Raw genomic sequence first — 144,179 nt, 5'->3', positions numbered from 1 at the left:
ATATAGTTAGTTGCTACAAATAATCGGGGGTGATTATAGGAAAACTGTCAGTGTCTGCTCAAGGTCTGAAAAGGCTGCAGCAAATAGCTTTTCTCTTTGCCATGGAGACTGGGGTCTGTTTTTACGGTTACTCTGGAAACCGGAGCCTTGCTGGTGTTAGTCCTTTTCAGTTACTTTAGCTATTAAACCCTCTGGTTGAGACAAAAGGCAGGAGGGTTGCAGACACTTCCTTAGAGGAGCAGGGCTCAGGCTGGGGAACGGGGCCCTGTCTATTCAGCTGGGAACGTTCTCCTCAAGGAGGCGGCGTGCTGCACTCCCGTGGTCCGGGGTCTACCTTTGCATGTTAGAATTTGGAAGCACATCGCCGAAACGTGCCTCCTCCCTCCTCTGTTCCCCCAGACATGAAGCCAGTGCCTGGAGTTAGGTGGGGAAGACCTCTCCTCTAGCTGCCCAGGCCCCAGGGGGGTGGGGCGCAGGGACAGCACGAGCACTTTGAATGTGAGCACAGGGTGGTGGACGCGAGGGGCGGTAGCAAGGGTCCCCGAGCCTGGGATTGTTTTATGATGCAAATTCACACGTAGAGGCGACTGTGCATTTTGTTTTGTTTTAAGAAATCAGAGCAGAAATCACTGGTATTCTCTCCATCCTGTTACTGGATCCAGTAATCGCCTAGCGAGGAGAGCCCTGTGTTGGCAGATAGTTTACAGAGCAGGGAGGCCATCCGGAACGTGGAATTACAACAGGAATCCTGGATTCCTTGCAAGCTAGATGGGACTCTTCCTTTTTTTTTTTTTTTTTTTCCTTCTCTTCTCTCTTCCTCCAAACAGCAGTGTGCTTTCACCTGGGCGATAGTTTATCATTGCCTGTGTTTACCTTCATCTCACTTTCTGGTGAGAGTGTCCTCCTCTCAAGGAAAAGGGGTCCCCCCAGAAGGAGTGGCAGCCTGAACGGGCCACAAAGAGCATGCTTGTCGATGGAGCAGCCCTCCCTGGCAGGAACGTGGTCACACCGTGGAGGGAAGGCCACCGCAGGCGGGCGCAGGGGGCGTAAACCCCCTTCCCTGGGCTCGCTTACTTTTCATTTGAACTATTAAATGTGTCGCCCCAAACCCCATTACCATTCTCCCTCCGTCCTGTCCATTACGAAGGATGAGATCCTGGCGGCAGAGTTAACACTGAAACACTCACTTGAAAAAGAAGCAACCAAATTAATAACAAGGAGTATTTGTTAACAAGAAGCAGCATGAAGGAGGGGAAAAAAACCTGCTTTCTTTGTCAATGCACTTACCGCACGCAGTTCAGTGTTCTTAGTTATTTTAAATCAAAATGTGGAGTTACTTTAAATCGAGAGGCAAGTGGAATTTCCCCTCTCCCTGCCCGCCATCAGCACAGTGGAGAGTTCATAGTGACGTCCTCCGTCCTCCGGGCGGACCAAGGGAGGCGTCTGATTTGAATGAGCAGGGGCCCGAGTGCAGGAGGAGTCTTTCCGCCTTCTCAGTTCCAGCAAAGCAGAAACAGCAGTAACAGAAGGAACGTTCAGAGCCATGTAAAAGTTGCAAAGCCCACCATCGCCCCAGGCCAGGAGTTCTCATGGCGGGTATGGCTTCTGAATGACTCTTCCTGGATGTGACCGGGACTTGCAGCGTGGTCTAAAACAGTATTCAAGATGGCACCAGCCCTCCACAGAAGCCATTACCGTTTTTAATGGTCCTGTCATACTTTCAATCTAAATCACACTGATTTCTCTCTGAATGAAAATTACCTGGCAAACAGATCAAAGCTTAGTTATCAAAATTAGGCTTATATTTAAAGAGAATTCAGAACCCAAGGATACACCATTAATAATTTACTAACAATCACGAATTCAGCTTTGGTTTGGGAAAAACATAAGTATAAGGAGATTCGTAAAGCCCCACCCCCACCAATTTACATGTGTCTTCTGGATAACGTCATTCATTCATTCATTCATTCATATCTTACAAAGATTTGTTTGGTTGGTGCTGGCTATGTGCTGGGTCCTATTTCTGGTGCTGAGAAGAATTTCATGAGCAAATGCATGAATATGTTTTGGGATAGCCCTTTTCAGATGCTGTCTGGTAACTGAACTGCCTTCTCAATGCATCTTGAAGGGAGAGGCAGGGAGAAGGAAGGGAGTTTCCTCCTTGATTAACACACCACTCATAATAATGTGGTGGAAATTGTTTTGACCCAGGAAACTTAAGCTTATTATATATTCCTTTTTTCTTCCGGTTTGCTCTGACCAATCAAAATAGGAAAATCCCATAAGCTGCAGGGCTGCTTTTTTTTTAGCTATTCATTAAGTTGTGATATGTAAGCAGTGCTGTCTCTGCTGTATTTCGTACAGACCAGTGGGTGAGGGTACCTTCGGGCTTATGGATGATTCCGCACATTCTACCTGGATGTTTTACCAGACACCAGCCTTCTGGATATCCTCTTTGTTTTGGACTTGTGACTAAAATTGTAATTGAATTTTTGGTTGGCTATTAGTAAATTGGTATTTTCTGTAACTTTGTCCAAGTGCATTGTTTCCCTGAGCGAATTTGGTAGCGGCTTCAGAGATGCATATGAATTCTCAATTTGAATTTTTTATTATTGTTTGAAAGTGATTCTGCAATATGTGTGCCCTTTGTGTAACGTCAGACATAACTCTAGGGGTTTATATAGTAAAGCCTGCCATCTTTTATAAATGGCTATTTATGAGTGAGTTATTAGTCCTTTGAAATTGGAGTTTTCCAAACAGTGGGCCTTGTCCTATATCCACCCGAATGCCAGATGCGTGCTACAATTTTCCGTCAAATTCAACTTTTCCTTTACGAGTGATTTCATGGATTTGTGTACAGGGATTCCTGGGACTGTCGTGCTTGTCCTTGTGTGCCAAGTTCTGGTAAGATCTCACTTCCTCACTCTGTAATTCTTTTCTCGGGTAAGCTGGCCACAGTGAGCTTTTTATACCCGGGTCATGGTAGTTAACTGTCGTAAAGCTGATGTGACGGTTAAGATTATTGAGTCCTGCAGTATTTTGACTCTGGTAGTGCTATGATACTCTTCAGATTCACTGTAATTTCATTTTCATGCATACATTTATATCTCATCTTTCTGAGTAGACCGTTAACTCCTTGAGGGCAAGGACCATATTTTAAACGCCTACGAGTTCACTGTTCTCCACTCCCCGTGTGTGGTATACTGCCCTGCTCAACGTGTCCTTTTGCTAAAGCTGATTATCAGTACCAGCAGACATGGTTGCCTAAATTGAGACCATCTCTGATTTTAGAGGACAGGGGGTGGGGATTGTAGCCCAGCCTTTTCCCACAGACGCACCGATGCCCGCCACATGGACTTGTGTTTTGTTACCCAATGGAGTGGAGACAGTGCTTGTGTGCAGAGCGGTCCCTGCTGGGTGACCAGCGAAGGGATCGTGGGTGGACGGGCTTGTTGGTACCGCGTACTGAAGGTGAGAGCCAGACACTCAGCCACGCGCAAGAGCTGATCATGCGGGGAACGAGGAAGGCCGGGTGGGCGGACCCGCGGTGTGCGGGCCAGTGCTCTGGCGGTAGTTTCCGGCCGCCCTTCCCTGCCCTCACTGTCATCTCCCTTCCGTACTAGCTCAGCCGTTGGGTGGAACATTCTACTGCATCTGTCCCCCTGCCCTCACATCGCGGATGTGTGTGTAACATCAGAAACCTGACGCCTTGCAGGAAGGCGCTGATTTGTGACGGGCAGAGTTTTGTGAAGATACTTGATTTCAGTTCCATCTTAAATAATATAATGCTCTCTGGGACAATAGGGCTTTTTAGAAAATACAGACACAGTTTATGGAGTGTTTTTTTTTTTTTTTTTTACTCATTACATTTTAAATAGAATCCTGTATTTTCCCCTGGCTTTATAACTTGTGCAAAATATATCAAAAATATACAGAAGTGAATGAACAAATGTGAAAGCCGCAGATGTGCAGGATTAATCTGTATATTTTTATGCAAAGGACATTTTATGCCAGGACAGACAATAAACACATCCTTTTCCTCCTCTCCGGTCTATTATTTGAATCGCTTCAGTACCAGAAATTGTGCACATTAATAGGTTGGTGAATCTAGTGGTTTATTCATTTGTCTGTTTGAGCCATAGACAATTGCTGGGGGAGGCTTTCTGAGGGGATTGCTTTTGACGATTTTGTAAATACTTTGTGTATGTAAGTTTTATTTATCTGTGGAAAAGTACACAGTTTTCCAAGAGCCACTTTTAGGGCAGAAATACTAGAAAACATTGATGAGAGTGTCAAGTTGAGGTTCAAAAGACAGTTCCCAAAGGGAACGTTAGCCCAGATGTGCTGAGACGTGGGGAAGGGTAAGAAGGGAATCTTCCCCAGGATCTCACCTGATCTGATACTTCTGGAAAATCGCTATTGATACAGAGAATCGGGACGTTGGTCCTAAGGTATTCCTAGTGTCTCCTCGACCGTTCCCTTTACCAAGTGCTTCTGGACGTCTTCCTCCCCAGTTCTGACAGCATGCTTCATCAGGCACCACGCGTGAACACGTGCATGCACACGGGAACCAAAAAGAAGGGACGTTGGGGTCACGTGTGCTGAGCGCAAGCCTGTGGTCAAGTTGAGGCGAGGGCCCCCCCGGCTGCGGCAGTGACCCCGTGGCTCTGGGGGCAGGGGCTGTACCTGCACGGCAGCGCGAGCCCACCCACTACGGTGAGAACGGATGGAGGTGGGGGGCAGGCAGGTGCACCTGCTCTCCGAGTCTGTCCGCCCACACTTGAAGAGGCCGTGCAGGCCTCCCCACGACTGAGGAGTAAAGACAGGCCAGGAGGCTAGGTGTGGTCCGAACAAAGCCTGGGTAGTCGAGATATCCCAATTATAGCTATTTTGTGTTGTGGGCAGCCGCGGCACCCCACGCGATGCCTTGCCAAGGACAAAGCATTTCCTTGTGTTTACACTTTTTATTACTATGTAGGATTAGGTCTGTTGCACACACAGAAGAGGAAGTCATTTTATTTTACACAAATCAGCTACTTAAAGTAAATTGAGATATATAGAATTTACCAATGAAATGAGTGATTTGATGTGAATAAAAGAGGTGGTGTGGTGTAAATCAACACTGACAGCCAAATGGGGGAAATTGACAGAGCACTGTAATCACTCCCAACATCCACTGAAGTTATTGATCCAGAACCTCTATAATCCCCCTTCACATAACACAAGCAATTTCATATAATACCTGTAATAACGGTGCATTCAAACTCAAGTAGCCATCTGAAGCATTGTATCTAATGGCGGAGCAGGCCTTGCTGAGTAAGTGCCACAACTAGACACAAAAAGCGCCAATGACTCTTGCCTTTCACACGTAACAGCCTCTGATAAGAGCTAGTTCCGAAGATAAACAGTTCCTAATGCCAAAGAAAATGAGCTATTAATTGCTGGCTCGCTAAATATGTTGTAAAAGACGGAGCGGTGGGCGCAGCGTGGAGAGAACGTAACTGGATTTGGGGGTTGATAAACTTCTTAGGTTATCCACACGCCCGGTATCTGATGTTAATTACAACAGAGGGAAGGCAGCTGACAGGCATTTAGCTGCCGGGTCATTACATCCTTCCCAGGTGCTTTTCCCGTGAAATGTTCCTCCAGTTTTACAAGCTCCTTCTTGCACTGATGGATTATTCCGCAGCCTTATCAAAGCTTTGCCAGCTCCTCATTAATATATAGAGCGAGCCGCACTGTTCTATATATCATTGTCTTCCTCTTGGGGAGGGCTAATCTGTCAGCCATTATCAGCCAGTCAGCAGAAGGTAGGCAATCAGAGCTGACAGCAAAGAATCACGGGAGATCAGGCGAGGTTAAATGAGGCTGACAGTTGTGATAATGATGATTATACTATAAATTAAGATATGATGATAAAGGAGAATAAAAGACACAATCTGAAGCAATATTTGGTTTAACATGTCTCTCTTTTTCGTTACTGTTAAATGGCCATAACATTTATCACACCGAACAAGAATGGACGTTTAACTACCATGATAAAATGGGACAGCATCAGATTGAAACCCAACAAGTTGTGATTACAGTGTCAGGCACTTTTCCACGGGCTGAGAAAAAAAAAATGGGAGAGAGAGCATATGTTATAATCATTCATGCATTATTCTGTCGAAAGAAAAGAAAATAGATCTATTTTAGAAATGTCTTCAGCCTTCTCGATGGAAAACCAAAGGAAACAGTTAATATATTCTTCTGCTTCCCAGATCATTTTTATCAATGAAACAATGGGGAGGGAAGTGATAGGGCTCCCGCCACACCTTTTCCCCCAGACGCATGTTTGTTAGAAGCTGGTTCAGAGACGGCACCGGGGTTCTGGGGATGCCTGCTCCCTGTTGCGTTCTGAAATAAAGGCAGCTAAAAATCAGCCCAAGCCTTCCCGCCCACGACTTTTCATAGGAGGCATTTACAGGCTGCAGTAAAACAAAAGTGAGGCACGATTGATTTGCTTTCAAAAATTAAGAAATGGAACAGCTGACGTAGCCGCACGAGTCATTAAACTGCCATTTCTCTGGGTAGAGAGGCTGCGATGTTTGGAGCCTGCACGAAATCTCGGCGGCTCGAAGGGAAGGAAAATGAAAACCCGAGGTCCTTTCCCTCCACCTGCGTAAGTGTCGAATCGCATGGCTTCCAGGCTTTACTTCTCCTCTGCACATGAGCACCGGCCACTGTCCCCCGGGTACCTGCGTGTCACAACGCCTAACACGGCGCAGGTGCGCTACCTCTGTCTGCCTATGGCGGGCTGACAGATCACGTAAGTCCCACGGTGAAATATGCATCCACTTCGTTTCGGATCTGTTTTCACTTTTCTAGTAAAATCAGGGACGGAGGAAAAAGAAGCCTTTTAATTCTCTTTCGCCTCCCTTGACAGTTTACTTTTCAGCTGGGAAAGAAAATTAGTTCTAGCTGAAAATATCCCACTCTGCCGTTCTGTGTTTACACTTCAGATGCTGAGAAATTGGGAGAATAAAAAGTTTAATGCTTTGGCTGTACCTGGTATTGACGGGTGCACACGGCTGTTGGGCTGATTGGTTTTGTTCGATGAGTATTTGTCCATTCAAACCAGGGTTTACTATCGGCATTTGCAACAAAGCCTTCTTAGTTGGGGCGGGGGCATCCTGTGAGCCCTGGGATGTCGGCCTCACTAGCTGCCTGTAGCACCCCATTGCCAGAGTGACACCCCAGGTCGTCCCCAGATGCTGCCAAATGTCCCCTTGGGAGAACTATTGCTTTCAACCAATACTGTTAGCATATAGATAAACCAGCATGACTGTCTACTGCCCTGTGAAGGCTTCCCAGTGATTTCTGGGGTTTCTCATCCAGAGCAGGCAATTCGGCGGAAGTGAGTCAGGGGTGTTTTTTAACATATAAACAACACGTTGGGGTGAGTGTTTCCATTGTAAACCATTTCAGATTGCAGACTGAAGTTTGGCCAGTGAACCTCACAACAGCGTTTAAAAACAGGTTTAGAAACCTGTGGGTCCGTTCCGAAAATACTTAGCTGAGTACCCGGCTCTGGCCTTGAAGTTTACCCTCAGGAGCGACCAAGGAAGCAATGCCGGAGACGCCAGGAGGGCCCAAGGACATGTTAAGGCGTTTGAGACAAAGCGCACTTGTAGTAGATACACAGACTGTAACACGTGAGCCGTGTCTTCACAGCGCGTGGATGTTACATTCTCTTCACGTACTTACACATCTTGCACATAAATAAACAGGTGTGAAAGATCGTTGCGCTGTTTTGCGTGGAAACCCGTGACTGCTTTGGAATAGAAGCCGCAGCGTCTCCGCGAAGGTGGGGGTTGTGCATGGCCATGTGTCGTCCCTGCAGTAGGGCCAGCGCGAGGCTTTCATGGAACACGGGGAGCAGCCTCACCACCTGCCCCCCTGGCTTCCGTGAGTTCACCTCAGAAGGTTGAGGCTCAGTCCAGTGGCCCTCCAGAATTACACTCTGTTCTTTTCTTCTTCTTTCTCTCTCTCCTTTTCTTTGTTTAGTGCATCTTGCACTTTATTTATTTTTTAACTCCAGTTAGCTAACATACAGTCTTATGTGAGTTTCAGGGCTACAATGTCGTGATTCAGCACTTCCATACATCACCCTGTGCTCATCACAAGTGTCCTCCTTACTCCCCATCATCTATTTCACCCACCCCATCTCCCAGCTGCCCTCTGGTAACCATCAGTGTGTCCTCTATAGTTAAGAGTCTCTCTCTCTCTCTCTTTATTTCCCCTTTGTTCATTTGTTTTGTTTCTTTTAAAAAAAAAAGTTTATGTATTTGAGAAAAAGAGAGAGAGAATTCCAAGCAGGCTCCATGCTGTCAGCACAGAACCTGACACAGGGCTCGATCTCACAGACCGTGAGATCATGACCTGAGCCAAGGTCAAGAGTCAGACACTTAACTGACTGAGCCCCCCAGGCGCCCCCATTTGTTTTGTGTCTTAAATTCCACATATGAGTGAGATCATACAGTATTTGTATTTCTCTGATTGACTTATTTCACTTAGCATAATACTCTCTAAGTCCATTCACACCATTGTAAATGGCAAGGTTTCTTTCTTTCTTATGGGTAATATTCCATTGTGTGTGTATGTATGTGTGTGTGTGCATACTCACACCACCTCTTCTGTATGCTCCATCCATGGATGGACCCTTGGGTTATTTCCATAATTTGGCTATTGTAGATAATGCTGCAATAAACATACGGGGACATGTATCCCTTTGAGCTAGTATTTTTGTATTCTCTGGGTAAATACCCAGTACTGTGACTACTGGATCATATAGTAGTTCTATTTTTAATTTTTTGAGGAACCTCCATACTATTTTCCAGAGTGGCTGTACCGGTTTGCATTCCCACCAACAGTGCACGGGGGTTCCCCTTTGTCCACATCCTCGCCAACACTTGTTTCTTGTGTTGTTGATTTTAGCCATCTGACAGGAGTGAGGGGGTGTCTCATTGCGGTTTTGATTTGTGTTTCCCTGATGATGAGTGATGTGGAGCATCTTTTCATGTGTCTGCTGGTCATCTGGATGTCTTCTTTGGAGAAATGTCTGTTCATGTCTTCTGCCCATTTTTAAACTGGATTGTGTTTTCGGTGTTGAGTTGTATCAGTTCTTTATATATTTTGGATACTAACCCTTTATCTGATGGGTCATGTGCAAATATCTTCTTCCATTCCACAGGTTGCCTCTTAGTTTTGTTGATTGTTTCCTTTGCTTTGCAGAAGCTCTTTATTTTGATGAAGTTCCAATAGTTTATTTTTGTTTTTGTTTCCCTTGCCTCAGGAGACATCTAGAGAGATGTTGCCATGACCACTGTTGGAGAAATTACTGCCTGTGCTCTATTCTTGAATTTTTATCGTTTCAGGTCTCACATTTAGGTCTTTAATCCATTTTGAGTTTATTTTTGTGTAAGGTGCAAGAAAGTGGTCCAGTATCATTCTTTTGCATGTTGCTGTCCAGCTTTCCCAACACCATTTGTTGAAGAGACTTTTTCCATTGGATATTCTTTCCTGTTTTGTCAAAGATTAATTGACCATATAATCGTGGGTTCATTTCCACGTTTTCTATACTGTTCCATTGATGTATGTGTCTATTTTTCTGCTAGTACCATACTGTTTTGTTAGTACCACACACTTTGTAGTGTAACTTGAGGCCTGGAATTGCGATGCCTCCAGCTTTGCTTTTCTTTTTCAAGGTTTCTTTGGCTATTCAGGGCCTTTTGTGGTTCCACACAAATTTTAGGATTGCCTTAGTTCTGTGAAAAACTGGTGGTATTTTGACAGGAATTGTATTGAACTGTGGTATTTTGATAGGAATTGCATCGAATGTGTAGATTGCTTTGGGTAGTGTAGGCATTTTAACAATGGTTGTTCTTCCAATGCATGAGCATGGAATGTCTTTCCATTTCTTTGTGTCGTCCTCAGTTTCGTTCATCAGTGTTTATGGTTTTCAGAGTACGGGTCTTTCACCTCTTCGGTTAGGTCTGTTCCTAAGTATCTGATTATTTTGGGCACAGTTATGAATGAGGTTGTTTTCCCCTTCCTGCTGTTTCATTATTACTTTAAAGGAACGCAATAGATCTCTGTACATTGATTTCATATCCTGTGACCTTACTGAGTTCATTTATCAGTTCTAAGAGTTTTTTGGCGGAGTCTTTTGTGTTTTCTCTATAGAGTATCATGTCATCTGCAAATAGAGTTTTACTTCTTCCTTACCAATCTGGATGCCTTTTATTTCTTTTTCTTGTCTGATTGCTGAGGCTGGGACTTCCCATATTATGTTGAATAAAAGTGATGAGAGTGGACATCCTTGTCTTATTCCTGACCTTAGGGAAAAGCTCTCAATTTTTCCCCATTGAGTGTGATGTTTGCTGTGCATTTTCCATATAAGGTCTTTACTATGCTGAGGGATGTTCCCTCCAGACCTACTTTGTTGAAGATATTTACACTCTGTTTTGATGGCATCTTTCTTCCCAGATGCAGAACGCATCTAGTGAGTGTGGGGAGAGACTCTGGCATATGGGCTCTGCTCTGTCGTGCGGCGCTTTCAGTGGGTGTTGAGCACAGCCCAGCCGTCAGTCTGGGCGCGGCCCTCCCGGCCGGTCCTGCACGATGGAGTCCAGAACAGCCGCCTTACTTCTGACGAATGGAGTTGCAGACAGACCTCCCAGTGCCTTCTTACTGCCCAGAGGCAAGTGGCGCACCGTCTGGCCTGCGATACTCCAGACTCAGTGAGCCCTCTAAAGACACTCAGAGCTCTGCCCTGGGGGTGCAGCTTGCCGTCCGGAGAGTGGTTCTAATTTTGGCACAGGAGCCGCAGGCAAGAAAATATCTTGTTCCTTAGTCCATTTTATTAACTTTGTTTTGTTGGCTTGAGCCTAGCGCTGTATTACCCCTGAATAATCACAGCTGCGCAGGTAGTTCCAGGAGCGCGAATGAGAGGCTTTCTTCAAGGGCCGTGCTCCTGCAGAAATGATTTGTACCCTCAGGCTGATTGTCACCGACAGAAAATGAGAACCAGGAACATTCAATGCAAAGTAATGTGTTCTGTACAATTACTGGATTAATAATTTTATTCCATTACTGTGTGGGGAGAGAGGACATCAGCCTGAAGATCTTCAGCTCTAGTATATTTCTAAGCGTCCTGTTAAGAGAGTGAGCAGGGGTCAGGAAACTTAATTATGCTATAACTAGATAGAAATTGCCAAGTGATAAAAAGAAACATCCAGACAGATTCAGCAGGAAATTACAGCTTTAATAATATAGCATAATGCCTACTTCTATACAATTATTGGAGAGACCCTGAATGGTTCAGAATAACAGGCTTGAGTTTCCAGTAAGGACAAAAAAAATCCCACTGAAAATGACATTTTGCATCTTGCTGTAAATATTTTTTTTTCAAAAAAGAAATAAATAGATAGTATTATTATTCAGTGATCAAAAATCTTATGCTCATTCCATCCCGGATGCTGTGACCACACTGACATTTTGAAATGATGAGAGGGTTGGATTATGAGGGGAGAAATTTACATTTGCAAATTAAGTTTCTGGTATTATACTTGGAATTAACAACTCTGTCTACTGCAGTCAGCCTTTGAGAAAGAAGACCCCCGCGTGTGGAGGCGGGGGGCACGGGTGCGGTCACTGTTCCCTCGAGTTCCAGCCGAGACCGTGCGGAGGAGAGGCCCCGTGAGCCGTGCTCTGGAGGAGGGTGGCGGCGAGCTGGGGTGGGAGCGGCGGGGACCCTGGGCCGGGTGTCCTCCACGTGTTCGGAAACGGGGGCGGGAGAACTTTCCGAGCGGGGGGCCGAGCGGGCCTGACAGGAAGCAGTGAGCTGTTGCGAACGTGACCTGGAGTTTTAACTCAGGGCTGCGCCCGGCGTGTGGCACAGGACCCTCCTCTGATGTTTGTGTCGGGCCCTTTTTTCTCCCTCGTGCGGGAGGGAAAAGTCATTTCTCGTGCTCGCCCAAGAGAGCTCAGTGTTTCATTTTGTATTCTGAGGACGCAGATTAATCAGCCAGCTCCCTACCCAGAGATGGCCATTCTGCCCAGAAATCTGCATATCTGCATATTACGGTTCTTCCCCGAATTTAATTTCCTACAGGAGCTGATATTAATCACCCTGTTTAAACAGAGGGGATTTGGGGTCTATACAAATATGACATTTTTTTCCTGTAGAACTAGTAGAATATTTTTCCTCCTTTCTTTCTTTCTTTTTTCAATTTAAAGGGACAATAGCCTTACTGGCTTGGTCCTAAATAGCTTCTGTTGTTGCATTTTATTTTGACTTGACTGTTGACAACTGGGTTGGTAACAGTGAACCCAGATTCTACTTCTTAGACTTGAGAAATGCATTCAGTAGATTTGGAAATAGCATGGCCCCCACGTTTTGACAACGGTGACAGGGATTGTCTGTTCTGACGTCCCTCTACGTCGCACGCAAAAGCTAGGAAGCATTCACAGGATGGAACCGCGGAATCTTCTAAGCAGCCCTCACTGCTTTACTCCAGCTTATTCTGTGCGGAGAAGTTAAATTCATCAGCTGTCGGTAACTCTGCCAGGATTATTTGGCGTATTTTGTTCTGGCTGCCGCCGCACAATGGTGTCCCAGGCAGAAACAGGAGGCCGACGAACGGTGAGCTCAGGGCAATGTGCCGGTGTGCCTGGCACGCCCGTGCCAGCTGGAAGAAGGCAGCAAGCATCAGTTACTGACGAGATACACCACTGTTATTAAAACAGAAGCTGCCATCCAGGTTTTTGTTTAGACTCATACCCCAGCCTCTCTCGGCCACAAAGGCTAATTTGGATTGGCGCTTTTTCCGGGGGGTCTTGTGCAATGGCCTCAGGGAAGGTATGAGCCAGGAGGAGTAGGGAAATGTTTAGAAGGCCGAGTTCCCAGGCTCTGGAGATCCTGGCTGCCACCCCTGTCCTGAACACTGGGATTTCCTGGAGCAGAAATCCTTGGGAGAGAAATAGAGGCAGTGGGCTCTGTGGATTGGCCCCACCGACATCGGACCGCTCCCGCTTTCTCGACTCTGAGCATTTTTGTTTCTGCGATTAGCAATGTGCGGTGGGGCACCTCTTGAGTTGAGAGGAAATTCCCGGGGAGCCGGCATCCTCCCTTCTGTCCAGCAAGGTCACACAGTGCGCTCAAAAAGAGAGCAGGATTTTATGGCCCTAAGCTAAAACCACCGTTGGTGATATCACTCGATAACTAAAGCCCAAACAAAGACAAATGCTACTTTTTCTTGCTCACTCAAAAAGATTAATGACTTTCTCACACTCGGTGTTTTCTCTTTTTTAAAAAAAATTTTTTTTAATGTTTGTTTATTTCTGAGACAGAGAGAGACAGAGCGCAAGCCGGGGAGGGGTAGAGAGAGAGGGAGACCTCGAATCCACAGCAGGCTCCAGACTCTGAGCTGTCGGCACAGAGCCCAACGCGGGGCTCGAACTCACAAACTGTGAGATCATGACCTGAGCCGAAGTCGGATGCTCCACCGACTGAGCCCCCCAGGCGCCCCCAGTGTTTTCTCTTTTAATTTATTTACGCCGTTCAGTTGAGAACAGGAGCTAGTTCTGGAGTAGCCGCCATCCATGAAATGGTTGATGTAGGAGTGAGCTGTGAGCGGGTATGAAATCCAAAGGCCTGTCATCGTTGAGAAGAGATTACCAGTGTCTGTGTCACTCCTGCCGAACTCCTAGGCTGTTCTATTTTCTTTGCCCATTGTAAATCACGAGGGTATCACCCCAGGCAAATAGTGGCTTAGATTGTTTATCTGTCTGTGCTAATAGCATTTTATTTGAAGTCTTAAAAGTCCCAAGTGGCTTAAAAGGGCACTATTACTCGACTTCGCATTTTATTGCAAAATGACTAGGTCCAGCCTCGTTTGCTTGGCTTTGAAGTCTTAATGCTACTTGGCTGTCAGATCCACGCATGTCCTTTCCAATTTAAACTTTGCAGGATTCCCTTGAAACAAGCCCCTTTCCTCTGCAGGGAATGAGGGACATTTAATAACTTGTAAAAATATTGTTTCTGAGATAGTAATATGTTGTCACTGATGTGATACATTTCACTAGTGGGTTTATCGCCAGCGTGTCTGAGAAAGAGGCTAACAATTTAAATGACGCTTTTCTAAGTAAGGGAGGGTACGTGACTGAATAGTGATGGATATTTATATTCTGTTAAATTATTTTTAAGAAGGTAATCTGCATTGCCCACTGCACCCCCATTCTGGCAAAAAAACCACATAGGGTGAAAATGTTGGAAAGTTACACAATCCTTGGAGTAATCAATAAATACATCCTGAGAAAAAAATGCATTCAAATGTTGGCTTATCTCCAAGCAGTGTTTCAACCTGTAGAGATGTGCAGTCCCTCAGGGCAACAAACAATTAAGAGAAGTTGGTGGGGTGACAAGAAGGACTGTGGGTGTTGCTAACCCCAAGACTGAACCATCATCTGATACAAAGGGGTTGCATCGCCCAGAGTGAGGGAGTCCCCCTCCCCACCGACTTCCATAGAGTTGCTGAACTCTCCCTTGAGGTGACAGATGGGAAATATGGTGACAGTGAGCAGAACTGGTATGGAATTTTGGTCTGTAACATGTGTATGGTGGCCCACGCAACCCACGGGTTACAGACCAAATATTTAACTGGCTAGATGTTATTGTGTGTGTGTGTTGTGCGTGTGTGGTGTGTGTGTGCACATATGTATGTGCATGTGTGTGTGTGTGTGTCTCTGTGTGTTTAGGAAAACATAATGTGCACAATCTACTGGGTGACGACATGTTTTAGAGAAACTCCCTGGGATCTCCATCCAGGTTGTAGATAAGAACACCTACCAAAGAAACTTCTCTATTTCTCTATATATTTCCTGGAAGTGGGACTTTCTGGGTGCCTCCCACTGGCCCCCATGTGGCTGGCACTCCCTGGAGCTGTGAGATGCGCTGTTATAGCCATAAAACCAAGGGAGATAGACTGCCAGCCTCATTCCCGAGGACTCTTTCTTGGTATTCTCAGTGGTACTGATCAGAGGATTGAGAGTCTAAATGCGGTTGAAATTCAGAACCGTCTCACATGACGGGGCTCTCCCATAGCCTCCATACTTTGGTGACAGAACCCATGTGGGTGACGCCCACACGCCGGGGTCTGCCCCACTCACCCAACACTTCTGTAGGGTCCTCACTTGCCTGGCTTGGTGGGATCCATACTTGAGGGCGATGACCCACCCTGGAACTGCCCCAGCTGTTGGGAGAGCCCGATCCCCCAGGATCTTTTGTCATCAAGCTCTTGAGGGTGCCAAGTTCAGAGGTGGCTTCCAGCCCAGGCAGCAACCACCGTAAGTCCACACCGCTGGCCACCACCACTAACAATAGTGCCCTCCTCTCTGCTGGCCACGGTGCTCATGTTTGGCGAGAGTCACCTCACTTAATCCCACAGTAACCCTATTTCACTGAGAAAGAAGCCAGAGCTCAAGCAGGGTAGGAAAGTTCCTGAGTTTGCCAGAAAGCGGCTGGGTGTGCATTCAGACCCAAGCCAGTGACATCAGGGCCCCGCGTCTTTCCCTCCACCATTTCTCCTCTGTTTTATTTTGTTATTGCAGATGCAGAAAAGTGAGATCCTGGGAGGGATCCTTGGTTGGGGCTCTTTGTGAATTTCCACTTAACTGGCCCTGTTGCTTGGGGAGGCCATTTCAAACCTTCTGCACCCTGGCCTCTCCATTTGTGGGCGAAAGCAGAGGTTAACCCTCCCGTACAGTGAGGGGGAGGAAGAGCAAAATCTTGGAAAATAATTCCTCTAGCACGTGCAAAATCAGCATCCAGATAATGCCTCCAGGGAGATGAGGACTGTTCCTTGTCAGGGGACCGGATGTGGTACAATCAAGAGACACGCAGAGACGTTGGTTCACTTTTATTTCCTTTTTTTTTTTTAAACCCTGCAATTCTATTTATTTTATCCAGAAGTGACGAGAAAGCCCAATCTACAGATACTGGTGTAGAGGAGATGCATGTCAGAAGAAGGTAATTGACGGTAAATGTCAAATATTAAATCCTATCTGGTTATTACCCAGCATATTAGCGATGTAAGTAGCTTAACAATTACAGCTGTGATTGACTAGGTGGGAACCAAAATCCTAAACACCCAGCGCCAGAAGGGATAATTATAACACATTAGCACCTGCTCAGACAAGATTGACAATTCCAGCCTAACATCTGCTTAATATCACTTTCATACTTTCACGTATTTTTTTCCCTTTTGAATGGGGTAGCGTAAGATTTCCTCAAGGATAACAATAACCCAACATCTATGTTATTCATTCACATTATCACGGCTGCTTGTTGTCTGTGGTCAGGTTTCCTGCTGACACGTTTACAGTTGAATAAAGAGCAGAGAAATGAGGTACTGGGGACCAGGCAGGCACAGTTGTGGTGTGTTTCTTGAAAACGTTCCTGTCAGCCCGACGCATTTGAAAGAAATCCCAAAACATAGTGCTCAATCGGTTGGTAGTGTCTGCGAGAATAGGTACACGTGCATTAAACTGGATTGGGCTCAGAGAGCGTGATCGGTTGGCCTCTCCATGAAAGCCACAGCAGTACTGGTCCCCCACAAAGGCGTGTGCCCCTGGACCTCTCAGGGTGACCAGGGCGACACCGAGACAAAGGCACGCTGCATATTCCCCACGTCGCTTTTTCTGGAAATATTTGAGAAGCACATTGGAAAGACCCTGTGTCCCTTTCGGATTTGCTTTGCCCGCATCTCTACGAAACTAAAGGTACAGAGTTCTTGCCTGTGTATTAGGACGGAAGTGGAAGTTCATTTTAGTGACTTACTGTTGAATGAAAACTATTGTTTAATACTCTCCCGTTTTGCTCAGGGTGCCTGACTGTCCCACAGTCAGGTGGCGAACTGGGCTCATCCATAGGGAACTGCAAGTCAGGCATCTGGGCAGGGAGTCGGCTGCGGAAAGCTGCAGAGCTGAGCACACGGGAGGTGGAGTTTTCTCAAAGGGGCTTGTGTTCACTGATGAATGCTTACATCTCACAGCCGTCAGTCTCTTGTCCTCTTACCCCTCATAGGTTCTTGCATTTTACAAGCATTTGTCGAGCATCTATCATACACCAGCCTCGGTACGAAGTCTTTCAGGTGGAACCTGCAGCATTATGAAAAGCACAGAGCCTTCTGGTCATGCTTAAGGCAGGGGCCCCAGTGCAGGCTGAACAGACTGGAGGCAGGGGGCTGACCATGTAAGGGAAGGGGGAGGAGCACGGCCCCAGTGGAGGCCTCGGGCCCTCTGTGGCTCATTCCTGTTTCGGGGCTGCAGGGGGGCCTCTCTTGGTGGCCCTGGCCACACCCTGTCTCCTACCCAGCTGCCATGCAAACCAGCGAATCGGAAGTCCACTGGCTGGGAGGCGTCAGACTGGTGGGTGCTAGCACTTTCTATCCCTCCACCAACTCATGCACGCGCCTCTGTGCCGGTGGGACCCCGGCCTCCCTTCCTCGGCACGTCCAACCCCCTCTGTTCCCAAGGCTGCCTTGTGCAGAACCACATGGCAAACGGAGTGTGGACCCTCTTGACCTAAATCTGCTCTGATGGGCTCACTGTGGTCCAGGCCCTGAGTGGTCCTTGGGATCTGCTCTGATACAGACAGATATGCTGTTGCCCCGTGGAGGTTACCACATGAGAGGGAAAGCCATCACTGTACGGCCCATGTTTCACGGGGCAAGGAGAGGACTGGGGTGCCAGCAGCTAAGCTCCACCTGGGGGGGAGGTGGAACCTCCACCTCGAAGTGCTAGTTGAGTCCTGGACGAGAAGTAAGAACTGGTTCGGAGGAACAGTCATTTCCTTCACTAATGCAGCTTACCAAACCCCGGTGGTTAAAAATTACCATTAATCCAATAAACAGTCTTTGTAGTAGTGGATAAGCTTGTATCATAATACCCGGACCGTTGCAATAATCAGTAAGAAAATGGGCTGTATTTATAAGCATAAAATCGAGGCCATGCAAAAATGAAACCTTGTACCGTGTTCAATCTCTTGAAATGGTGCCATCTTGCTAAAGAACAAGGTTCGTGAACTACAGGGAAAGCTTAGGTGCACAGATGCTGACAGTGATCTTGGTGTCAGGAGGACACTGGTCACAGGAGCCTGACATTCTGAGGGTGCAGTTTGGCTGGCATAAGGGTTACCTAAGAGTGTGTATGGACTCCCGGCGTGGTCCTGATAAACAGTTAAAGAGCGACCTTTTCACCAGCAGATCCCCCAGGAATTGTGCTGGACGCCACTGCCCACATGCATGGGGCTGCTGGGACTGAGTTGGGGTGGAGGTCTCCCCTCGATGGTGTGCCTTCTCCCCGGGCAGACTCTGAATGGGAAGCGTCCTTGGAGGCTGAATCGCGAGGACCGGGACTGCAGACCTGCTTCTTCCTCCCCCACAGGGGGCCTTCCCATGGCGGTGGATTTGGGAGGGAAAAAGGAGAAAATTGCACCTGGTGCAGCCCGGTCGATGGCAGTGCGAGAGGGAACGGCAACTCTGATGCACCCTTACTCCGTCCCGATGCACCACATCCCGCAGGACGCCGAGCATGTTGTCTAGGTTTGCAAGAGCTTGTTATCTCTGCTCCCTGGCTGTGCTCTCAATGAGCAGCCCGTCTGAAGTGTGTCTTAACGGCTGGCTTTATGCACCAGGCACAAGATCCAAGAAGCTGATACAAGTACAAGAACACGTGGCTTGTGACAGCAAACCGGAACCTTCTCCTAAGTAGGAGAGGGTCATTAGACGTCCCAGTGAGGAGTTAGGTTCAGGCCATGGGAATCGTCCTGCCTCCAGGCCACGCTGGAGGGACAGCAGGGCCGCCGTGGGGCTCACGCTTTTCTGCGTCGTGCACATCCACGCGGCGGCTTGGATGTCATGGGCTTTGTCCCTGTTCGTATCCAGATACTATTTGCTGCTACCGCTTTACCGTCCGGGCTGTAACGTGCAGCTGCGTGGCAAGTTGAGGGCCGGATATCGGGAAATGGTAGCAGTGATAATAGGTAGGAAGGTAGGGATCCATGTTACCAGAAGCATTTGTGGTGAGCTGAGAATCTGGCCAAGGCACGTGTGGTCACGAGAGTGGACACTACTCTCTTCCACTTGCCTATTTCTGTCCCCATCCAAGCACTGTTATTTCAGCAGCAAGGGTTCTCACACGGGGAGGGAAGAACGCGGGGCCGTCCCGTCTGTGCTGCATGAACTTGTCTGCTGTGCTGTCACCGTGCCAGCAGCTTCCCGAGATGAGACCCCCACCTCGTGATCCTTCCTCTGGGACAGAAGGTATAAATCCCCCAGGCACGGTGGGGCTGTGCATTTCAGAAGTGGACATCCTGCTGAAACCAGCGTGGCTTAGCGCCCACAGGGTCGCCCATCGGGGCCGGCTGCACACGCGGACTCCCGCCAGCAAGGTGTTGGCTACTGAGGACCTGCCACGAGTGATCTCCCCGCAGTGGCCTCATCGCCTCTGTCCCAAGTGGCACTCTGACCCCCCACCTTCTAGTTATGGAAACTTCACAGATGGGGGTGAAGGAAAAGGAACTCACACAAGAAGCATTTTCCCTCGTGTGTAAGATTGTGCTTATTTTCTGCCTGGTTCTGAGCTTAGAGGGAAGTTCCTCAGCCCCCTTGTTCAGGGAGCCGTTCGCCAGTGTCCTGGGCGCCCTGACAGTGAGATGCTCACGCTATATCACATCTTATACCTAACATTTATACACAGCATTTAATAGTAGCATGATATAAAATAGTATATAATTCATATAGTATACTTATTATATATAATTCATATGCATAGTAGAGAATTATAATTTTAGGCGGTATTTGTCCTCAAGTCTTAAAATGGCAGATAACGGCTACAAATTAAGTGGCACATATCCTGGAGGAGCGCTAGTTCCCCCCTGGACGGGGCCAGGGTGGTGCACAGCTAATGACTTGGGAAGGTAATAGAGCAGACCAGCACCCCGCTCCAGCACAGCACCAGCTGTGTCCAGCACCCAGAGCAGAGGGGCTGCCTCTAGGACCTGTTTTACCCTGACAGAGACTGAAATATTCACAAACATCTGAACAGTGGTGCTGGGGACAGTGGAGCCGGATGACCTCGGTCCAGGCAGTGGGGAGGAGCAGTGCGGGAGTGGTGGGGGGACCCCTCCCCCCGCCTGCCCCCACTCCGCAGCCTCTGGCAGTCACTGCTCCACGTGGCTTCCTGCTGTTTGCCTCTTCCAGAACGTCCGATGAGAGAATGTACAGCGCTGTAGCCTTTCGAGACTGGCTTCTTCAACTTAGCAAATGAATTAAAGATTTATCCATTGGCAGCATGAATCAATACGTTTGTTCCTTTCTGTGGCTACTGTGAACATTCATATACTATGTGTGTGTGTGTGTGCTTAGGTGCGTGTGTGCATGCGTGTGCGCGCATGTTTGCATGTGTATGTACATGTGTGCATGTGTGCGCACAGGTGCGTGTGCATATGTGTGCATGCATGTACATGCGTATGTACATGTGTGAGCATGCATATGTACATGTGTGCATGTGTTTGTGTGTTCGTGCACATACATGTGCATGCACGCATATGTACACATGTGCATGCATGCGTGTGCACATGTGTGCACACGCATGCATGTGTGTGCACACATGTGTGTATATGTGTGCGTGTGCATGCATGTGTGTGTGACCGAGTCCGAGCTCCTTCCACCCTCCCCACGACAGGCCAGGACATGGCGAGGCAGGATGTTGAGGTAAGGAAAACGACTGGATTCGGAAAGCCAGCAAACCGAGGAGATGGCGGATGGTTGTCCTAAAGAACCATCTCTCCTGGGCAAGAAATTCTAGCCTCTTTTATGTTGCCAAAAGGGGGAAGCAGGAGAAGGTTGGAGTCAAAAGTACTGATGTCTGTAGACATCTGAGGAAGGTCCAGTAACTTCTTGTCCCCAGTCGGTTGATCTTTAGGTATGGAATCTGGTCATGTTATTCCTCTAAATCTTAAACATAGCATGGTCCTTTCGGTACGTACTTCCGTATCTCCTCCGGTGAGGCACGTTTTGGGCAAAAAGCAGTTTTTGCAAATCTTAGCAATAAGCCAACCCCCCTGGATGTTGACATGCCTACGTGCAGGGCAAGGCAGAAGTTTCTAAGCTACAGGTCACAGCAGCAAGGGAAATAGAACCAGCGTGGAGACAGACATGCTAAGTGTTTTTCCCGTTATGTGTGTGAGTGAACATAAAAGTTTTAAATTCAGTGGGGCAAATCCCCAGGAGTAGGACTTCTGGGTCACGTGGTACATATATGTTTAACTCCCCAGGAAATCACCAAACTGTCTCGGAAAGTGACTGGACACGTTCCTATCAGCCATGAATGAGAATTTGTTTCTCTGCACCCTTGCCAGCATTCGGTATTGTGAGTTTTAACACTTTTATTCATTTGTTTTTATTTTAATCATTCTAATTGGTGAATAGTGATTGGTATCTCATTGAGTTTGAATTTTCATTTCCTTAGTGACTAATGCTGTTGAGTATCTTTTCATAAGCTTATCTGCCATTGATACATCTTCTTCGGTGAAGTAGCTGATCAGATCTTTTGTCTGGTTTTTATTGGGGTATTTGTTTTTTTATCGTTGACTTTTAAATATTCTTTATATATTTTGGGTAGAAGACCTTTATCAGATACGGATTTATGAACATTTCTATCCGGCCCGTAGCTTGTATTTTCACTGTCTTGACAGTGTTTTTCACAAAAGATAAGTGTTTGCTTTGATAAAGTACAACTTACCAACTTTATATTTTTTAATGGATCGTGCTTTTGGTGTCATATCTAAAAACACATCACCAAACCTGAGGTCAAGTAGGCTTTCTTCAAGAAGTATGATCGAGTTAACATTTTACATTTAGGCATATGATCTGCTTTGAGGTAGTTTTGGATAAGGTGTGAAGTGTGGGTCAAGGTTGATTTACTCACTTACATAGGGTTGTCCTGTATTTCCAGCAACATTTTTTACTCTATCTTTTCCTCCATCAAGTCAGTGTTGTCACCTTGCCCCAAATCAGTTGGCTATGTTTTTGTGGATCTGTTGTGAACTCCATCCTGGTCTGCTGGTTTATGCCCATACATTAGATGCTATCACGTTTGCCATACCATGAATTTGGGCAATTTCTCGTCGGAATTCTCTTGGCTATTCTAGTTCCTTTGTCTTTGAACATACATTTTGGAATCAACTGGTTAATACCTATAGAAAACCTCGTTGAGATTTCGATGTAGATTATAGATCCAGTTGGAGAGAGCTGACATCCTAGCAACAATGGGCCGTGTTCCATGAACAGTCCATCTTTCCATTTATACATCCCTCCCTTGGTTTCTTTCATTGGCATGTTCATAGTAGAGACACCTGCACATAGTCTGTTACATTTACACCTAGGTACTTCGGTTTGGTGTTAAGGAGTATTGGTTTTTTAAAAGTTCAAATTCTAATGATTTGTGGCTCAAGAGCTCAGCTGAGCTGAGAGAGCTGAGCTGCCAGATGTCAGAGCAGCTGATTAAGAAAACAAGCCACGTGGTAAGGACAGTGTTAAGCCTTCCACCCTCTGGTTCAGTAGTGTGAGCAGGAGACCAAACCGGAGAGCACGGTGGCTCTCTCAGTCTGTTGGCACCCATGGAATGGCGCCGGCTGGGGTCAGATGGACTCGGGCAGACGTGGGGTGATCTCACTGCTGAAGGGGCCCCGAAGAGAGGGGTCCGTGGTTTTATGGACCTGGGGGCTTGGTGGGGAGCAGGGGAGGGCTGGGAGAGGAAAGCAGTGACCACTGAGTCAGAACAGTGTCTTCAAGATTCCTCCTGACCCCTCAGTAAGGAGGGGCACCTGAGGAAGAGACCCCCAAATTGGGGCGCCTGGTTGGAAGGTAGATACACATAGGAGCACAGCTGGCCAGGGGGCCTGAGTCCTTGAAGCAACTCCCCTTAGAGCCCATGATGCGTGGACTGCACCTCAAGTCGGGTGCAGGGAGACCACCTCCCCTGTGCGGTGTGCTGGATGGAGCCTTTGCAACTGCCTGTGGCTTCCTGAGAGATTATACACAGGGGTTCGGCCAGGCACCGGACTCTTCCACTGGCACATAGGAGTACAGGTTGGCTTTTGTGCTTTGTATGGTATCTCGTGAAATTCTTTAACTCGTGTATTAGTTCTGGGAGCCTTTTTGAAGATTTGGGGTCTTTTTCCTGCATAGATAATTGTGTCGTCCGCAATTAAGAACAATTTTATCTCATCCTTTCCAGTCTGTAGGTCCTTTCTTTCTTTCTCTTGTCCTGTTGTGCAGAACTTCCAGTGTGATGTTAAGTAGGAGAGGTAATCATGGACATACTCCCCGTGTTCCCAAACTCAGGGGAAGAATTCACGGCCTCATCGTCAGCGTGGCGTTAGCTGTGGGGTCATCGAAGACTCATGCCCTTTATCAGATTAAGGGGCTCACTTCTGTTGCTTCTTTGCTGAGGATTTAGATCACGAATGGATGCTGAGTTTTGTTAAAAGCTTTTTCTGCACCTGTTGAGATAATCACACGGTTTTTATTTTTTTGTTCTATTTATACGGGGAATTACGTAGATGAGTTGTCAGATGTTGAACTGGCCTTGTGTTTCTGGAATGAACCCGAGCTAGTTGCGTTGTGTTGGCCTCATTACATGTCACTGGGTTCTATTTACTAACTTTTCTACTTTTTTCCATCTGTGTTTCTGTTTTCCTCTTTTTCTGTATCCTCTTACGTTAAGTGAGCATTTTTTATGAGTCTGTTGAGTAATTTCCCTGGAGCTTAAAATATGCATTTCAGGGTTCGTCCCACTCTTGAGGACATTTGTGCCCATTTCAGTGGCGTATAAGACCCTTACAACAGTGGATTGCCAGCCCCCCGCCTATTCCTGTGCGACGTTTGGCACATCCTCTTTCTTTACGTATCCTATAAACATCCGAGGCATTGCCACTGTTTTTTTTTTCTTTAAACCGGGGATTAACTAAATTTTTCGTTAGACCAGGTAATAACTATGGTGGGTGTTACAGGCTCTGTGTTGTCTGTGCAGCTAGTCAGCTGAAATCGGGCGTAGCTGATGTGGGAATGCACACGTTTCACTGTTTTCTGGTGAAACTTCACTCACACAAGCAGGTGGTGGGTAAGGTTTGACCAACAGGGTGTCATTCTCCAGCCCTGCTTTAGACGGCTACCTTTCTGAGAAAGTGAAAAATGAATTGAAACGCACCATTGTTTCCAGTGTCTTTTCACTCCCTTGTGCAGATTCAAGTGTTAGGGTCATCCAATCCTTCTAACCAGAGAATGTCCCTTAGCATTTTTTTCCCTGTCGAATACGTCTACTGACGAATCAAATTCCCAGCTTCTGTTTTTTCCTAAGAAAGTCTTTATTTCTCCTTCATTTTTGAATTCTATTTTCTCTGGAATTCAGAGTCCACAGTTTTTCTTCTTTCAGCAGTTTAGAGGTGTGACTTCATTGTCTCCTGGTTCCCTTGGCTTCTGGGTCCTTGTCTTTGTGACGGGCCCCTGTCCTCTGCCTCCCACCTTTGCCATTCTTTGTTGTTGTTTTCAACAGTTTCACACGACACCCTAGGTGGATTGTTTGTTCTGATCCTACTCGGTATTCTTGGAGCTGACTGGATCTGTGGTTTGGTGCCTGCCATTAATTTTGGAGCATTCGTGAGCAATCTTCCTTCAAACATTTCTTCTGCTTGTTCTCTCTTCTTCTCCTTTGCTGTTGCAATTGTGCGTGTTCTGAACATTTGCCACGGACCCGCAGTGCTTGGATATGCTGCTCTGGGTTTTTCTTCCTTCTCTACACTTGTTCTCTTTGCATTTCAACTTTGGTAATTTCTGTTGACCTGCCTTCCAGTTCACTGACTCTTTTACACCTGCATCAAATCTGCTGATGAGGCTTCAAGACACTTCTTCATCCCATTACAGTGGGGTTTTAAAATTTCTAGCATTTCCGTGTGGTTTTTTCCTTAAACTTCCATCTCTCTGCTGGAATTCCCATCTGATCTTTTATGTGACCCACTTTTTCTGTTAAAGTCTTTAACATACTAATTATAGTTATTTTAAATCCCCTGGCAGATAGTTCAACAACTGTCTCGTAGCTCAGTCTGGTTCCAAGGATTGTCCTCCATTGGGAATGTGTTGGTGTTCCTGGCTTTTTTGTTTGTTTGTTTTTAATGCCTTGTCATGTTTTCTTGGGAGCTGTGCATGTTGTGTAGATGAGCAGAGTGAGAGAAATAGTATCCATGCCTGGGGGTGGGTGTGTCCGTCTTCTTCCTGAATCTGCAGCGTGAGGTTTGCAGCCCCTGGGTGGGAGTTGGGGGTGTGTGGGGTTTATCACTGCAGTAGCTCGCTCCATGGGAGCAGGCTTTAACACCTGCAGAGATCCCTTGGGGGGAGGTGGGGCGTGGGGGGAGCAGGGTGAGTCTGTGTTTTCAGTCTTCCCTCAACACGGTACCCCCCGCCCCGGGAGGGTGTCTTTCAGGCGCCTTCCCCTCCCCGTCCCTCTCCCAGCAGGACTCTCTTGGGATTTTTCTGCCTTTTGTTAGCCGAGCTCCTTAGCCCCTTAGCCTGCCGCTGGTGGTGGGTGGGGGGTGTGGTTTCTGTCCTTCTGATGGAGGCTCATTCCTAGGCTTGCACCCTTCCCCTGGGTCTTGGGGGTGTGGCTCTCTCAGTTCCCTGCCTCCCTTCTATAACAGTTGTGGACTCAGAGCTTAAATTTAAAACCCAGGAGTAGGCCGGGGTTTTGTTTTGTTCTGTTCTGTTTTCCCGCCTCTCCCCCCTCAGTCCCCTGCTCCGTGGTCACCAGTGCCCCCACCAGTGGACCACAGTTTGTCCTCCGGTGGAGATGGGGGGGCCACGGTTTGTCCTATGGCGGAGATGGGGGGCCACGGTTTGTCCTACGGCGGAGATGAGGGGGGGTCTGGGGGGTCTCATGACCTTGCTCCGCACTGGTTGCTGTTTCTCCCCCCAGGTCTTCACCACAAGGCCCGGGTCTTGGGCTCTTTCTGCTCTTTTCCACGAGCATTTGGTAGGTTGGTAGAGAGGGGACCTGCAAGGTCATGCAGGCTCCCCGAATTTCTGCAGCCCCAGGGGCTCACGCTGGGCCTCCGCCAGCCCTCAGCCATTACCAGTTGTGTCGTCTTGTCTCTATTTTAGGTGACCCGCGTCTGCGTCTCCCTGCAGCACTGTGTTGCAGAGGCTGAGCCCGCTGTTGGCTCTGCGACCTCAGCTCTCTGACAGGTCCGGGCCAAGTCGTGGATTTGGAGTCAGGCTGCTTCTTTCTCCCTGTAAGGATGGGAGCAACATTCCTTCCAAGGCAGCCCGTGCTGGGGTGGAAGCGGGAAGCCTGCAGGACCCAAGGGGGCCCAGCGCACACAGGAGCGGGGATGTCTGTATCCCAGGGCTGTCGGCCTTGGCTGCGTGCTGGTCTCACCCAGGACACGAGGCTCAGCCTCGGGTTGCACAGAGCTTTCCCCGCGGCTCCAAGCACAGCCAAGGCGGCAACCAGCTGTCTGGTCCTTTGGGAACCTGTTGCTTGTGGTCAGCCCGCTGTCTCCACGCTGGTGAGTGTGTCTTCCTCCGTAAGAGCCTGTTCTGAACTGATGACGGTAGCTGTTCCTTTCATCTATCCAGTAAAGTAGAAACACCAACGGCCTCTTTATTCCTTTTCCTAACAATGTGTGCCAAAAATGACTCCAACAAGGGGCACCTGGGGTCTTAGGTGGTTAAGCATCTGACTCTCGGTTTCGGCTCAGGTCATGATGTCACGGTTTCATGAGTTTCAAGCCCCACATCGGGCTCTGTGCTGATGGTGCAGAGCCTGCTTGGGATTCCCTCTCTCTCCCTGTCTCTCTGAACCTTCCCTGCTCACGCTGTCTCTGTCTCTCTCTAAATAAATAAATAAAATTTTAAAAAATGAAATAAAATGGCTCCAACAAGACAAAAAAACCAGTTTTGAGTTCTCTCTTTGGCTGATGATGCTTTTTGAAGCTTGCCAGAGGGATTGCTAATTGGTATCTGGTGTTACTGTTTTCTGGAGACAGAAGTAAAAGTCAATCTCATATAGTCTAATCAATTTGGTGAAAAAACCCCAGATATATATGGTTTTTTTTTTTTCTGATTTCCCAATCCAATTACCCATGACAATTATTTTTCTTTCCATGAAGTTGCTATTTGGCATTGAACTCTGTCACTATCAAAAAAGCATTGTGTTTGGCATTTGGTTTCCTTATGCCCATCTTAAGAGCCAGCTGCTTTAATTTCATCATTGCTCCCTAGACATAGGTTCCTTGAAACAGCTTCAACGAGCTCTCGTGTCTGAAGGAAATGGATGGATTCCATGAAACATAGTCACGTTTCAGGCAATACTGTCCTAACATCTACTGTCTCCTTCTGCTCCAGCTGGCACTCTGTTTGAGGTGTTTGGACATTCCAAAGGCGGATTAGCCGTTGTTCCTGGGCTTCCCTGGTTTTGCTCCTCTGTGCACATCTGACCAGGAACAAGGCCATCTTGCCTGACCCCGGACTGTCTTCGTGGTCTTGCACATTCTGATGGCGTATGTGACACCTCACGTATGAGCTTCTGAAACTTGTGCGTGCATCCGATTCCCCGGGGGTCTCTTAGATTGCAGAAGGAACAGGGGGCTGGGGGTGGCCGGGGTCACGCATCGTTTACTAGCTCCCAGGTGGCACCCAGGCTGCCGGTCCCTGGACCACACTTCGAATGTCCATGTGCTAAAGGAGCGAAGTAAAAGGTGCAAAACCCCATTTTACCAATTTCTGGAACTTCTTATCCTCCTAATTTTCCAAAAGTCCCGGCCCAGGTTTTAAAGGTTCAAATTACTAGAATATTCTTCCTGACCTTATCTTAGAGATCTCTCTGCACAGCATGAGGGCAGGAGCCCAGCCTCCGGGCCCAGAGCTGAGTGGGCATGGCCGGCGAGGCCCTGTGTTACGTGGAGGGCAAGGAGGCAGCTGGCACTCACCCCTTCTTTCTCCTTCCTTCCGCTTTTCTCCCGGCCAAGCCCCTACTGCACCCCCCTCCCTCAAGCTGCAAAGCCCAGGCTCACTCACAGGAGCCAGGACGATACCTGAGACCTTGCTGGAATGGCCTGACATTGGTGCGAGGTCATGCAGTACTGTCTGCAGATCCCTGACGGGGGGCGTCCCCAGTGCCACCTTGTGTGTTCTCAGCTGACTCCTCTTTCTGGGCCCCGTGTGGGGCTCTCTGGGTGCATCTTTTGGGAGGACCGGGCAGTGCTCCTGGATGCATCTGGATCTCACACAGAATTTAATGACCATTCACACACTAACAGTGATGCCCAGCGGGACCCTACCTCTCCGTCTCCCCGTGGCTGTCATGACGATCCCTCACATCCGAGAAAACCGTATCGTGTGCTTCATTAACTCTCTTCACCCTCCACGTACAGAGGCTCTGGATATTCACTGAAATGAGAAATCAGATCATATTATTCTTATCTCCTGTTTGATAGAACAGTCCAGAGAAAACTGATGTACACCTACTGACCTGGAGAGTTTTCTTCAATTTTTTTTCCAAAGCGATTTGTCATTTACTCGGTTTTGACAACTATGAGCATGAAGTCATCATCTGAAAACATTGTGACCCCCTAAGACAGTACTGTGGAAGGAACACCATGTGTACATCCAGGCCAACTACCCTCTTCTTCATTCAGCTGCACCCCCTGACTGTAGGAGAGTGGACGCACAATGCCGGGAGGATGGTGTTCATGGGCGACTCCAACGTGACCCTTTCTACTGGGAATTAGGATCACACGGGCCCCACAGATGCTAGTCACATGTGCCCGAAGAGCTATGACAAGTGTCTAAGTGAGGTGGCTCAGGACTTACTGGAGGGAGGGAATGAGCAAATGGGCTGGGGAAAGTTTGGAAGTTTTGTACAAGGCCAAGGCAGCTCAAGAATTCCATCCCTTTCAGGAGAGAAGTCTGTTTATTAGGACTGGGCATTACATTCTAATCAGTGAGATTAATTTGAGAGAGACAGAGACAGCACGAGTGGAGGGGGGCAGAGAGAGAGAGGGAGAGAGAGAATACCAAGCAGGTTCCACGGTGTCAGCACAGAGCCTGACATGGGGCTCAAACCCACCAAGCCATGAGATCGTGACCTGACCAAAAATCAAGAGTCAGAAGCTTAGCTGACTGAGCCACCCAGGCGCCCTGGCAAAGGATGTCTTGAGATGATTATGGTTCTCTGTGCTGTGTGCTACCAGCAGGCGTCTGTGCACGGACCCGTCTGTGCACAGGACTAACCCTCTGTGGCCATGGTGTCTCATGCCCCCCGCCCCATGCTGTAATTCCAGCCAGTGATATTTCATTTATGGCTGTCCTGTCTATGTCCACAGTGTGGTTGGCCCACGGTTCTCTTTTGTTGTTATATTTTTATGAGACTTCGCTGCAGGATAATGATTGACTAATGGTGTAGCCAGGCAGCTTTCCATCCACATATGCAGGATCTAAAAATCTCCTTTTTCTCATTCTCGCAGAACACACAGGCCCTTTTGCCTTTGTGAGCAGCAGGGCCAATTTGCTATTTCTTTCTTGGCATTTATACATTTCTTCCGGCTACTTCCTCCATGCGCCTGTGTGGTGGGCTTATTTGGCTTTGATAGGGTGGCCCCAGTGGATAGGAACTCCGCTACGTTTTTCGTTACAGCCTTGTTATTATCATTATTAGACTTAGCTATTGTAGCACATGGGTCATGTACTGAGTATGCATGGCTTTAAATAATGTGACATTTTCCTGGGGCTAGTTTACATTAAATGCTAAGGAAGAATCTGATAATGACAAAGCAGACAGATGGGCTTTCTGAAATCAATCCCACAAGAACTCAGTTCAGAGGCCCTCGCTCTTGGAGATACGGTGTGAGGACGTGATCCCTGGAGCTGTAGGGTTTGGGAAGAACTCACCTGTTAGCAGCTGCCCTGGCTTTTCCTCCCACTGACCTTACATAAAGATGGTGCCTTCCAGTTGAGGTTGCCAGAAATCATCTCTCTGGGCTGCCCACCTGAGAGTGAGGCAGTCCATGGCTGCAACCCCCCCAGTCACACAGGGTGGCGCTCATTAGGAGAGGGGGGTGGCTCAGCAAGACCGCGTTTATGGAGCACCTGGTGTTGGAGAGGCGAGCAGATGCTGGGGAACAGCCAGCAAAGGACACAGTGTGCCCAGACACTGCCGCGGCTCTGCCTGTGCCTGACCCACCTCTCTGCCACCCACTTCTATGCGTGGACTACTTGGGGCTCTGCTGGGTCCAGGACGAAGTGGGGTCTGGCTTCCAGTTCACACATCCTATGGTGTGTGCATACTCAGTGAAAGCTTCATAACTCCCAGGTAGCTCACAATCCTTAACTGTCTGCTCCTTGAAGGCCTACCCAGGACCCTGTAGGAGACACCCAACCACATCCTGCTCTCACAATATCATTATTCACAGATGATGAAAGAAAAAAACAGATACATTGGCCTTTGTCAAAATTAAAAATTTTGTGCATCAAAGGACTCACTTTCACAGAGTGAAAAGGCAACCCACAGAATGGGAGAAAAGATCTGCAAATCATATATCTGATGAGGGGTTGATATTCAGCGTATGTGAAGAATTCCTATAATGCAGTAACAAAGAAAACCAACTCGGTTAAAAAATGGGCTAAGGACTTGCCTAGACATTTCTCTAGAGGAGACATGCACGTGGCCAGTAAGCACGCAAAAAACATGCTCGGTATCACTTGTTATTAGGGAAATGCGAATTGAAATCACATGGGTACTGTGTCCCACCCGTGAAGGTGGCCGCTCTCAAAAACCCGAAAACAAGTGTTAGTGAGGGTTGTGTGCTGCTGTGAGAATCCAAAAAGGTACCGTCGCTGTGGAAAACAGTAGGACAGCTCCTCAGGAAAGTTAGCACAGACTTACCGTATGGTCCTGCAGTTTCACCACCGGCTGTTTACTGAAAATAGTGTAGTAGCAATCCCAGGTATTGAAACGCCCATGATCTCAGCAGCCAGAAGGTAGAAACAACCCAGACATCCATCAGCAGACGAATGAACCAGCAGGAGTGGGATGTTGTGTGTGCAGAGGGACGTTGTTCAGCCTTAAAAGGCAGGAGATCCTGACACCTGCTATAAGATGGATGAAACTTGAAGACGTAGGTGTGCTGAGCAAAATGAGCCAGACACAAAAGGCCAAAGACTGAGTCTGTGTATGTGAAGTAGTTAGAAATTCCCAGAGACAGAAAGCAGAACAGAGGTCACTGGGTTGGGGGAGGGGAGAGAGGCGTTACTGTTTTATGGGGATAGAGCTTCGGTTTGGGGAGATGAGAAAGTTCTGGACACAGACGGTGGGGGTGGCCACACAGCTCTGGGAATGTGCGGAATGCCGCCGAGTTGTGCATTTGGGGTGACGGCACGCCTCGGGTTAGGTGTATTTTACTACAATAGAGAGTATCACGTCTGGGAACTGGTGCTGATGTTGGGAGCACTGGCTCAAGATGTGACATCTGTATCTTTTTTTTTTAATTATTTTAAATGTTTATTTTTGAGAGAGATGGAGTGTGAGCAGGGGAGGGGAAGAGAGAGAAGGAGACACAGAATCCGAAGCAGGCTCCAGGCTCTGAGCTGTCAGCACAGAGCCCGATGCAGGGCTCGAAGTCATGGACCGTGAGATCATGACCTGAGCCGAAGTCGGACGCTCAACCGACTGAGCCACCCAGGCGCCCCTGTGACATCTGTATCTTGCCAACACAGGGCTCTCTGTTGGGAGAGTGTGATTCATCTTGTTAGAAAAAAAAAAAAAAGGAAAACACAGGGTAAAGAAGATTCTCATGTTATTTTGCTCAGATTTTGTTCTAAGATATTCTAAGGGTTGTCTCAGACCTAGGTTATTGCTTCGGGCATGGGAAATCCGGAACGCCGTGATAGGATCTCAGGTTGGGAGGACTCTTACGAGGTCACCATCTTGCCCCCGTCTGCAGCTGTCGTATCATTTAAATTATCCCGGGTGGGCAGTGGCCTGTTCTTCTTATGAAAAAGATCTCTCCATGTTCCATTTCAATTTCAAGCATTTCACTGGCACGAGAATGTTCTCTGTGGATACCCTCAGGCACTCTGTTCAGGAGAGCATCTGTGGAGTGCACACCGTGACAGTGCCTGGTCTCAGCATGACGGGGCCACCCGGATTTCCTGACGAGATCGCAGGGGAGTCCCCCAAACCAGCTTCCAGTCAGGGGTGTGGACAGAAGGTGAAGGCCACAGACTGCCTCTCTGCTGCCTCCTTCCCCACATGTGGCCCCGTGTCCTCCCTCACCTCACCCAGGCTCCAGGCACCGTTGCCGTTCTGTGTTCTTTCGAGCCCTCCTGAGTCCTGGACATTTTCCCCCTGCCCCTTGTGCTGGCTACCTTGTCGGTGAACCTGTGTTCTACAAAGGCTTTGTGGAACGCACAAAGGGAATAAACGCCCATGGTACACAGCTATTAAAATGGAATTATGTACTGTTTTCTTCCACTGCCCCAAACCCCTTCCAGAATTTGCCAAATCGTTCGATTTCATCTTCTATTCTGGAAGTCCCTAATCGCAGATGTTGATACTATGGCACGGTCACTTTTTGGTTAGGATGTACAGTGAACACAAGTCTAGACCTTAGGGAAGTCAAGTTGCTGGCGACTTGTCATCTGTCACTTGTAGGGTCACATTATTCTGTTATCTAGTCACTGGTGAGATAGAGAGGAGAATGGGTTGTTTGGGGAACACAGCAGTTTATCATCTTGGTTTGTGGTTGCTCCGTGCAGAGCTATTCCCTCTGACCCGTCGATCAGCTGGTTTAGAGGGTCCCACATGCACACCTTTGAGGCAGAGAGCGGAGGCGCTGTCCTATACATGAGGAACCTCGGGCTTATGAGACCATCCCCCAGATAAGCAGCCTCAAACCCGCGTCTTTAACATCCCATTATTATAGAGACAAGATGAGCAAAATCTCCTGTCTAAAATATGGTCAAGGGTACAGTATGGCATTCTATGGCATGAGGCCCGGCCACCTGGGGAGGCCAGTGCTGCCTCCCCAGGCTTCTGAGCATGGCGTGCTTCTGGTTCTCCATTCCTCGTCCTGGCTGATCTGCCGGCTCTGGTGCCTGCCTGGAAGGAAACCCGGAGGGGTGGGTATTGATGTACAGATGAAGTCAAATGCCATTATAATATGCAGCCTATAGTCGAACTGTTTAATCTGCCTTTGTTATCTGTCACATTGCTCGATGACAGAAAGCAATTGCATTACCGATCTATAAAGCTGGAGTTACTCCCTGGGTGATAATTGACCAGATTGGTATTTCTATTCATGGGTTTTTAAAAAGAAGGTAAAAGTGGGTTGTGTCCAAGTACAGCATTTGATTGTGTTAATAAATGTGATAATCAGGTTTGGATGTACAACCAAATGCCTCCCACGAGCAGTGCGGTCGCCCAGCCTGCTGGGTCCCTATAACCATATAGAACCAGAGGCCATTGTCCCAAAATTGCTACATTTGTGGTACAGGATTGCTTCAACTGTGCCCACTGGAGTTATTTGTTCTAAAAACAAAGTTTTAAACGAAGAGTCCTATAAGAAAACAACATTCTGCTTCTTTTACCCCTTCCTTCCCTTCTTAAGAGAGTGTTCAGAATTTGGATGCCACGAGGCAGGAATCCCTCAAACCACAAAGAAGAGGCTCTCCAGTCTGGACTCCCGTGGTCCACCAGTCCAGGGCCAGCCTGCCCAGTTCTCAGCGGGGCAGCCGTGGAGGCCCGGCCCCCGGGAGGGTGAGCCCTGCTATCGAGCTCCGACCGGCTCCAGGGATGTTTGCTTGGCTCGTGGTACCCCTACCTTCTTCTCCGGGGCTCAGACGCACTGAAGGGCTGGGGACCGGCCTCGGGTGGAAGGACACCAGGCTCAGAGACAGGTGGGCCCAGCGTTAGATCCACCTCTGCCCCTCCTGAAGGCTCGCTCTCAGCCAAGCCCCCCATTCTGTCTTGGTCACGTCTCCTGATGTCTCCATCTGTGGAAAGCAGCTAGCGTTTCCTGCCGTGGGGGTTTGCTGTGAGGCCACAGGGCAGCCCCGCAGAGCAGCCCCCCTCCAAATAGCCATAACGAGACCAAGACCGGTTATTCATATTTACAGTGTTGATTGCAACTGTCTTCCTTGGGTTTTGAATCTTGGAAGTCCAATGATCAAAGCAGAATACAACAACAACAACAAAAAGAGGTGTATTATGTGGAAAGAGCAGGGCCAGGTCTTTGCCATTGACCTGGTGGGGTGGGCAAGTGACCCTGCGTGTGTGTGCCAAAGACCGGTCTTGAGTGTCGGGGAGCAGCTCCACACAGGGGCTGGTTTGCTCATTGGTGGGTGTCGTACCCCCGTCCTGGGGTGATGGTTGCTCGAGGACTTTGTCATGAAATGCAAGCATATGTGGAGATGCCCCTACAGCCCCATAACACCTTCAGTGTAACCGGTGGGATAAGAGTCCTCCTTTTAACGAAACACTCACCTTCTGGGAGCCTGTTGGCCACACCGCTCAGGGGCTCCTGGCCGCCCTGCACCTGACGCTGGCTCCCGAGGGAGGAGGCTGCACGGCTTCGCAGGAGGTTCAGGGAATGGAGGGATCAGCGGCAGTAATGACCACCCTGGCTGTTCACTCTGCCCTCTTGGGTGGCCTCAGAGCTGCAGCAACACCCATGTGACCTCTGGGTTGGCTAGAAACGCTGTGGTCACAGCTTGTTCCGATCTGTTTTCAGGATCGTCTGGGAGAGCCAATGGTAAATGGGTGGTACAAGACCTTGAAGCCTCCAGCTTAACGCTTTCCCATTAGGCAGGGAGTGCAGAACGCTGGCCTTTGTGGCAATCTATCTTCCATCTCTGTTTCTGTGACTCCCATCACCATGGTATCTCAGATCCTGGCAGGCACGCAGCTAAAAACAGAACCCGGGGGTGGGGGGAGTGTGCCCTTCCTGACTTCGGATCGTGTGGAGTTCTGTTCTTCAGGGAACAAACTGAGAGCACAGAGCTGGCTCCCTCCTCCCCCCAGGTGCCCCGACAAGGCACCGACCTTCAGGCCTTGGGGCGTAGGCTGGCGTCTGTAGTCTGTGTCTCAGCCTCCAAAGTGGGGGTGCAAGCCCATGTCACTCAGGGCCTGCTGGGATTTCGGTTGCTGGGATTCTCACTCATCCACATGTATCTGGAGGCCTGTGCTGGGCCAGGGGCATGCCCCGTCCTCCAGCTGAGTGCGGGGTCACGGGAAAGTGCTCTGGTAACAGGTGCAGTGGCGGAACCTCCGCAGAAATGCTCCGGGGTCTCCAGGGGGCTCCCGTGGGCTGTATGGAGAGCTCGGCACAGGCCAGGCTGGGACTTGGACCAGTTGGAGTGGCCTGGACCTACATGGGAGCGTCAACCCAGGGGGGGGCAGTAGAAGGTGACGTGGCAGGTACACTGAGTCAGGACGCTTCCACTCAGCCAGTGCTTCGTGAGCTAAGGCCCCACACGACACCTGAGGGGTGAGAGGCGGTGGGGTGGACCCCGGAGGTGCCCACCGATGCCCACAAGGGGGTGTGGACACGAGGCAAGGCAGTTTGCAGCCAGGAAGGTTTTACTGAGAAGTCATTGACCAAATGTTACCTAATGTTTCACGGTGGGAATTTTCTGTTGCGTGAGGGTGTTTTCAGCAAGAGGTCAGCACATAACATCGCAAGCAGAATGCCTCTTCCCGTGACGTGGGCATGCATTTAAATTCGTGGCGTGTTCCTCTTGCGTGAGAAGGCCGCTCTCCAGGCACAGCGGCATTTCCGAGCTGTTTCTCACCGGCACACGGGTTTGGCGGATCCTGCCGTGTGTGGCTGGTGGGTGGTAATTCTAGCTGCCCCCTGATGGTGCAGACCTAGTGTCCGTGTGTCCTCCTCCTTGAGCTGTGTGACTGGGGAGGACGGGAGTCAGAGATGAGGCATCTCTGGGGTGAACCGGCTGCTGGTGGAGGAACAGAATGTCCTTTCCGAGAGGAGAAAGGGCAGAAGGGGTCAAGGCCTCCCTGGGGCTGCGGCTGATCTGGCCTCTGCTCTCCAAGGCTCCGCTCTGAAGGCGGACTTCGAAATTATCCCCGCCTCTCCATCTGGCCCGTGAACATGGCTCGCCTGGAAATAGGGTCTATGAGCGTGATCGCAGTGAGGTGAGGACACGGGACGGCCCTAACCCAACATGACTGGTGTCCTTCTGGAGGGAAACTGACACAGAGATGGACACACTCGGAAGGGAGGCCATGTGGCGGCCCAGGTGGGTCATCTGCCACAAGCTGCGGACCGCCAAGGCCAGCAGAAGCTGTTGTCCAGTGGCCTCGGAAGGAACCCGCCTCCCGACGCCTCCATCTGGAGCTTCTTGACTTGAGAAGGGAAGTTGCAGTTGTTAAAGCCAGGCTCACATGTGGGACACTGTTAGGGCAGGAAACTAACAGGCCGACCTTTCGATTCAGTGGCACAGACCAGACTGGCTCCTGGGCCACTTAGAAGAACGTCTCATGGATCCTTCACAAAGACGCCTGGGGAAGGTTTACTTTGAGGAGATTGCATGTTTAACGAGGCGCGCCCTGTGTTTGAACCTGCCGTCCAGGCTCTGGGAGGAGAGGCCGTCCGTAAGGATGACACCTTCATGGCCTGACCAGAGTGAAGCTCATGGCCAGGGCATCTGGGCCCGTTTGTAGAGATTGGGGTGCTGTCCTCTGAGGGAGCACGGGGCGGGTCCAAGGAGCCTCCGTCAGTGATAGTGCAGCTGTCTGCCTTTATTTCTTCTTTAAATTTCTGATCGTTCATCAGTTTAGATACATCCTGTGTGATAGCTTTTCATCAGATTTGGCTGTTTTTCTGCCTTTTATTCTGGCTGTGTTCAAGTGCTCGGCTATGATCACTTTCAGCGACATCGCTTGGAAAACGCTGATAATTAGATTTAAATCATAAAGTATGCTAATGCATGCAGATAGTAGCAGGATAAAGATTTCAAAGGCAACTTAATGTATTCTTCTCCTTGGCAGAAGCCAAGCAGAGCTGTTTGGATAGTAGGTTATCTGCTGCTGTAAGACCAGGTTACACGAGAGGAGCCCGAGAACCCTCGGGGACTGTGCTCAGGGTCCTTCGGGCTGGACCGCTGTCACAGTTAACAACAATTATGTTTCGGTTCTTGAAAGCACTTTCCGAACGTGTTCCATGCAGAGTGCACGTGCCCTCCTGTACGGCTCAATCTTTCCTTGCTGCGCATTTGTGGGGTGTCTGGTCTCTGGAAAACACCCATCAGGTGTCTGTGGGTGTCTTAGGGTCTCCAGCGTGGCCCTGCTCTTGGGGACATCAGACAATGGACGTATAAATGCAGCTGTCAGGTTACACGGATCCCCTGCCCACCACGAGCTAGTAGGGAAGGGGAGGACATGTGACTCACAGAGCAGACAGTCTCCACACGGGAGGTGGGGGGTGGACATCAGCCCTGCAGGGCAACCAAATGGGGGCAAAACATGGTCTCAGCGGCTGCACTTGGGCTGAGATGACCCCGGAGATGTTCTGGCCTCAGCAATTGGGAAGAGGTGTGCGTCTGGAGACGGTTTCTGGATGGTGGGATTAGGAAGGAGGTGGGTGTGCTGTCCGCTGTGTGTGCAGCACTGAGAAGGGCCTAGAACCTTTGTGAGGAGGCAGGTGGATGGGCACCACTGGTGGAAGCCGGGGTTGCACATGCTCTGGGACGTCTCAGCATGACGTGCCATTGCACGAGAACGAGCCCGTAGGGTGGAGGTGAGGACTCGGCCGGCATCAGGAGCTAGGAACAGACACCCCAACCCCCGTGACCTGGCACTAGCTTGGGCAGAAAGACACCCGGCGGCTTGTGCAGGACTCTGCCGGGAGCTGGCCCCTCCGTCTTCCAGTGTGCTGTCCCCAGGGGGCGACACACGTGGGACCGCTCGGCTCCAAGGGAAGAGGGGAGGCGGGTCAGCTCTGCAGCCTGCAGCCGGCCGGGCCCTTCACAGAGGTGAACGTAAATGTCAACAGGGCCAGTCTAACACCGAAACGGAGAAGGATATTTGTGCAGTTTAAGCCTTGAGCCAGAGATTCAAATAGCTTACACACGCACAAGGCCTGCCCTGGCCACTCTGTCAAATCTCCTCGCCCGGCACCCCAGCCCCCTGCAGCAATCCCGCCCCCCCTACCCCGCCCCGTGCCTGGGCCACATTCTACAGCTGTGGGTTCTGTACCCAACAGGGAACACACTTTTATTACTGCTTGTTCTCCAGCCCCACCCATTAAAGCACGGGGCCCATGAAGGACGCATGCTTTGCTTGGCGCTGACCAAGTCCAAGGGCTCAGAGGGGGCCTGCAGTACAGGCCCAACACATGTTGCTGAGTGCATGGATGGGCACAGAGGTTAGGTTCTCTTGTAGACGGACAGTGGGGCCGCCGGACAAACAGAGATGCCGAGGCCCATGGGATGCTCACAGAGGCGGGCTCCAATGCCGTGAAATGGTGTTTCAAAATCAAAGGAACAGATACTTCTTGTCTTGTTTCCTATTGATGCGGTAAACGTTTCCCAGTGCCGAGCTCTGTTTTTGGAGGGCTGAGCACATTCGTGAGGGCCATGAGCAGGCTAGTAGGATCATTTGATGCCTGGACATCTAAATCAGCAAACAGGGCCTCAGAGCGTAGGACCAGCCCTGAGGCTTTCCCGTCCAGGGCCCTCTTGTTGGCTTATGTTCACATCGTCCGATTTCCTGTCGAACCGAAGGAAGAAGTTCAGAAAGTCTCTTGCACTCATACACGGGCAGGGACATCAGTCATTATTTTCTTGCCTTAGGTAAAAAACCGGTAATACTGTTTTGATGTGCTCGTGTCATTTCTTCTTCACACAACTTCTTTTCTTCCTTTAATGAAAATGGTCTGATTTCACCGTGCCATGCAGCTAACAGACATGAGGTAGCCATCCCAGGGCGAGCGTCACGGCCCAACCACTCCTCGGATGCCTGACGTTCCTGAGACGCCAGGTCGAGCAAGCGAGCCAGTGACAGGGCGTCAGACGTGTTCTGGAGTCCATACTGACGGCCTTGTGATCTGTTCAGCTCGTTCTTCCCTTCAGTTTGTCATATGTCTTCCCGTTCCGCCTCCCGATCAACCCGTAGTGCACAAAACCACGTTTTATCATGCTGTAAAATGGAAAAAGATTTCTTTTCAAGCGTCACTGCGATTGTTTTGAAATGCCATTCTGTCTCTCTGTTAAGATTTAATTATCTGTTGCAAATAGCATCTGTGAATCAATGTTGCCCAACTCATTTTGGAATAGAAATGATCAAATATTTGGTAGCCAGAAAGCCAAGTGGGGAGAGCTACACCAAACACACAGCTTTCTGCTATGGCTCATGTTAAACACAACAACATACAGAAATCAGAGAGGAAGAAAGGAGACAGACCAGCTGAGCCACACGGCGATCGTCGCTCTGGGTGGCCTCACGAACAATACCGCCTTGTGGGAGAGGCACACGCATGCACACGCACGCACACGGGCACACGCACGCACACACACATGCAGTCTGGCCCAGGGAACTTCGGCAGGTGCCTGGAAACCACCTTCTGTGTCACCTCCCACTGCAGAGATGGTGTCTCTCAAGATTTGCTCCCACACAGTCAGCTTCTCCCCCCTTAGAGGAGATACTTGAATCCTCCCCAGGCCATTGGGCACATCTCCTCTGAAACGATATGGATGAGTGCCGGGCTATGCTGCCTGGCCTAGAAGTTTCTCTGCTCGAAGTCTGAGCATCTCCAGCGGTGTGGTGGGTGGAGTGCACGTACTGCTTCCTGCTTCCTGCGTCTCCGCTGCCTCCTGTGAGCGAGCGCTGCCTCATTAGGGGTAATGCCTCTTCTGTCGTGGGTATTCTCCTGGAGTGGTTCCATCTCCAAATATGTTTTTTTCCCATATCCACATGTCAATCAGCCCCTTGTCTAACACCAGAAAATGATAGTCGGGAGAATTGAAATTGCTAACAGTTTTAACACCAAAATTTAACTATTCAAGGTTCAGAATGACGGCAGAATAAATAGTGGCTTTCAGAATTGGGCCCCGTTACAGAGGCAAGTTTCCAAATTATTCTAATTTAATCTCCAAAGTTGCAGAAAACATTCAGACAAAGTCTGTTTATCTTGAGTGAGTCGAATCCCCAGGTTTCAGCCACAGGCCACGCTGGCCTAGCAAACTAAATACTCGGCTTTAATTTTTCCAAGCTCATGTTAGCTATGACATTGAACACTTCAGTTTTCCCTGGCCTTGTGCCCCTGGAGCGGGCCACCGGGTGGTCGGCATGCGTGGGGGCAAGATGGTCCGTGGAGGGCAGGCAGGGCCCTGGGCAGGGGGGGGGGGGTGTCTGGGTTGTGGCATTTGGCAGATGCTGCCATTCCCTCTTGATGTCTCCCAGCTCCAGACATTCACCTTCACTGGGTCCATAGGTGGTTCTGAGAAGGCAGGGTTCAGACGCTTGGCTCGGCGTCTTGGAACACACCAGGGTCATTGTAGTCGCACAAACGGTTGAATTGGGATCCCTGTTGCCCACAGCCATTTACTCACAGCTGGTGTGTGGGGGCCCATTGGGGGTGACTGAACTTCACCCCAGCCCAAGGGGCTCTCCCAGGGGCTAACACAGACCTTAAGTCCCAGCCCTCCCCTGAGGGCTCCTAACAACCTTCCTGGTCCCTGACAGCCCCCTCTGAGGTTCACCACCATTGCCTGTGACTAAGGACCCAGCCCCACCTGACCGTGGGTCTCCCCCGCAGGTCACCTGACCATGGGCTGGCCCTGGGACACACACCAGCTGAGGCTGAGCCTGGGGGCTCGGTCTGCTACGCTTCAGTGCGTTAGACTGGAGATAGCCTGAAGCCTCCAGCACCCCTACGTCCACCCATGCTCGTTTCACACCCTCTCCCAGGTCGGTCAAGGTGGAGGAGGCTGTGAGGAAGGTGCTGTCAGCCTCACCCCCTGAATGTGACCAGGAGCTCAGGACTGGATCTTTGGGTGAACTGCTATTTTGTAAGCTTCTTTCCGGAAAGCTGCCAGCCTCCCTTCTTGGATCGGTTGCACTGGACATGCGTGTGCGGTGGAGTTTCACTCTGCCATATGTAAGCCTTAAAAGGAGAAAGTAGAATGAATAAGTAGGGAGGGAGGAAAGGGAGAGCCACAGAGGGTGAGAGCTTGAAGATGATGGGACTGACAAGTACCATGTGAGCTGAGGCAAAAACGCGGAATTTCACCGCTATTATTCGGCAGAGCGGCCTCCCAGACTTGGGGGTAAACACACATCGGGTCCTGCCTTTGAGAAGGAGACAGGTTCCCCAAAGCCGTGTTGTTGGGGGACAGTGCTTCGTGGATTGTATGTTCCTTTGCTGGATGGTAAACACGGAGAGATGTCCTTTTACGCGTTTTCTGTGTCAGAAAGCGTCAGGGAATCCAGGAGGCCGGCCAGGCCCTGCTCCTTTCTGTAAGAGCCCTCCCGAGACCCAGGAGCAGGGTAGTGGTGTGGGGGTGACCCACACGCAGGGAACTGTCCCCTGCCTGCCCTTCAAGGACTCACTTCCTGTCCCCGAGTGCCTCCTTCAGTGTGCGCTCACGTTCACGTGGCCTGCTCACCTCCTGTGAGAGTGCTCCTCTCGAGGGCCCTCCCCCAGTGGGAGAAGGGCTTGGACACACAGGCCACCTCACCAAAGACAAATCGGACAAAAATGGTGGCCACGTCTCTCTGACACCCACAGCTGATAAGTATCAACATCTGGAAAAGGGCACGATTTGTGTACAAATGAAACACAAATCACAGATTCATCACTTCCCTAATGAGGTTCTCTCTCAATCTTCTCTTTTCCTCAGAACACAGGCTGGCCCGCCTGACCCTGACCTTCTGTGATAATTAAGCTCTTTGTGATGGTCTGTCGCCCAGACACCCTCTGATTTTCCTTCCTTCGTTTCCAGGACCTGCCTCATTAGAACAGTGTGACTCGAGCCAAGCACAGGGTCTCCAGTGCGGTCCCACCCACCGCGCACATCAACATGCCACCATAATCTCGAGTGTTTCTCTGTTACCGACCCCCAGGCCACTGGCTTCCGTCTCTGGACCACTGATAATGGCTCCAGCGCCAGGTTGTGACCGCTGCCTCCCACCCTGATCCTCGCTCATGGCTGCCAGGGTCCCCGTCATTATTTTGGCCACACACCCTTTCATGGTTTTTACCTTTAATCTCATTATCTGTCATTTTTCTGTCCCTAATGAATTCAGCATTTACCTTCGGGGACCATGCCCTGCGGGTGACACTGCCTTCCCACCCCCATGTTGGGGCCTGTCTAGTGAATCCCATTAGCAGACGTCCTCACTGTGTGTCTTCCTCTCAGGACTGAACCGGCCCCGTCCATTCTGTCACCTCCCACAGCAGTGACGCGTTTCCAGAGTCCGCTTTCCTTTCCAGCTGGACATTGTGAGTTCTCGGCATCCTGTGCGTCTGGTGCCCAGCGAATCACTCCTCGTGACGTTTTATGATGCTATGGTGGGCCTCCTCCGTGTAGCCTCTTTTACGTTCTTTCACTTCTTCCAACAAGCCAACAACAGCAGCAACAAAATGTATCAGCAAGATTGTGCATAATAAAGCACTAAAAGAGGCATTTTTGAGCTTTTTCTCCACTGCCCGCCATTTCTTATTAGTGTGTAAAGAAGGTCTGTTTCCTTAAGATGACTATTCAGCTACAGCTAGAAATTTTAATGAGGAGATGCTGCAGAATTTGGCCCCAGTATGTTGTGTGTGTGTGTGTGTGTGTGTGTTTTCAGAGGACACAATCTTAAGGTGGTAAAATACCAAAAATCACTTCTATGTGCCAGGAAGCAAATGGACCCCTGATCTTCATTTTTTTTATGAAGCCCTAAATGTAAAATATATTCCATAATTACTTCTGAAAGCGACGCATTTCCATTTCCCTGGTCTTTCCCTGCAGGATCTGGAAATGGATGTTACCTTAGCCCCACGTAAGCATCGGACGTCGAACACACTCATTTCCCAATCACCCATGTTGACATGATTCTGATTTCTCGCCGCTGCTGCTCCTTTGGGAAACGTGTCCGTTACCGTCTGCTCCAGTCCCTTTTGTGAATGATGGGAGAAAATATTAATTGATTTTTTTAGGAATTAACTATCATTGCCAGGTTTCAGAGTCCCTATTGTCTCCCGGCGACCTCTGGCTCTATAAAGTCACACTGAATCTCATGATCTGTCGTGATACTTCATGGAGCCTTCCTTTCATCTCTGAGCACGGCTTTCTCACCTATTTTTTCTTGTAACTTTTAAACTTCATTATGAGATAAGATTTGCATTCTGCCGGGCCCTGGTACTTTGTATCTTACAGGAATTTCCCCTTCGGCATCCATCATTTTTGCCCTGCCTTCTCTGTAATAACAGCGCTTAGCATTTATATCATACACATCTTCGAAGCGCCCCACAAACTTATGGAGGTTTAATTGTCTTGCCCTCATGGGCCCTGCTGGAGCGGCTACCAGAGGCCCAGACGCTGCCTCAGACGTCCGGGTAGGGTCCCCATGGGCCCCTCCGCCTTCTCTCTGACCTTCCAGTTAATTCCACATTCAGGGGCCTCCCCATCAGGGGCTGAGGAGAGCCAAATCCTTCAGAGCAAGCCGCAGAACCTACTTACACATCTCACCCCATTAAAACTGTAATCGATTTCTAAAACCTACAGCGTAGCACTGTTAACGGGAAACATGCCACATTTAACATAGAAGGAGATAGAAAATGGGGGCCATCCACTTAAATATGTAGCTTGGTTACTGTCAGCAGTCAGGTCAGCGGGGAACGAGCTTCCTAGAAATGCCCAGCACCAGGGATCAGTGGGCAGATGTTGTCTGCACGGCATCCAACTGACGTGCAACTAACACCACTCTTCCCTGGAGCAGGGCTGTGGCCGGGCGCCTGTGATCGTCTTGGGATCGTGCCTGGAGATGTGCTGAGACTCACTCGGTAGCTTTTCCCATAAAAACAGCAAGGCACCATCTTGTCCGAAGCAGGGAATTAAGAACGGATTGTTCTTTGAGGTTCTTTCAGTTTATGCTTTCTCTAGAGAAGGCTCATTTCAAACAAACACCGCGTCTTCTCAGTGCGATCTTCTAGACGTTTCCCACCAGAAGACCATCTCACTGGCCCCAGGATCATTTCCCTTCATGTCTTTGTCCTCACCTCTGTTTCCAACTTTCATTTTTTAAGCCTTGAAAATAAGTATAAATGTATAACCAAACTGCAGAGAAAACAATTTCTAGTGGGTACTCGTACTAACACCTCTTGAGCTACATTAAAAAAAAAAAAAACAAACAGTGTATTTAGTAATCCATTAACTGAAAGTTGAAACCATTTGGGAGCATTTACTCATATGCAGAGTACGACAGTGTTGATAAACATATTGATAATTCTGAGGCATGGCGAGTTTTGAAGAGCCTTCTAGATTATTCAATAAATATTAAATTATGTTTAGATTAATTTTTTAGAAATAGTATCTTTAACAACTGGGAAATTAACAGTTCAGTTACAGTGCATGTGTAACAAGTTTATTAACGAAATTTCTAGGATGCCTGGCATACCACATATGTTCATGGCATATATTAGGACAGGTACATAATAGGGTGATGCTTTTCTAACTTGAATATCTATTATACAAGGCTTTTGACTATTGCAGGGAAACTGATAAAATGGTAATATATAGGGTTCAGGAGTTACTCCTTATCAAGATAATCACATCTGGGTATCATAATGATTTTGCTGCCCTGGAAAGTCATATACTTTGTAGAATCCACAACCAGATGAATCATTACATGGGACCTATAATTAAATCACTTATAAAGGCTGTAAGTGCATGGCAAAGTTTATTGATTTCCTTGAGAATAATAACATCTTGACCTTGCCACTGTTCAAATGGGATTAAATAAATCTTCCCAGTGGGGCCGTGATGAAAGCAAGCAGGCTTCCTTCTCTTCTGTGAGTCTGCCGAGACTTTCCTCCAAGATACTAACTGACCCTATTACTTGTTGGACACACAGGAATGAGGTTGAGACATTCTTTTCCAGTTAATCCTGATTGAAATATGATTATCTTTTCCTATGGATTTATCTCTAGAACTGTGAGCTCTTGTCACAAAATGTCCTCAAAGCGTAGCCTCAGTCAAACTTCCACTGACTGGCACAGGCACTGAGGTCGTAAATGACGAGGAAAGCCAGACACGAGGCTTCCGTTCTGTTGGACGGTGCTGTTCTCAGTGTGCATGTGTGTGCACGTGTGTGCACGCACACGTGTGTGTCTGCTGGTGCGTGTGTTAGCACGTGTGCGTGCTAGAATATGCATGTGTGTTTGTGTGTGTGTGGAAAACTGGAAAGGCAGTTAACAAGCTTGCTTGTGATCTGGGACGACAGAGGGGAGGAGGAAAAGTATGCCCTCTTTGAGGGAGAGGGAGGCATTGAAGTGTCCTGCTAATGAACGTGCAATGACCCGCAGAGATGAGTCCCCTTCTAGAAAGGAGTGGAGTGCTGTGAAACTACATAACCAAAGGAGTAAGGGGTCAGGGAAGGCTTTTCAGAAGACACAGAACTTTGTCTGAAATGTGTGTTTCCGTGCGTGCACTTATTCGTGCGTGTGTGTGCAAGGTGCACAGGTGTGTCTGTCTGTGTGTGCATATTTGTGCACACGTGTGCAAGGTACACGAGCAGGTCTCTGTGTGCGTGTGTATTTGTGCGCATGTGTGCAAGGTGCATGGGTGTGTCTCTGCGTGAGCACGTATTTGTGTGAGCATGTGCAAGGTGCGTGGGTATGTCTGTGTACACATGTATGTGTGCACGTGTGTGCAAGGTGCATGGGTGTGTCTCTGTGTGTGCACGTGCAGCAGCGCCTGGGCAGGTGGGCTGTGGTCTGGACCCGAGGCCGAGCGGGCACAAAGGCTTCAGTGGGAGGTGGCACCTTGCTGTCCAGGCCCCGAGGGAGGCCAGCGTAGCAGGGCTCGGGAGGGCTGGCTGGCGGCAGAGGCCAGGCCAGAGAGGGCGCCGGCCTCAGGCCCCGTGACGCTGCGACTCAGCATTGTAGGCCGATGCGCGGGTGTCAGACTCACGTTTGTCAGGCTCACTGTGGGGTCAGTGAGGAGAGCCCCTAGGGAGGGCTCTGAGAGAGAACACACGTGGGCATCTCTGAGCCTCAGAGTATCTGGAGTTGGACACACAGACGAGTGAGCGCGGCCGGTGCCGGGTCGGGCGTCAGGGACAGAGGGGCCCTGGCAGCCATGCCTTTCTGCCCAGCCTCCAAAGCGCTGCCCCTTCTGTTTGTTGCACACAGGTCCATGGTCCTGGTAGCCTCCTCCCGCCCCCACTGCCCTCTCTCAAAGCACCACTCGCAAAAGCGGCCATGACCTCAGATGTCAGGTGAGCGTGGCCAGACCGAGGTGAGGACATTCCTGAGACCACGCTCCCATCTGTTTCCGACTGCATGGAGGCCTTTCTCGCTGGGATTTTCTGGCTGTGGTAGCAAACTATCACAGGTGGGGTGGCATAAAACAACAGAAGCGTGTTCCCTCCCAGTCTGGAGACCAGCAGTCAGAAAGGAGGATGTCGGCAGGCCTGCCTGCTCCCTGGGGGCTCGGAGGGGCCCCCACTCTCTGTTCCCGGCGGCCAAGGCGGTGTGTGGCGTCCCTTGGCCCCCAGAGGCATCCTTCCGATCCCCATCTCTGTCGTGCCATGGCCACCTTCTCCTGTGTGGGCCTCTGTGTGTCTCCCTATGAGGACACCAGTCATATTGGATTAGGGACCCATCTACTCCAGCATGACCTCATCTGAACATCTGCAAAGGCCCTCTTTCCAAATAAGGCCACATTCTCAGGTATGGAGGGCTAGCGCTTCTGTGTCTCTTGGGGAGAACGATCCAGCCCACAACAGCTGGCTTTTGGGTTTTCAGCTGCTAGAATTTGGGCAACCAGATCTCAGAGCTAGGACACTTTACTGAGGCACCCTGGGAAAACATGAAAGAAAGCGAAGCTAGCACTTGTCCCTGAAGAGCTTCAAATTAAAGTCCAGACTTGATTTCCTTCCTTCATAAACACTGTGGGACCATGATCCGTGATAAGTAGATACCTGCATCCAAATACAGCTTTATTGCTGCTGCCTTGAGATGACTTATTACAATATTTCAGCCACAGGAACTGTTACGTGGGACCTAACAAATGTGCAGAGGTCCTCCCCTGCAGAGCTGGCTTCTGTTATGTGAGACTTCCGGACACCCAGAGGTCTGTGGTAATTGAGCCGTGGCCACTTACTGCTGTGTGCCTGTTGCTGTCAGATTCTAAATACAGGCGTGCAACACTCCTCACTGAGCCTGCTGTGGGCCTGGCCACACTGCTCATGGTGACAGTCCCAGGTGGATTGAGATCGGGACGTGCCCCGGGATCCATCTGCACCACACGGTCTGCAGGGAGCTCTGGTGAATGTGAAGACTTCCGTGGCTTGACTTCCTGTGTTCCTTCTTCCATGAAGCTTGCGGGGGCTTCTGACGCACCGTCCCGTTCTATGCTGGCATTTCCATGTCGCATGCGTCACCAGCACAGTGGCCGAGAGAGGTCACTATGAGGATCATTAAACAAACAAAGTTCATCAGAATAGGGTCCACATCCCCATCGAGGCCTTGAGCCCAGAACCTTTCCAGTCAGAGTGCCTCAACTATTTCTTGCCACTCCAGAATCATCAGTCAACACATACAGCAGTTAGTACGAGCTCTGTCACCATCTGCTGGGAAAGCGACCCCGCCCCCCACCCTCAGTGTCACAATCCATGAAGGCACCAGGCTTTCCACTCAGGGTAGCAAGGGGCTGCATGTAGTTGTGTCTCCCCCACCCCCAGCCCCGGCGATGGCCAGACATGGCCTCAAGCGGCCGTGTACCCCAGCATGCCACACAAACATTGTCATCTTTACGTGGGAGGGTCTGCAAAGAGAAGTCCTAGAAGAGAGGGTATCGGGATCCTTTGAGAGGAGTGCTTTTTATTTAATTGCCACTTTGGTTCTTTGAGGCCTCATCTAAGTCCTACACAGGACTATGCTGCCTTCCCATTTGACCCCAGGCCATTCAGGAAACATCCATCTCAGATCTAGCACTGGCCCTGCTCTAGATGCAGATGAGACAGGGTTGTCCAAGACCCTGAACGGCCATGCCCCTGGGGACGGACATGGAAATATACACAGGCAATTAGCAACAGAGACAGCGTGGTGGCTCAGAAGGAGGGCAAGGCAGCTGAGAGCAGCCTGAGGGGTAAGACCACTTCCGTCAGTGGGACGGACGGCGGGATGGACAGTGAAGTAAATTCTTCCTGAGGAACTGACCTTTGAGCTGGGGCATGAGTGACAGAAGACACCAGCATGGTGAGCACTGAAGCAAGAGTGCTGGTGAGGCACAGGGTGAGTCCAATGTCCTGAGGCAGCAGAAGGCTCTCAAGGACTGGAGACGAGGCCGCCAGCTTCCACTTTGTTTCAAACACCTCTTGACACTGTCCTGGTTGAAGACAGACTTGGAGAGTCAGTTAAGCGTGTTTTCCTCTGTGTTGGAGCAAGAACAGTGGCAATCCACGTCTGACACCCACTAAATATGCGCCTAGCACACTGTGGGGAACCAAGGAGCCGCCACGATGCACCACGTGTGCATAACCTGCTCATTTATTCAGGTCAGGTACTCATTTGCAGCGTTCTGTCCAAAAGGAAAGCACTGTTACATTACGGAGTAAATAATGTGCTCAGAAATAGGATTTTGAAACACAGAATTGAGATTGACAGTAATAATTTGTATTTGTGGACTACTTTTCCGCCTTTGACCTCAGAATTTTTCTCAACATAGTATGAAAGCATGCACGTGTTTTACACACTCTCATGGCAACCCTGTGAGGCAAAGTGGCTAATAATAGTAATAGTAAAAATAATAGGAGTTAATATTTACTGAATTCTGACTGCAGCCGGGTCATGCACATGCCTAAGGCAACAAATACCCATATATTTATTAATATAGTTTAGGGAAAATAGCTATAACTTACATGTGTATTGTGCTACGTAATGTGCTTACATTCAACAGATATTTAATGAGTCCCTACTATGTGCCAGGCACTGCTTTAGGGCCAGAGGATGGAGTAGTGAACAAAACAGACAAAATCTCTGCTCTACAGAGTTTACTTCATTTCTTTAATCCTTACAATACGTTAGCAAATACTTCCTATTATTGTTTCCATTTTAAGGATGAAAAAATGGAAATACAGAGACGTTAAATAACATTTCAGGTCACACAACTAACAAATGGTAAAGCCAATACTTCTGAAAGAGCTCTGCAGCAGGAAGTGAGTCCCTCCAAATAAGGAGATGACTTGCTGGTTATAATTTCTTCTCATGGCTTGAGTGCTTGTGTGCTGCCAACACGTGAGGAGCACGGCTCCCGACCACACTGCAGCCAGCCTTATTGCCTGGAGCAGATCAAGATACTTCCCAGGGACTCAGGAAGTGGAGGGAAAGTACTCACAGGAGTTGTGGCACAAGGAAATGAAGGTGCAGCCTTCAGGAGTCCTACAGCACAGGAAGTACAAGTGCACCGTCCAGAAGTCCTGTTGTAGGGACGCAGGGAGTACAAGGGCACCGTCCAGAAGTCCTATTATAGGGACACAGGAAGTACAAGTGCACTGTCCAGAAGTCCTGTTGTAGGGACACAGGGAGTACAAGTGCTCCCTCCAGGAGTCCTATTGTAGGGACATAGGAAGTACAAGTAATCCCTCCAGGAGTCCTATTGTAGGGACATAGGAAGTATAAAGTGCTCCCTCCAGGAGTCCTATTGTAGGGACACAGGAAGTATAAGTAAACCATCCAGAAGTCCTATTGTAGGGACACAGGAAGTACAAGTGAACTATCCAGGCCTTATCGTAGGGACACAGAAAATGGAAGTGACCTTCCCTGCAGCCTCTTTCCAGGGCCTTCATCTCAGAAGTAGAATTACGTGACCCAGGAGTCCAGAATAAGCACTTCAAGGCACACAGCCTTGTTCAACTTAATTCACTGTGTTTGGTATAAAAGCCACACACCAGCTTCGAATGCAATCGGAAAATGTTTCCAGGGTGCAGCCATTTCAGACGGCCACAGATGAGATTCAGAATGGAAACAAAGCAGTGTGTGTCTCTTCCAAGGGAAAGATTATCTTTCCCTGGGACAGGTGGCCTCATGGCCTGGGAATGTCTTCTTGTGAGACAATTTACAACCATTCAGATTTCCTTTCCTGATTAAACCTGGTAACCAGATACACAGAGAAAACCCTAGCCTCTTGTCTCTCAGGAACCTCGAGGAATCCTCCTTCTGTAATGGACCACAGAGCAGAATAGCAGGGAAGTGATGGTGTTGTGACAACAAATGGCTCTGTCTGTGCGTGCAGAAGGGTGCTGGGTAAGTCCAGTACTGATTATTTATTCAGTAATCATTTATTCGGCTCACAATTCTGTGGTTTGATAAGTTTAGATAGGCATCAGCTGGAAACCTTTTGGCCTTTCTTGGCTAAAGTAACTCCATAGTCATCAGTCGGTTACTGCCGTGCTTGCTCTGGACTTTTTTATTCCATGTCAATTGTCCAAAACAAGTTTTGATTGGCCACTGGGGGATACACACTGCCCTTGGCTCAGGGTTACCTGGTTCAAGGGGGTAGATACATGTAAACTGATACGGTGTGCGTGTGGTCTGTGGTATAAAAGTACCTTGAAGAAAGACTATGGGGACATTCTAGAAGATGCCATCCCTTTTGCATGAGGTCATCAGAGATCATTTCAGCAAGGAAGGTGCTTCAGAACTGAGTTTTAAGGCTTACATAGGAGTTCATAAGGGAGGTAAAGGTTGGCCAGTATTCCCCATTAGAGAGAAAAGCAAGTGTGTTTGAAACTCCAGTTTGGTGTGTTGAAAACATGGACGAACATGGACACAGGAGCCAGGGAGCAATTCAATATTCAGGCCGTATACAAAATTAGATAAAAATAGCAGACCCATCCAAAACTAAATAAAAATTAGTTTTAATGCAATCTGAATATCAGGTCAGTATGACCGCAACATTAATGGTGTAAAACATGGAAGATCAAGTTTCTGTCCTAAACAAAAGTCAGAAGCACAGTTTACTGAATGATTATTTTATGCCGAGAGCTCATCTACTTGCTTTGCAAGTGTTAGGTCGTTCCTTCCTCGTTCCGACTCTAGAGGTGTGCATCATCATCCCTGTCAGCACATGAGGAAGCTGAGGTTCTCAGAGGCCAGGTAATTTTCCCAAGTCACACAGAGGAAATGACAACAGCAGGATTTGAACCCAAGTCCTCCAGCCCCGAACCCACACAGTTCCCACCGGGATACAGAAGTTTTACACCGTGTGCCGTCCCCGCAGGAAGATAAGACCAATGCGTGCCTCAGATGCGATCGTAGAAGAACGAACGCTATTTCACATCGTGGCAGGAGGGACCACCCACATATGCTGAGGGCAAGGAGGGACATGAGGTCCACAGTGAAGCGCTCAGAGCGCGCGTGCGGCTCTTCCCAGGGTGGTTATTTTAGACTCATAATCTGTTCTGTTCGTACGGATAAGTTTTCCCAGAGCCACATCTGAGGCATCAAAGCAATGAATAGATGCCTCTTTATAAATTGCGCCATACTTCTTCCAGAAGCAGTGTGTGCGCGCGCCTGCGTATGGTTTTTGGGGGGCGCTTGTATGGGTGTGTTTGCTTGGGGCTTTAATAAAGAGTGATCCCAGATGTCAGCTCGCCTGGGGACTGGGGATGAACAACATTTGCAGACTTCCCTGATTGTTTTCCTTGTTGCCGAAACGTTTAGTTTGGTAAACTGCCAGCTGGCAGATAGAAAGACGCCTCTCTGTCCCTACCTCCCGGTTCAGCAACTTGTGCAGCTCCGTAGCTGGATTAATTAGTGAATATCTGATAAAACGAGAGGAGACATACTTCTTGTTTCGAGGGGTCACGGTTCTGTTAAGTTGTTACTTTGTCTCCTGGAACAATCAGTACGTCGCAGAGCTACCTCACTATTGTGTCACTGCAAGACAGGGGAAGGGGCCTGTGAACCCAGAGAGCCTGGCCCAGCCCCCTCCCATAGGCCTGGTTGGAGTTGTTCAGGAGTGTTGATGACGAGTGGTGTTGGAGAGCCTTGGGCGTGAGAAGCGTCCTTACCCCAGCACGCACTGGCAAGGCGGGCTGTGCACGGGAGGATGAACCCAGACATCAGAATGACGCTGACTCCTGTGGGTCCTGTGGACAGGATATGAGTGTCTAGACAGTGCTTGGCTAGGCTGCACCTTCTAACTCAAGTTCTGGTGCTCACACGATGAGGGGAATGAGGCGGGGGTGGGGGCAAGGGGCACTGTGCATTTGTAGCTGAACTATTTCTGTGTCCCTTCCCACAAAGAAGAGTGTGTCATCTGCCCTTCTCTCTGCCCTGCCCACATCACAGATACACTTACTATTCTGCTTCTCCTTGAACGCACGCGTGAACATACACACACACACACCAGCACACACATGCGCACACCAGCACGCACATGCCAGCATGCACACCGGCACACATGTGCACACATACCAACACACGAACACACACCAACACATACACACACCAACACACATGTCCGTACACCAGCACACGTGCATGCACACACGCAGCAGCACACACGCCAGCATGCACACCACCGCATACATGCACCAGCATGCATACACACACACCAGCACACACAGAACATGTGCATGTACACCAGCACACACACACACACACACATACACACACACACACACACACACACACACACACACACACACACTCCTAGAACATCCCTGTCCAAAAGGACTTCTTACAATTATGGACATGTGCTCTACGTTGTCCTGTGTGTCCACCCCTGGCAGTTGAGGGCTCACAGTGAGCCAGGGAGTCTGAGGGACGGATTCAGATTTAAACTCTCGGCTGCCAAACCGGCCGGCCCGGCCCTGGAGCAGAAGCTCTGCGAGGGTGGGACGTTTTTTGCTCACTTCTGTGTGCCCAGCACAGGGGGCTTCGGGTCGTGTCTGTCAGCTCACTGACAGAAGCGGTCAGAGGACACCGGCCGGGCAGCTTGGTGAGGCCCTGAACCAGCAGCCCACAGGCATTCGTCCCCGCCCCCATGCTCGCTCCAACACCGCACGTCCGTCGTCCAGAGAAGGAGACGGCCTGGACGGTGAGGCCTGTCGTGGTTCCTGCTGCTGTTGTCTTGGTGCCAGATTACGTCCCTCTCGCTGTGAGTCTCCCAGAGCTGATCAGAAGCCATACGCGTGTCCTATCCGATAACCTCCTTGGGCCGGTGAACTCCTCCAAACGTTTGCCCAGGGGAGACGCCGCACTGGCCGGTGTTTCCTGTTATTGGCCGTGGATCCGCTCTCCCCACTGTCAGTGTCCTGGTGTCCCCAAGCAGGGCGGGCCCTGTGACCCATCCCCGCGTCCCCATCTCCTCACACGTCAGCTTCTGAGGCGACCTCGCCGTAGCTCGGAGCAGGGCCACAGGCCCTCCGTCCAGACCACCCACCTCCTTCAGCCTCCCCAGACCCTCTCTTTCCACTCCGCAGGCTCTGTAGTTTGAAGGCATCTACTTAGGAGGTGGCAGCCAGGTGACATCTGTCATTTAGGGTAAAAATTTACACAGTCATTGTCAGTGTTGTCACAGGGAAAGGATAAATTGTGATTATCCTTTGTGATGAGATGTCGCGCTTACTTGGGGGTGATTCTGGCCACGCCGCCCAAGCGTCCCGGAGGGGATATGCGGGGGAAGGTGGTGCCCGCATCGGCAGCACAGCGGGACAGGCCGTGAGGCGGTTACAGATTTGTGTGAAATGCTCGCCACGGAGGAGGGCCACTGCCGAGGGGCCGGCTGCCGCCTCAGTCCCGCCAGTTCCTTTGTGAGCAAAGTCGGGCAACCGTGAGACCCGAATGAAAATTGCCAGGAGGGGCGGACAAGTAGGGCGTCTGAGATGCAGCGGTGAATAAACAGACGCGAATGAGTGCGGTGAGCGGCTGGCCTTGGCCCGCGGGACGGCTGGCTGCTCTGACAGCGACAGGAACCACGAGGCCCCCAGATAAATAGGTCTGTCCGCGTGCTGCTTCTCCAGGCCACACCTGCCTGTCACGGGCCACCCGGTCTGCGGCCCGGGAAGCTGAGTGTCCCCAGCGGCCCCGGAGGATAACAAAGGAGTAGCACCTGCCTCAGAGGCCCACGCGCTTCTCCCGGACGCCTCCTGCCGGCCTCCTGGCCTTCCTCCCTCCTGCTGGCCGCGGCCCAGGGCTTCTGGTCCCACCTTCCTGGCTCCGGGTCTGGGGCCCGCCTGCCCCCCCCTCTCCCCACGCTTGCTCCAAGGCGGCAGCAAGGCGAGTGATGAGGACTCCGTCAGGGTGTTGTTAGGGCTGTCTGGGCTCACAATGGCCCATTTCTGGTGATTGGCAGCTACTTACACTCAGCCTCCCACTGAGCTATTGGTGAGTGTTCTTGTTCTCTGCAATTTTAAACTGTTCCTGGCCTGAATATTAATATGTAAGGTCCAGTACATGGGGGAAAAATAATGGCATTTAAACCCTTTAACATCGAATCTGGGTATAGCGAAATAATTCCAAAGTCTCCCCAGAAAGCTCTTAATTTAAGGCTGGCTGAGGCATGCAGGGCGGGGGCCGCATTGCTAATAAGTTGTTCAGTGCATATTCATATCTGGCTTGTATTAGGGCCACTTTTGAATGAAGAGGCTGGAAGAGACCCCACTCACATTCAAATAACACGTGATTACTGTTTAGTCTCTTTATACTCTATCTGGGTGCGTTCAGGCTATTACGTGAGACATTTTTAAAAACTTGTCACGAGAGGGACAATTTGGAACCAATTATACATAACGGATCATTTCGCACATCTTTATCTGGAATGTGAAACAACTCCTGCTTTTAATATCGTCTCTGTGTGTAATTTTTCGAAGGTAAATTATCCAGAACATAAGAAAACATGTTTTTTTTTTTTTCTCATTTAAATAAATTAGGTATTATTTTTCTGTATGATCAATGGGTTTAAACTTCCAAATGGCAGGCCTCGGTGGTCAGGGTTAGAATACTGAGCAAGATTGTTCCAAAGGCCAACCCCGAGTCCCCAAAGTTGGGCTGGGGGCCTGGAGGCAGGGTCTTTTCTCCTGTCCAAATTCTCCCCAGATTCTGTCTTTATTTTATCCTAAAAAAAAGCGAATTCTCAAATCCTGTTTACTATACACCTCTCATCCTTACTATATATACTATATATATATATATAATATACACACACTATATATATATAAACTATATACAGACATATACTATATACCTCTCACCCTTACTATATATACTATATAAATACTATACACACGCTATATATATATGCTATATCTCTCATCCTTACTATATATACTATATACGCACACACACACACTCACACACTATATATATATATATATATACACACATATATATGTATATATATGTACACACATATATATATACTATATACATACATTTACTATATACCTATTCTTACTATATATACTACACACTCCATACACACACACACACACACACACACACACACACAAGTTTACTTTATGCCTCTCATTCTCACTACATCATGGTAGGGTAGAGACTGTCCACCTGAATTGTGTCTGCTACCAATGGTCTGGGTCACCTGGCTGAGGTGCACTTGTTAGTGTCCCACTGTTCGTTCATACTTTTCCCTCTTCCTGTGGAAGGGAGCCACTGTGCACAGCCCCACGCTGGGGGAGGGGGTTACGCTGTACCTCCTGAGGGTGAAATAGCTTCATAAATTATTTGGAATCTTTCTTCGTGGGAAATCCATCTCTTCTGCCCAATTTATTTATTTATTCAATTATTTATATACATCATTGTGGACTCATGGATACAGGAATCATTTGCTTGTGATTCCATCCTTCTAAAGAACCAGCATGTAGCTGTGGGTCCCTTTCTGGGTTTTCTGTTCTGCACCGTCGATCTACCTGCCTGTTTCTGTGCTGTTACCATACTGTATCGATGACTACAGCTTTGTAGTGTAGCTTGAAGTCAGGAATTGTGATGCCTCCAGCTTTGTGTTTCTTTTTCAACATTGCTTTGGCTATTCAGGGTCTTTTGTGGTTCCATACAACTTTTGTGGTTGTTTGTTCTAGCTCTGTGAAAAATGCTGGTGGTCTTTTGATGGGGATTACATTGAATGTATAGACTACTTTGGGTAGTGTGGACACTGTAACAGTGTTTGGTCTTCCAGTCCATGAACATAGAATGTTTTTCCATTTCTTTCTGTCATCTTCAATTTCTTTCATAAATGGTCTATGGTTTTCAGAATACAGATATTTTACCTCTTTGGTTGGGATTATTCATAGGTATATAATTGTTTTTGGTGCGATTGTAAATGGGATTGATTCCTTGATTTCTCTTTCTGCTGCTTCATTATTGGCGTATACAAATGCAACAGAGGGACGCCTGGATGGCTCAGTTGGTTGAGTGTCCAACTGATTTCGGCTCAGATTGTGATCTCATGGTTCATGGGATTGAGCCTCAAGTCAGACTCTGTGCTGACAGTGCAGAGCCTGCTTGGGATTCTCTCTCTTTCTCTCCGTCTCTGCCCCTGCCCCACTCATGCACTCTCTCTCTCTCTCAAAAAAAAATAATAATAAATAAATAAACTTTTAAAAAGTGTTGATTTTGTATCCTGTGACTTTACTAAATTTGTGCCCCAGTTCTAGCAATTTTTTTGGTTTTGGGGATTTCAACAAAGCAGGAAAGAATATCCAGTGGAAAAAATACAATCTCTTCAACAAGTGATTTTGGGAAAAATGGACAGCTATATGCAAAAGAATGAAACTGGGCCACTTTCTTACACTATACACAAAAAGAAATCCAAAATAGATGAAAGATCTAAATGTGAGACAGGAAACCATCAAAATCCTAGAGCAGAACACAGGAAGCAATCTTTTGACCTCAGCCATAACAAGTTATTTCCAGACATGTCTCCAGAGGCAAAGGAAACAAAAGCAAACATGAAATATTGGGACTTCATCAAGATAAAAAGCTTTTGCACCGCAAAAGAAACAACAAAACTAAAAGCCAGCTTATAGAATGGGAGAAGATATTTGCAAATGACATGTCTGATACAGTGTTAGTATCCAAAATCCATAAAGAACTTCTAAAACTCAGCACCCAAAAGGCAAATAATCCATTGAAGAAATGGGCAGAAGACATGAATAGACATTTTTCCAAGGAAGACATCCTGATGGCCAACAGACACATGAAAAGATGCTCAACATCACTCATCATCAGGGGAATACAAATCAAAACCACGACGAGATACCAACTCACACCTGTCACAATGGCTAACTCGCAATTTGTGGGTTCAAGCCCCACGTTGGGCTCTGTGCTGATAGCACAGAGTCTGCTTGGGATTCTCTCTCTCTCCCTCTCTCTCTGCCTCTCCCCTGCTCTCTCTCTTTCTCTCTCAAAATAAATAAATAAACTTAAAGAAAAAAGAAACATGAAAAAAAAGTAGAACCAGCACCCATGAATAGTATTTATGAGGGAAATAACACACACTCTGAAATTATTCATTTGCTAAAACATGGCAGGAGGCTAGGAGATATTTCTTAAATATAAGTGTTCATTGATTTTATAAAGTACCTTCTAGAATGAAATGATACGTAGTTAATGATACATAGTTAATATGTAGTAAAGCTACATGCCCCCTTTCTGTAATCTCATATTACTATGCCCACTCATTCACTCACACCATTAAAACTAATCCTAGGGATAGTGTCTTGATATTTACCTTTTTTCCTGATACATAGTTCAATCACTTATGTTGGGTCTTCACAATCTTGTAAATTAAAGATAAATCTGTAAACCTTATACTAGTCTACATAGCAATCCATCTACCCTGCCTGTCTTAATGAGCTGTCCACATGGGAACCAAGGATTGAACAAAATAGGCAATCTGTGTCCCTGGGAGGCCCACGTTACAGTCAGGTGGACCTTCGGTGCAGACACACATGAGTAAGAGAGCAAGAGCATTTTCAGCAGGGATGAGTGTCGTAAAGAAAGCAGAACAGAGCAAGGAGAGGGCAGGACATTCGCATAAGGGAGGGTGGGTCTGAGATGTTTGTGCCATCGTATTAGTTTCAAAGTCATTTCACTCCTGAGTCACAGTAGCAGGTATCCGTATATAATTTCTTCATGACGGCAATTGCATAAATGCACATAATTTGTGGGTAGAAATGCTATAGATCTTTTCTGCTTATGTAACAACTAACATCTTTTTACACTTGATCTTAGCCAGAAGGCCAAGAAGTAATAGAGCTTTTTAGAGCTCGCAGAACCATCCACAGACCTTACAGCATTTTATCACATCTCAACAATCCCACGGAGGAGGGATAGCTAAAGAGCACAGGGGTTTATCATCCGCTTCACTTCACAGCTGTGATGTTTTAGGAGGAGAGACCTTCAGTAGCCTGTCCAATTCTCTGAGCTAGTAAGTGGTACAAACGGGACCCACATTTAGATTTTAGGACCCCAACTTCACTGCTGCAAGCTTCTTGGCATTTACAAAGCTTGGGTTATTGAAAATCCATCTGATTTCATTCAGGCCGTCTGTGAAAATGCTATGAGTCTCAGATGTAAGGTGTATTGTCATCAGGGGCTACGGGGGGAACCTTGGCCAGTCCTCCATCGGGTTAAAAACAAAGCCAGTGTTATTGTCAACTGGAGAGGTGGAAATCGGGCCCTTGCCTGACAGCTGCCCCTTCTCAGTCCCTAATAGGGAAGCAAGTTTAAAATCCAAAATCATCCAACTCTTATGCCATCCAGGTGACGAGCACTCTACTTAAGACTCTTCATTTGTTGAATCTCACCATCAACCAACATGAGTTGATCAATCAACACATATTAGCACCACCTAATTTCCAACTTCTGAATGCCAAGTTCCAGAGATACACGCAGACAGCCCTTCCCCTCATAGAGCTTAGAGTCTAGCCAAGGAGATAAATACTAAACAAATTATCCCATCCATCCCATTCATCCATCATCCATCCATTCATCCACTATCCATCTATTCGTTATCTATCCATCATCTGTCCATCCATCCATCATCCATCATCCTTCCATCCATCATCCATCCATCCATCCATCCATCCACTCAGCAAGTGTAAATGGACAAAGAGCTGGGAAGGAAGAGTCCTAGGGACTGTGGCAGTGCAGGGCAGAGGCCCAATGTAAGTTGGGGTGAGCATAAAAAAGATTCTCAAAGAAGTGATACTGAGTGTGAGCCAGACTAGAGGGCAAGAAAGTTCCAAAAAGGGCATCATTTGTGAGAAGACTTTTCACTTCTGGGAAACTGGAAGACCAGAATGGTGAAGCATGGAAAGGAGGAGGAAATGACGAGAGCTAACTTCGAGACCAGTCCCCTTTACCTCAAGCATAAAGCCCTAAGTGCAGGGCTTCTTGTGGCCCCTTGACCTCTTCTCCTCTCACTTTGCCATGCTCATGTGCCCCAACACATCCCTGTAAGACCCCAGGTGCTCACCTTTGCACCTGCCATCACAGCGCCCAGAGCATCTCTGCAGACAAGTGTGGGGCTCATTCCCTCACCTCTTTTGTCCTTGTCCATATGCCTCCTCACAGTGAGGCCCTGGCCACCCTGTTTGTACAGCAAACTCTGAGTCCCTGGGACTCCTCATGCCTGTATCTTGATCCACTTTTCCCAGGATTTTTATCTTCTAGCGTGCTGTTGATTTCCTTGTTTTGTTTGGTGTCTAACTTCCCTCGAATGTGGTCTCTGTAATGCATGGGTTTTTCTCTGTTGTGTTCACAGATGTGGCCCTAGTAGTTAGGACATTGCATGGTTCTCTCAATAAACATTGGTGGAAACAATGCAGTGGAGGACCATTGAGGGATTTTAGGCAGGAAAGTGATGTGGTAACATTTGCATTATTAAAAGATTATTGTCTGCAATGAGGTGAATGGTTTGGAGGGGAGCCAGGGTTCTAGGGAGTGACCAGGTAGGATTTGATCAAAATTCGTTTGGCCGCTATTCCTGGAGGTTGCAGAAATAGATGTGGCCATAGAGGGAATATTGTCTGTAAAATGGTTTTAGGCTTCCAGACAAAAATAAACCTTGCCTAAAAATTAGGTGACCTCTGAGGAAGAGGGCCCAGAACGACACTTGGGGGTTTGACCCCCATTACCTACGTGGGTACATAAACCATGGCCATGTAGGTAGAAGCAGGCAGCTCCCAGGGCCAGCTGTGCCTCCTGCCAGCTTCAAGCAAATGAGAGAAAGCTCTAAAATTCAGAAAACGGAGTCCATGCTGGGTAGCCAAATGCAGCACTAGAACAAACAGGAGTCATCAAAGGGATCCAAGTTTCATTACGGAAGACAGGCTCTTGGGGTTGGGAGTCTGGGACTCCAGACATGGGACCCTCCGTGGGTAGATAAGATGTCCCCGTGGGTATCCTACTTGCTCTCAGCATACAGGGGCAAGGTCTCTGGCCACCAGGAGGGGACAGAGGCCCGGAGGTCTAAGGGTTCCCCGGGAAAAGGGACTGCTATTTCCAGAAGACAGGACCACTTCTTTCCCTCAGAACCACCTCTCCCAGGGGCCGCGAGACTTCCTAGACCGACACCACGTTGAATCCCCGTCAGCACAGCCTGTGTTTGGGTCACAGGGAGCAGCAGGCCCACACTGCAAGGTGTCCTAGACATGGCGATGCTAGAACAGAAGCAGGGTTTTAGAATCTATCAGAGAGAGAGATGATAGACCTCGACTCCCTTTGTCATTGAACCACTGGGACATATGTGGCCCCGGGGAAACTTTCTCTGAGCTGCAGAGAAAAATGAGAAGGGATTCTGGGAAGGGTAGAAACCAGAGGTGTCCCACTCCTGCTGGAAGCTTCTTAGACTCCTGGCAAGACTCGGGTCCTACAGATTTCCCCATAAACACTAGTTGAGATGCTCATACTCAGCAGTTCTCAAAGTAACTCTGTAGGCCCCTGGAGGTCTTCGAGACCTCACAAGGCCCCACAGGGTCAGAACCATTTGTGCAAGAGCTGGGGCTAAGCTTCACGGGCCTGCGTCTAAGAGGGTCCCATGCAGGGTCCATTGAGCTGCTGTTAGACTCTCCAAATTCATAACAATTTCTAAACAAGGGGCCCCATTTTCATTTTGCATGGGGCCCTATGACCTTTGTGCTTGGTCCTGAAGACAGTTCTTAGACAAGTGTGGTAGTTAGAGTTCTAGGACATGCCCGCACTGTGCACCCCTCGGAAGCATCCCTCTCTGAGTGGGGGGTGGGCCCAGTGTCGCCCCTGTGACTGTACTCCGTTACAAGGCCAAAGGGCTGTCGCAGATATCATCAAGGTCTCAAATGGGTGGACTCTGAGTTAATCGAAGAGATTATCTTGCATGGGTCTGTCCTAATCAGGTGAGCCCTTGGAAAACAGAGATTTTCTCCAGAGGGAGAAAGCCAACAGCCCTGCTGGGAATGGTCTGCAGGGGGGCCGCTGCCAGGAGCTGGGAGTGGCCCCTGGCGGGAGCTAGCAAGCAGGCAAGGACCTTAGCCATGTGGCCACAAGGAACTGAATTCTGCCTGAACGGGTTCGGAAGAGGAGCCCAAGTGCTGACAAGAACCACATGTGGACTGCAGCTATGGGAGACCTGAGCCCAGGACGTGGCTAAGCTCTGCCCAGACTCCTCGTCCACGGAAGTCGTGGGAAAACAAACGTGTCTTATTTGTGGCTGCTCAGTTTGTGGTAATTTGCTTTGCGGCCCCAGAAAAGGAGCGGGATGTTGTGTGCATCTGTCACCATGTTGGCATCTGCATGGGCAGCAAGGTGCCTGGAGCCTTAGCATGGACCCGCGCGCCCCAGGAGCCACCACCCTCTTCACTGCCATGCACTTGCAGCGGGGAAAGCCGGCTGCACCTACGAATGTCCTGGAGGGAGCAGCAGAGAGTTTCACTGTATTAGATCTTTATTTTTTTAATGTTTATTTTTTATTTGTAAGAGAGGGGGAGGGGACAGGCAGCGAGAGAGAGAGGGAGACACAGAATCCGAAGCAAGCTCCAGGCTCTGAGCTGTTGGCACAGAGCCCGATGCAGGGCTCGAACTCACGAGCTGCGAGATCATCACTTTATTAGCTCTTGGACCTTGAGCACGTGTCTTTTTAGTCCCTGTTTCTGCTGCCAACTGGAGCTTGCTGGCTGTCTCAGGAAGAGTACTGTGTTGGTGGCTCAATTTGCAGCTGAACTAACCACTCCTCCCACCGAGCACCAATGTGCTTGGAGAGATTTCTTTTTTTTTTTTTTTTGATATTAAATACAATTTATTGTCAAACTGGTTTGCATACAACACCCAGTGCTCATCCCAACAGGTGCCCTCCTCAATGCCCGTCACCCTCTCTCCCCTCTCCCCCACCTCCATCCACCCTCAGTTTGTTCTCAGTATTTAAGAGTCTCTTATGGTTTGCCTCCCTCCCTCTCTGTAACTTTTTCCCCCTCCCCCTCCCCCCTGGTCTTCTGTTAAGTTTCTCAAGATCCACATATGAGTGAAAACATGTGCTATCTGTCCTTCTCTGACTTATTTCACTCAGCATAATACCCTCCAGTTCCATCCACGTTGCTGCAAATGGCCAGATTTCATTCTTTCTCATTGCCAAGTAGTATTCCCTTGTGTGTGTAAACCGCATTTTCTTTATCCGTCCGTCAGTCAGTGGACGTTTAGGCTCTTTGCATAGTTTGGAGAGATTTCTAAGAGACGGCCAGTACTTGTTCAGACGTGGGTGCTCAGCGGACGTTCCGCAAATCCATCCCTTCAGCGACAGTAAGTGGCAGTATTTGTTGTCAGCACTGAAAATCTGAATGTTCAGGTGAAAGTTAGAATTCAGGACAACTTACCATGCTCCCATGAGCTTGAGGTGCCCCGTGCTTCAAGACGCTGCTCCTGAGATGTGGTGATCTTAACACGTGTGATCTTAACAAGGGTGATTTAAAAAAACATTGATAAAATTTATGATGGCTTGGAAGATTTGCATAACCCTGGCGAACCAGTAATTTCCAGGTGACAGTGCATGGCAGCACAAAACCATCCTTCAAAGGGCAAAGCCGACCAACGCGCTTCAATGTGGTCATGAACAAGTTTATTTCTGGGGCCCCGGATTCCACAGTTACCCCGTGAGACACCGCCGCTGTCTGTGTTTCGGTGGAGAAGCAAAGGAAAAAACCCACGACCTCCTGAAAAGGCCCTTATAACACCGCTCCCTCCTGCAACTGCACATCTGTATGAGGCTGGTGAGGCTGGACTTTCTTCTTGCATTCCAACCAGAACAACACGCAGCAACAGACTCAATCCAGAAGGAGGATGAGAATCCGGCTGCCTTCATTGACCAAGGCATCAAAGACATTTGCAAAAATGTAAAAAATAATGCCATTCTTCTCACTGATTTTTTTTAAGAAAATACACTTATTTCCATACAGATATGTTACTTGAATTAATGGATAACGGATTTATTATAGTTATTTTTTAAATTAAATATGTAAACATTTTCATACCTTTAACTTCTAAAACAATAGTAAATATGACCCTTAGAAACAAAATCTTTTTGTTTTCCCATGTTTTTTTAAAAAAAATTTTAATATTTATTCACTTCTAAGAGAGAGAGAGACAGAGTATGAACGGGGGAGGAGCAGAAAAGAGAGGGAGACACAGAATCCAAACAGGCTCCAGGCTCCGAGCTGTCAGCACAGAGCCCGACGCGAGGCTCAAACTCATGAACCACGAGATCATGACCTGAGCTGAAGTTGGACGCTTAACCGACTGAGCCACCCAGGCGCCCCTCCATGATTTTTTTTTTTAAATGCTTATTTATTTATTTTTGAGAGTAGGGGAGAGGCAGAGAAGGGGAGACAAAGAATCCCAAGCAGGCTCTGTACTGACAATGTAGAGCCTGATGCAGGGCTCAAACTCGTGAACCGTGAGATCATGACCTGAGCTGACACTAAGAATCGGACACTCAACCCACTGAGCCACCCAGGCGCCCCATGTTTTCACATGATTTTTGATAGTATAAAGGGATCTTGAGGCCAAGAAGTTTGAGAATTGCTGATCTCACCTGAGGCCACAGTAAGGGACCAGGTCTGGAGAGGGAGAACACCTCAGTGTCAGTCACAGGCTGAACTGAGTCTCCCAGAAGATCAAGTCCTGAGTCCCAGTACCTGTGACTGGGACCTCATTTGGAAATAGGGTCATTACAGAAGTAATGAGGTGGTGATGAAGCCATCAGTATGACAAGTGTGACCAGTGTCTCTATAAAAGGCGACATGTGGAGGCAGAGACAGATGTGCATAGGCGATGGTGTGAAGATGGCCACGTGGAGGGAGAGCTGTGTGCGCCAGCCGAGGGCACCGGGACTGCCGGCCCTGGCCAGGAGCTGGAAGAGGTGAAGAAGAGCTGTCCTTGGAGCCTCAGAGGGAGCACCTCCCTGCTGATGCCCTGACAGTGCATGTCAGGTCTTGGAGGCTGTGAGACAGTCTGTTGGTGTTGTGCAGTCAGCAGCCCGCGGCGCTGTGATTTGTCAGCCTTGGGACACAGACGCCCATGTGGATGCCCCTGTGCCGCCCCACATGGGTCCCCGGGTGATTTCACTCATACCCCCCGGCCCTGCACCAGGGGGACGGGTGACATTCTGTCCATTGTACACGTCAGGGAACCAGAGGTGCACAGGACCCCAGACATCCGGTCGTGCTCTTGCCCAGACCTGCTCCCTCAAGGGCTCGGTGGCCAGACTCAGGATTGTCTGTCTTTGGCCTACAGCACTCCATTTGCCGAGGCAGAATTTATCCTTTAGTTGTGTTATTCATACCAGTGAGATAATTATTATTTAATTGCATTGGCCGAGTTCCTAACTGTAAAGTTAATTAATAATTATTATTTTTTGCCAGGAACATTCGTTCAGTCAGCGTTAGGAGCCGTCAGTTTTCTCAGTGAATGTGGGAGCGCAGCCCAGCAAACACCGGCGGTTGGGGCTTCAGTTGGCAGGCAATGGAGGGGCCGGAGGGCCGGGGACCTGACCCGCCCAGGGTGACCCACGCGGAGAAGGGCGGCCGGGGTGGGGGGGGGGGGGTTGGGCGCACATGGGACCTGACCAGAGAGGGCAGAAAAGAGGGAATGGAGGAGATGAGCCAACCTGTGCTCAGAGGAGTGTGTGGAGGCTGCCCAGGAACTGGCAGGGCCTGGAGGCTGGCTCATCCCACACTTTCCGCGCTGCCACATCCCACAGGCCCGGCTCGCTCGGCGGCAGGAAGCGTGCCCTGCTGCTGTTTCTGGAGGTACTTGTGGAATCTGTGACTTGCCCGGGATACCTGCTCTTCAGGAACAGGGCAGATCCCACTGGGGCGGCCCACACTCTCTTCCTCAGGCTTACTTCCTGTTTACCCTGTGGGGGCGCTGGTGTCTCCTCCTCGCCTCCCCCTCCTCTTCCTCACCTCTACTCCCTACTCTTACAGACCTAGACTTTTTGCTTTTTCTCTCTTTTCCGCTATGAAAGTCTACCTTTCAGGAAGATTCTGAGGATCTTTCAGATTAATGTGTTAATGATTCTCCTCAGGGGAAGGGAAGCTTGAGGTTTTAACAGGGACAAAATTGCATTAACTTAAGAGGAAGCTGTGGCTCGCTGGTGACAGAATGTCAGTGATCTGGCAGATTTATGAAAAAGGGCCTTATGGCCCCGCCCATGAAACCACACGGTCTACCCGCCACGAACACTGGCTGGTGAGGCATGTCCTCCCTATGCCTCAGTCTCCCCCACACACTTCCTAGGAAGTTCTTCCTGTTCAACTCGTATTCTCCGTAGCCGAGCCTGACATAGCTGGGGCCCCAGACTCGGGTGTTTGGCACGGAATGATGGGCAGCTGGCCTGGGAAGCAGCACTCCTGGGCACCCTGGCCCTGCCCGGCATGAGTCCCGGCTCTCTGGAGAGTGACCTGACCGTGCACTTCCATGAGGCTGGGAAGGGGGGTGCAGGGCCTGGCGAGGGAGCACGCCCGCTTTCCGTCCTTGACGGTTTGTCATGCTCGTTTCTATTTCACAGCACACGAATTCATTAAGAAGCCGGAGGTTGCACTTCCTTCCCCCTGGCGAATAACTTCCATGTAATTTGGTGGAGAGGCTACTCTTAACTGAGGTCACCCAGGTCACCCACACCTCCTGCCACTTGGTGGGCATGGGCCCAGGGCCCGGACAGCAAGTCCTCCAGGGTCCCCCACCAGCCTGTCTGCACAGGGTCAATGTGAGGCCTTCTTCTCCTGCCAGGCCGCACTCACTGGGGTATTTCATGATTCTTTCACGTGGCAGAAATCACGGAAGTGCGTCGGTGTGGAGGGAAATCATAAGCAATTGATTCAAATTGGAGAAGCCAGTTGATGAGACACGTTTTCCCTGGTGATTTGTGTTAAGTGCACAAAATCAGGCCAGCCTTTGTGTTGTAACCGAGCCGCTCTCACAGCGGACAAATATTTCCTACCTAACAATTAACTTGCAGATGAGTCCATCTGAGCTATCCAGAGGGCAGATTACCCAGTTGTTGGATTATCCCGGACCCTCTTCTGCCCTCATTACATCCCTGCAGATAATGAGAAGACTCCCTCATGGCGGGATTGAGAAGGTGCCTTTATAATGCGTCGTCTGACTCTGTGTCCGATCATTCCTTCCCCGGCTTCCCCCCAGGGTGCTTGGTCATGTCGGTATCCGGGGGGAGAGAAGGTAGCTCGGGTTGTCAAGGGCACACAGTGAGTAAGCTGTGCCCTGGCAGCTGACCGCACTCCTGTTGTCTTTGAGGCCAACTCTGTGCTTTTTCTCTTGGACGCTGTCTTTGTGCTCTACACTGGAAAATGAAGTGCAGACTCCATCTGGAATCTCATGGTGTTCTCTTTGGAACACACTGACCATCGCTATTCAAAGAGTTTGCATTCTTAGATGCCCTGTCACTTTCTGTCATCTATTCCAGTTTTGCTGGAGACATCCTCGGGAATTGGCTCCACGATTAGCTATTATGTGCTCGTGTTTGATTGTGAACATGTTTCTGGCAGGCGTGCCAAGGAAACTTGGTGCCGTGTCTATGGAAGACCCTTAGTTGACCAGCTTGGGGATGAGCCGGAATGTCGGTCATCTGAACGGACCATTTCTTCACAGATGGGCAGGTCACCATAATGGAGTCAACTTGGTAACCTGATGGCTGAAAGGCCAGCCCTTAAGCTGCCTTTCACCAGCCAGTAGATGGGAGGGGTCAGGGTGTGGCCCGCCTCGCCTGCCAGCCGCCCCTTCTTATTGAGGGCGGTGTTCACACCGCAAAAGTCAGACGAGACACTGAAGACTTGTCACAAGGCTTTATATTCTCCGTAACCTGTATGGAGAGCAATGATGGCCTTACTACTTGGAATTTGTTAAAATCTAAATTCAGTAGTTACCACCAGCTGGGGTGTGTGACTGCCTTCTTCCGCCTGTGGGTCTGAGTTTGAATTCTTACACTGTCCGGGGTTGCCTTACCAGTGAGCACTTGGCATTTGGCATATTTGCCATAAGTTGAGAAGTTTGTATTCCTCGGTATTGGGTCCAGACATAGGGAGACTGGTTAGAAGGCCATTGTGTTGGTTGTCGCCCGTCACATAAATTAAGACAGATATTTCCTGTGCACTTTCAAATACAATCCAATAACCTGGTAAGTTCTCCCTCCAATGAGAAATCTGACGTTAGTTAGTATAAGAGGGAGGAGGTGCCCAAAGGGTGTGTTTGCAGGGCATGGTGGGAAAGAGAGTATCGTCTCTCCGATGGAGACAGGTTCCGCCTACGTGGTGTTTCATGAGCCGTGGGCATCGTCCCAGACTTCAGTCCTGCCTTTCTAGTGACTCCAAACAAACAAAGTTCATCTGATCCTAACACAGGCTTTATTTCATGAAAGCAGGTCACATCCAAAAAGAATCGGAAGGCTATTTCTTGGACTTTCCAGACGAGCGAGGACGTTGCGTTGGTGTTGATTACACCGAGGGCACTGTCCGAGGCCTTCAGGTAGAATGTCATTTGAAGTAGACGTTGAATTAGAGCAGAGGATTCCACTCTCTGCGAAATTGGAGGCTTTTCAGACCGCTGTGAGCAGCATGAGAAAATGCTGGAATGTGGCAAAAGGCCGTGGCCAGGAATGGGAGCAGGAGAAGTTTAGTCCAAGGAGGATCCTGGGCCTCTCACATCAGAGGAGTCTCGGACGAGCGGGCAACCAGGGGGAGGAAAGACGTAATTACAGGGAGAGCAGGCGCGTGGCTGGTGCGTAGGACTGTCATGTGCTGTGTAGATAAACCTTGTAGGACGGACGTGCACAGTCGGAGAGCAGAGCTGCGAGTCCGGGACGAGAGACAAGACTCTGGCAGGTACGGTGGCCCCCATACGTGTGGCCAGCACCGTTGCGAACAGGGAGATGGATCTTGATGCAAGAGACAGGATCAGTGGGAAACCAAGGAACATAGTGGGAAAACCCTAAGGATGTGGGGAGAAATGACAACCAACGGGGGCCTCAAGCTTAGAAGGTAGCACAAAACTATGAAAGGCATGAAGAGATCTGAGTCTACAGTGGAATGTGAGGGTGCAGGAAGGTGAGCAGAGGCCAACACACGGCCATGGAAGGATAAGAAGACGCCCCTGTTGCTTCTCTAACCAGTGAGCAAATGACAGATTCACTGCAGATTCTGGGACACCTGTGGGGAACAGCCAGACAGTGTGTCCAGAGGCCTGGGTGTGTACGTTTATTCTGAATGGGACTCCGCCCACCGATTCCCAGTAAGATTCAGCCCAGCCTCCTCTCTGGTCTCCGCTTCAGGGCCAGGGACGTTGTCTTTGCCTCTGGCTGCGGGGCTGTGAGGAGGACAAGTAGGGGGCTATGTACAGCACCCTGCACGCCCCCCACCGATAATCACTGCCTGGATGAGTCCACACACGACTGAAGAGATGTGCGTATGCACACAAATCACACTCCCAACCGCACATGGGACCTCCCACGCCATGCACTCAGGAAGTATTCCGTTCAGATACAGCGTCCATGTTAGTGCTGCTCACTCACTCCTGGACACGCAGGAGAACTGCATTTTCCCGCGAGGCGAGGCCTGGCATGGTGATGAGGACCGTGGACACGTGTCACTCCTGAGTGGACACACTGCAGGGTGGGGTCTCCACGCTCCCTTTCCCCCGTGATTGTGGAAGCACTGGCTGATATGGAGAGGGCATAAGATAGAAGATTCCAGAAGGCTGAGCCAGCACATGATGGGCGGCCCTGCAGAGCATCCTTGACCCACAGCTTGAGCTGCAAAGTGCTGAGAACCAGCTTAATTATGTCAAACCATGGAGGCTTTGGTGCCGGCTGTCACAGCGACATGACTGGACCTACCCTGATTAGAAGTGGCCTCTGCAGTTCATCTTCCTTGGGTCCAGGCATGCTTGAACTGGGACAGGCCTGGGACTGGAGTCAGAGTGGACACAAAACCTCCTGGAAAGAAGGCTGCCTGGCATTGCTTACCGTCTCCGAAGAATGGCGCTCGGCCCCCGGGAGAAGTGCCTTCCTGAGCTGGTGCGGGAAGGGAGCCTGAGACTCCCCCACCCTGCTGCCCGTCGGTGGCAGACCTGCCTGTCGGGCACAGATGCCGCGGTGCTCACCACACATGCAGCCCTGCTCCCTGAGGCCACCCCGCGCATGGGAGCCGGTGCGCCCTCCAACGGGGGAAGCCCAACAGACAGGCACACACCTACCACTGGCTGCCTCCCCTCAGCGGCCAGTCACCTAATGATGCCCGCGTCAGGGTGGGGGCTTGGACAGACAAACACTGGAAGGGGAATGGGCCCCACTCTGGGGAGGGAACCCCAGGACAGCAGCTGCCTGTCGGTCTCCCCAAAGCGGGCACGTGAGCAGCCTGGCTCACGGCCACCTGCCTCCCAAGACAAGGGCACTTACTGGTGCCTCTACTCAGAGAGACGCCGGATAAGGGGGAAGGGGGTGGGAGGGTCCGGGAGGTCTGCGTGCCCTGCGCTCGGGCACGAGACCTGCACGTCTGGCCATAAACATCAGCCTGGCTCAGTTCGGCTCCCGTGTGCTGTGTGGACCAGGGCTGAGGTGCTGGGAGCACGTACTGCCAGGCGGATGCGGGCTTGGCCCCACCTTCCGGCCATTTCCTCGGCCGTGAAACAGAGAAGGACAAGCCTGCAGCCGCGTGGACCGCGGGATGATGCACGTCCAAGTTCTCAGTAAGCTGCAAAGAGCGAGTCTGTGCTCTTACAACGCTGACAACTCTGAGCGGCGTCGACTGCAGGCAGGGAGGGCATCCAGCCTCCTTGACCCGGCACAGGCCCCCAGCGGCCGTCAGCCGACCTCGTGGGGCTGGTTGAGGGTCATCCTGTCCCCGTCTGCCACTGCCTGTGTGGCCTGCACGGCCGCGTGTCTAGACTCAGGCCCCACCGCCCGGCACACGGCCTTCTCGCCCCGTGGCCTTGTGGGTGACCGCCCTGCCAGGCCCTGTGTCTTCAAGAGCAGCCTCTACGTGACTGGAGACAATGGTGGCACCATAACCAGAGCCAGGAAATGGTTGTGAGCTGGTAGTTTCTTCCAGAACAGGCGTGTGCCCAAGAGCGCAGTTACCCCAGGAAAATGTTTGGCCAACCTACCCCCTGTTCCGTACTCTCTCCCTTCGCCTCCTGACGTGGGCCAGGGTTGGGGGGGCTGCAAGTTCAGGGGCTGGTGGGAGACAGCGACCGTGAGGCCAGCAGCCTGTGTGCCTGAGTGCCCCCCGGACTCTGGGTCCACGTCCCGCAGACATTTGCCGTGAAGTCAGTGCCGAGTCCTGACAGGGTTTTTTATTTTTTACTTTTTTGTATTCCTCTCATTTCTGTTGAAATGTGACACTCAAATTTGAGACGGGAGCAGAGATCAACAAACCCTGTCAGCCCTTGTCAGCCCAGGTGTGACAGTACCAGCTTCCTAAATTACCGCTAATCCGCCGGGGTCTCTGGATCCGCAGCCTTCATCGAGCTGTTTGCTCACATTCAGTTAACACTTCACATCTCCCCTTCCGAGGTGTCACTGTTTGCCATTTAGTGAGTAGGCAGAACCGTGAGAGCGCCGTGAAGCACACAGATTTGGGACGCCGAGAAAGCTGATTAGCTATTCAGGGGGAATAATCTTATTGAGAGCAGTGAGTGCCGCGTAGAGAATGCTTCTCCCTTCCCGGTAACAATCTTCTAATTATGTTGTCAGGCTTGCTGTTGGGTTCTCCCCCTGTGCCATTAAGAAACCGTTTTCTGTGTTAAGAAAGAGATTTCCAGATTGTGATGCTGTTTGCTGATTTTTTTTTTATTGTTTAAAGAATCTGTATGTATTAAACCAAACATTAAAAAATGACTCATGTGCAGCATAATTACTTGGGACGCGGCCCGGCGACACGGGTGGGGGTGCGGGCGGAAGGGGTGCACGGGGTGCTCGCGCGGGGTGGGGGGCGGGCGAGAGCTGGAACCGCACGTCAGTATGCCTCCGACCCACGCAGCCAGGGGGTCGGCAGGGGCCGGTAGTGCAGTGCGGCTGGAGGATCCCAGTCCCTGCCTGAAAGGGATGAATCACGGAGCCAGAAGACAGTGCCCACCCTGGAGCTGCGCCCTCTGATCTCAGACCCGAGTCGAGTGGGAGAGAGTCAGGGGCCAGGCGGAGTGCGTGCCAAACTCTGGGGGACACTTCTCTTTGTGGGCAGGCAGTGTCTTCCTTCACACTACCTACTACCTGCTAACTTAAATAATGACTGGCAAGGAGCTTTTTCTTAATCTCTGCATGAGCCAGGGCACAAAGAGTGGGTATCAACAGGTTGCGTTATAACAAATCTCAAAAAATAAACCTTGAAACCAAAGCTCCACGTGCCGTGCAGCAAATACAGTGTTTCTGGGGGTCTCCTCACTGGGACTCTGTACGTACTCATCACGAGGACTCGGGCTCCCTTTCTCTTGCTATGGGAGGAGTGTAGGCGGTTCCATTTGGAATTAATGTGCTTGGGAGCTTGATGACAACACCAGCTGGTGTGTTTATGGGGGGGGGGGCAGAGAGTGGTACCAAAAAGACCCATCTCGTAGTTCTGACCTACATGTCAGGAGGACTCTGTTATTCGTCAATCACTGAGCAAGCAAGCAAGTGAAACAAGCAAGTGAGGCTGGCTCCGTGCCTCCTCGACGCTGGGCGCGGCTTCCTGGGAGGGTGTCAGCGTGGGCAGAACTGAGCCTGGGCCATCTTGGACGAATGCGTCACCTCTCTGAACCTTACAAGTAAGAATGAATATTCACTTCAGCATTGTTGTGAGGCTCAAAAGAAATTGCCCGACACCAGTAGGTGCTCATTAAATCGTACATTTTCTGACGTGGTCGGTCAGGCCACCAGATGCCGATTTCCAGTCGGGCTGTCTCTCCTTCTGTGTTTTGTTGCGTGTTCTCGGTGAGCGAGACGCACACACAATTTGAAAGATGCGGAAGAGTCAAGTTCTGGGGTTCATCACTTTGAGGCCCAGCTACTCCCTCTTTTACATCTCGGGGTTGGACCCCGGGACTGGAGCTCACTCAACACCAAGCCATAAACCCAGGGAAGATGAGGACCCCCCAGCGGCATTCCACTGTTGCGGGGGTTACCGTGAGTCCCCTGACCAGGCTGCTGCTAACTGGTTATTTTCAACACCTTACATTGCATCCAAGGCTACTGTGCGTATGTTTGAACACACGTGGTTTGCACCTGAGTCGGCGTATATGATAGATAAATTTCCTCAAGTGCAATTTCTGGGTCAAAACGTATATGTATTTTTTATAGGAAATGGCCGAATAGCTCTGGGTAGATTCTGTACCGACTTGCCTCCCCTCAGACCCCGTCAGAGAGCATATCTCCCCACGTCTGACGTCCACACCAGTTCAAGATTCTCTCTGACTTTTTGATCTTTGCCGACCCAAGACAGAAATGATGGTGTCTCACTGTGGTTATAATTTGTATTTCTCTTTTTATGAGTAAAGTTGGTAGTTTTATGTGTAAGAGGCATTTGTGTCTCATTTTCTGTGAACTGTCTGCTTATATCCTGTGACCATTTGCTCTAATAGATTGCTGGTCTTTCGCTCATTGATTTGTGGAAGTTCTTTATCTACTAGACAAATTAGCACTTTATAATATGAGTTTGAATATTTTGATCTGGTTAGTCATTTGTCTTTTCTCTTTGTTCCCGTTCCTTTTGTAACTCAACATTTTTTTTTTCAAATTTTTTGTGTAAGGTGAGTCAAAGACTTCTTAGGTGTGACACCAAAAGCACGATCTGTAAGAGAAAAAAAATGATAAATTGAACATAATCAAAATTAAGGACTTCAGCTCTTCAAAGGGCACTGTCAAGACAATGGAAAGACAAGTCACACACTGGGAGAAAATATTTGCAAATCATATATCTGATAAAAAAAAAAGACTTGCATCCAGAATACATAAGGAACTCTTAGAACTCAATAATAAAAAGACAAATAACCCAATTTAAAAAGTGGGCGTAAATATCTGAACAGACATTTCACCAAAGAAGAGACATAAATGGCCAGTGAGCACATTAAGGGACGCGCAGCATCATTAGTCATAGGAAGACGCAGACTGAAGCCGTAAGGGGACAGCGCTTCACACCCACTAAGCAGGGCATCAGTGGCTAGACTGACAGCAAAGCGCTGGGGAGGATGTGGGGCAACTGGTCTCCACAGGTTGCCGGTGGGGACATCGGATGGAGCGGCTGCTTTGGAATCCGTGTCGGCAGCTCCTTTAAAAGGTGACACGGTTTACCATATGGCACGGCCGTCGCGCTCCCCGGTGTCTACCAGGAGACCCAAGCGCAAACGCACGTCCACACGATGACCCGCACACGGTGTTCATAGCAGCCTGCACCATAGCCCAAATGCACAAGTACCCAGTGTCTGCGGGAGGCTGCAGGGACACACACACACCCCAGGACATTATTCAGGAGGACAAAGGAGCACGCTGATGACGCACACAACGGCGCGCACGGCAGAATAACTCTCCTGAGTGAAGGAAACCTCACAAACGGCGTGCACACGTGTGCCTCTGTTTACACAACCTTCCAGAAAATGCACTCATCTTCAGAGGTGACTGGAGAGCGTGCTGTGGCAGAAGTCAGGATTGTGACCGCATGTGGTGTCTAGGTTGTGGGGGTGGCTTCATGGCAGTCCACTCATCAAAACAATCAGATGGTTCGCTTCCCGAATGTGGGTTTACCGTACAACAGATAACCCCCAACAAGCTGCTCAGGAAAGGGGGAGGTTGTGTGAGGAGCAGTCTTATGGGTTCTGGGTCTTGGGGTCATGAAAACAATTCTGTGTTTCTTCTAGTATTTTCTGTAAAGCCACACAGAGACTTCACAGCTTCATCTGTCGCTTGTATGTGGTCCTACCTGCGGTGCATACAGTAGAAATCCAGCTTTTTTTCCCAACCAGGCAACGTCGTTTACTGTAAAAATCGATCTTTCTACACACCCCCAAAGTGCCATCTGTCATGAAGTTTAAGCCCTGATTGTATTCGGCTCTGTTTCTGGACTTTCCTTTTTGATCTTTCTGTCCATCTACTTTTGTACCAGCATCACCCTGTTGTGATTTCTGTAGCTTTCAAAATATATTTTAATATTTAATGTGGAAAATCGAGTGATTTCTTTATTACTTCTAATTTTTAAAACATCTGACTATTCTCGCTGTTTTGCTTTTCCAAATTCAGAGCCCGTGTATCCTCCTGCCTGTGCTCTGTGAAAGGTGGTATTGATCAGGTGTGCCGAACGGTGTAGACCGCCTCAGGGAGGGGGCAGCTTGACGCTCTTGACTTTTCCTGTCACAGCCCTACTTATCCTAGAACTTTTCCATTGACTTGTCTCTCCAGTAGTGTTTTATTTCATATAACAGGTCTCCTTTTCAATGAAGTATTTTAAGACCCTGTGGAAATTTAAAGATGAGATGGTCATATGTGGCCCTGTTGCTTGCTGAGCAGGTTACCAAGCCTGTTAACCTGTTTGCATCCCGGCCATCCTGTCACCCCAGACGTCATGCCACCTTCGCCGAGACAAGCCTGGCAGGAGAGGCAGGTGCACACAGACCGTGCAGTGTCCAGGCAGGCCTGGCCACGACCCTGCGACTCTGCCTGGGCGCCGGGACACCGAGGAGCTCCGGGAAGCAGGCTGGCCTCTTCCACGACCAGGCTGGCACCTGCCGCGTTCCCTCCCCAGACTTGAGCTATTTTCCGATTCTTGACTCCCTGGGCCACCGTCGAATCCACCAACGCTGCTCGATACCTTCCAGTAAGGGCTGTGAGGGCCGATCAAACTCACATTAGGCCCAAAGGACAGACCTCAGCGCCTTCTGCTGGGCCCCTAATGCTCTGCTTAGTTGTAAGAGTAGTAACGGCCATCGAGGCCTGGGTCAGACATCCTGACAGCACATTCTGCCCCAGCACCTCAGTGGGTCAGGTGTGGCGCTGTCCCGTGTGCAGACAAGCAACCTGATGGGACGGGAAGTTCCACAGCTGGGAGGGGTCGGGTCAGGTTCGAGCCCATGCATTTTTGCTGCAGGGCCTAAACCCCAAAGCTGTTCATCCATCATCACACATTTATTTTTTACTCATTTCTTTATTTGATTATTTACTTACTTATTTATTTTATTTAAATCCAAGTTAGTTAACATACCATGTAGTATTGGCTTCCGGAGGAGAACCCAGTGATCATGTCATACATATGACACCCAGTGCGCATGCCAGCAGGTGCCCTCCTCAGTGCCCATCACCCTTCTAGCCCATCCCCCACCCAGCTCCCTCCAGCAACCCTCAGTCTGTTCTCTGTGTTTAAGAGTCTCTTCTGGTTTGCCTCCCTGTCTGTTTTTAATCTTCTTTTCCTTCCCTCCTATGCTCATCTGTTTTGTTTCTTAAATTCTACATATGAGTAAATCATATGATATTTGTCTTTCTCTGACTGAGTTATTTCACTTAGCATAACGCCCTCTAGTTCCATCCACGTTGCTGCGAATGGCAAGATTTCATTCGATTTCATACTTTTTGATTGCCGAGTAATACTCCATTGTGTATTTACACCACATCTTCTTTATCCATTTGTCGTTTAATGGACATCTGGGCTCTTTCCGTACTTTGGCTATTGCTGATAGCGCTGTCGTAAACATTGGGGTGCAGGTGCCCCTTTGAATCAGCATTTCCATATCCTTTGGGTAAATACCTAGTAGTGCACTTGCTGGGTGATAGGGCAGTTCTGTTTCTAACTTTCTGAGGACCCTCCACGCTGTTCTCCAGAGTGGCTGCACCGGTTTGCACTCCCACCAACAGGGCACCAGGTTCCCCTTTCTCCACATCTCACCAACACCGGCTGTATCCTGAGTTGTTAAGGCATCCGACTTCTGCTCGGGTCGTGGTCTCGTGGCCCGTGAGTTGGAGCCCCATGTCATCACACATTTAAAGCAGGGACAAGGAAGGCTCGCCACCTGAAGGAGCAGGGGAGCTGGAGTGCTCTTGACCTCGAGGCGGGATTTCTAGGGAACGCTTGCAGAGGGGCAGGCCGGCCCTGACCCCAGGTGCTCCTGGACGAGGCTCTGCTGAGGCTGGCTGGCAACGCGACGCAGGGAAGTGAGTCAGCCTTTGCCCCAAAGCGGGGGTTTGAGGGAGGAGACAGGAGCGGGGTGAAGCCAGGTCCTGGAGGTGGAGGGAAGCGTGGGAGGAGCACAAGGAGGGGTGGGGGCCTGCGGGGGCAGCAGCCTGAGGGCACACTCAGTTTGGTCCTCTCTGTACTTCCCAGAAGGGTCCCCCTCCCCACCTGGGAGAGCTACAGAGAAGGAAAGGCAGAGAGAAAGGCCTGAACGGGAACAGAACCAGATATTTCTAATTCTTTTTTTTTTTTTATTTATTTTTGGGACAGAGAGAGACAGAGCATGAACGGGGGAGGGGCAGAGAGAGAGGGAGACACAGAATCGGAAACAGGCTCCAGGCTCCGAGCCATCAGCCCAGAGCCTGACGCGGGGCTCGAACTCACGGACCGCGAGATCGTGACCTGGCTGAAGTCGGACGCTTAACCGACTGCGCCACCCAGGCGCCCCCAGATATTTCTAATTCTTGGAATTGCCCACACCTCGCGGTGGGCAATTCACTGTGGCTCTGCTCTAATTAATAAGGCATTACACGTCATTTCTATTTAGCGGCCACTGTGCTAACATCGCCCCCACATGCTCCGCTCACCCCAGTTACAGAACGCCCCGTGGAGAGGGGAGGAGGCGGGAAGGAAAAGGTCAGGGTGTGCGTGCCCTGGCAGTCACCACTTGGCATGTGGATCGTCCTCCCCGGCTCCACAAACTTAGCAGCATGGCCTTAACCTGTGCTTATTTCTGTGGCTGGCGGGATTTCTGTTGGGCTTTGATCACGTTTGCTCTTAAAGCTACAGACGGCCTGGTGACATGGGGCTTGATAGATGGCTGGGCATCTCTCCTCCTGCTCCTGCCTTCAGCTCCCAGCCCAGAAGCACTGGGATCCCATGTCCCTTTTCTGCAGGAATAAAGTGCACGGAGGTATTAGTCTCTCTGAGCTGCTTGATCATGGTCCTGGGTTCTCTCTCATGCATCGGAAGCACAGAAGACAGAATTTTAAGACAGAAAGACCCAGAGAAATCATTAGGCCTGGCTTCTATCTCCTGAATGAGGGGTTCAGCAGAGCCCGAGCTCCGTGGCAGTGCTGTTGCCCTGTCTCCCTCACGGGGTTCATGAACCGTGCGCGCTAGCCCAAGGAGCCGTCACGGCCACCGTGACTACAGGCAGGGCGCTCCACTTGTATGAGCAGCTCTTTTGTGGAAAAGCTGGATCCTGCCTGCCCTGTGTCCCAAGTGTTAGGAACGGTTCCCGGCAGCTGGCATAGGAGGGCATACTTCATAAACCAGAACGTTCCACGCAAGGCTGACACAGGTCCACTGTTTTCTGTCTGAGGACCTGGCAGAAGAAAATGCCTGAGTCTTGGGGGAGATTGGGTTCCCGCTGCCCGGCGTGTGGTGGGGGCTTTGCTGAAGACACAACTGTGCACGGACGGACACCTGATCCACAGACAGACATCCAGAGAGTGGGATGGTCTGTGGACTCCTCCTGACAACTTGCTAATGGGCCATGTGGGCGAACGAGTGTGTGCATGTCGAGAGGCGGGTGCGGAGCTGGGGCCCTGGGTGCAAGTGTGGGCTTTGGAGAGAGGGGGCTGTGTCCGTGTCTGGGAGAACATGCCTGAATGTGGAAGAGAGAAGCAGGGGGGACCCCTGGCACAGACCAGCGAGGTGAAGGCATTCGCCCTCCTGACCCCTTGTTTTTGGAAGTGGTCGGTGAGGCCACTGGGCTTTGGGGTGCGCGTCCCGGTGGGGGAGGAAGGAGGTTGTCAGGAGCAGCGGGGCGGCAGACAGAGGATACCTAGTCTCTGTGTCCACAACCCCAGAGAGGAACCGGGAAGATGCATGTCCCCTGCAGTGACGCGGGGTTGCAGGGTGGCTGTGGGAAGGAAGGATGGGAGGGCAGGGTCCCTGCCGGGACAGGGGAGCTGCAGACCCCCATGTGCCTGCAAGACAGTGTGTGAGGGGCACGGCCCCAGACACAGGGTGGGCCGAGGCAGGGAGCTGAGTCACCTGGACTCGAAGCTTCCCCAAATCACGGGTGAGGCCCCAGAGGCCATTGCCAGGGCCGTGGGCCACACACAGGAGAGGCCAGTGACAGAGAGAGAGACAGGGAGATGGAGAGAAACATAGACCTTAGCAAGAAAGAGATCTCATCGGTGTCCAAGCACTTGGTGTGACTTCAGCAAGTCACCTGGGACCCAGAGAGCTTGGGGTGCATCTCTGATCTGACCGTTGCCACAAGCTGTGGCTCTCGGCCAGACCCCACAGGTCACCGGGACTCAGGGCCCACCTGCCTGGCACTTCAGGATGATGCCAGAACTCGAGGAGACCCGTGCCTTCCTGTGGGAGGTCCTGCACAGCCCTACTGTCTTCCTCTCGAGTCACATCATCCCCAAAAGCTCTTATCTACACCCCATTTCGGTGTGAAACCACAGAGCCCTGGAGGAACGTGGGTGCATTTGCCCTGGAGCAGTAGGCAAGACCACGATGCAGTCAGCCACACGTGGGCCATCGTCCATCCCAACTGGCTATGACATCAGAGGTGGAGGGAACCCTGCATGCTGGTAACAAGCCCACCCCCAGAGAGAAGCCTGAAGACTGATGCGCAAAGATACTTGCCGCTGGGCTCGGTGTTGGGGCCGCAGCCACAGGAGGGCAGCCGGGGGCACAGGCCGCCCGCGCGCGTCACACTCACTTGGGAGCCGGCAGACACCGGCGTGGGCTCTGCCCCACCGTCTGGAATCAGACCTTCCGGGAAGCTGCTAGATGGTGTGTCCCCCACCAGCCTGGGGTCCCATGGCACCCCGTGACCTCTCATGCCCCCGGAGGACCTTCTTCATGTTCAGGTGTGAGGCTCCAACAGTTTGACCCTGGTTTCTGCCTGGGGTGCAAGTTCCCGACTTGGAGGGTCACCATGAGTGGTCAGGAACACACCCCGTGGAGTCAGGACACAGGGCAAACCCAGGTCCCTAGCTCACAGTACTGGGCAGGAGGCGAGGTGACCGGACTGGCCTCTAGTTATCACCACTCTGGCCTGTGGGGAGAGATAAGGTGACAGTAATCAGAGTAACACCCTTCACAGGGGCGGGTGAGGAGTAAGCGGGCCAGGAACAGCGTGCACTCAGCACAGGTCCTGACCCATCAGGGGCACCCAGCAACTATCCCGGGGCATTCCCAGGGGAATGGGTGAAGGGCTAACGGCAACGATGTCACTGCAGGAGACCCTGGCCTGGGCCACCCGTTTGCTCCCACAACAGCTCTGGACATTGCACAGCAAGGAAGAGCATGCGGACAGCCCCGGCTTCTACCGAGCCCCAGACCTCAGTGTGTCACCAGCCGGGCAGGACAGGCCGGTGTCCCACCCCCAGCCAGACGGCATCTGTCCCCATGACTCCCCTTAACCCGGGCCTGGACGGTCCAGGTGGGGTCCAGGCGCTGATGAGGCTTTGCTGAGACGGAAGTGTCGCTCCATCCGTGGTCCTCCAGACGGGACTCCGGCTTCTTGACACTGAGACGCCATGAGAGAGAGAAGCGGAAGCCAGCTGGCCCCTAGGTAGCCTGAGTGTCTGTGACTCTTGTGTTCCTACGTGTGTAGGTGGACAGCTGTTCAGTGTCCCTGAGCCGCGCTCTGTTTCTTGTCACCGCTCAGACACTGCCTTTGGTGTTTCACTCGGTGCGATCCCAGCTGGGCCCCCTTGTGCAGGAGGCCGGGAGGGTCTCCTCTCCCGCAGCCCGGCCCTCAGTCCTCAGTGACTGTGACCCGGTCACCTGTGGCCCTTCTCTGACAAGCGTGCACACACATGCACACACGGAAATGCAAAAGAAAAGCTAAATGGACGGCCGTACTGTCGGGCAGGGTCTGCAGGAGGCCATGTGGAGTGTTAGTATTTGCACGATATTCGCCGGGCCACTAGCGGAGGCGGGTTTCCCAGGGCGCCGCTGGCTTGTGTGGCTCTTTGGGGCAGGACGCAGAATCGCTGAGACACCAGGAGCATAAGGGCAGGTCTGTCTAGGATGGAGACCCGCCAGGAGGAGGTAAACCCGGTGCAGTGGCCGGGCCGGGGCTCACTGACAGGGGCCTCCGCTTCCTCGGACCACACCTCCTCTCAGCCCCTGGATGGGGGTGGACAGAGACCCTGCATGGCTGCACGCGTGAGAGTGCGGAGTCCGCCGCAGGACGTGGCAGGCAGCTTGTCTGGAAGGACGGTGCCGGCCTCTGGCTGCTCCGAGGTTGGACCCGCAGACTCTGGCCTCTGGCACCCCCTCCTTAAGTGCCTTAGTGTTCACCCGCCAACGGAGGGGAGGACGGGGAGCCATGCAGGAGGGAGTCTCCTGCTCTGTCCCCTGAGTGTCAGGACACACAGTGCTTTTGAGGAGCTGTCGGGAGCTGGTGGTGTGCGTGGGGGGATCTCGGCGGAGGCAGCCCCTTCCTGAGGCTCTCTCCAGACCTCCCTGTACCTGCTACTGTGCAGGGTCCTCCCTCCCGGGTGAGGATGCGTTTTCAGTGCTGGGACCTCGTGGCCTCACATGTCCGCACACCCCATGTGGGCAGGGAGCTCTGTGGGTGTCCCTGGAGTTGAGGAGAATCCCTGGTAGGCGCTGGGAGCTTGGGGTGCAAATGAGGGAGGGAAGGGGAGGGGGAGGAGAGGGCAAGGGAAGGGGAGGAGGAAGGGGAGACAGAGGGGAGGGGAGGGGGAAGAGAGGGAAAGGGAAGGGGAGGAGGAAGGGGAGAGGGAGGGGAGGGGAGGAGGAGAGGGAAAGAGAAGGGGAGGAGGAAGGGGAGAGGGAGGGGAGAGGAAGAAGAGGGGAGGGGAGAAGGTTACATTTGGGGGCAGAAAACACAAGGAGGAAGTGCAGGCCACACCCCGCAAAGGTAGCCAGTGGAGAGTGGCATTGACCCCATCTGTCCGTCATCCCGCGTCAGGACTTGTGTTCGTTGACAACGTCACGGGCCTCCAGTGTGCAATTATAGTCAGAAGTGCCTTCTCACTAAGGTACATAATGATTCATGCTGAGAATGTAATTAAAATATTGTGGTAGTTTAAAAATAATACTCTATTAAGATAATACCCTAAAATGGCTAATTCAGAACGAGTGCTTCCCTCTCTGATTGCAGCACGGCTGCTATGGTATAGCGGATGCCTTCATCCGAACGTGGCGGCCTGTGGAAGTGCCCCCGGCAGCGTGCGCGGGACCCCGGGCCGTGACATTTGAAAGTCTCTGTGTGCTCCCCACGTGTCCGCGAGCAGCGTCTCCAGTCGCCTGTGCTGTTTGAAATTCGGGCGGCGGGACACGGCAAGGCTCCTCTAAATACCGTCTCGGTCCATTCACATGAGGACAGACAGGACACCTGCTTGGCGACCTTTGCCGCCGCCCTTCCACGAACTGCACAGAGTAGCAGTCTGAGACCCGGAGAGTGCGCAGGGCCGTGGGTGCTGAGTGGGGCTGGGACATCCCCCCCCCCACCCCGCCATGCAGCACACGCACCCCTCTGCTGGCTGGGAAGAGGCCTGGTCGGCAGCGAGGCGCGTGGCTGTCCTGGGAGTCAAGGCTCTGACCACAGTGCCTCCTCTCTAGGCGTCTGGAGAGGACACTGCCCAGTCAGCTGTGACCCGAGGGCCCTGCTGCACAGACTGCTGTGTCCCCTCTCCTCCCGCCCAGGGCTTGACCTCTGAGGGTCCACAGCCCTCACCCACCCCCCAGGCTGCAGGCTGGGGGCACTGCTCCAGCAGTGACCCGTGAGGACATCTGGGCTCCACACAAATCTGTCTCAGAGTTGTTACTCCTTTAAAAAATAAAAAATACTCCTAATAAAAATAAAGTGCAATTAGGGGGCACCTGGGCGGCTCTGCCAGTTAAGCGTCCCGACTCTTGGTTTTGGCTCAGGTCACGATCAGGTTCATGCGTTTGAGCTCTGCATCAGGCTCTGTGCTGACCGTGCAGAGCCTACTTGGGATTCTCTCTCCCTCTCTCTCTGCCCCTCCCCTGCTCACTCTGTCTCTGTCTCTCTCAAAAAAAATAAATAACAAACGTTAAAAAAACAAAGTAAAATTGAAAAACAAAAACGAGGAGAAAGAAGACAGGCCAAGAATCCACTCGGGTTCACATAGAGTGTGGCCCGTGGGCCCTGCTTACACAGTGCAGCGGGTGTGGGCACAGAGGTTCACGAGGTCACACCTGCTTTGAGGCTGGAACTACACGTGGAGGAGAGCCCTGGGCCGCCTGGTCTCATGGCCTCACAGTCGGGAGGTGAAGAGGCCTAGAGGCAGGGTTGGCTGGGCTGGGTCCTTCCCAGGCTGTGACCCCAGGTCAGGGTGATCCCGGGTGGTCCTCGGCCTGTAGACACAGTTCCCCAGAGTCTGCCTCCGTTGTCACGTGGCCTCTTCCCTCTGTGGATGTCTGTCTTTGTGTCTCTTCCGCTGTCATTGGGACCCTAGCATTGGACTCCCACCCTATTGGCCTCATCTTTAACTACACCTGCAGGGCGGACCCTGTGTCAAATCAGGTCACATTCTGAGATACTGAGGGTAGGGACTATAGTATATCCTTCAGGGAGACACAACTCAGCTCGGAACAGAGGATGTGTGGTGTTACCGAAGCCGGAAGCCGGACCCTCACAGAGGTAGAACCCCTGGTCCTGGGGTACAGCTACTGCCAGGTGCCCCGTGGGCAGGAGCACAGGGCGAGTGGGGCCCAGGAAGAATCCCCGCTTCTCCCTCCACCTGCCCCTAGACAGTCCCCCGTGCTTCCCACTGGCTAGGCCACTGGAAACCAGAGCACAGGGAACTCAGGAAATGTAATTCCCTGTGGTCGGGTGGAGCCATGCTGGGGAGCGGGCCTGCGGGCAGGGGTTACAGAGCTCGACCCAACCTGCATTCTGGCCCTTATCCGTTTCCGCGCTCCGCTGGCCAGCGCTCCCCTTGGCTGAGCCTTGTGGGGTCGGTCCCCTTGCCCTGCCTCCCCCCGGGCTTCTCACGTGGTGGTGACACTCGTGGAACAGGGAGGAAGCCCTACCTCGCTCAGAGTGTACACCTGCCAGTGGACATGTTCACGGAGTTCTGTCCAGAGAGGAGGTCGACTGATTATCCTGAAACCATCATTCGCATGCCTGTGTAGCCGCAGAGTTATTTGTGTTCCCAGCCATCCTTCTCGTGGGGGCAAAGTGGTGTGTCCCCTTCACTGGGTCTCGGACGGTGTGTGGCATTGCCGGCATTACACGGTGGGGTCATCGTGAAACGCACAGACGGTATGCCCCGCACTACTACCCCAGACAGGAGACCTCAATTATTAAGTGTCTTCCCCATGCCGCGGACGGCAGACACGATGTCCTCTGGGGTCGAAGGCACTGAGCTTGGATGGGGGTCGGGGGTGGCAAAAGCTGAATCCAAGGGGGACAGGGCCCCAATTTGCTGGACAGTTGGGGAAAGGGAGAAAAATTCAGTGAGAAGTGGTGTTCATAATGCCTTCATGGCCCAGACAAAATGTGTCCAAAGGACGGCCTTAAGGCCCAGTGGTGATTTTTGAGATGCGAGCATGGTTCAGTGTCCTTCCTCCTCCACACCCAGACCGGCCCAGCAGGCACCTGTCTCTGTGTCCCTTCTCCCCACATGTCTGGGCATATCCCCAAGGCCCCCCCCCCTCAAAAATGCCACCGGTCTACCCTGAAGCTCTGACTCTTCTGGCCAGGCTGCTTATTCCTATAAAGAGCCCCCTTCTTAGGACCACCTGGCTGTCGCGTACGACGGCTCATTAGCCCTGGGACCTCCCGCGTTTGTGGCACCTCAGAGCGAACCGGGACGGAGGGTGGCGGCCTGCTTGTATCTCGGCTCCACAGACAGAAGGGTTTGCTTTTTATTTTATTTTTGTCCACTTTGTTTTGGGAGCAGGATCTCTGGTCTTGGCTGTGGTTTGTTTTGAAGACGAGTGTGGACAGAAGGAGAAGGCAGAGGTCAGGAAAGATAGAGGCGAGCTAGCCGCCCCACCAGGCAGACGCTGTGACGCTTATAAATATTGCACTTGGTTCTCTGTGAAGCTGCTCTTCTGAGAGTGCCGCGCGCACGCACATGCACTCTGAGTGCAGCAGGAGACCGGCCGGTGCCTCCAGAGAAATCTGTCTCTGAAGGGGGCTCTCAGGACTGCAGGGATGGGCTTTTTATACACATTATACCCATGCTGCATTCAACACAGTTTTCCTATAACGAAAGAGCCCCGGCCCCCCATCCTCTCCCCCCCGGGAAAGAAACAGGCGGTTCTGCCCGAAGCCCGATTTTCCTGACTGGCAAGCTGGGCCTTTTCTGACATGAGAGGGAAGCACCCGCTGACCCTGGGACTGGGTGGGATGCAGCCCCGGGTGCCACCTTGCCCACACACATGGAGGGGGACGCAGGCCTTCCAAGGCCCTGTGCAGGCACGGTGTCCAGCACGGCCGGGCTCTGAGCCCCCGACCCCCACGCGGGGCGAGCTGTGACTGCTGTGACCCTCAGAGCCTTCCCCGCCGGCATCCAGGCCCCTCCGGGGAGAAAGGCCTTCCCGGCGCTGCAAATTCAGGATGCGAGTCCTTCTGTCTGCTCCGGGTTAATAATGGTGATGGCCACCATCACCACCACCAGTACCACCACTAGCTCCACTGCCACGGCCACCACCACTGCCACCACCAGTGTCACCACCACTGTCACCACTGCCATGGCCACCACCGTCACAGCCACCACCACCGTCACCACCACCCCTGCCACCATCTGCTGAGTGACTCTTGGCCTAAGCACACCATCTCTGTTGTGACAGCTGGTCTTCGGCCGGGCCCAGGAAGCAGTTATTGTCACTCTTGTTTAACTTGAGGAAACAGCAGCTCAGAACCTGTGAATAACTTTCTAGGGCAACACAGGTCTCCAGAGCCGATCACACACCCAGGTCAGCCTGGAGACGGGGCAGGCGTGGGCCTGGGTGTCCCCTCTGGGAAGTTGACCCTGAGGACAGCCAGCCTGTCCCGCGGGCCCCTCTCACCCCTGCTTCCCCCTCCCCCTCCGCCCTCTTCCTTGCACCCCTTTCTCGTCTCTTCCTGTTGGTGTCACCAGGCCCTTTGTTGGCGAGCGACGGCACGAAGGAGGATGCACGTTTTCATGTTTATTTAGCCTCTCCCATTCAGCTTGCTGCTGCCTGTTCAAAAAGCAGGTGGATTAGATGGCTTAGAAAACCTCGTCTTTAAAACATAACTCTTTGTTCATTTTCTGTGGACCATGGAGCCATCTAGAATAAGATGGCTGAGCTTCCATAGACAGCATGCCATTCTGACCTGAGGGCGTGAGTCAACAAGATAATTCCACTTGCTGGTTGTCCGTCTCTAAAGGCTGAACTGCAGCTGGGAAAACACTGGCACCCCCCGCCCGTGCCACATGGCAGGACCTCCCTTGGTTCAGCTCACCTGCCAACGTGCTGTGGGCAACAGTTAATGTTTATTGTTACCTGCCGTGTGCCAGAGCCGTGCTCACTGTCCGGTTACAGAGCCAGTGACCCTGGGAAGTAGCTGTGCTCGTTCCCATTTCACATATTCGGTGGTCGAGGAGCTTGGCCCTGTGCCTGCAGCTGGCGGGGGGTGGGGGGACACTGCGTGCAGACGCATTGGCGTAATCCCTGAGATGTGCTGCCCGGGGATGGGGAGAGAGGGAGGTGACCACAGTCGGACCTAGAACTTCCAGCCACAGCTTAGCCACAAATGTTGGTGAAAAAGCGAAAGCCCAGTCAGCTGGCTGTTAAGCAACTTTGCTGCGCACACAAAGAAGTCCCCATGTGAATTACTTTTCCCACTGACTTAAACGAATGGGCAGCTGCTTTGACATCATGGAAGTAGAAAGGAGGTCATTGCGTGGTTCTGCAAGAAGTTTCCTAAAACTAAATTGCCAACTCTCTCCTTCCCCATGGAAGATCGATGCTACCCCGCGATCCGCTTATCCCCTGTGAGAAAGTACCGGCACATTAGTCATCAGTACCTGAAATAACTCAGTCACACCTGTTAGAAAGCAGTTGACCTGCGTTTTCAGCCCCGTGAGGTACAGAGAAGGCTCAGGTCCCCGATACCAACCCTGCCTGCTCCCGAGGGAGCTGGGGGCCACAGAAGTGTTGTACATGCTCCTTGTGAAGGGAGCCTGTGTGACCGGCCAGCCGTCCTCTCCTATGCGACGCCGCTGTTCATCCCGGGCTCCCCGTGCAGTGTGGACATCAGCACACAGCCTCCTCTCCTCTCTCCTCCTTCCTTTTCTTGCCACTCATTCGCCTGGAGCCTCTCCCCGCTCCGTTGCTGCCAGCCTTTCTTCGTTCGGTTATTTTAAAGGTGTTTTTTGTGCACAGAATGTAGACCAGGGATTGTGTATCCATCCATCTGTCTTTTAACGGGGGGCTGGCCCATTGTGTTTAGTGTAATGGGTAATTACTTGGTTTTACTTCTTCTATTCTGAAGTTTACCACTCATTTATTTTGTTATTCAGCGTTCCTGTTTCCATCTTTGCGGGTTTGACCAGGCGTCATCCTTCCGTCCCTCTCCCTGCACGGTCGCTCCTTCCTTCGTACCAGGATTCATGGTGCCCTCCCGTCCTGGTTGCACAATCTGTCGTGTGAAACAAGATGCCGGGTGCCAGTTCCTGGGGGGCCCTCCACACCCGCTCCACTCAGCAGACGGGCACAGGGGGTGCGATCTGCCGTGCGTCAGGGCCTCAGCCCCCCAGTCGCCCCGCTGCGCTGGCCCCGGGTGTTGGAGATTTAACACTGTTGCTCTTGGGTATTTAAGGTTTTGCCTGTGGTGCGTGTCTTCAGTTTCCAAGCGTTTACTGAGCATGTGCATCATCTCTCCCTCCTAGAGAAGTGACCGCATCGTCGGTATTTATCTCCGTGTGTCTGCCTGCGGTTTGCTCACCCGCGTCCAGGCTCCTGGCTGGGCACTGTGTCCTCACATATCTCCCCGGGAAGGCGATCTGAAAACAGGACTCCTCAAAACTAGCCTTCGTTCACCTCGACACACCATGGGAGTCCTGGGCCACGTCTCCCTTGCAGAGTCTAGAAGTTTCTTCTGGCACCTGTGGGCTGAAAGCCCACACAATTCCCAGCTGGGAGTTGATGCCACGCTCCTTACTTCTAGGGGCTCGAGGACTGGCCTCTCCCTTCTCCCGCGGGGGTCTCCCCGACTCTGCCTGGCTGAGGGTCTCCCCATCTTTATCTCCTTCTGCTGGTCTAACACCTGTCCCCCTTCCCGTCCTTCATTTCCTTCCGGGACGCTTGCTGGTCAGCGGGTGGGTCTTGGGTCCCCCCTTGGTCCCTCCCTGCACTTGGAATCTTGTCTGCTCCATCCGTAGGACACACTTGCTCTCGGCCGTAACCGTTCTCTACTCCAGGGTGCCTGACGATAGTTTTTCAGCAGGACGTGGGCATTGGCTGTGCTGGACTTGCGTGACAGCTGTTTCCTCAGAGGCGTGTTCTGAGTGTTTACACCGGCTGCTCTAGCCGGAGACCCCTCCGGGTACGGGTCAAGCCATGGACAGCCTGCATGGGTCCATGCCCTCGAGGCTTGGACAGTTGCCACAGCTCCGATGCCTGTCCAGGCTCCCGTCCAGCCCAGAGGGGTTGGTGAGAAAGGACCACCTGTTCCCCATCAGGGTCAAGGCCCACAGGACTGCTGGGCTCTGCCCTGCAAGCCGACTGGGGCTGGGGAGACCCACACCCGTCTTCCGGGTGCCAGTCACTCAGCTCCACACCGAGGCGTCCGTCCCCGTGTGCTATGTTAGTGGGTGTGGTGACACTACGGGTTTGTGGGGACAGTTGCACCCAGGATTCCCATGGAGCGCCTTCGTCCTTTCTGACTTAGGAGACACAGCGCGGGCAGGTGCACTTTAGCATTAAGGACAGCGGTCGGGGCCAGCATAGCTAGTAGCTAACAACTCAGGGCCTGTCTGGCTATTAGGAGCGACATCTGCCCCATTTTGGCTGCTTGGGCTCTGCGTTAAGGAACCATGTCTTCTAGCTACCTTTTCTCATTTAACGGGGTGAACGTGGCCCTTTTGTTTTCTCTTCTCAGACGGGAAAATGCAAGTGTCAGGAAGTTACGTGGCCCCAGATACCGAGCTGGCGAGTGGCAGAGTTGGTATTGGAACCCACACCTGTCTGGTCCCGAAGCTTACACTTTCACGGCACCTGTGACACGATCTTAGTCTGCATGTTTGCCTGGCGTCTGCCTCCCCGCCACCGGACGTAAGCCCAGGAGGGGACACCTTGTGTCTTTCCCTCTCTGCTATGGCCTTAACGCCAGCCTGCCATGGCGACTGTGTATAGGCGGCTCTGTGCGGGTGCCCACGAGAAAGCAGAAGACACTCTCTTCGGTCCATCAGCGACAATAAGCCCTCCTTCTTGACCTCTACTCCACTGCTGGCTTTGCCCATTCGTACAGGACAAGCTGAAAGCAGGTGTGGGGACGTGGGAATTAGCCCGGCTCTCCAGATGGTTCTGGATTGGCCAAAGGAAATAGGGAGTGAGCTGAGCCCGAGGAGGTTGGGGCCGGAGGACCTGGCCTGGCGTCCAAAGCTGGTCCTCAAATAAGCAGCTTTGGCAGGGGCCTGACCATAGCCGCAGGGCAGAGGTGGGGTCCAGAAGGTCCCCCCTCCCCAGGACAGAAAGAGACTGCTAGGCTAATGGAAGGAACCAGCAGGTGGTTCACAGGGGGCAAGGGAACAGGCAGGAGGTGAGGGCCCCGGAGCATGAGTCCAGGGGGCCAGGCTCAGTGCAGGGAGCCAGCAGGCCCTGGGGGGTCTTTGTGAAGAGAAGGGGCTGGGCTGAGCAGGGGTCCCTAAGAGCGGGGCTTCCGGCCACGCGGCCCTGACACTGCTTGGGCTCCCGCAGCTCCTCGCTCTGGGGCTTCCTGCAGGCTCAGCCAGAACCGGGGCCTCAGGGACAGGGCCTGGTGCCCCCCAGCTCTCACCCCTAGGGCTGCTGCCCTGGGAAGCCAATTAGCACATGAATGAGTGCAGGAGTGTTGAAGGGCCAGGATGAGAAAAGGCTCTTTTTTTCAATTCTCCTGTTCTTCCCTAAGGGAGAAAATTTTAGAAAGATTAATGATTGTGATGACAAATATAGTTTAAAATTAAGGGTGGCATGTCTTTCCTCATCAATTTCTATTCTTTGGGTCATTAAACCTTGAAGTTTCAAATGGAAAGATGCTCACTCAATTAAAGCGGGGCTCCAGAAGCCCGCAGCACATCAAGGAGACGGCCCCCAGTCCTTCTTACCTTTTGTGACCGTGGCAACTGTATTTCGCTAAATCTGTGCACATCCGCTTACAAAATAGTTTGTTTTTTCAATAAAAGCATCACGTTGTTTTGACAGGACCACCTGTCAATGTGCACACTCCCTCCTGGGCTCCAGCCGAGGCCCGTTCTCCACGTCTCTGATCTCACGGCCCGGCATGCCCCGCGCATCCCAGGACACTCTGTCCCAACGCCTGCCCACCCGGGCCACCGAGGAGTGGGAACGCGCTGCCATCAGAGCAGCTAGTGCTGACGTGTCTGAATTACAAAGAAATCTGATGGCCGCACAGCTCGGAGCACCCTCTCCCCGTGAAGCCTCACCCCCATGCCCCGAGCTAGCCCCCCGGCCATCAGCAGGCAGACCCCCTGGGTGGGACCAGCCAGAAGCCACAGCTGCACAATGCAGATCCGTCCTCTGGCCCCTCAAATCATACCTGGCCCATAGGGCACCCAGCTCTAGCCTACAGGGCAAGCGCAGGCGCAACTCGACCTGCTCGGACAGGTGGACGCCCACCCCTCTGCCTTCGATCAGCGGCCATCTGCTCACCTAGCCTCTGTGCAGCCGGCTTCCTGAGACGTTCCTGTCACCTCATCTGTCCGCTGTTGGTTCCCACATCTGCACCCCTTTGCATGATATTGTACCCAGTTCCTAGAGTGACTCTTGGTACCCGAACCCTTATCACCTCTGCTCCATGGGTTAGGCTGTGTCCTAACACACTGGATATCCCTTCTGGGGCCCAGACCACTGGCTCTGTCAGCCTTGCACTGCCCTTAGATGGGCTTGGTCTCAGGTCTGTAGCCATCCCTGGGGCCGTGATCCTGTCTCCTGGTTTATTCTCGCTGCTCTGAGCTCGGGCAAAGCCAGGAAGTCCCCTCCAGGGGCCAGAGATGATACGGTCTGACTTCTGCATCTGGAGGACTCTGGTAGAAAAGGAGTCAAGGCTTAAGGGTGCCCTGAAGCTGTTCCTGGACTGTGCCTCTGCTCCCCAAGGCCCCCCTTCACCACTGCATTCCTCCATCAAGGTCCCACTAACTATGGACTCTTGGAGACAGGACTCACGTGTTGTTACCTCCAGATTCCCACTGCCCAGGACAGGTGCAAGAAAAATCTCTGTTGAATGAAGGAATTAGAAAAAAGCCAATGATGGGGCACCTGGGGGGGCTCAGTCGATTAAGCCTCCCACTCTTGGTTTTGGCTCAGGTCATGATCTCACAGTTCATGAGCATCGGGCTCTGAGCTGGCAGTGTGGAGCCTGCTTGGGATTCTCTGTCTCCCTTGCTCTCTGCCCCTCCCCTGCTCATTCTCTCTCTCTCTCTCTCTCCCTCCCTCCCTCTTAAAAATAAATAAACATTAAAAAAAAAGCCAACAAAAGTAAAGACTTCCATGGCTTATGGATGCCCTTTGCTGGGTTTCTTCATGGAGACTCACAATGGGGACTCAGGGACCATGCTTAGGCAGGCAGGGAAACAACCTTCTGACAAGATGCTAACAGGTGCATCTAGAAGGAATGTCTCAGTGAGTCACCAGGGCAATGAGAGTGTGTGGCTCCCTCTGCAGACCCCAGAGGACCCAGACTGCCAGTCCTTGAGAGTAGAAGGCACCATTCCAGTGTTCCGTTCTGTCCATGTAACACCAGGAGCTAGAATCCAAGCTGCCTGGCGTAGGGCCTCCAACCAACACTTGCCCGAGGGACATACCCATCCCGGTGCCCAAGGATGCGCCCTTCTTTCCTTTTTCATGTCAAGGATGGTTTGTGGAATAGCTACTCTGTTTATCCGAGTCTTGTACTACCTGAGAAGTCCTTAATTACAGAGCGGGATTGAAGTCCTGTATTTACCTACCACCCTCTCTTTAAGCTTCTATCAAATGACAGTAAATATACATTGTTTTAAAGGGCACAAACCGAGGGCAGGGAAAAATGAAGGAAAGACAATAGGGACAGCAGTTTAGAAGCCAGAGAGCAGATGTATGAGATTGACCCAGCAAAAGTGATTCACTAGAAGCTGGACTATAGAAAGGACCCGGAAATGGGGTCACCATGTGCTTCTTAGAGACGTGCCAGCGTGTCTGGGAGAACGGGACTCTGGCAGCAAGGCTGTATAGGAAGCAGGTGTTCCCCGCCCCTAGGTGGATGGCCACCCTGTCCCAGGAGATGGTAGGACTGTGGGCAGAGACTCCCTGGGGCCGGGCTTGCTGGGGGATCTGGTGCCAGCAGGGCCCACAGAGAGTCTGTGTGGCCATCGGAGCCCCCAGCCCCTTTTCCTGGTGGTCTTTGGGAGGGTGGGCAGTGAGCACTTTTGACCTCAGGCAAGTTGGAGGGTTCCTCTCCGGAGAAACTGAGGCACCCCAGAGAAAAGATTTGGAACACTTACAGAGGTTTAAAAACAAGTGAAGGGATCACAATCAGAGTGCTTCTCAACAGGAACATTTGAAACAAGGAGACAAAACTTTATGGGAAAAAAGTCATTCCCTTCATAGAATTTTAGCTCAAACTCTCAAGCCAGACGACATGTTCAGACACATAATTGCTCCATAAACGTGATCTCACACCTACTATCTTAGCGGGCTTCCTGGACGGACGCATACCCCACCAAAATGAGGGGAAAAGCTGGCAGAGACAAAGACACCAGGTTCAGGAAACTGGACCCCAAGCGGACAGAGGCAGAAGGGGCCCCCAGGGTGACAGGGAGCACAGGTGTTGAGGAGGGGGACACAGCTGCAGGGCCATGAGAGAACCTCACGATTCTTCCAGAGCGGAGGGAGGACTTGAGGATGAGCATGAAAAACTAACCGAGTGGAAAAGCCCATCGGTGAAGTCCGGGAGGAAAAAGAGTTGTGTAGAAGAAAACATGACCACATGGCTCACAAACCACATTGTCAGGAAATGTAATTCCACCTTCCACCTACGGACCCAGGAACGTTATGCACGGCATCGGGTGCATCGGGAGGGGTGGGTATGGGGGCCAAATCTTCACTTTCCGTAACAGGAAGTCAGTAGGCAAAACTGAAGCTCAAACAGCAAGAGATAGGAGTGTAAGCATAACGTCTAGAGAACTTGAGATGAACGTGAGCTCGAGCAGCTAAAAGATTTTAACCAGAGAGCATCTGGGGACCGGAGGGAAGGACCGGGAGTCTGGAGGCAGGATGCAGCTGCTTTTGTCATTAGCCAGTTTGAGTTTTCAGACTCTGGACGTCTGTCCCTTATAAAATGTTTGCGTCAAGTATAGAAGAGCCCCAACAGACACTGGGGCTCCAGTCCCCATTTTGATGACTACAGCATGGAGGTGTGGTGACCCATCTGAGTTTCCGGCACTTTGCAGCCTCAGACAGTTCACTAGTGTGAATAATTCAGGATGGGGGCGGTGATATTCTTGCATTTAGCTGAAAATATTGACTGATTTTTCACCGCATGATCCAAGTGTGTCCTAGTCCTAATTATCTGTGTGGACTTTGCAGTAATTGTGAGAAATGGTAAAGGACTGAATAGAAGCAAAGTCAAGATTTCTTTGCAGTGGTTTGTAGAGCGGGTTCTGGTTTTAGCTGGACGACAAAGACCGTGGTGTCTTTCCCTGCGAGCAGTGCCCTGTGCGCCTCCCACGGAAAAGCCACGTGAATGCTCGTAATGCACCGCACTCAATTTAAAGTGGTTTGGAATACGCATGGGACTAAAAAGAAAGCTGGTTTTGCCTTCCTCTACTGCGTCTTCTCACCTGAAAAGACAGTTGTGGGGTCTGAGTCCTGTGTCCTGCAGTCACTGCCTTGGAACAACAGCGGGAAATGTGGGGCCTCTGCAGAACTCATCTCAGTCTGGGTCTTGAGATTCCACTACGAGCTTTGCCCTTTCTGTTTTTCCCACTTGGCAGCGGCCCTCGGGCTCACACGGCGAGGTGGGGGAAGAGGGTGGGGGCCCATCCTTGGATCAGCCCCTGCTGGGATTCAGAGCCTGTCCTCATACACCCTGTCACTCCCTGTAAGGATGACAACCCAAGGCTCAGAGAGGTTTAGTAACTGGCCCAAAGCTACACAGCAAATGCCCAAGCAAGTGGGGATTGGAGCCCATGTCCTCCTGACTGAGGTCTGCTCCTTTGTCTGCCCTGGCTCCGCTGATCAGTGAGTGGTCCTGGCAATGCCTCTGCCCTGCCCCTTCCTGCCTTCGGGGGACATCGGTGCCAGTTTGTCGGGAGGCTTTCGTGGAACAGTCCTGGGAGCCCTCAGAACTGCCCGGCACAGAAAGACGCAGTGAATACCTCCCACTTATATGTCTGTGGCTGCTGGTGGTATTGTTAAGATACCTGCTTCTCCTCAGAGTTTGCTTTTTAATTTGGAGACACATTCGGACTCTGTGTGGCTGGAGTTTGTAATGTCTGTAGGACACAGTCCCCTCAAGGAGGAGGGGGGGGCAGGGGAGAGGCAGGGCGTGATGGTGGAGCAGGTGCTAAGAGAGGGAGGGACAGAGAGCATTTCTTATTGTCCAAGGTCATTTACACATGAAAGGGTGTTCTGTTGCCTTCTGTGACAGAGTCTGAAATGCAAAATCAAATGGAGACCGCAGGAAGCCATCCAGAGCCTTCTATTGAAGGAACCTGGTGGGGAGGGGGCAGCCTGGCTGGGGCTAGAATTGGCCTCCTTTGTCAGGTAAGGCTTCACCTCTTTTCAGGCTGCTGCATGAGGACCCAGCCTTGAATAAACATAGACAGGCGTCCAGTGACCGGGGCAGGGAGGCACTGGGATCCAGCAAAGCGCAAGGCATGCGGCGTGGCTCTCCTGGGGGTCAGCGGGTGCCTGGGCCTTCCCTGCGGCCGGCCTCGGGGCGGGCCTCACCCCTGCCATTCTCTGGGGGCTCCTAGATGTTGTAGGAGGGAGGAGTTCTGGAAGTCAGGCGGCCTCTTCGTGGAGTGGGATCTGTGTTCAGGGCAAGTGTACTGGGTGCCTGGACGCTGGGGGCACTGATAAAGCTGTGGCTGTGCCCAAGACACCGGCGGGGGCTGGGAGCCCCTGCTTCGCCTCCCCCACGTGAGCCCCCAGGAGCCTAAGTCTGGTCCACCCTGAGTTCACCAATGAGGAAACAAGCCCCTAGGCGTCGGGCCTGTCCCAGGCATGTCAGAGCCACTGGAACATTCTCTGGTGAGGGCCATCAGCTCCCCGAGCAGATGCTGGGCTGGGCCGGGCAGGGCACCGTCCCTGCTGTCCGTCTTCAGTGGGATTTCATCCCCTGGGCAGCCTGGAACTGGTTCTGACACCAGAGGGAAGCTAGGGCCTCATCAGAAACAGCACAGCAGGAAATACACACAAAACTCTGGGCTTCAAGGTGCTGCCGCCTTCTGTGCTGATGCTCAGACTTGTGTTGGTGGGAATGAATGTCCTCCCCTGTTAGAACCTCACCCTATTCCTTTTAAGGCCATGGCTCCCCTTCCCCACAGACCCCCCGTCCTCACAGGGGGCTCACATCACAGGCCCTCAGACAGGGTGGGCCACCCCAGGCTCTGTTCCAGCATCAGGTGGGACCCAAGAATTTTGGTCACACGTTCCCAGTGCCTGGGGAAACACAGCTGAGCCTTCTACGGGAGTGGGGACAGCAGGACAGGAAAGTCACAGGTGTCCGCAGAGAGCCTCAACACAGCTGGCATTTCAGCCTCGATTTTTCCCCTCCTGGTAAGCAGAGCTAGACTGCCCGCACCCCCTGATCCAGAGGTCAGAAAGTCGAACCTCTCCCCTGCTTGACCCTCCAGTCGCCGCCCCCTGTGATCCAGCAGTCTCAGTGCCGTGGCATCTGAGGTCATCTAGACCTTTGTGAAGAATGTGGTTTTCCGTGGGAGCCGGCGGTCTGTGGCTGGGGTGGACACGAGGGCGGCTGCACGAGAGGCCCGTCTCAGGGCTGTGCCGGGCCACCCCTGTGTCTGCACAGGCAGATGTGCAGCGGCCCTGCCTGTAGGTGGGGCCCGGTGTCCCTGTGGGAATATCGAGCCCGTTCCGCTGACCAGAGACTATACCAGACACTCAGATGAGCCATGGCCGCTCACTCCCGGCCCCGACTCATCCCCGAGGCCCTGGCTTTCTGGCCGATGCTGCCTTTCCAGCTCCTGCGTTCATGCGGATGGTCACTCAGGAATCAGTTCCCGTGCACGGCTCCTGTGCACCAGCTACTTGTGGGGGCAGGAGCGAGGCCTGTCCTCACAGTGTTTATGGCTCACACATCACGTGAATATTTGCACCGATCATGAAGTGCAACTAAACACACTCTGAACACCGCCCAGGGTGCGAGGGGGTCCTTGTGGGCGGGTGCTGGAGCCGGTCTGCGAGGCAGTAGGCACGGGGTTGGGGGCAGGGGTGGGCAGGACGTTCCCTGCTGCACGCATCCAGGGTCCCCGCGTCAGAAGGCCAGCGTGGGGGTGCCAGGAAGCACGAGGGCATGAGGCTGGCCGCGGGGCGCAGGCGGCACGGGGAGGCGGCTGGGCTCTCCTGCCACCAGTTGGGGGCTCAAGAGAGGTGATGTGTCGAGGGTGGGGCAGGGAGCTCCCTGGGGGACAGGCTCTTTTCTCCCGCCTGAAGGGGAGCTCGCACAGCTCCAGCCCGCGTGCCGGAGTCTGTTCTTCAATGACGATTGTATTTCCGGGGCCCACGACAGCGCCCTCACGTGCACATCACAGGTGCTCAGTACACGTTTGTTAGCAAAGGTCTCTTCCAGAGCCCAAAACAACCTGTCGGACAAGTTGCCCGTCTCGATACCTCGCTTTTCCCTGGACGTTCCTGGGAGCTGCTTCCCAAGCTACAAGCTGGCGACCGTGAGCAGAACACAGCCTGCTCACCCCTGGGGGGCTCTCCACCTGGGAGCTCCTTCTCGGTGGAGACGCACCCGGTTTCCAAGTGGTCTGTGCTGTTCCAGGGTGCAGCACCCCTTTCTCAGCCAGGGCCCCTTCCGAGACCAACTCTAGATGTGTGGTGTCCACACGGGATTCAGCCTCGTCCCCGGGCTCCACCCCAGGGAAGGCACTTGGCCTTGACCTCCATCCTTCCAGGGGTTGTGCCTGCCTTCTTGTGCCTGAGCTCCCCGGGGACAGGATCTGCCTGGTTTGGCTCACTGTCCTGCCCCCCCTGCATGTGGGAGGGTTTAACAACTGTCTGTTGGGTGGGTGAATGAATAAATGACCTTCAGGTGGTTCTCGGCAGAGCCTGTCACTCTCCACGTACGGTACACAGACCCGAGCGTTGATCTACCCGCGCCCGTCCCCGCTAACTAGAGGGTGAGGCCTCTGCACCATGAGAGGTGCCCGTGAAACTGGCTGCACCCAGGAGGACGCGTCAGGTGAGTGTGTGCACCTTACGCTGACGGCACACCACTAGCCAGTAGCCTCTGCCTTACTGACCAATCACTCCTGCTCTCCGACTTAACTTACCAGCGACATGTGGGTACGAACTCAGCACTTACTCGTGTGTATACGTGTTCACAGAGGGGGCTGGGTGTTCACTGAGAGCTCAGTTCCACACATCGTGTGTTCCTTTTATGCATCACCCTCGCCTAACTTAACTCGCAGGCGTCCGCTGTGGAAGGGAACTTGGGCGTCTCCGGTCTGGAGACTGCACGAGGCAGTCCTCTGGTCTGGAGGGTCCTCGACTGGCTGAGATCACGTCCCAGGAACAGCATGCCCGTGAAGCCATCGCAATAAAACCAAAAATACCACTTTGCACAAAAACATTTTAAGGGACATAAAAATTTACAGTGCTGGCGAGAGTAAATTTAGTGCTTGTAGATTTAGACACCAAAGTGATGATTACACTAACAGCTATAAATATGCTTGATGTTATTTCTAGAAAATTGTACAACATAAATCAATGCTAACCATACACTTGTGTGCAATTAATGTTCCTGTTTTGACTGGAACACAAAAAGGACACCCACTGCATGAACTGTGGTAACAGTGTGGGTGGGGGGTGGCACCCAAGGACCACGTGGGTCCCTGGGGTGCTGGCGCAGGAGCACCCCACACCCCTCTTTCCCAGCATCCTGGTCACCTGGCAGGTTGATGCTTGAAATTAGCCATCGTGGGAGTGTTTACACTGGAGAAATCGGCAAGCCTACACAGCAGTGCTTTTCCTCCCTCCCTCCTTCCCTCCTCCTCCCTCCTCCCTCCTCCACCTTCCCTTCCCTCCTCAGCCATTCCTCCTCCCCCCTCCTCCTTTCCTTCCCTCCTCTGCCCTTCCTCCTCCCCCCTCCTCCCTTCTTTCCCTCCCTACCTTCCTCCCTCCCTTCCTTCCTTCCTTCCTTCCTCCTTTCCTTCCGACAGCCAGTTACTAAACATTTACCAGCACACCACTGCCTGTATCCACCTGAATCAAGTTCACATCCAGATGTTACCTTCTGTGGGGCTTCCCTGCCCAGTTCCTGTCCTCTCTACCCCAACACACCAGTGACAGATGGAGAAACTGAGGTTCAGAGAGCCTTGGGACTGGCACAATTTATAGTAGCAAAACCACAGGGAAAACCCAGGCCATTTTCCACCCCACCAAATCCATCTACCACTCTACGTCCATACTGCCAGGACAGTCCAGGATGTAGAACGTTTTGCTGGAAGACTGCCATTTACGATTTGAGATTTTGGAGTCACCATACTTCGGCGCTTCCTATGGAGTGTCACAAAGGTCTACATTTGCAGAAATTATTGGAGTGTTCTGTTTCTAGGATGGTGTTCAGGGTTGCTCAGATGTGGTACTCATCGGCATTACTAACGGAAACATATTCCCCTAATTGTTCAAAACCATCTCAGGACTGATAAATGTACAATATAAATATTTTATAGGTGTAATTCAATTAATCTCCAAAGCAAAATATCTGTTGGAGGCACGTAAACATACTGGTTAAATTGTATGTCTTCATTTCTTCCACTCCAATGGCTGAGACCGTAGAGAATAGACTATAAAAATTGCACCAAAGAGCTTATTCCCTTTTTATCGCCTGTCAAATTATTGCTACGACGCCCATGGTTGGTGGTGAAACATTGCAAACCGATGCTAGCTAGCGATGAAACGCCAAGTGTGAGTTGTGCATTGAGTTTAGGTAATGTACCAGAAAACATTGCATGAAAACACTAATTTTCTCAATATATATTAGTAGATGCAGCGTTTACCAATGAGAAGTGAAGATGTTTTTAAACAGTTTGTTGACTTGAAGTCTTGGCCAAGCTGCATAGAAATGCTGTCTGGTGGGTGTTAAGATTGGCCACAGAGGCACCCTTAGGGCTATGAGACCCTGGCTGCACCCACCTGGCCCTGACTGCCCCGACCATGTGGACCCTACCCCGGGCTCACTCGCCATCCACCGTGGACCCTATCCTGGGCTCACTCGCCATCCACCGTGGACCAACTCCAAACTCACTCACCATCCAAGGTTAGGCATTGCCAAAGTTCCTACCCTCCTACTGTTACTACAAACACAAGCACCGGCCCCTCCACCTCCTCCCAGCTCCCTATCAGCCCTGCGCAGCTGCTTCCAAAGGAGAACCTGCCACCCACTCGCCCTGGAGTGAGTCATGCTGCCGAAGGAGAGCCAGTTCCTATTAACAACACATCTCAAGCTGTTGAGCAAAGAGCTGGCTTAATTTAACTTATATGGCCTATAAAAAATAAAATAAGAGAAGTATGAGATAGATACGTTATTATCAGCCATGGACGATACCAACGTTCAAACATTTTATTATCTTATTATTGAGCAGTGTTTCCAAGAAGAACGTTTTTGTCTCTTATGTTGCTCATAGGAAACCTGTTCTTCAGCTTTAAGGAATAACTGTTGTCTAAGAGCACGAAGGGGAAAGTATCTCGTGGATTTTACAGTGACTGATCTGATTACGGTCTGCTAAAAGTCAGTTCCAGCCTTGCTCAATTTGACTTTCCACTGGGCTCCTCCTTAGGTTTCTGGGACAAGCTGGGACCGTCATGTTTGGTGGGCTCCATCCTTGTGCCAATTCCAACAATCCTCATTAACTGCACACCAAGTAGGAAGAAGGTTGGACCTGAGAGTGCCCTCTGGCCCCCAGGCAGCACCAGAACGTGGCGGGGGAGCATTGGTTTGCTCGCTACCACGAAGCCCGGGCTGCTGTGGACCTTGTGGCTCTGACCACAGGCGTGGCAGATGGCCAGGCTGCAGTCCCTCTGGGAAGGAGGTACTGACATTCAAGTGAGCACAGAGCAAACTGACACCGAAACTAGTCCCCGCTTTCCGACTCCAGCACCTGGCAGAATTACACATTAGTTCAACAACCACATTAAAAAGCAGTAGTGGGAAGCAACTGTGGATGGTACAACAAGACTTCTCGCCCCCAAGTGCCCTTGAAGCAGAGCAGCATCAGAGTCTACTGGAAGAGACATTTCCTACATGAGGAAGAATCTGGGCGGTGAGGTGCCATCTCACACGGGCGCTTGGTGTTTGCTTCCATTTTCCACACGTATCTTTATGGTGTATTCTGTCTTCACGGGGCCAGCCTGGGGACCCCAAGAACTAGGTCTGACTGGAATATCTTAAGGGATTTTCCCAGGAAGGAGCAGGGAGTTATTTCCCAATATAATTTGTTTACTAAAGTAAGCACAGTTTATATACATTTTACGTGACTAGAATAAAACTTTATGGAGTTTTTCTTTGTAGGACGTTTGGAATATGGGTAGAGCCCCAAAGATAAAACCATCCCTAATCTCATCCCCAGACAGAAATCTTTGTTAACGGGTGGGGTGCATCAGCTCAGGCATTTCTGCCATAAATATCACGTAGCTCCCGAGAATCTTCAGTTCTGCAAAATTTTTAAAACAAAAATAGAGTTAAGGCAGACTCTCAAAATCTATGAAACTTCGTAAAAAGAGCCCAAACTAAAACGATATAATCTAACGTCTCCCCCCCCGCCCCCGGCCGGGATTCAGTGGCAGAATCTGGACATATTTCTGTTTGTCAAGATGGGGAGGCTCCTGGTACCCAGCAGGTGGGCACCACACCCCGAGGCACACAGGAACCCCCATAGCAAAGCATCAGCCATCCATACCTTCGACAGCGCAGCCTGAGAAGACCGGCCCAACTCTCATTCGCCTGAGACCCCCCCTTGCCTTCCCTGTAACATCCTTTGGTCACCTGTCCTTGCTGCCATGTCGATTCACTTACTCCAGCACATGGGTGGCCATGTGCAGACATGCCCCATCTGAGGCCCAAAGATGACTAAGAGGCAGCCCCAACCCTGGAGAATCCCGCTGATAGGGGCAACGTCAACACATCTACCAATCTGCCCCATGAGATAGTCTTATGACAGCTTTCATTTCACAGATGCGGAAATCGGGGCAGCAACAAACCGTTACAGTAGATCAGAGTCCCAAATCAGCATGCAAATAATGCAACAGGGTCACAGCAAATATTTACTGAGCTCCGTCCATGCCAGGGGCTGTGGAGCGAGTGGTGAGCAAAACACTGAGTTTTTCATAAAGACAATTTACGACAGCAATTGGTCGCTTTAACGTTATAAGGAAAAATACAGGTTTTTTTTAGTGTTCACATTTTAAAACTCATTTTTTCAAAAACTTATTCTTTTGATTTTAAAGGATAAAAATATTATAATTGCCTTTGTCTTGATCTGTGGCTTCTGAAAAAATGTGTGTGTGTGTGTGTGTGTGTGTGTGTGTGTGTGTAATTGTCCCACAGGATAGCATTTTGAAAGAAACATCTAAATTAAACAACACTTAAATTAAAAACTCTTCCCTGAGGACATCAGCAAAAGTAATGAATTAATAGTGACACATTTTGTTCCTCTCATCTCCAATTCCTAGGGACAGTCTTCATGCTATGTCAATGAAAATGAAAAAAAAAAAAAGAAAAACCTTATAGAATAAGAATTAAATTTTCGAGTTACAAAAGTTGATCATTTCCCTGAGAGTCGGGCCCACACTTGTGTGTGTATTTATTTCTCAATGTTTTCATGTGTGTGGGGTGGGGTGCTCCGATGTAGCAGTAAATACCCAGAAAAGGATCTAATAATCAGCGCTGTCCGATGTGGTAGCTTTTAAAATTAAGATCTGTGCTTTTAAAATTAAAATTTGAATTTAAGTTATTCAAAATCAACTAAAATTTAGCCCATGGTTCTTCATTCACACCAGCCGCATTTCACACACTCAACAGCCTTGCCTGCTGGCGGCCAGCACGTGGCAGTGTGTGGCTCCGGGCTAATGGTCATGACACCATCACACAAAGCTCTGTTGACGGGGCCACCATGCACCCCGTGTTTCTAATGGCCATTCAGTACCAAGGTAAGGATCTGCTCCAGATCTCTCTTTCTTTAGCCTTTGTGGTAAGGAGCACCCAGCCCCATCAAACAAAGGGGGTAATTTTTGCGATTGTAAAAATTTTGTCACTTTGGATGCCTTGAGAGAGAAAAATCAGATTTCATATGGAAACATTTTCAAACTTGGCCTTGGAAAGTGCTCTGACTTTGAGAGCCCACGAACGGTTCAGAGGTCCCCAAGACCCCTCAGCCATGTTCTGGTCTGAAAAGAAGCTCCACAGGGAGTCTGTGGGGCAAGGACGTGCACAGGGCGGATCCCGGCACCACGAGGGGAGGGTCCGCCTCCATCTCTAGCTCTGGCACGACAGCCGGCTGAGAACCAAACCCCTTGTCCTTCAGTGAGTCAGAGCCCCATGGGCCACCCAGAGGCTCCTGCGGGCCGTAGGTGGTGTGTGAGTGACGGGATGGGATGGCAGAAAGTCCAAGGTGGGACCAGCAATGTTTTTTTCATTACGAGGTTTTCCACCAGTTCCCTTCTTTTAGGACACAGCAGGACCAGAACGAACACGCTTACCCAGGGTTTCACTTTCCGTGGTCTCAGTTACCCAGGGTCAACCCTGGACCGGGGGGCAGATGCCCCTCCTTCTGATGTAGCATCAGAAGGTCACGTGCTGTGTCATGTGCCGCCTCCCTGCCTCCCTGCATGTTACCACGTGGGCATTTGATCATCTCACGTCGCGAGGAGGGTAAGGACAGGGCGGTATTTTGAGAGAGAGACCACACTCATGCGACTTAGAGTATATTGTTGCAAGTGCTCTGTTCTTAGCTACTGTCGTTAGTCTCTTACTGTGCCTAATTTATGAATTAAAGTTCATCATAAATGTGCGTGTTTCAGGACGAAACGTAGTGTATATCGGGTTCAGTACCACGTGTGTTTTCAGGCGTCCCTGGGAGTCTCAGAACTGCCCCTGCACGGAGGGGGAGGCTGTTTCACATCGTGTAAGTTTAAGGTGTGCAGGGTGTTGATGCAATACACTTGTATGTTGCAGTATGACCGGCCCTATGGCATTATCTGACCTCTATCGTGTGGCATAATTGTCATTTGTTTTTATGGTGAGAAAATTTGAGATCTAGTCTCTTAGCAACTTCCAAGGTCACAGTATTGTTGATCATAATCTCCTTGCTGTGCACTGTGTCTCTAGACTTACTCATCTGCTACCTGCACCTCCGTGCCTCTGACCAGCATCTGCCCATCTCCCCACCTTGCATCCCAGTAGCCACTGGTCAGCTCTCCTGTGAGCTCAGCTTGTTTAGATCACACGGATGAGTGAGGTCACAGTTTGTCTTTCTTTACTTTCCTCACTCGGCGTGAGATCCTCAAGGTCTGGCAGTGTTGTCACCAATGGCAAGGTTTCCTTTCTCCCCACGGCTGAGTAATATTCCTCTTCTGGGTGTGTCTCCAAAGGAAATGGAAACAGGGTCTCGTCTGCACCCCCATGTTGGCCACAGCGTTACTTGCAGATTGTGATGTGGACATGAGCTCAGGGCCGTCCAGTGGATGGATGGGTAAAGATGGGCGTGTTTTAGGATCTTGGGTGAGGAACGAAGACCTCTTCCCGCCAACAGCTGCCCAGCCCTCTCGTGGGCCTTGGAGCTTTGTTTAGCCCCACGGGCCTCCGAGCCGTTGGCCGGCAGCCCAGATGGCCCTCAGCAAGCTGACAGCGGAGTCGTTCTGCAGCATTGGTGAGACATGCCCACTCTGGCCAGCAGCCCCAGCCCTGGGCTGGAGGGTTTCCTTCACTTCCCACGACGTCCTGGAGCCTCACCCGGGCAGCTTCCTTCCTGCTGGGGCAGTTCTGGTGGGGGGCAGTTCAGGGCCTCCATGAAGACTTGAATCCTGGAGAATCCAGGAAACAGTCCTGGAAACCAGCCGTCACCCTGCAGGGCGGGAGCGCGCATCTCGGGGGTGGTGGCCCTGAAGCATAGCGTGTCCCCTGTGTGCGCGGGTCTGCGGGGGTGTGCCCCTCCCGTGCAGCTGCTGGCTGGTACCATTTCGCTCTTGCTTTGTTCCTCACAACCTCTTAGCACTGAACTCCAGATGCGAGTGAAACGGTCACAAAAGAAGTATCTGGGTTAAATGCGTGCTAAACAGGTTTAAAATTACTGCTCATTGTTTGGAAGCAGATGCAAACCTCAAACAAATGCAAAACATCACGGCAGATGCAAAAGGGAGGGCGATTTGAAAATCGGATCCCAAGTGCTTGATTCTGCAGGGGGCAGAGTAGCCGCCTCCCCCCCCCCCCCCCCCCCCGCCCTGTGTGCGTGGGGCTGTGGGGCTGCGGGGCCGCGGGCCAGGTGCGCGCTCCGAGAGCCTGTCCGCCCTGCCCGGCAGGGGCCTGTACGGTCCTCTAATTTCTTAGGCAGCGTCCTTTGTATTTCTCCTATCTTGGCAGTGCCCCTTAAAATGAGCCTCAAGTTCACTCCTGCTATTTATTTTCAGTAACTTTCTGAGGCTGCCCTGGGGCCTTTTCTCATCTTCGCACACCAGAGGTCCCTGCTCTGACCCCCAATAGCCAAACTCCCCCCTGCGGTAGCACGGCACATGTCTGTGCTTTGTTTTCTCCCTTGGTACATTTTTTTAAGCTTATTTATTTATTTTGAAAAAGAGGGAGAGAGAGAGAGAGAGAGCAGGGGAGGGGCAGAGAGAGAGAGACAGAGAATCCCAAGCAGGCTTTGGGCTGTCAGCACAGAGCCTGACACAGGGCTCGAATCCACAAACCCTGAGATCATGACCTGAGCCATAATCAAGAGTCGGATGTCTAACACACCGAGCACCCCAGGCGCCCCCTCCCTTGGTGCATTTTGCACAGTGTGTTTTCCAGGTTGCTAACAAGGCTCACGGTCACACAATCCAGCCCTCAAGCCTGGCTTTACACACAACGTGTTTGACTCGGGACCTGTGTGCCGTGATGTGAACGTTGCCCACAGAACCTGGATCTATAGTCATAAAGTATTCCCAAAAAGTCTTCTGTTTTATTGCAGCACTGCTGGAGAAGGTTCTAGCGCCTCTTAATCGGTGGCAGGCATCTTAATAAGCCCCTGAGTCATCCCTCTGTGGGGTGGACACTCTTCATGCAGACTGGCTAAGACTCCAGGGCCCCAGACAGGATGCAGTGTGCCCAGGGTGCCCACCCTCCCTTCCTTCCTCCCTCCCTTCCTGCCTTCCTTCCTTCCTTCCTTTCTGCCTTCCTTCCTTCCTTCCTTCCTGCCTGCCTGCCTGCCTTCCTCCCTCCCTTCCTGCCTTCCTGCCTGCCTTCCTCCCTCCCTCCCTCCCTTCCTGCCTTCCTTCCTTCCTTCCTTCCTCCCTGTCTGCCTTCCTGCCTTTCCTTCCTTCCTTCCTTCCTTCCTTCCTTCCTTCCTCCCTCCCTCCCTTCTTTTCTTTTCTTTTCTTTTCTTTTCTTTTCTTTTCTTCTATAGGTTAATTCCACTTTTAATTTCCCAAATAGTCACACAGGGCCTGGTGATTATCCACCACCGGTCAGGGATCATGGGTCTCCTTAGAACTGGAAGTTTAACAGGTACATTAAAAATATGGCTACTATCGCCGAATTAACCGTTGAACATTTTTAACAACTTCGGAAGCATAACTGTCATCACAGAAGAGAATATCTGTGTCCTGATCTCAAAATTGACATTTTGTGCACTGACCTGTCCGTACTACAGAGGTCTTTTCCCTGGAGATACAGTCCCTCGAGTGAGGTCTTTTTGGAAGGCTGAACCCGCTAAATTCCTCTAAAGACAGAAGGAAAAACTGCTTGTGTGTCCTTCACCCTGTCCAGCTACCGCTGGTCCCCTACCCCTCCCAGCTGCCTGACCAAGATCAGCATGTTGAACATGAGCGGCCTCAACCCCCATCTCGTTGCTGGGCCCCCCATTCATCACTGACAGCACCCGCCCCCACTCTTCTTCCCCGACCCTGATGCGTTGCTAAACTACAGCCTTAGAGCTCATGCTTTCTCGGCACTGCCGTGACCCAGGTGCTCACAAGACGTAGAGTTGATTTTGCATCTGGAAGGAAAGGCTCTCCCTGGAACTGGCCCAGCCCCGTGAGCAGGCAGGTCCCTACCGCTGGGGGGTCTGCCCTGGCCACACAGAACTCCAGCGCTCGGGGCCTCTCTGTGCAGACACCGTGTCCTCAGAGGAGCTGGCCCAGAGCCCCGTGCAGGTGCCAGGCCAGGGTGGGGTGACGGCTGCAGTGAGCGGGGGGCCACCGTGAGGCAGGAAGTGCACCTTCTCCTCGTGAAGTGCGCGATGGAGCAGGACACCTGGGGATCCCTGCCTCAACGAAGAGAAGTTCCCAGAACAGGAAAGCTGTGCTGAATCCAGGGAATTTGGAAGCTACAAGGTGTTCTCTATGGGGAGCCTCAAAAACGAGACTGTTTCTTTACACCTTGGATGTTTAAGATGTAAGGATGCCGGGAAAAAGACAACTTTTGGACTTAAAGCTGTTCTTTTATTCAGATGTGTGACGGTTAAGGACCACATAGACCATAAGTGTCCCCAAATCAAGCCAGGTGGTCTACCAGCTGGCCAGGACTGCTGCTGGCAGCCCCTGGAGAGAAGATAGCGGGGAAGGGACCATTGCTGGAGCACCTGTGCCTCGGTTTCCTCTTGTGGCATTGAGAAGAGATGCTCCCTGTGTTTGCCTCACCTCCCGGAACTGGGCAGCCCTTGGGGATTCCCTAGAGAAAGTTCTTGCTGTGTGTGGCACATTGCAGTCTAAGCACTGCAAGGAAAACCGTTTCCAGCATTAGTGATAAAATTACTATTTTTACAACTGCTCCCTGAACCCCAGCGCGCGAAGACCTTGCCACAGGGCACCATTTTGTACCCCGTTAAAGTCAAAAGGTGTCTTTCTGCACCTTCCCTGGTGTCTTCGCTGGGAGAAAACTGGAGCCAGGTTAGATTGGTTAAATTCATAAGGCTGTGTTCTGTGTGCACAATACGCAGCAGAAAATTGAAACAGAGGATTCCTGGAGGAGGCGCATTGTAGCAAGCTATGTAGCCGGCATTATTCGTCCTTTATTAAGTCCAGACGCGATGAGAGCCCGCTCCTCCTGGGGTGTGGACAAGTGGATGTCTAGAACCCTCACAGACAGCAATTCTCTTTATAAATAGCCGGGCTATTGGGCCCAGCCCCCAGACAGCACTCGAGTGCCCACAAATGTCGTGCACAATGCAGCCAGGTGTGAGTCACACACGGGTTGGGGAGGGGCTGGGATGCAGAGCGGCGGTCTTCAATGGCAGCCCCACCTGAAAGCGTGTTTGCAAAAGCATCTTCAGTTCCAGACTCCACTTTCCATTAGCACAGAGCAGCTGGAGCCCAGACACGCGGGTGCTGCCCGCGGCCCAGTGATGTTGCCGAGTGGGAGGCTTTCTGGGAATCAGGAGGGGCCGGGCCTCCTCCTGACATTCAGGACGCGCCATGCAGAGTGCCCAGGAGATTTAACCCCCTCGCAGGGCGAGAGGGTCCTCTGTGCATCCCCCTGCCTAGATTATAAACAGCTTCCACCATGGTAATTACCTGCTTCTTGAGACGGGCTCGCTCTTCCTCCTCGGGGAGCCTTGTGAAGGACACGGCATCTCAGTGGGGAAGGGATGTCAGGGGCCTGGGGGTTAGTGCCGAGAGGAGAGATGTCTGCCTCCAGCCAGGGGTGTCCTAAATGAGAGACAGAATGACACATACCCCCTAAAAAATACATACGTGATGGTCTAAGAAGGGCATCGATAAGTGGCTTCATGGTCACAGAAATCACCCTCAAGCTTTAGGCTCCTCATCTGGAACATGGACATAAATGCTTACGCTCTCCGGGGGTTCTGTGACTCTAACTCGAGCCACAGTTGGTCAGAGGAGTCTGCGTTGAGCCAACTACCTCCCCTCTGTCCCTATAGTAGACACTCAGCCTCCAACATGGCAGCTATGGGGTTGTTGCTCAACTGTGGTTAAAATTTGGGAGCCGAGAGAGGCAGGAGAGGCCCCCATGGGGGGGGGGTTCCCGGCCTTGGTGGCCCTGCTCTACAGGGGACACTTGGGATGGGGGTGGCCCTGGGGCTCCCCTGGCAGGCAGCAGTGGAAACAAGGATGCTCAGGGGTCCCATCCAGGGTTAGTCCTTACAGACGAGAAACTGAGCCTTAGGAAAGCAAAGACTCCTGGATTGTTTCCAGGAACAGCTGTGGGGCGGGAAGGCTGGGGACAGAGCAGGGACTAACCTCGTCTGGGTGCCTGCACACGGCAGGGCCTGGGCACCAACCCCTCCCCATCAAGAGCCTATGAGGTGGCTCTTGCTGTCCCCATGTCAATTATGGGAAGCCGAGGCGGGAAGAGGTAGTGAACCGTGCAACATCACACAAGTAGGAAGGGCAGGATGTGGGTCTGAACCAGTGTTGGTTAACTCTGAAACACCTGATCTTCCACCAAGAGAGGGCAAGCGTCGAGGGGGCTTTGCCCACCCCACGATTGTGCTCAGGGCCCAGGCTTGCTTTTAAACTAAGACAGCCTTTCCTACATCCACCAAGAGGACTGAGAAGATGGTGATAACGTGTATGTTCAGGCATGTTCAGGAAAGGCTGCATAGTATACTGCTTGACAGATTTAAAAAAAAGGAATCCATAAGGCACTGAGTTGTCCACAGTAAGGACTTTCTTTAATTCAACATTTTCACCCACTTGGTTACTAGTGACAAGCGCTGGAAGGAAACTGGGTGCCCCCTTCTCCAGGTAGAGTTGATTTAGCTGCGAGTAACAGCAAGTCTGAACATAAGAGCACACGTTAAAAAGGCTCTGTTTTTCTCACGTCTCCCAAAGTCATGAGGTTGCAGCTCTGACGTTGGTCTGACAGCTCAACAATAATGAGGACCACCGTGTGCAATTCTCTTGAGCCTTCTGCATGGCACAGAATGGCTGCTGCATCACTGCCAGCTCCATGTTGTCCGTTTTCAAGGTGGGAAAGAGGAAGCGTGGCCAGTGGAGAAGGAAGATGAGGCCGTGGTGCCGGCAACTTTGTACGTCATACAAGACATGGCGTCCCTGGGGCGCCTGGGTGGCTCAGTCGGTTGAGCGTCCGACTTCGGCTCAGGTTATGATCTCACGATTTGTGAGTTCGGGCCCCGCGTCAGGCTCTGTGCTGACAGCTCAGACCCTGCAGCCTGCTTCCAATTCTGTGTCTCCCTCTCTCTCTGCCCCTCCCCTGCTCATATTCTGCCTCTCTCTGTCTCTCAAAACTAAATAAATGTTAAAAAAAAAAAAAAAAGACATGGCGTCCCTCGGCAGCAGTGGGGCTGGCAAACTTGAGTGTTTGCTTTTCCAGTGTTTATAGCAGAGAAAGGCAGGAGTGAGAAAGTTTGCGCCCTGGGTGAGCCAGCCTACGTGAAAGGGTGAGCCAGGTGCGACTGGAGGTGTTGGGGTACACGGTTACAACCACACCAGTCTGTCTCCTAACGAGATCAATAGTAGAGTTCGATGTCTGTGTATTTTTATTTGTAGGGTTTACCTTATTGTATATTCAGATGTGACATGACCACGACATACGCACTGCGTATCGTTTGTATTTCTAAGGGATCACAGAACACGCTCGGAAGCAGGTGGAATGAGTAGTACCGCGGACACTTCACTTGCCCTGTTGCAGGGGTAGGGTGCTCAGCATGTCTTGTCAAGAAGTGGGGCTCCCCTGGAGGGGTTGCCCCTCAGCTTTGGTGTAAATCTAAAAAAGGCCCTGGGTCCACGTCTTTCCTGGGCCTTTCTCACAGCTTGTGCCAGTTAGACACAGGACAGTGCCATCCGCGATCTTGTGTGGCTGGGAGGAAGGTGCCCTGGCAGCCCCAGAGGGACAGACAGGGGCCTATAAAGTGGGTCCGTGACTGCAAGTGTGGACGACATAGAGGCTAGCCTAGGACCCCGTTCAGCAGCTGCCCCCAGGTGCCGTGGGCACCTAGCAGGGGCTGAGGGCACAGTATGGTTTGGACCCAGAGGAGACCCCACTGTCCTTCTGGGGGCCCATGGTGCCAATGCAAAGTGGGACCTCAGTCCCACAGAGGCTGCTACATGGGCCCAGGGCTGCTCAGCCACTAAAACCAGTGGACAGCACCCCCCCCCCCAATACCCTCTCAGAGGGCAGAGAATCTGCCAGACTGCCCCCTACCTCCCCTCCCCACCCTCTCCTCCTGTGTCCCTCCCCAGCTGCCCACGGGTGACAAGGCCTTGTGGGTCCCTGGAGATTAGAGGTCAAACAGGAGGAGGGAGGGTGAGAGGTTCTGACACAAGGATGCACTTGACTGAATGTTGATGTGGTTTTGAACCCCACAAGGGACTGAAGAATCTGGATGCCACAGCATCAATCTTCCACACCAAGCCAGAGGGTGAAATGCATCTTGCTACAAAATGTGACCTAGACATGTGTACATTTCTCCTTTGTGCCTAAGAAAATGGGTAGAAAAACAGCCTTCCTGGAGAAATCAGGATTCCCTTTGGAATCCGGACTTGTGCTCTGCCTATGTGCAATTGAAGATGCCCCACTGGAAATTCCAGCAGGTGCATCACGTGTATTCGAGGAATACAGTCTAGGGCTCAGGGGCAGCAGGCATAGCTTGAGATGCCCCCTACGGTGTCATCCACGCGATGTTAGGTCCCAAGTCACCGACTCCGGGTTCCTCCCTCCATGCTGTATAGTCGCTCTGCAGAGACCAGTGTGCACGGAGCTGGGAGCAGCCCCTGGACGCAGGCCGTCCGTGAAGCCACCCCGAAGGTCTGCGTCCAGGCAGCAGCCACACAGATGAGTTTGGAAGCCGGTCCTGGGTGGCAGTTTCTGTCCGAGCCACAGGAGCCCGCTAGGGGCACCTTTATTGCAGAACCACAGAAACTGTATGATAATACACACAGTTGGTTTTAGCCACTGTGTTTTGGGGTAATTTGTGACACGGTGATGGATAGTTGATATGAGGCCCTGTGGGAAGAGCCTCAGGGTTTTGAGCCTGTGCTCGTGTTAGCCCCTTGTGTGGACTGTGGATGCAGCAGACTTTTTCTAGTGAGTGGGCCACCAGTGTTCCCTCTTGGCCACTGGAGGAAGAACATGATTGTCTGAAAAGAGACTCTTACTTCGGCTAAGAAAGAAACAGCCGTGAAATGTATCCAACAAGCTCGAGCCATAGCTCCCTGAACGCACAGGAGAATGTGTCCCATTCTTGCTTTTTGAGATCAAAAGACCAAGTGAAAACAGGGTCCCTTTGAGGTGGCATCTTGTTCTTATATGAGCCACCTGCTCCCCAGGGCCCCCAGCTCTTGGCCTACCCCCACCCCCAACTAAGACTGACCATCTGCATAAGAAAGGATCCCCTTGGGGCAACTTTGGCCTGACACTCCCTGGTCCCCAAACCAGCCCTGCTCTGGCTTCTTTCTCAAAATGGCTGCAGATAAAAATGTTTTCGTCATGAATTTCATAACGTGTGTTTCCTTCAGTCAAGGATGCTAAGACCTCAGGTCACATGGCAGTGGGCTATGTGCAAGGGTGAACTTGGGCCCCTTTGGGCCTTACTGGTAAAAGGTTGACCATAGCACTACTGACCCCAGACCGAGGACTGCTGGGGACCCCTCTGTGCTCCTGAGTTGGGCCACTTGGTCTAGATGTTCTTCACTGTTCCTTCTTCTGTCCCTGCACAGCACAGAGCCCATCCAGAAATGCTCAGGGAGCAGGTAGAGTTGGGTTAAGAACCTTTATTTGCAAGTAACACAACAGTTCTGGTCAGTTTAAGTAAGAGAGTGTGTTTTAAGAAACTACTGTTCCCTGAAGCCGAGTGCAGCAAGGGCCTGGGTCACACACGCTGTCACCACCAGGCAGCACCCTCCCCTCTGTCCACTTCTCCTTTTCTCCTCCCCGGGCTCCCCCGTTGTGTGTCCTTTCCCATCACAGGCAGATACCAATGGTCTCTCGGTGCTAACTCCAAACCCCAGATGGGAACCGGCGTCTGGGGAATGTACCAGTGTTCGTCACTGTTTTCCTCTGGCAAATCAACTGTTTCCAGGGCTTGAAGTCACCTGGTACCACTTGGTGCCTGGGCTTTGTTTGCCCAAGACTTGGTGTAATTACAAAGACCTAGAGGGTCACGCCTGGCAATTTCTCTCTCTCCAAGTCTTCAGGAGCTGACTCTCCATGTCTTGAGAGTGATGGAGAAGAGTGGAAGTACCTTGAGAGAAAGCAAGAGCTGACCCAACAAGAATGGACTGACTTAGGCATCACATTCTGTCCTCTGCCACCTAAACAACATTTTCCTGGTGTTTCATATGAGGATTCATTTATTGTCTTTATATGAAAAGCAGACCTCGTTTGGAGCTGTGTCTTGTGCTATTTGCCAGAAGAACCAAGCAAATTCTTGGCACACAGGAATCCCTGCCTTTGCCCACGCTGGGCCCTGTGCACGGCCCACGCCCATCATCCAGCAGGCCAGGCTTGGCAGCATCACCCCAGGGAGTTTTCTCCAGCAAACTCGAGGGGCTTGGTACCCGCTCCTGATTGAGACCCTCATCGTTTACGCTTCACTGGGGTCTTTCTTAGCTTTCATGGACTATGTAAAAAAAAATGGGACAAATGTAACAAAAATGGGATAAACCATAGACCTCAAGAGCTAACAAACTTTATTTTGGAGAAAAAAATGGGAAGTTAACATTCCTTGCTTCAGTCCGTGAAAACCCAACTGAAAGTACTGAGTGTTGAGAGAAAATTCACTATAAGGATGAGTCTTTGGGGAGTCTTTGGGGGGCTAATATGTTTAGAAGAGAATATATCCACATCTGTAAGACAGAAAAAATCTGGTAACATACTTCACAGCCCTAAACGTATTAACATGTCACAGAAGTGAAGTCACTTGTCACAGTGAAGATTGGCATCATGTTGGTGGGGAAGAGCAGGGGCGCTGGCCGTGGTCCTGACGCTGGGCTGGCTCTGTTGCTCACGAGCTCCACAACTCCATCCCTTGTCACCTCACTCCCTCAGGTTTCCCCTGTGACCAACTGACAGTGTTCATTTCAGCTCCCACCTTCCCAGTGTAATGGTTCGGTGATCTGTGCCTTTTCCTGGGAGCCAGCTTTGGGAGGGAGTACGGAGCTGGACTCTTTGTCCAGGGAATGTGGCCCTGCCCACAAGGACCCCTGTTAGGAGATGGGCTGGTACACCTGTATCTTCCACCTGTGTTGCATCCACACTTAGTTCGGTGAAGCCCTGACTCTACCAGCGGAAGATTCAGCTGCACCCATTTACTATCTGCACAGTGTTTCCTGTATCCCTCCCATGTCTTGCATCTTTAGAAGCGGGTGATTCCTGTGTGGCATTGAGACCGACTCTCGAGTCATCACACATGTGGTTTCCCTGAATACCTCCTTCCCTCATCACATTCTAGACAGGATAGTTTACTTTTCACTGGCTTGGAAATTTATTCCCTGGTTTAGAGGCAAACATAAATATGCCCTCCTATCCCAGGGAGTCCCCAAACCTAACGGAACAAATCACAAGGTCACCCTGGGCACTGTGTCTGCCAGTGTCCTCACCTACTCTCCTACTCAAGGCCCCTGTGTCTTCTGGCACATGGGAAGCACTGGGCGTCCTGAGCCATAGCTCATAAACCAGCTGGCGGTGATCAGACTGGAGCAGAAGGTGACGACCGAGTCCTGCTTATTTCAGGAACATAAAAGGAGCAGAAGGGCTTTCCCCATAGACTCCCCCTTGCTGTGGGCAGAGGAGAGGAGCAACCAGAGAGAGCCTTGGACTAGAAGGTAGAACACTGTCCCTGCAGACACCTGCCGAGTACCTGCAGGCCCCATTGTTCACAGCAGTGACCTTTATAAAGTCACCATGAACTCTGAACTACCAAATGCTGAGCCATTGCTCTTGGGGAGATACAGGGTTAGGTTCCTGCGAGCCTCTGGTCACAACGTTTTCATAACTGATCAATACACATAATGGTACTTAATGTGTCTCTATTGAAAGACACCTTACTTAACCTGTGCTGTTGATTCATTAACGTGGAACTTGTGCCACCAGCACTGTGTCTTGTGCCTGAAGGAAGTCCACCTAAGGCACACACAAGCCCTGGCTGTCTCGCACCCAGGGGCCCCAGACAGCATCTCAGCACCATGCTGAGGGTCCACTTCAAACAGTGAAGTCGCCAACACAAAGCACAACCATTGGGAAACGTGGCACTGAAGACCGCAAAAAAGATGCTCACTCTGGATTGGGAGCTGAGAGAGGAAGTCAGGGCTCTGCCCCGTTAGACCTCAGCTGGGAACATGCACGTTAGGTGACTCAGATTTTCCACCAGTCTGCACCTGTCAGTGGGTGACCACAAAAGCACGGTGATGAATGACTTCAGGGTTACAATAAATTTTAACAAGTAGGCAAATTCGCACACACAGAATCTGAATAATACTGAGGATTCGCTGTATACAGTTCCTGGAGACAGAGAGAGCTCCCTACATAAAGGTGAAGTTGAGCAGAATGTTTAAGAGACGAGGCTCTGATTCCAGCCCTGGCCCTGTCACTGCTGCTCTGTGACGTTGGGAGAGTTACTCAAACCCTCTGTGCACCAGTGGCATCATCTGTAAAATGGGATTCGTTCGTGTGGGTCTACAGCCCAGTGTTGCGGTGAGGTTGGGTGAGGCAGGTCTTGCCCGGCAGCGCTTGCTTCAGTAGAGTGAGTTGCTGTGATTATTGTGGATAGTTTCTTGTCCTCCCCTGCAGACATTAGAATCAGACTGCGATGCCCAGGACTCTATACACCCACATAGGCATTTACTGGTGACCACATACGCATAATAGTGTCGCTGGGCCCGCCAGTTCAGCACAGGCGCAAAGAAAACTTCTCTATTTCTTATTTAATCTATAAATTTTCAGGCTGAGTTTTTTTCCTATTCAAGATCGGAGCTAAATATAGACCGTCCTTGTCTAAATTTGGTAGGCTGAATCTCTTTACTCAAGTCTGGGTTTTGTGGCTATCACCAGCCAGCACTCCCCACCGAGATTTAATGACGCAGACCTTTTGATGTGAGCTGAAATAAACTGCCCTCTCTGAGGGCTCGAGTCTGGGAACAGGAAGGAAAGAAGGCTGGACATCATCTGTGAAGAGGAGAGGGAGAGAGCACCAAGGGGGACAGGATGGGTCATGTACTTGGTAGCTTACTCTTCTGAAGAAATGTGTGAAAAACAGAGAAACCAGAAAATCAAAAACAACTCTGTATTTGTGGTGGGAAGACAACACGGGCTAGGAGAACTCTTTGATCGACTCTGGTAAGAACTGAGAATTGAGAATAATTTAATAAACACTCCCCAAGGCAAGTCATTAGCCTTGGGCATGGAGCTAATAAGAAGTACTTACAACTAGGTTTAGTGCCAAGTAATAGAGACTAAAAATAAAATAAGAAGAGAGAAGAACTCTTTACAGATTTCTGCTTTATCATCCCTGGGGTTGGCCTTGCTGTCACGGTCCAAAATGTCTGCTGGGGCTCTGACATCAAACTCGTGTTCCAAGCTGTGGGATGGAGGGGGGATAGAAAAAAGGTACACTCCTTCCCTTTCAAAGACACTACATGGAACCCTTATATTTCATGGGGAAAACCTTGCTCACATGGCCACACAGTTGCAAGGGAGTCTGGGAGATATTGCCACACTGTGCCCAGCCAAAAATCCTGGTTCAGTTAATTTTAAAAAGAAGGAAAGTGGAGATTTGGCCAGTGACTTTCAGCCTCTTCCCCCAAAAGAACCCCTAAGCAGGTGACCTTGTATGAAACCCAAGGACAACCTTCCTGGGGCCTAAGCGTCGTTGAATATGAGTCCTCACGGGCATGACGGCAGGAGGGAAACAGGAGTGTGGCTGTCAGAAAAATCTCTCTGGTGATGCCATGTAGGGAGATCAAAGACCAAAATGGTGCCATGTAACCGTGAGGTGATCGGCCATCCTAACAGGATGTTACATTAATGTAATACAAGTTAATAAGGTGTGGGGAGGAGACTCGACTGTTATAAAATTGTTTGCAGGAGAATTGTTCCCCAGGAGTAAGTAGTGTAGCACCCAGCATGGCTGTTTTCCCAAGAGAGGCCATCCTACATGCACTCTGAGTGTAGACCCCCTAAGCCCCGACAGAGGGGTCGGCCACGCAGCCCCACACCCGGGCCAGCCTTCTGTGTGCCTCCATGCCTTTATGATCGAGCTGGGAGCAAGGTGTGGAGAGCATTGGGGAAAGCAAAGCGAAGTGGGCCATGTTCAGACTCAGTGGGAAGGACGATGGGGATGGGGAGAGGCCGTGGATGGCATGCCCCTCAGATGAGGGCAGAGCTCTTCTAAATGTGACAGCACACAGACAGATCTCCAGCCCCGAGACCCTGGGTCTCTCCCACCACCACCTTCCTCGGCCCCCCTCCTGCCCTCCCGATGGGGCTTGGCCCATGCTGTGCCAGGACTGGGCTCGCTGCCTGTGGTGTGGGCCACTTTCCATGGTGGAAAGGCAGGGCCCTGAACGTGGGCTGGGAAGAGACGCTTAGTGGCTGCACACCCGTGTGCGGTTAGTTACTGGGGAGCAGAGGTAAGAACAAGGTGTCATTAGAAGGGATGGCTTTGAATTATCACTGCCTGTGGTTTCAGTGTAACTTGGTTAACTACGAGTTTGTAGAAGTTGATTTTTAATAATGGCCCAGTTTAACAAGCAGCTCCAAAAATTCTTAAAACTCTAACGACTGGCCCTTGCCAGTGGGAGCAAGATGGCCCCAGCACAAACTACCTTGTTTTCCTGCCAGCCACCTTGCCGCCAGCTCCTGACGGCCCGCCTGGCCGAGCCCTAGCCAGGTAAGACGTCCCCTCCGACCCACGTACCTGCACCCGAGACCCGGAGACGGGCAAGCACGGCCACGTGTGCCAGGAACCCCAACACCATGCTCCCAGCGGCTCTGAGAATGAAGGCTCCGAAGCCAGCAGAGCCGGGGCACAGAGACAGAAAGCAAACGTGGCAGAAGACAGAGTCAGTTTATCTTGGCTCCATGAAACCACTCTGACTCCTTGCACCTGCTGTCCTGAAATTTGCAGATTTTCTTTGAATCCCCATCTGGACGTAATCATCACTTAGGATGCAGAAAGTTAATTTAGGGGAAGAAAGATCCACTGATCATCCCCACCCCACCCCCAGTGCCTGGTGACTCTGCGTCCGTGGGGAGCGTGCCAGCTTAGGGTGAATCACCAGTTACTGGCCTTGACTGCTGGCATCTCCTTAAAGGGCCACAGTTGAGTCAATCAGGCATTTAAAACAAACAAAAAAAAAAATGGAAAAAGATAGACACTTCCTCCAGTAACGTTTCCCTAGGGGCTATTTGCCAGTCAACATTCCGGCATCGTAGAAACAGGGCTGATGTGAAGACCCCTAAGGCTTACTTCCATTCCTGAAAAAGTATAGGTTTGGGGGTGAGAAATAGATACTCAAGAAAACAAGAAAATGGAGAAAGAGAGGAAATCTTGAAGGGGTGGGGGCTGAGCACAGAAGCAGGGTCCAAAGTCAAAATCAATTCTGCATCAGTTATGGCTTTTATTACTTTTAAGGCTTCCAGTTTTAGATGCTGGAAGTTTCTCTCACCCCTGATGTGCCCCACTGCCTTCTCTCCCCACGCATCCGCATCTGGGGTGACACTGTCACAGGCATCTCACGGATGTGCACCACGTACAGGCAAAGGAATACTTTTGTATTCTCTTCTCCGTTTGTACACACGAACGGTAGCACCTCGTAACACATCATGTTTTGCCTGGATGTTTATCTCAAAGCCTAAGCTGGTCAAGATCCGAGAGACTTTTTATTCTCTTTGATGATGACAGACTCATTCCCTTGGATGAATGAACTGTAATTTGTTTAACCAGCTCTCTGCTACTGACTGAGTGTTCCAATATTTTGAAATAAAAATAATGACTAGTGTGCATACCTGAGGGACACATTTCTAAGAGTGAAATTGCCTTCAGTAGTTTACAAGCGTTTTTAAAATTTTCGTGTGTATTGCCAAGTTGCTTCCTATATTAGTTGTGCTGGTGGACACGCCCAACAGACTATAGAGTTCTTGTCTCTCCACACCCTTGTCAGGACCTTACCAATCCCAGGCAGAAAATGATACGTCATTTAAAATTTTTTTTTAATGTTTATTTATTTTTGAGACGGAGAGAGAGAGAGCATGAACGGGGGAGGGGCAGAGAGAGAGGGAGACACAGAATTGGAAGCAGGCTCCAGGCTCTGAGCCATCAGCCCAGAGCCCAATGCGGGGCTCGAACTCACAGACCTCGAGATCGTGACCTGAGCTGAAGTCGGACGCTTAACCGACTGACCCACCCAGGTGCCCCAAGAATGCGTCATTTTAGCCGTAATCAGCACTTCTCTGAGTGCGGCCGAACATCTTTGCAAATGCTGACCACCCGTTTATGTTTCCCTCCTGTGACTTGACTACCTACAGACGCTGGACACTTCCACTGAATTGGAAATGTTTCTTTTCTAATTGATTTATAAGAGCCTTTATAGCTTAAGGAAATGGACTTTTCTGCGATTAAGTTACAGACATTGCTCCCAGGTTCTCCTTTGTCTTTTCATTTTGTTTCTGGGTGCTGGCGTCATTCACAGTTGTTCTTTATTGTGAAGCCAGGTTGCTCAGTCTTTCCTTTTTCCAGATGTCGTCAGTTACACAGACCTTATTTTGATATTGTCCTCTAAAAAGTATCCTATCGTCTTAAGATTTCATTTATTATGTCCAAAATTTTGGTCTACTTGCGATGTAACCTGGTTAAAGGTGAGACTGCCGAGTACCCGCTGTTTCCACGCAACTTAGACCCACCTTTCCCTCCGCTATTTGAAATGTCACCTTTATCGCTTACCAAATCCCTGCATGTACTTGGGTCTCTTTGTAGATTTTCAGAGCCATCATGGATCTGTCTATTCTGATACAAACACTGCAATGTTTAGTATCTTTACGGCACGCTGTGGGGACTGGTCCCCCTTATTCCCTTTCTAAAAGCAAATGATACCATCGGCCAGTCTTGGGTGTTTATTTTTCCATATGAATCCAGCGTATCTCATTCTCCCCCCTCAAACAAAAGAGAAGAATCCCTTGGTGGAGTTTTTGACATTAAACATGTAGAACCGCTTAGGAAGCAGGGTGCCCGTCTGTGACTTACGCATCATCTTGTTTCAAACAGCAAACTTTACTCGTCATTCTCTCAAGTTTACTTCGTGTCTTCAGGAGCATTGAGTCTTCTTGTGAATTCTCCCCAGGCACATTGTCATTCTTGGCGCTCTGTTACATGGGGTCACTGCTTCAATGTTTCTTCCCATAGTTCTCTGTGTCTTCCGTTTCTGGGCCTGCTGCCTGGTGGGTGCAGTCGGTGGACAGTCGTCCCAGACCTTCTTAAAAACAAGGAAAATTATGGGGCGCCTGGGAGGCTCGGTCCGTTAAGCATCGACTTCGGCTCAGGTCACGATCTCACGGTTTGTGGGTCTGAGCCCTGCGTCGGGCTCTGTGCTGGAAGCTCAGAGCCTGGAGTCTGCTTTGGATTCTGTCTCCCTTTTCCTCTGCCCCTCCTGCGCTCAAGCTCTCTCTCTGTCTCTCAAAAATCAATAAACATTGGGGCGCCTGGGCGGCTCAGTCGGTTGGGCATCCGACTTCAGCTGGGGTCATGGTCTCACGGTTTGTGAGTTCGAGCCCCGCATCGGGCTCTGTGCTGACAGCTCAGAGCCTGGAGCCTGTTTCAGATTCTGTTTCCCTCTCTCTGCCCCTCCCCCACTCATGCTCTGTCTCTCTCTCTCTCTCTCTCAAAAATAAATAAACATTAAAAAAATAGTGAATAAACATTAAAACAAAATTTAAAGGAGGCACGCGAATTTGCCTCCCCAAAGTGACTTCCTGGCACTTAACACAGTCTTTGCTTTTCACTCTGTAGGCCCTGCCCGCCACCGCTGTGCTGCCTGCCCGCCTGCTGCGTCTAGCACAGTGGACCCAACTGGTCTGCGGCCCAGCCGCCCCTCAGCCTAACTCGAAGCTGGTCTTGAAGGCATGAGGAGGTGGGCACCACCTTTGTCAAGAAATGTCATCGAGAAACCAGGGCATTCCCTCCGGGACTCCCTCAGGTCCATCAGCGCTCACGTGATGCAGGTGCCGTGCGCCAGCATCCTGGGCCGTCTGTGCCCAACCCGAGGTCCCGATCCTTGTGGTCTGTTACCACCGTTCCCAGGCCTTCGCACCCACTGCCAGCTTTGGGATGAGGTCGCTTCTGTCTGCATGGGCCCCAGGAGCCCTGCTTTCTCTCATTGTGCACGCTGAGGTCACACACTGAGTCGCATGTCCACGAAGGCCTTTCGTCACACAGGGCTCCACCGCACACGTCCCTGAGACACACCTGCAAGGTCGGGCTAGCGGGCCACCCTCTGCCTTCCGTTTCTGGAGCTTTTTCCTTATTTATTTAGGGACACAGAAACAAAACAGGCTGATCAGACACCACCATGAAAGGCATTAGTACGTTAAAAGCAAAAGCAGGTGAAAAGCTCATCCATGCACTGTCTTCAGCGGAGACAACACAGTCCCACCTCATGCGGGGACTTTCCTGCACCCCCTGGAGGACCCCAAAGCACCCCGTAGACACAAGCTTCCCCAGACACCCAGGATCCTTCCCAAGGCACCTTCAAACTGTGGCCATCGTTTGCATGAAGGACGGTACAAAGGAGAATAGACCGTTGGGTTTGCGGAAGCCAGCCTGGCCTCCTCCAGGACGGGATGTGGATCTGAAGTCATCCCTACCAAATGACAAGCCTATCGATAGCTGGGTTGCTATAACCAGGTGACCCGGGTCACTAGACACACTGCTTGTAAGGAGGGTGGTCTGTCCCCCGTGCAGTTTCCAGTCTGCAGAACAGCAGCGCCGTGAAGGACACGGGAGCAGAGGCCGAGGAAGACGTGCTTCCCCATGATGCTGTTAGAGCAAGAGAAGTCCCGAGGGGACCGTGAACGCGGGCCGTGTAGCGCCCACCTGCCAGTGACAGATGTGCAGTGACATTGGGGGCGGGACCCTGCGGTGGACACTGTGGCATTTCCAGGCCTGGACTGTCCACAGAGAACGACCAGGACAGAGTCGAAAACATACCGAGTAGGAAGTAGCTGCAGATCAAGGACCCGTTTGCACAAAATGCAGAGCTGTTCAAAGAAACAAGTGTCATCGGGACACGTTGGCCGTTACTTGGCATGAAAGTTCCAAGGCGGCTGCTCAGTGCGAGGGTGTGATGAAAGGGATGCCCTGAGCTGTGCCTGCTCCTCAGAGCCCATTCTGGAAAGGACACCAGTCAGCGGGACTCGTCTTTTAAGCACCGCCTCCTGTCTCCCGCCAACTCTGCACGCGGCCTGCGGTGCCTGAGGGAGGCGTTCTTTACCGCGTTTTGTGCTTCTTTCTTCTCCCGGTTAACCAGGCCTATTTCTCCGGGAGTGAGGTGTGAGAACAGGTGCGCTCCCTGGAGAAGGCCGGGTCCTTCCTGTCATTGCTTCTTGGACAATTTCATCCTTTAGGACCCTTCCTCTCTCCTGCTAAAATCCAGAAGAAGTAGAGAAAAGTGTCCTTAGCCCAATGACTAACGCACCTGCAACTTTCTGGCTTCCTTATCAACCTCTCAACCCCAGGAGCAGTGAGCCCCGGATCAACATATCAGTCGAGGTCGACTTGGATTTGGATTACAAATTGCAATCATCTGAGAGGCAAGCCGCTGGCATGGGCACCTGACTGTTTTCTGCCGCTGAGGATTAACAGACACACCGCCTGAGCACCTTCTCCATCCGGTAAGTGCAGGTGCATGCACCCTCGCTCCCTGAGACCCGGGCTTTCCGCGGGTGCTGTGCTGTCAGGAAGGCTCTGTGATGTGCGGGGTGCTGCAGGACAGTCATGTGCGTGTTCATTGTGTTAGTTGGGGGGACTCGGTCTCCAGAATTCACAGAATGTTCCTGCCATTTTTCTGGTTCCTCGAACGTCCTGAGTTTTCAGACAAGAGCTAGATTCGCCTGCTTGGGTGTGTGTGTTCTGGTGGGGGTGAAGAGAATCTCCTATTTTTGTTGCATGATGTAAAAAACAGGTGAGGGGTCCAGGAAATAAATAAGTTAAAGAACCACTGGAATTGGGTGGATTGGGTCATAAAAAAGAAAAAAGAGCACAGTGAATAGAGTGAAAAGCTGGAGCAAACCGGGCATGACAGGGACAGGGGGGCAGGGGGAGCAGTGGGTGCTGCAGGGGCTTGAACTTCAGGGGCAGGGCCCCCGCGAGTCCTGTGTGGGACAGGCCTTCAGGAAGGACAGGGAGGGGGTGCGGATTAAACCAAACCGATGGCTTGTACCTACAAAAGTTGAATGCGGCAGGTGAGGGCTGGCCCCATGGTGTGCCACTGGGCTCCTGGAGCAGGTGGTTTGAAGAGTGGGGAGACATGGCCTGACCCGCCCAGGCCTGTGCTCCGGAATCTTCTGGGGCCCCAGTGCCATGGGCCCAGCAGTGGGGAGGGCGCCTCTCAGGCATCTCCCGCCATGCAAACGGCCCACAGTTACAGGTGAGGGAAGGGCTGTGACCTGAGAACTGCCCATTATTTTGCTATTCTATGAATTCCTGTCCTGTTGATATTTTAAAATATGAATCAGCTATTGTTTGATAAAAGTGTGGATTTGCAGTGTGCCCAAGCTTGCAGTGTAACTGGTACTTTCAGATCGTTGAGGGCGGGAATATTCTTGGAAAGGATTTGCCATTTATTTTGTGTCACCAAAATGACCTTTGACCTATGAATTCCACTCTGAGGAATTGGAATTTTTTCCTAAGGAGAAAAACCAAATACCTGAAAATATACATGATCATTCATTTGGCATAGACAAAGTTTGGTAAAAAAAAAAAAAAAAAAAGAGGGGGAATAACTTTATCAATTATGATACACGTATTATTGAGATTTTTGAATCTGTTGAGTCTGTTGAAAATTTTTTGAAGCAGTTTAACAATGTGGAAATTGCTAATGACTATAAAATGCCCAATACAAGATACAGGCGTGGAGTATACACTTGGATCACATGCATAAGGAACAGTAATTTATGCAAAAGGAATCAACCTTCTCTTTCTTTCATGTTATAATTACATGTAATGATAGTTTCTTGTAATTCTTGATGTATTTCAATTTGTGTTCAGCCTCTTGTTTTATACTTTCTGTATCTTCCACACTGTGGTGGGCACAGCTCTCTGTGTCTCCCAAGCTTCCCTGCTGCAAAGACACGTTAGAGATTGGTGAGTGGGTGGGGTTACATCCTACACTACCCCATCTCCCCAGAGAGGAGGTGGGTTGCCACTCTTGCGGTCCCTGGAGGCCGGGATCTGAGGGGATCTCCAGCCAACAGGGCAGTGGGGACTCAGTCCTAGAATCTCACAGACCTCAGTTCTCTCAACAACCCAGCCTCTTGTGGGAGTGCGGGAAAAAGGCTGGGGCTCACATGGGAGTGTGGCCCCAGCCAGCACCGGGATTCCAGCCCCCTGGGGCCTGAGCACAGGACCCTGCTAACCCACATCCAGACTCCTGAACCACAGAGCCTGTGAGAAGAAAGGGTGTGAACCAAGTTCAAGGTGATTTGTCGTGCCACATGACAATAAGAACACACGCTTATTTTAGGTTTCTTTTTATTTCCTTCCTTGGATTGCTTTAGATTTATCACATCTTTTTCCTGATGTTTATTTTCCTCCCTCTGCTAATTTGGTAGTTACCAATTCTGTTTCTGTTCTTTAGTTGTTCTCATGGGCATCAACATAAGAAAAATTAACTTACCAGAGTCTGAATTAGCCAGTAGCTTCACCCTTCGTTGACACCTTTACAACTCAGAACACGTTAACTGCCTCTCTCCATCCTGATTTGCATGCTACCGCTGTGATTGATTTCACTGCAAGCTTGACTGTTTTCTTTTTAAACTCATCACGCGTAATTATTGTTTTTACACAGTCAGCGTTTGCTTGGATTTCCCCACATGTTTACCACATTTTGTGTCCTCTGTCTCCTCCTTCATTTCAGACCATGTCACTGGGATCACACGCCTTCTGGGTGACATCAAACCCTCTGTTTATGGTCATCTAACAGTGCCTTTGTTTCCCCCCTGTCCTCAAACAGTGAGTGGTCTTGCTGGATGCAGTATTTGAGGTTGAGGTTTGCCCTCGGTAGTTGAAGATACGATTCCAGTCGCCTGATTTCCATTGTTCTGATGAGTAAGCTGTCAGTCCCTCCTCTGAAGGCAGTCTGTCCTTTCTCACTGGTGCTTTTAAGACCTTCCCTTGTTTTTCTTCTTCTGTTGCTGTGTTATGCTGAATCTAGGTATGGATTTCTTTTTAATTATTATGTATTGAATCATGGGGTTCTTCAATCTGTGGGATGATATCTTCCATTAGTCTCTATTTGGTTCTATTTGGTTGTTTTCCAGTCTTTATGACATCTGGGTTTTTTTTTCCTCATATTTTAGTATTTTTTATTTACTTAAACATATTAAAAATACTTTGTTTTTTGAGCCTATAATTATCACATCTTTAACTCTGTTACTGTACTTTTTTCATCTCATTCTCTTACCATTTTCGTCTGCCAGCTGAAACTCTTTATCTGTTCATGCATGTTGTTTACCTTTTCTATTAGTGCCTTTCAAGTGTTAATCATAGTTATTTAAATTCTTGGTGTCTGATAGTTTCAACATTTGGGTCATTTAAATTCTTGGTGTCTGATAGTTTCAACATTTGGGTCACACCTGCCTCTCATTCTGTTGACTGCTTTGTTTTCTGACAGTGAGTATAGTCCCTTCCTTCCTCCCCCCTCCTTCCCTCTCCTCCCTCCCTCCCTCCACTCTTCTCTCCTCCCTCCCTCCTTCCCTCCTTCCCTTCCTTCTCTTGTATGTCTTGTACTTTTTGGTTGAGAGCAAGATAGTTCATGTGGACACAGTACTGAGTTAATTATGTTTATGTGTAGAAAAAGGAGCACCCCTTTTTCCGCTTGGCCAGTAATTTTAGGGTTGAGTCTGCCTGATCCGAGTTGACTTTGGGATTTGTTGTTGCTATGGTTACTCTCCGTGCAACCACCAGCATTCCTCTAGCTTTACTTGAGGGCGGGGGCTACTTTGCCAGAAAAACTTTCTTGGTGTCCACTTCATTCTCAGTCTTAAACCTCTTGTAACCATGCCTCCAGTGGGCCACATACTTGCCTCTCCCCCCGGAGTGGACCACCAAGCTTTCCATACAGCACCGGCCAGCCTGACGTTGGGAGTCAAGACCTTCTCTTGTTTGGTGCAGACTCCGTCTTGGCAGGAACTGCCTCCTGGGTCTTGGGAGGGGAGCTTCCCCGGGAATGCAGCAGAAGACCTCTAATGGTCCAGATCCCAGTTGGCTTTCTGCCCATTCCCGGAGAATTGAGCCTCTTCCTTTACCCTCCCCCAGCCACGACGGGTTTTCATCTGTGCCCTGGGAGTGACAACATTTTATACTCATGTTATCCCACACTCAGCCTTAGGCAGTTTGTTAACACCTGTAGCTGAGTTCTCATTACCCATCCTACCCTGGGGAGCCCCATCTTCTTTCTGCACCCTGACTGTGGTGAGTCACAGGTCTTGTCTTGTCTCCACGAAAGCACCTGTCTCTGCTTACGTAGCAGGCTGCTGTTGGTTGACCTGAAACCTCAGTGCTCTGATGGGCTCAAGAAAAGGCACATTTGTAGATCATTGGCTTTGTGTTATTGTCAGGGTAGGGCAATCCACTTGCCCGCCTTCTGCACCTGCTGCTCTGCTTCCGGCAGCTGCCTGCCCCAGTGTATTTAACCAGTCCCCTCAGATGGACTTTTCGTTTCTCCCAACGCTTTGCTATTTCAGACACCTCTGTGGAAAATGACATCATTTTTCACACTCGTGAATATCTCTGAGTACGTTCCTGGGAGAGGAAGTGCCAGATCACAGGGAGGGCACAATCAGAATGTTTATATTTATTGCCATATTTATTTATGTTTATACATTATGCATTTATGTTTATTGCTCTGTGAAGTTTAAGGAGTTTACACTCTTTGCCTAAGAAGTGAAAAATGGTTCCTGTGTCGTTTGAATTTGCTTTTCTCATATTACAGTGAGATTGAACTTCACTTCATATATTAAAGCAATTTTCATACTGCACTGCACACTTAAAAATGGTTAAAATAGCAAATTATATGTTACATATTTTCACAATAGAAAAGCTATTTGCATTCTTTTCTATGAATGAAATATTCATATTTTTACCCACTTTATAATAAATGTGTTTGCCTAATGTGTTTCAGTTGATTTTTCTAGATTTCTAAGTAGATAATCATATTTTCTGCAAATAAGAACAACACTGTATTTTCCTTTAAATCATCCTGGGGGGAGAAGGCATTCTTGTCTTCCTTATGACTTTACCAGGGGCGTTTTCCTGTTCTCACCATTCACGGCCTGGTTGGCAATTGGTTTGATGTGGTCGGTCTTTGTTAGGAGAAATGTATTTCTATTCCTATTTTCCTAAAAACATCTTTTAATCAAGAATCATTTTGTTTACCTCAAAAAGATGCCATTGGAATTAAGGTTAGTATTGCATTTAATTTGCGAATCATTCTCAGGACGACTACCGTTATGTAAGTTGCTGGTATTTTATCCCATGTGTAAACGGATTCAATATTTATCACCATTCCTTGTATACAAGGGCATTTCCATTCTTGAGTCATTTTTAGATTCCTCTTTCAGTTAGCTGGTCAAATATTTGAGTGATTTTCCAAGAAAATTTGTGGTGGCGTGCTTCCTGAACTCTTGCTTCCATAGTTACATCTTTCTGTTCCCTACACGCAGGAGCATCAGGGCGGCCACACAAGGAGTCCTCTCGGTTCCCACTTCCCAACAGCAGAGTCCTGTCGTCCCGGCTTTCGAGGGCCTTCCCTTTGAAACCAGCCCGAGGTTTCTTCCTTCTGATATTTTGTGAGCATCTACATGCTACATATAGAAATGTTTGTGCTTGGAAATCACACGTTTGGCACGTGTCCAGGCCTAAGTCTTCCTTTACTGGTTTTCCTTGAAGTTGGAGGTTTCCCTTCCAACTGCAGATTTAGGTCTGCAGCTCCCCTCTCGTATCTCTTGCACTTCCTCTATTCTCTTCTTCAGAAGGGCCAGTTATTTGCACTTTTAACCTGTATTGTGTGCGCTCCGAACCTTCCACCTTGTCAGAGTTTCACTTCTTTATCTGTTTCGTTTTTCTTGCCATCCTCCGCATCACAAATCTGCTTTTCTACAACTTCGTCTCTGCTCTTTCTGTCCTAACACTGAAATGTGCCGTCATGTTATTTCTCCTTTTAAAAAAAAATGTTTATTTATTTTTGAGAGAGAGAGAGAGAGAGAGAGAGAGAGAGAGAGAGAATCCCAAGCAGGCTTCATGCTGGGTCAGCACGACCTGGGGCTCAATCCCATAAACCATAAGATCATGACCTGAACCAAAATCAAGAGTCAGATGCTTATTCAACTGAGCCCCCCAGGTGCCCTGCCGTGACCTTATTTCTGCTAATGCATTCTTTCCGTAAATGTCCCAGCCACTCTTTAATCCAGCTGGCTCTCATGCCATCTCATCTTTTAGCTCAAGTTCAGGTACTCACAGGGTGCCTACATTCCATGGAGTGTACAAAGTGGGGTGATAAAATTTCTCCCTCACTCACTATCCCTTTAGTACAGAAGGATATTTCCATAGCTGTTACGGGAAGCTTTTGCTCTGCTTTGCCTTGGGTACTTGTGTTGGCATCGAGGGAGGCTTTCACCAGCATGGTGTCCACCCGGAGTCACCCTCGAATGGCTCCACTGCTCACCTGCATGCTCATAAAACCTGTTATCTGCTCTCAGGATGGTAAACTCCTTGATAAAAAAGCTATATTATTTGTGTGGCCATATAACAGTTGTGGCAAAGGGAAGGTGCTGGGGAGGTGGGAGAGGGTGTGTACTGGTGACCCTTTCTCCCTGACATCGTTCTGTGGTCAGAAGCTTCTCGGCATCATTTTGTGGTCAGAAGCTTCTTCTCTACCTACCGAAGGTGGCCGCATCCACGTTTGCTATAAATGCTGCCAGGCCAGCACTTGCATCCAGTAGGATTGTTGTATCTTCTAGGAAGACCCTGTGCATTGGCAAGGATAGAAACAGGAGAAGACCCCACCACTAACACTGCGCTTTGATGGGAAGACCCCACCACTAACACTGCTCTTTGATGGGGCCACACTTGTCTCTGGGCTTCTGGCTGAGGTATCTCAGACGCTCCTGATCTGCAGCAGAGAACTGTTCCAAGTAGGAGTTCATTATCTGTCCCTCCAACTATGAGGTTGTTGGTGTAACTTAGCTCAAACTGTTCCTGCTTACGTCCCATGATCTTGAGTTGTTTTTTCTTAAGAAATTAAGTTTGTCGTTTAATGGAGCACCTGCTACACTGTAAGTAGTAAAAGCCTTTCAGGACTGTTACTTCTTACAACATGTACTGGGTAGCAGACCAAACTTTTCACCAAGATAATCTTGAAAAAATAATAAAATTTCTTTACAAGGGGCACCTAGGTGGCTCAGCTGGTTGCATGTCTGACTTTGGCTCAGGTCATGATCTCGCAGTTCGTGAGTTCGAGCCCCGCATTGGGCTCTGTGCTGACAGCTCAGAGCCTGCTTCGGATCCTCTGTGCCCCCTCTCTCTGCCCCTCCCCGCCTTGTGCTCTCCCCCAAAATAAATAAATATGTTTAAAAATTGCTTTATAGTTTGCTTCAAGGAATCAGAGAGCAACGAGGGCAGCTACAGGTGAGGGGCCAAGACCCCGGGAGATGGGGTTCTCAGCAAGGTGAGCTCTGTGCTCTGGACTGCCGCTGCTATATCTTCAAACTTTCCTGGTTTATAAGCACCATAGGCCAAGAAATGGAGAGTCTTAGCAGATGTTAGTGGCTAAGAGGCTGGAGACCTAGGGAGAGCTTCTGGGGGTTCTGTGGTGTTAGGCACAAAACTGGAGTTCAGGGTTACTAAGGTCATTTTGGCTGGAGGAGCCCAGAGGAAAGAGAAGTATAACAAGCATGGGTTGTTCTTGTTGTTGACACCTTTGCTGAACCTTAGCCAGATCAGGCATCTTCACAGACAGAAGCCTCTAAAGGCTGGTGGTCTCAGTGTTTGGGGGACACGCTGGAGTTCAAGACACACTGGGGGGGGGGAGGAGGAAAGGTAAACGTCATTTGCTCAGGTCAGCTTCCTATGGGGGAGCTCAAGGGGACCCTGAACAGGATCCCCTTGTGCCTGGGGACCCCAAGGTAGATGGAACTGAGGGATACACCTGAAGGACTGTTCGGGCAGATGAGAAGGTGTTCTGCCCCCTGGTCCACTCGGGGGCATGGTCACTTCCTAGGCGGCCTCCTGCTCCTGGTACCCCCTGGAATGGTCTCACTTCACGACTCTGCCGTTATCAGTATAGACTGCTTATTGACGGTTAAGCATAGTTTCCAGAACGATTAGATTTTCCTCAAGGCATCCCAGAGCTAGCAGTGCACAGCTCATGTAGAATAACCATGAGGCCAGCAGCCACTGCTATGTTGCTGAAGGCGAGCCTTGACGAGGTCCTTCTGATAACCTTGTTGTTGGCAGAGCAAACGGGAGTCAGATGACCTCCAAGCTATAGGAATACACTCAGTGCAGTTGCCCACAAAGGGATTGAGAGGTCTTGGCCATAATTCGGAAGCCATGTGATATGACACCTCACTGCTCCTCACAGATACAGAGAGGCCTGTGTTCAGCGAAGTGGATGATGTGGAAATGGAGGTGAGACAGGATCTCGGGCAGGACTAAGACAGGTGCGTCGTCTGGATGAGAGTTTTGCTGGTTTCCCGTGATAACAGGGAGTGCTTGTGAGCACATAGATTGCCTGCTACCATGGGGCTAAATCCTTGCTATACAACGTCTGCCACAATTCCTACAGCGCCCCCATGTTTTCTGCCATCATTCCTACAGCGCCCCCTACATTATCAGCCATCGTTCCTACAGCACTAGCGGTGCATGTGCGGAAAGCAAAGCTTGTAGAGACTCAATCCCTTGCCTAAGGTCACAAGGCTGAGAAGGAGCAGAGGAGGGACCGAGAGTCAGCTCTTCCGATGCTGACGCCCATCCCTACAGTTGCTGAGCCATATGCCCCCCTCTGCAGGGAGACATTAGCAAGTCCGTGAGCAGTTTGATGGCATGTGGATGTAAGCAGAGGAGATCACTGTCTGTCGTGGTGGCAGGGAGACAACTTGTTTTCTGTTCATATCGTTGATTGTTAGCGTCCTACACTGAAAGAGTGCTTTCCAGGTGTTGTAGATACACACTTGAGTTGGGGTGCACTCAACTGAAAAATGCGGTGAGCATTCACATGCTCAGGTGTATTTTTAAGTGAAGAAGGAAAGCCTCAAGAAAGTAGGCAGGCTATAATACAATTCATATAAAATACCCAGCTATTTACGTACATATATTGCCTAAAGACACCTGAAGCTGGAGAGACACAGCTGCTCACTTCTCACAAGGTGAAAAGTACACGACAAAATGTCAGCAGAGCTTGATGAAGAATTCAAGTGCATCTGACGTAGGTAAATTGTACGATTTGCTATAGCCAGATGTGTGTGCAGCGCAACAGGCCTACAGATCTTGATTGATACATAGAGATATAGATGATAGATAGGTAATTGATAGATTATAGATAAATAGGTAGATAGCTAGCTAGAAAGATGATAGGTGATAGAGAGAGATAGGATAGATGGATGGATGGATAGGTACATAGATGGGATGGATGGATGGATGGATAGATAGATGATTGGTAGATAGATAGAAAGATAGATAATTGATTGATAGACAGATGATAGATAGATAAATAGATAATTAATTGATAGATGATTGATAGATGATAGATAGATATAGATAGATAATTGATAGATGATTGATAGATAATATATAGATAGATAGATAGATAGATAGATAGATAATAGATAGATAGACAGAAGTCTCATGATCTACAAGCTGGAGACCCAGGAAAGCTGGTGGTGTAGTTCAGGCCAAATCCTAAGGCCTGAGAACCAAGAGACCTGATGACATAATTCCCTATTCAAGGGCAGGGGAAGACCCATGTCTCAGCCCAGGAAGTCAGGCAGAAAGGGGGTGGATTCTCCCTTCCTCCACCTCTTGTTCTATTCCAGCCCTCAGTGGATTGGATAACACCCAGCCACATTGGGAAGGGCAATGTGTCTCTCTGAGTTCACAGGAGCTAATGCTGGTCTCAGCTAGAAATACAGGCCCAGACAGACTCAGGAGTAATGTTTAACCTGAGCACCCTGTCCAATCAAATTGACACACACAGTCAGCCACAACGGGATTTCTCCACCAGGCCCACCGTGGGGTTTAGACCCATCCGCAGACTCTCGCTCCCTGTCTGCCTGTGGAATCAGCAGCAGGCTGTGGCTCAGTGCTTCTAGCAAGATGGTGTGTCTGGAGATTGTTCCTTAAACACTACATCATTAACCATTATTGTATCTGCGGACAGGAAGGTGCCTGAGACGGGCAAGGAGGAAGGGCTTTCAGTCTTCCTGCATGTGTTTCTATATTTCTTTGGTCCTGTACAGTGATGTCTTTGGGCATCATGACGACAGAGGGAGTGTTGCACTCCGACGGAACCAGCCTGGTGAGGTTCACCCCTCACGCATGGCTTATGCTTGGCCACATCTGTTCTTCGAGTGGAGGTACCAGCTGCAGACTTACCTCTCAGTCTTCCCCTGCGATTAAGACTAGGCTGACTTCCTGGATGGTAAGAGGTTTGGAAGACCGGGTAAAATTGCGGCAGTGATGGAAAAGGAAGAAAATAGTTGTCTGCATAGATCAGTACTTCCCCAACTTTAATACAATGCATGGAATCTCTGGGCATCTTGTTGATATGCAGATTATGGGTCAGTGGATCTGGGATGATTCCCGAGATTCTGCCTTTTTAAAAAATATTTATTTATTTTTGAGAGAGAGAGAGAGAGAGAGAGAGAGAAAGAGAGAATGCATGAATAAGGGAGGGGGATAGAGGGAGAGAGAGAATCCCAAGCAGGTTCCATGCTGTTAGCACAGATCCCAACACGGGGCTCGATCCTACAAACCATGAGATCATGACCTGAGCTGGAATCAAGAGCCAGATTCTTAACTGACTAACCTCCCCAGGTGCCCCAAGATTCTGCCTTTTAACAGCTGCTGCTGGTCCCCCAGCCTCACTGGGAGCGTCAGGACACTGGGGAGAACACCCGTGCATGATGCTCAGGCTCAGGAGAGCTACGGCACCAAGGTCCTCTGGAGGCTGGAGACTCTTGGTTGTCAGTAACCTTGTGATAGAACTGAAAGATGACACATATGGTGGACATTGTCCAGTCGGTGCTGTGAATGACCTGGTGGCAGCTGTCGTGGCATGGATGGGCCGTGAGCAGGGTTCTGACCACAGATCTGCTGTGGAGTAGCTTTGTTTGCTGAAGGCCTCCGCGTCCTTGTCTGAAGTGAGTGGGTCCCATTAGGTGATCTCTGGAGTTTTGTTTGGCTGTGAAATGGAGGTTCTCGGGCCTGGAGCAGAATGATTCCACAGTTGAGTTTCATCTCTATGCACACAGAGTACCAGCCATTAAAGCTGACACAGGGGCTGAGCACCGAGGACTTCTGCTAGTATAAAAGACATCCAGATGTTGCAGATTTGAATTTGCATGTTTAACTGCTATTTTCCCAGGGGATCTGAAATGTCAAAATTGCATTCACGCTGGTTGTGAGCCTGCAGGGTCGTGCAGAGTGAAGAAATGTGTTGGTGGAAATCAGGGGGTTGGGGTTGTTGCTTCCTTGAACGTCTGATTCCCCAGAAAGTTTCGCCAGCTGGAAAGAAGTTGGGGACAGACAGCCTTGTATATCTGGTGGAGCTGTGTGGATTTAAAGTGCAGAATGTCTCGCTAGGGCCCTGGGAGCGTTCTTTTTTCTTTTAAGTTTATTTATTTATTTGGAGAGAGACAGAGACAGTGTGAGCAGGGGAGGGGCAGAGACAGAGGGAGAGAGAGAATCCCAAGCCGGCTCTGCGCTACCAGCACGGAGCCCCATGTGGGGCTGGATCCCACGAAACTGAGATCATGACCTGAGCCCAAACTGAGAGTCGGACGCTTAACTGACTGAGCCACCCAGGTGCCCTGGAGCCTTCTTTTTTGTACGCGCTGAGTGGTGAATAAATCAATTTCTGTCCAGCCATGTGACTGATATTGGGGCGTGAATGAGTCCACTGCCTGCGCCCTCCACGTATCTCGAGTTGCACAGGGCACCAAGACAGTGCTGGTTTCAGAGCCCAGGTCCAGGGGCCTCTAGCAGAGAACAGGAGGAGTCCATGCCAGCTGCTGGTTTGGTGGAAGCCAGTGGAGACCACCCACATGAGAGCAAGCAGGGTCTGTTCAGGGGTTGTAGTCGCCAGGGGTTGGCTGCCATCGCTTGGGTCGGGCAGAGACTCGTGGCAGGCGGAGGCGGGAACAGCACAGGCGTGTCGTGATGCAGGTACCGGCTTGGGAAGCTGGGGGCCATTATTGGAAGCAGGCGTCCCACCCCATTGGTCAGGGGAACGTAGCTGGCTTGATCTGCTTGGTCCTGAGTTGACAGTGGGGACAAAAGTTGGGGAAACTGTCGTTTACCAGTCGAGCTCTGGCCTTTTGGGGCAACTGTGATGGGGGTTGCCATTTCAATTCTGGACTGTTACCAGAAATAGTGGTCAACTTCCTGCTGACTTACAGATAACGGGCTGGCTTCCTGCACGTCTGGCTTAGAGCAGGCTACTTCCTGGGGTGGCTCCTGCAGGGAAGGAGTCCTTCTCCTGGGCAGTTGCTACAGCTTGTGGATCAGAGTTCTGTCTTTATGCACAGCCTACCCATTGTCTTTATGTGTTCGGTCTCTTAGGTTTTAAATGTAGCCAATGAAGGGAAGACCCTTCCAAAGCTCTGAAGGAATCAAGATGGCTCCGCATAGGGGAAGGGGTTGAAGAATCCTAAAGGTCTTTTCAAGATGAGAGCTCCCCTCTAACCCAGCCAAGGAGACTGGGGCTGTGTTCTGTTCTAACGGGAAGGAAGCTTCTCTAATGGATCTGTCATCCCCATAACGGAGTCCAGTCTGGGGGACAAGGCTGTGTGTGGTGGCTCCATAAAGGACTTAAAGTAACTGAGCGAAAAGAAGACACATAGCTGGGAGGTGAGGGGGGGGAAAGAGCCCAAGGCCATCCAGTTTCCATTACGCAGACCCCCTAAACTCCAAGCAGATTTTGACTAGCGATGGGATTTTTAAATGTAACTCAGTTTCGGAGAGGATGTATGCTGGGAAGAGTTGAAGGGTATATTTGAGTTACCGAACACGAATGCCACACTCACGCCAAGCGACTGAAATGGGACTGAGCGTCATGTCGTCTCCGTGGAGTTGGGTCACCTTAGGGCAAATGGAGAAAACCAAGTTCCAGAAGCACAAAGGGGAAAACCAGACAGGTCCCACCTCACGGGGACTTCAGCAGTGCAGGCTGGACAGCACTTTCTTAGCCAAACCACCAGCCCTTTTGGGGTGGCCGTAGAGGTTTTCAGTCGGCGCTGTGCCCAGCCCTACTGGAGCTTGAGGGAAAAGGAAACATCAGTCACACTGATCTTGCTTTCATTTCAAATTTTAAATGTTTCTCATGGATTTTTTACATTAACTTGGATTTGTTTAAGCATCGCAGTACAGTATCTTTACCTCTGTTACTGAGTTTTGGGGTGCACCCTTAGACTGCACACCCACGACGAGTACCCAGTCTAGCCCCCGTCCGACTTTCAGTGCCCTGGATGATCCAGCAGGACTCTGGGTCCCTTCCCCTCCCCAACACCCTCTCCTCTTAATGCACACATTATAAAGCTGGTTGCTCAGTTTAATCTTAATGCAAAGGGAAATGGGTAGGTGGATATCCATTATAAATAAGGATATTATGCAATACACATGGAGCAAGGCAGAGCAGCCCCGAATTTTGGAAGTAATGGCAACAGAGAGACCAGTATACAACCCTGTTATGTGTTTTTAAGTTTGAGCAACCCGCGAGCCTACAGAGCAGAGACCTTGCTCTCAACGAGCCCAGACACAACGAGAGGGTGGGTTCCGGCCATGTGCACCAGGAGGTCAAGGCCAGGGGCCCAGGGATGGCCCGTTTCAGCCGTGTTGCAAACTCCATACAAGCTTGAATCAAACTCTCTTCATTTTCACCTGCCTTTCTGCCGTGTCCGCTGTGCACAGTAATGTCACCAGCACAGGCATCTTGGGTGCAGGAGATGATGTGAAAAACTGATGGTACTGATGGTGAAGGTGATAAACTCCTGGAAATGAGAAAACTCTAACGAGAGGCTAACGAGCTGGGTGCTTGTCTGTGGATGGCATCTACCTCCTGGATGAGCAGCACAGATCACGTAGAGGCTGTTTTGGGGGGTCACACTACGCTTGGAGGGCACGGATGGAGTTCCTCTGGCTTCTCCAAGAGAACATCCCGAGGTGTGTGGAAAGTACAGGGCCTCCAGTTAAGCTGGGATATCAGAGAAGCAACAAATACATTTTTAGTATGTCTCAAACAGTGGTTGGGGGTCTGGTGTTTTTATCTGCGACCCTAACTGCGGAGGGTCTGGGAGTTGAAGAACACAGACAGAATTAGGCCATTACAAGAGGCTGCTAGGGCACTAAGAACCCAAGGGGGAGCAGCGCGGCCAGTAACCTCTCCCTGCCTGCCCGCCCCCTCGCAAGCCTGGGGAGCCTTGGTGGCTTTGGCTCTGGGTCTTTGTACATTCCTAAGAAAGCCTCTGAGTCAGAACGATGCAGGGGAGAAGCAGGAGCTGAAGGAAAGAGCAAAATTAATGAGTAGGGGTGGTAGACTGCATGATTCATGGTTTTGAGCAGAGATTTAAAGCGCTAGATAGGTTTACCTTAACTGCACAATGACGGATGATTCAGAGGCTACCGATGGAGATAAATGCCTCTGGGCAAAAGCACCAGAGGTGATTAAATTCTGCGAGAATTAGGGACAATGGGACAGGGTTCAGAAAAGAAGAAAAACTCCCTACGATAAAGGGTTTTCTCTAAAAACACCACATTCCCGTCCACAGCACATCCCGCCCTGTACCTTGATCTCTTGGACATTTTGCCAGTTGTTTGCTCCTGAGACACTAGGTAACTCAGTGTGTCAGACGATGTAAAAAGTATGAAGACAGGAGGAAAAACACCCTCTAAAAGAGGGGCAGGGAGGCTCAAAAGCCCCACGTCATTAAGATTTGCACATGGATGCAAATCTCCAGGGCTTGTGTAATTCTCTGGACTCCAGGGAAGAGCTGAGCAGACTTCCCACCGGCAGGTTTGTATTCCGAATGTTCTTGGAGACAAGAATGGTTCTGAATAATGCGAAATGACTGTGAAAAACCAGTTCTGCATTTTATTCTGGCATGAATTAGAATCTCAAACAGCACCAGGGTAGAGGGAGAGAGTGGGGCACGGCCCCCCAGTGGAGGGTCCCCACCACGCCAGCACCCCTGTCTCCAGCGGCCCTGCTGACCAGTGCCACTCAGGCAGCCAGCGTGCCTGAACCGCTGTCACCATGTCTCCAGGAAGATGGGCCCACGGGGAACGCCACTGGTGGCGGAGGCGAAGAGGTTTAGGGAGGTGCCAGCTCCTGGCACGGGGACAGTCTCCTGGATGACTCCGGTCCCACACTCCTACATTCAAACTTGGAGCAGCCTCTTTCAGTGTTTGGAGTATGTGCTTTTCTGTGCACTGCTGGGATTGCAGGGGTGCGTGAGGATCAGGAAATCTGGGGACGGGCCCCTTGCTAGCGTCCGCATCTACTGCTGTGCTTTTCCTTGAGGAGAGAAAGTCAGGAAGAAGAAGAATCCCACCACCTGAGTCGTCACATACCAGTCAGTGGCAATACATTAACGTCGTCTGAGGTTAAGCTGGTATAACTCCCCGCCTGCCTCCCAGGCCAGGATGCAAGGTTCTTCCCACTTGGGGCGCCTGGGTGGCTCAGTCGGTTGGACATCCGACTTCAGCTCCGTCATGATCACGCGGTTTGTGAGTTTAAGCCCTGTGTTGGGCTCTGTGCTGAGAGCCTGGAGCCTGCTTTGGATACTGTGTCTCCCTCTCTCTCTCTCTCTCTCTGCCCCTCCCTGCTCTCTCTCTCTCTCTCTCTCTCTCTCTCAAAAGTAAATAAACATTTAAAAACATTTTTTAAAGAAAGGTTATTCCCACAACGTTCACATCCCCTAAACCCACCGCCGTGCACTCAGTCCTCCAGCTCCGGAGAGGAACGTGTCCTCGTTTCCCGGACCTAAGTCCTTGTGTCCACCAGCTCCCAAAGAGGAACCTGCTGGTCGCGCCCCTCCCCCCGCCCCGCCCCAGGGGTGTGGGACACCACCTGTTCCTGGATGACGGTTTTAGATACAGGATCAGAATCCCCGTTTTATAGAGAATACAGTTAAGAACCCTGTGGGTATAAATTCCTTTGTGAGCGTCTTGTAACATAGATGTGTGTACCACTAATTCTGCTCAGAACAGCTATGAATTTATCAGTCTTTTATTTACTGGGTTGTTCTCATTATTTGGCACCTATTTTAGTTCAGCAATTAGAATAGGCAAGGATATATATTAATAATTATAATTAGGTTTAGGAAAAATTAAAGCCAAGTGAAAACAAATGGATACATCTTTACAAGAAAATTTACTTCTTTGTTGTCTGGTTAGCATAGAGTCATTAAGGATTACAGATTGTTTGCAACCCTCTGCTCAGTCTATTTGTGTGGGAGAAAATACAAGAGGAAAAGAATGAGGGGGGTAAGGGGATGTGAACATTTGTTTTTATTTAGCGCCTGACGTCTGAAAATATTAGGAAGAGATGTTTTAAAGCCCATTTGTAAGGAGCCAAAGTTGGTGCCTTGTCATCGCATGGCTTTCGGCATTGTCCCGCTAACGAGGCTCGTCTGGCAGATTTCCTCGGATGCCACCAGGAGCAGACAAATGGTGGCATCACACGTTACGAAGCAGCCTGGACGGCAGCCCCGGAGAGGGCTCCTTTAAGATGCTGGCAGTCTCTGTCTCCGGCACGGGATGCAGGTCAGCCCGGAGACGGCTCCTCTGGTCCGGCGGGCTGGGGACACGACCACCTCGTGGAGCTGATCATCACGTGTGCACGCTGGGGGGCACTTCTTGCCACTTCCGTGCCCTCTAAACTGTGCCAGCCACTTGCCAGTGAGACTTTCTGCAGCAGTGGTGTGAGGAGGGCCCAGCGCAGTGCGTCTGCGGTACCCGAGGCCCTCGGGAGACACCGTTGCCAGCGTTTTCTCTTGTTGGGATCTGTGGAAGCCGTCCCTGTGCTGATCTGCAGAGGCCCAGTGGTGTGGCCGGATAGCACGATTGTGCAAACCTCTCTGCCTCTTCCGCTTTCCAGTTTCACCCGGAAACAGTGCTCCTGGCAGAAACCCCAGACGGGAGCTCCGAAGACACCGGTCTGCAAGCCGCTTCTGCCCTTAGTGTCTGCACAGCCCGGCCGGGCGGGGGCAGGGGGTGAGGGGGGTGTGCCTCAGCCTCTGGGCCTCCGACTTCTCCACAAATCAGTAGGTCTGATCTTTTCTAGCCCTTAACTTTTACAATTCTGTTCCATTCATATACAAATTTCTTCTAAGCTCAGTACTTTACTGACTGGGGTTTGGGCTCTTTTGCCCAGCCAACTCTGTAGAACTGGACTCCAGCAATGAGGACAAGATGTGGGGTCCATGTGCCCGTCTGCCGGGGCCACTGGCAGCTCCATGTGACATGCACCAGAACTGTTTCCGTGTGCATATGGTCTCTTAGAAAACAAGGGGCTCATCACTATTAGGTTGATCTCATTACACAGTAATAAATTAGAAGTTGCAGTGAGATTAGGTTGATTTCTGACTGACAAATTTTGGTTGCAGGGCAGAAAAGAAATAATCGTATTTAAAGCTACAACAGCTGTTACACCATATTATATTTAAAAACCCTTTAGAGGAATTAGTTAATTAATTTTAACCTTGTTACAGTCTTCTGCAGTCGTGTTCCAAAATACTTACCAGTGATTAATCATGATCAGAATTTTTATCAGTCATGATCTAATACATTTTTCCAAAAAGAAGATTTTATCGCATATTAAAATTACTTCGTTTGAGTTCTTTAATTGTAGATCTTAATCTTGTTTGAAAATATAATCTTTACCCATTCAGTATCATGCAAAGTTAGTGCTTCTACTCAAAAACACATTTTCAAACTTTGCTTTTGCTTGGATTCTCTTTCTTTTCTTTCTCTCTCTCTCTCTCTCTCTCTCTCTCTCTCTCTCTCTCTCTTTCACCACCCCTCCTTTTCTTTGCTACACCATATCATTTAATTTCATGTGGCTTTAATGAGTAATTGTTTTCAACAGCTTCTGAGAGTTTCAGTCAGCAATATTTCATTCTGGGATAAAAGGTAATGATCCATAAATTCTTAATGCCATATTTTTATAGCCAGTAAATTAGTCTTTAATGGGTTCAATAAGTTCTGTGATGTATGTCATTAATTGTTAATGGTGTTTTAACTAGATAATTGTCATGAAGGACTGTTTATCATCGCCGCTGGTGAATGACTGATCCGTGCTATCTGTTCTGGCCTCGTGTGCTGAGAGCAGGTCAGGTGCACAAAATGCACAGATCAAATATCAAATTCCAACACTTAACGCATCCTGATGGTGGCGGTGACATAATCCTACAGCCTTTGGTTCCTTGTTTTCATCTTCTGTATCGGTCAGCTACTGGTCCTATTCTACTAACAAGCCACTCCCAAGTTCCGTGGCTTAAAACAGTGATCATTTACACTAACATGACAGTTAGTTTTACGTGTTACCTTCGCTAGGCTCTGCTACCCAGATCATCAATCAGACATGAAGCTAGGTGCTTCTATGAAGGCATTTTGTAGATACAGCAAACATTCACCATCAGTTGACTTTAAATAAAGGAGTGTACCTTCGATAATGTGGCTGGACCTCTTTCAATCAACTGAAGGCTAAAATACCAAAGACTGAGATTTCCTACAAAAGAAGGAATTCTGTCTCTAGGCTGCAGTGTAGATATCCTGTCCGAGTTCCCAGCCTGCTGCCTGCCCTATGATTCTAGACTCTCCAGCCCTGACTCAGGGGTCTGCAGACTGGGTGGGGACCAGCTGGTCTAGCATGGGTCCAACTGGGCTGGGCTCACTGCCATAGGCTGGCGTCTATCCTCATGTTTCTTGAGCTACCCAGGCCAGCCTCGTCTTGAGCAATGGCAGAGAAGGGAGAGGGCTAGCCTTATCACTCCAGCACAGAGAAGGAAGAAGGCTAGCCTTATCACTCCAGCACATTGCAAGTCTTGCTTGACTCACGTCTGCTAACATCCTCTGGAAGAAGACGGGGCCCACGGTGCAGGGCAGGGAAGTTGTGCCATGTATAGTCAGAAGAGCCACAAAGTCGTGCTCAGAGGGTGAAGGTAAAGGAGAGGGTAATGGATTTTCAGCAGTGACCCTTCTTCTGAGTCATACAAGGCTGGAAATCCAGTGCCCACATAATGGGCATGTCCTCATTTTCTCCCAGTATATTCACCCTGTCCCTCACTCAGGGCCAGACAGTGTCGGGGCCTCACAGGCCAGAAACATACTAAAAGCTCCCTTGAAGGCGGTCTTCTCCAAGAACCTCAACAAGGCACCACTGGCAAGGAGCACAGAATTACTGTTTGAAATCCTCAATATTCCTGTGTTCATTGCCTGCTTTCTCTACAGTTCAGTTTGCTTTTTTCTTTTTAGGCAACTTTACATGAGTTAAACATTTATTTTCCAGCCCAATCAGTGGGTTTACTTTTGGCTTTTTTGTAGCTATAAAAATGCTACAGTTTCCCTCCTTTCTGCATTGATGATCTGTCCGGACAGCATCTGCTGCTGCCCTGAGATGAAGGCTACGTCTGCAAAGGGACCTGGCAGAGGGGCACAGAGAAGCCATGGCAAGACCTCCGGGAGACAAGAGCATGACTTTCAGAGCCAGATGCATGAGCACGGTCAAAGACGTCCAGGCCACGGGAACTGCATATGCAAAATCTGAGAAATGATCGTTGGTGATGAGTGATAATTGCTCTGGGATAACCAAGCCTAACTCAACTGTTACATGGTCCAGCTGTGGAGTCGTGGTTCCGGAGCCTTTGCTGATCTGTCTAATCTACAAAAAACTACCCTAAAAAGGGCTGTCTCCCTCCTACTATGAATCTGCTCTCCAGAAAAGAATATGCATAAGCACACACACACATGCACACCCGTGCGCGCACATGTGCACATGCACACACACACATGCACATGATACACACCTTCGAAGCTTTCAGCTTTCTGACAAAGCGCACAGTTAGGGGACCTACAGTTTCAGGAGCTTGTGGGTCCATCAGTGGATTGCAAAGACATTTACGGGCTCAGATTTATAGGGTAGTTGATCAATTGAACATGTGAGATTAAGGAAAGGGAAAAATCAAGGATGGCTCAGTTTTCTCATCTGGTTGATTGGGTGGAGGATGAGGTCATTCCCCATGCTCAGAACAGGAGGAGAGCAGGGTCTGGGGGAGCGGTGAAGGCTGCAGTTTGCACACGTAGGGTTTTGCCATGTCCTGGAGGTGGCCACCACCCAGGTCTGAAGCACAAGAGAGGAATGGGATTTGAAAACAGGGAGTAGGAATCACCAACACTGCTGTGATTGGAAGTGTTAGGGCCATATCCCTGGGGCCGTCAGCACCCTTGGGAACAGAGGGGGAAAGGGCAGTTATGGGCAGTGAACTGAGTCTCAGATTCTAAAGGAAGAGCAGGCTCCAGGGGGAGAAAGGCAGGGCCCCCGCCAGGCAGGTGCGATCGCTGGAGAAACGCCATGGATTCAGCAATAAGGTCGTTATTTAAAATTTGGGCTAAGCTTCTTCTGGGACGCTCAGCCCACTTGCCTGCAATGCCTGTCTCTTGGATGGTGTCTGAATTGCCCTGCGGGGCTGAAGCTTACTCTGTGGTGGGTCCAGTCATGGGAGTGCGGGGTGTCCCTGGCAGGGGGTGGAACCTGTTGCTTGAAAAGGCCCCGGTGCTGATCTGCACCCTCACACATGCGCCTGCCCCCGTGAGAGCCCCTGGTCTTCTGCACGGCGCCGTTCCCACGACTTAAAATTCTGGGCACACCGACCGTTCTATCAAGTTTCTTCCCCTGAAATTCACGAGAGCCGGACATGATTCCACTTCTGAAACGATACTCGTTCTTTACCGCCCCTTGCAGATGGTGCCGTGCAGGCCAGCCTTTGCCTGGAGTCTGGCTCTCGGCCCCTGCAGGCCTCAGGCTGGATCGTGAGCTGACAGGGTGATGAGGGCCCAGCCGACAACACACTGCGCCTCATTTGTTCTGAGGCTTCTGGTGTCTGCATCCAAATGCGTGTGGACACCGACACGGGCTGCGGTCTGTGGAGGGCCGGCGTGCAGCCGGGACATCAGGGCATGTGACATGTTGTGTCTGCACACACACAGGCATCTCAGAAGGTAGCCAACACAAGAACGAGACCCCAGCAAGGAGCAGGCAGGGCTTCTTTCACATCCAGAAAAACGTGCGCCACCGCCAAGGTCAAGCAAGACGCCCCTGGCTCAAGATTTGGCCTGGGCCATTGGCCTATCTCCCTGGCCTGGGCCACGTCCTTCTGCAGGGGTTGGGGGGGGGGGGCCCTCCAGAGGCCCAGGGATGCTCCCTCTTCTGCAGTGGGACAAAGGGACTAACCCACCTGGGGTGAGGGTGCCGGGGTTCACCTGGGGGGTTGCCATGTGACGCGGCAGCTGGGAGCTGAGCACCGGGGCCGGCCCACCGCTGCTAATGCAGAGACCCCCTCTCCCCCACTGTCTCATGTGCTACCTCACCAGCCAGCCCCTCCTGGGAGCAGTGTTGTGTGTGGCACGCGAGCTGTCTTCACCTTCCAGTGGCTGCAGGCTCCCTCTGCCCACCACCCTCCTGTGTCCACAGAGACGCTTCCTAATCCCCTACGAGAGCCTAGACCATGATTGACCTGCTGCTGAGTGTGGGGTTCTGGCCAGCGGAGCAAACAGCCTCGCACCTTCACCCACACACACCCCGTGTGCTCAGCTAGTGCTACTGTGACAAGGGCTCGGACATTTCCTCCTCACAGTTCTGGAGGCTGGACAGTCCAAGGTCAAGGTGCCGGCACATTCGGTTTCGTAGAGCCCACTGCTGGCTTGCCCACGCCACTTCATGCTGGGTGCCTCTTCCAATAAGGACCCTAAATCCCACCGTGGGGGCTTCGCCCTCATGACCTCACCTAAACCCAATCACCTCCCAGAGGGCCCACCTCCAGATACCAGCCCTCTGGCCCTCTGGGAGGTGATTAGGCTTAGGTGGAGTCATGAGGTCATGACTTTGATTTCAGAGGATTTTTAGGGGAACACAAACACCCAGCCATAACAGAGGTGATCCGTCAACACCGGTCCTCGCCT

The sequence above is a fragment of the Panthera onca genome, chromosome A1 (genome assembly GCF_046562875.1).
Source record: "Panthera onca isolate mPanOnc1 chromosome A1, mPanOnc1 haplotype 2, whole genome shotgun sequence".
In the NCBI taxonomy this organism is placed as follows: domain Eukaryota; kingdom Metazoa; phylum Chordata; class Mammalia; order Carnivora; family Felidae; genus Panthera; species Panthera onca.
The sequence above is the reverse complement of the archived record's forward strand: the minus strand, read 5'-3'. Positions refer to the sequence as shown.